Genomic DNA, 144,179 nt, shown 5'->3' with positions numbered 1-144,179 from the left:
CAAAATAGTGTGTTTTAATCAATTGTTTGGTAATGTGATTATTTTTAGCATAGTTTTATCCCCAAAAACATAAATGTTCCTGTTTTTAACATTTTTTTTTTAGGAATTTCACTGAGTAGGATGGTCCTCCCCTTCCTCCTCTGAGGAGCCTCCACTGGCCTATACTATACATCTTCATTCCAGTCTCATCCCTACAGTGAGAAAATCTGCACATACACACATGTGCAAGGGCAAGTTAGATGTGTTATCAATGTATACCCAGCAATGTCTATCGTACATGTAGTTACACATTATACAGAATACAACCTACAGTCACTACAAGACATTAACTGCGGAAAATGATTATGCAACAAGCATGTCATGTCAGCAGAGACACGAGGTGTGGTGAGCCTGCCTGGAGTGACTGTTGTCAGGGAGCCTGATAGGAGTGGAGTTGTGTTTCATCATCCATTGATGGCTGTCCTCTTGACATCTGATATCAGTTGGCTGCCTGCTGACAGGGAACAGTGCCATGGACCCTCGTACTCTCTTGGTGCCCTTCGGACACACATAACAACAGGGCAGGGTGACCAGGCAGCAGTGGAACAAACATGAAATGATTGAACTCCCTGACCCTGCAAGCTTTATAGCTCTTGTGTACTAGACTACAGCACAACATCATACCCCCTGACACTTTATTAGCCTTCTTTGTTAGACACATGCTAATTAGCGTCTGTGGAGGTCGCCTTTTAGGACATCTGGCGTGCAGAACATTTCCAGAACTCGCACAGACACAAGTTTGAAAATGTAGTGATGGTTATCTGGTAGTTTGTCATGGGTCTGAGTGATTATTATGGTCGCTCAGACTTATTTATATGACAGGTATTCATCAGAATCCGTTTGATATTTGGACATAATTACAGAACATTCAGGGGCAGAAATGACACTTCTATTTGGAACCAAGCCATCTCGCTACTACATTATTGCATTTAGTGTTGCAATGCAATGGGTTGTGCCATAAACGTGTTGTTAAAACGTAACTGTTTGAACTACATAATAAAAAATTGATCTGCTAAGTGCCAGAGAACTTTGTGATTTTATATTTCAAATCCCCCATTCCAAATGTTAAATTTTATTCCACACCTTGCTCACCAACTGGCCCCTGCACACCTAACCGAGATCCGGTGTTGATAAGAGGAGCAGATAATTGTTTTTAAAATAATTTTAAAAAGCTGATGAAAACCCGTAAAAGCTTGTGAACCAGACTAACAATTTAAGACTTGTGATATAGTAGAAGTGATATAAAAGGTGAGCACAGCGGTCAGTCTGGTTGACCAGGTTAGTAAAAACATACAGGCACAACTCGGATTCACCAACGGACGAATTGTGCAGTAGGATCAAGAAGCTACTCCAAGGCTAAGCGGAATGAGGGGTGGGGGGGGGGGGGGGGGGGGGGGGTCGAGTGGGTCCACCAACCGCAGTGGTTTGGACCCGTTGGACATGCGGTCTTCTGAAGAAGCGTTAATGATTAACCCCTTGTTTAACTCTGCCGTATCCCACTTCAAACACGCTCGGCTTTCTTTGGTTCTACGGAAACGGGAGAATGCCAGTGGTTGGAAATAGAGATTAGAGTGCCCCGTTAGCTGGCATCATGGGGGTGAACAAACACCGTCTGTTCACTTTCCCTGGGGTTCCCAGGTCCAGAGCAAGCAGACCAGGCGCCAAGCGGCCAGAGACACACGGGCGACATCAGAGAGAGAACAGTCAGTAAGCCAGTCATTCTGTTTGCTCTCTCTGATCCATTGCGAGGTCATGTTTGACATAGCCATAATGTGACTCTGCACTGGATTGGGGTTTGAGCTCAGTGAAGAGGATCAAATGAGTTCTGAGGAATTAGATTAGACATCGAAATGACCTGCCCAAACAAACATGGCTAGATATGACTCTTTCTCTCCAATAATACAATTAAAGTCTGTTATGACTCCTAATGACATGTGTAATGTTAATCTCTTATGTTCAAATACAGTGCCAGTCTGAGTTGAAAGAAAAGGAAAATGTAATCTTGGTAGCACTGGTACTCCCAATTTAGGAGTACCAGAAAATAGAAGCAAGCCGTTTTCCATGTAGTAATGGAGTAACCATGATGCTAACGAATCACTTGCTTGTTTCTCTAGGGCACTTGGAAACAACGATACAGCAAAACCTTATCATTACAACAATTATTATATGGGAGATTTTTTCATAGTCCCACAGTGCTCTCAAAGTAAAGCTCCTGGTCACACAGCAAAATATTTAGTCTCACTTTAGAGCCCTGCTTTTGCCTGCACTGCGCCACTTCTCTTTATACTCCTGTGTGTGTGGGTGTGTGTGTACATACTGCATGTACAGTATGTGTGAGTGTCTCTTCATGTGTAAATATGTTCTGTAATGACAGGGCCGTTCTGCCTGGCTCCCTCCTCCTCCTCCTCCACTCGGAAGACCGCCAGCTCAGTCCTGGAGGGCGTCTGAGGTTTCTGACTAAGCTCAGTTTCTGGTAAAGGGCCACACTGCTCACAGCCTCCCGCGCCCTGGCTGCTGCTGCTTTGGATGTAGCAACCTAGCCGTGCAGCTGTAGTGTCTTCTTAACCCTACACAGAAACAAGAACATTACAGAAGCCATGTAGCAATGGGGAGACAGAGCAGGAGGGGAGGGGAGCGGCCATATGGAGTTTACTGTGTCTCTGTAGTACAGTTAAAGGGACATTACATACCACAAACAAACAATCGTCAGATTTTTTCAGATGTATCCAAAGACCAAAGACCTTGTGAGCTGTTATGCTATTCGGGCGCAGCAGGTATCCTAGTGGTTAGAGCATTGGACCAGTTACCGAAAGGTTGCTAGTTCAAATATCTGAGCCGACAATGTGAACATTCCAGGGGTGCCATAGTACTCTGTAAAACAATACATTTCATTGCACATATCTGGTATATGTGACAATAAAACACACACACAAACACTTTTGAATCTGACCTTAAAAATCACACAAAGATATGTCAAATTTCCCTTCAACCCTCACACTCTTATTCTCTCTCTCTCTCACACACACACACACTTTTGAATCTGACCTTAAAAATCACACAAAGATATGTCAAATCAGGTAATGCCAAATTTAAGTATGAATTAAGTATGCTTTCAAGTGTTTGAAATGCATTTTAGAGGTATTGGAAAATTCAGGAAAGCAGAAGGAAGATCATCAGGCAATTATTGTGTATTTAATCTTTCTGAGAACAGAAAATCACATACAGTGTCTTCAGAAAGTATTCGCACCCCTTGAATTTTCCATTTTTTTTGTCTTACAGCCTGAATTTAAATTGGATGAAATTGAGATTTTGTGTCACTGGCCCACACACAATACCCCATAATTACAAAGTGAAAACATGTTTTTTTTTCATGTTTGCACATTTCTTGAAAATTAAATATCTCATTCAAAATAGAAATATCTCATTTACATAAGTATTCACGCCCATGTCAAAACTTTGTAGAAGCACCTTTGGCAGCGATTACAGCTGTGAGTCTTTCTGGGTATGTCTCGAAGATATTTGTACACCTGGATTGTAAAATATTTGCACATTATTGTAAAAAACTAAATCTCAAGTTCTGTCAAGTTGGTTGTTGATTATTGCTAGACAGACATTTTCAAGTCTTGCCATAGATTTTAAAGGCAATTTAAGTCAAAACTGTAACTAGGCCACTCAGGAACATTCAATGTCGTCTTGGTTAGCAACTCCAGTGTATATTTGGCCTTGTGTTTTAGGTTATTGTCCTGCTGAAAGGTGAATTTGTCTCCCAGTGTCTGTTGGAAAGCAGACTGAACCAGGTTTCCCTCTATGATTTTTTGCCTATGCTTAGCTCTATTCCATTTATTTGTATCCTAATAAACTCTCAAGCATAGTCAAATAAAAAATATTTTAAAAATAACATGATGCAGCCACCACCATTCTTGAAAATATGAAGAGTGGTTCCCAGTGATGTGCTGTGTTGGATTTGCCCCAAACATAACACTATGTATTCAGGACATAAAGTACATTTTTTGCCAAATATTTTGCAGTTTTACTTATATTTTTTATTCTGTACAGGCTTCCATCTTTTCACTCTGTGGAGACACTGACTGTTATAATCACCATTGGCCTCATGGAGAAATCCCTGAGTGGTTTTCTTCCTCTCCGGCAACTGATTTAGGAAGGGTGCTTGTATCTTTGTAGTGACTGGGTGTATTAATACACCAACCTAATGAATAACTGACCATGCCCAAAGGGATATTCAATGTATGCTTTTTGTTACCCATCTACCAATAGATGCCCTTCTTTGCGAGCCATAGGAAAAACTCCCTGGTCTTTGTGCTTGAAATTCACTGCTCGACTTAGGGACCTTACAGATAATTCATTGTATGTGTGGGGTACAGAGATGGGGTAGTCATTTAAAGATCATGCTAAACACTATTATTAGTCCATGCAACTAAAGTGACTTTTAAACAGATTTTTACACCTGAACTTATTTAGACTTGCCATAACAAAAGGGTTGACTCAAGACATTTCAGATTTTCATTTTTAATTAATGTGTAAACATTTCTAAAAACATAATTTCACTTTGACATTATGGGATATTGTGTGTAGAGCAGTGACACAAAATCTCAATTTAATCCACTTTTTCCACAACAAAATGTGGAAAACGTAAAGGGGTGTGAATACTTGCGAGAGGCACTGTATATCAGTGGAGCCACTCCAGCTTCACCTATGACTGTCATTCAAAATGACCCATCAGCACTGTCATTTGACCACATTCTGTCTTAGATATATATGGCTGTGTAGGGAGGTGGAAGGGAAGAGTGGTTTTAGCATTTTTAAATCCGTGAATTTCACTGAAAAGGCACTTGGGGTTAGAGGGGTGGGGGGTGGTTTATGTTAAGCACTGTCTCTCTTGTTGAGCCCTGAAGGCAGCAGCATGAGTGAAGAGAGAGGGGCCTCTGAGGGGCCGACCTTATCCGTGTGTGTGGAGGCCACACCTGGGAGCGCTCACGTGCTGCTCAACTGGTGGGAAAGTGGTGGGAGTGTTGACAGACAGCCCAATGATAAGGAGGAGGGAACGAGAAAGAGAGAATGAGGAGGAGGGGGTGGGAGGAGCGGGAGGGAGGGAAAGACAGTACAACTTGCAGAGTAGGACAGATAGTGATCAGGTTGTCATTCGGGGAGGTGTGACTTGGGCTACACGTGCTTTACACAACAAACTACAACTGACTCTCTTGGGGCTGGTTGAGTTTTGTTTTCTTCATGTCATAGAGTCAGTGCTTCTTTGTTTTTGAGCACATTCTGTTTGAGTGTAGAAAACTGAGGGAAACAGTAGCTAAATGACAAAATGCAAGTAAACTCTCCATTTCGATATCTAGGCGGTTTCTATTTAATTTCACCTTTATTTAACTAGGCAAGTCAGTTAAGAACAAATTCTTATTTTCAATGAGGGTCTAGGAACAGCGGGTTAACTGCCTTGTTCAGGGGCAGAACGCCAGATTTGGGGAGAAGGGTCTAAGCATGCAACCATAAACTATAATAGCCGTGTTAATTCAGCAATGATACAGAACAATGTGGAAAACCGTTAATATAACGTCAGTGATTACAATCCACTATAATACAAGTCTGATTAATGACTAAAATGTAACAGTGAGTCCATTATCAAATGCTCTGCACAGTAATTTGGCCATTCATAAAATTTAAACAGACCAAATAACGCCAGGAAACCGGAAACGTCTGAGGAGGCAGGAGTTAAAAAATTGCTCTACTCCCGGCTTTGGGGTTCCTGCTCTGTTTCTTTCCTTCCCCCACCCGGTTCAGAGGAAGAGGGCGCGCTCGGAAGAATGTGTCCCTGGCAGAACTCCAGGGATTTGCATAGAGCTGGCGGGAAACAGTTCCTCCCTTTGTCAGAACTGTACAGCAGCCAGGAATTCTCGCCCAGCTGCTAGTTCCCCCAGCGCTGGCCTCCTATTGGCTACAGCTTCGCGGGCTTTCTCCTACCATAAACCGGCACATTAAAGTACAAAAGGTCGTTGAGGCCAAGGGGCGTGACCGAACACAACCCTCCTCAATCTTACATTTGAAAACTCTCGCAAGATAACATGAGCACTGGGACAGAAACAAATAGATACCGGGTCTGGAATTGAACCAAAAAGGCTGGCAGAATAACATCAAAGATTTTTTACAACTAAACCAAGATAGACCACAGCCTGTTGTTTCCAATGGGAAGAAATGAGTCATAGCGGGCAGAACAAGCAAGGAGGTGGGCATTCTAGCATACATCTCCATATTTCTGTTAGGGAACTTCTGCTCTGTGTAGTGCGCTTGTGCAATAACTCAATTCGCCTTTGCACTTCTTCTAAACAACATATTTTTTAAAGGTTTTGCAAAGGGCAAAGTATGCAAAACGTAGTCCACTCTGTTCATAACATATTTTAGTTATGGGAACAAAAAACTGTATTGAAATCCAATGTTTCATCAATGAGAAAATTGTCAAAATGCATCTCTTTCCATCTTCTCCCACTGCCGGCCAGTGGGCTTTCTCTCACTACCGTATTTGGTAGTGAGTGGAAACGGCAAGTGGATGCTTCACATTTGTGCATCCGGTGAAATATCTGTCTCATTGTTCTATCTGTGATAATATGGTCCTTTCAATGGCCGATTGTTTGCTTTTAACGAATCCTGTCTGACGTGTCTCATTGCTTTTTGGTCCACATTAATAAACGTCATAGGGCTATATGTGTCACGGCCAGGTCATTGACAGTGCTAAGCTGACAGCTACAAAACACCTCCAGACTAACATTATGAGGGCATCTAGCGGCTAAACCAAGACATGACACCAAAACCACAATCGTTTATAAACAGACTTTTACTGTGCTTTGCCCACTCTTGTTAAGAGTCTCCCTAAAGTCAAAGACAACAGCCATTTCAAATGGGCACACAATGGAGCTCTCTATGCGGGGGACATGCCAGAATCAATTGCCTCAGGATAAGTAGCAAGTTTTCAGCTTCGTTTCAAAAGGAAGACCCCTCACGTGGTTCGGCGCAACACAAGGTGGCCGGTTACCATGGTGAGGGTGGACAGAAAAGCACAGGGCAGGCAGAGATTTGGCGGGAAGTGCTGACACAAAGTGCTGCTTTTGTTGACTTTGTTTCTGGACTGGAGGAAGTCAGAACTGTTTCCGTCCTGATTTGTACAGTCCACTGAACATAACGCCGTTATATCTGGTTGAGGAGACGTGGCCACGTCAATGATTTGATAAGTGTTATCCCAGTGCTCATGAAAATGTTTCATCTTGCATGCCTACGCAATCTTACAGATAAATAAATTGACAGAGAAAATTTCATGACCTTCTCATTTGTCACACTGGATAAAGTCCAAGACAGAGTATGTATCTCATTTTTCAAACTGATAGTAAACTCCCTATTAGTCAAACATATCCAACCTGACTCACCTATTATATCAGAACAAGAAAACATTTGAATATATCAGAACAACAAAACATTTTAAGTCAGAAAACCTCCCAGCAGGGAACAACTTACAGAGAGCCCTCCGTAAATATAGGGACAGTGAATAATCTAAGACTATGAGGTTAAAGTGCAGACTGTCAACTTTCATTTGAGGGTATTTTCATCCATATCGCATGGATAAGGATCCAAAGTATTGAGACAAATTCATAATGTGTATTAAAGTAGTCAAAGGTTTAGCATTTAGTCCCATATTACTAACACACAATAATTACATCAAGCTTGTGACTCTATAAACTTCTTGGATGCATTTGCTGTTTGTTTCGGTTGTGTTTCAGATCATTTTGTGTCCAATAGAAATTAATGGTAAATAATGTATTGTGTCATTTTGGAGTCCGTTTGATTGTAAATAAGAATAGCATATGTTTCTAAACACTCCTACATTCATTTTGATGCTACCATTATTACGTATAGTCCTCAATGAATTGTCAATAACGACGAGTGAGATTACAGATGCACAAATATCATACTGATCAAAATAATAATTTTATTGCCTTAGTACCTGGCTCGAATTTATAAATCATCCCATCAGTGTCATATCACGTACAATATATGGAAACATCTAGGCAATGGGGACTGTCTAATTGTTGTGATTTTTTTTTTTTACAGTATTTCAGACATGCAGAGAATGAAGTTGGGTTACTTTTATGTAGCTTTGGGTTACTCCTAAGTCATCTCCAACATTGTGACTTTATATTACAGTTTTTCTCAATCGTGTACATGCATTCTTTGGAACTGTGGTTGAATATATCTACAGCAGAACAACAATGATCAAATGCTTAAATACATTTGCAGAATGTCTGATCATGTTCTTGCCTTTGTACCTCGATTGCATATCTTAAACACACTTTTGCAAAACGTTAAATGCAATTGTCATCAATGAAAACTAATTTCGCTGTAAAGTGTTTTGTTCGCGGAATATTAACACGTGGTTTTCACCAGAAGAGAAAGGGTTGCAAATGTGTTTACAGAAATCAGTAAATAATACTGCACAAAATTGAAAATGGCTTTATTAGTTATAATATAAGGAAAGAGTTAGGCAATGGGGACTGTGTTATTTTAATGTTTTTTTTACAAAATTGCGGATATGCAGAGATGCAGAGAATGAAGTTGAATGACTTCCATTACAGAGCTTTGCTTTAGTGTGGATTGAGGTCTACATTACATTCATATGAGTTCTGTTCCTCCACTTTTGAACCTGTTTCCTACAGCATCTTCACAAGGTCCTTTGCTGTTGTTCTGGGATTGAGTGGCACTTTTTACACCAAAGTACGTTCACCTCTAAGAGACAGAACGCGTCTCCTTCCTGAGCAGTGTGATGGCTGCGTGGTCCCATGGTGTTTATACTTGCGTACTATTGTTTGTACAGATGAACGTGGTACCTTCAAGAATTTGGAAATTGCTTTTCCCATGATGTCAAGCAAAGAGGCACCAAGTTTGAAGGCAGGCCTTGAAATACATCCACGCGTACACCTCTAATTGACTCAAACTATGTCAATTAGCCTATCAGAAGCTTCTAAAGTCATGACATCATTTTCTGGAATTTTCCAAGCTCTAAAGGCACAACTTAGCGTATGTAAACTTCTGACCCACTGGAATTGTGATACAGTGAATTATAAGTGAAATAATCTGTCTGTAAACAATTGTTGGAAAAATCACTTGTGGCATGCACAAAGTAGATGTCCTAACTGACTTGCCAAAACTATAGTTTGTTAACAAGAAATTTGTGGGGTGGTTGAAAAGCTAGTTTTAATGAATCCAACCTAAGTGTATGTAAAAATCTGACTTCAACTGTATGTATTCAGACCCTTTGCTATGAGACTCAAAAATGAGCTCAGGTGCATCCTGTTTCCATTGATCATCCTTGAGATGTTTCTACAACTTGATTGGAGTCCACCTGTGATAAAGTCAATTGATTGGACATGATTTAGAAATGCACACACCTGTCTATTTAAGGTCTCACAGTTGTCAGTGCATGTCAGAGCAAAAACCAAGCCATGAGGTCGAATAATTGTCCGTAGAGCTCCGAGACAGGATTGTGGCGAGGCACAGATCTGGGGAAGGGAACCAATAACATTTCTGCAGCATCGAAGGTCCCCAAGAACACAGTGGCCTTAAATGGAAGAAGTTTGGAACCACCAAGACTCTTCCTAGAGCTGACTGCCCGGCAAAAACTGAGCAATCGGGGGAGAAGGGCTGTTGAAGGGATTTAATTCCTCTGTTTTAATTCCCAATCAAAATTAAATTCTCTGTCAATTCATAAGGATTTGTAAGACCCCTTATTTTATAAGAATGGACAGAGCCCCAGTCTTAAAAGTCAAGTAACAGCCTTTAATTCAAGAGAGTACTGAGTTCATACACATTTTACCACAGGTTATAAACTGAAAATGACGTCAGCGTTTTCTAAATGTTCCGTCTCTTCTTGACACTGGTAGAACGGCCCTATAGTTTTCAAGCCTTCCCTCCTCGCCTAGAGCCAAGGTCAGTCAGTGTAGATAAGCATTCTAGACAGTCTGGAGATAGTTCATTCATTTGTACAAAGGAACAGACCGTCATTGTACTAAACTCCCGACTACATTCACTACATTATATTAAATACTGAGAGCAAGAGAGAAAATTCATACATGTACAGTAGCATAATAGTATTCTGATTAGTACATCCTGATTGAAATGTATACATAATTAGTCATCATTGATAAAAAAAATCCCTTAACAAGGGCCTTATGGGAGGTGACCAAGAACATGATGGTCACTCTGACAGAGCTCTAGAGTTCCTCTGTGGAGATGGGAGAACCATCTAGAAGTATAACCATCTCAGCAGCACTCCACCAATCAGGCCTTTATGGTAGTGGCCAAAAGGAAGCCACTCTGTAAATGCCACCTGACAGCCCACTTGGAGTTTGCCAAAAGGCACCCAAAAGACTCTCAGACCATGAGAAACAAGATTCTCTGGTCTGATGAAACCAAGATTAACTCTTTGGCCTGCATGCCAAGTGTCACGTCTGGTGGAAACCTGTCACCATCTCTACGGTGAAGAATGGTGGTGGCAGCATCATGCTGTGGGGATGTTTTTCAACGGCAGGGACTGCAAGACTAGTCAGGATTGAGGAAAAAAATGAACATAGCAAAGTACAGAGATATTTGATGAAAATCTGCTCCAGAGTTCTCAGGAGTTCAGACTGGGTCGAAGGTTATCCTTCCAACAGGACAACGACCCTAAGCACACAGCCAAGACAACGCAGGAGTGGCTTCGGGACAAGTCTCTGAATGTCTTTGAGTGGCCCAGCCAGAGCCTGGACTTGAACCCGATCAATGTACACACAATATGGGGTATTTTGTGTAGATTGTCGAGAATTTTTAAAAATAATAATCAACTTTAGAATAAGGCTGTAACGTAACAAAATGTGGAAAAAGTCAAGGTGTCGGAATACTTTCCAAAGGCACTGTATGTGTGTAACACTGGAGAAGGGACACTTCATTGAACCCACTTGTGGGAGACGCAACAATTTTGACACCAGTGAACACCGTGGAACTTTGGCTGAACACCACCATGTTTATGCACCCCTTGGGGGTACTTCTGTCACAATGAGCCTCACTCGGTTTAGGCAGTAATATGCATTGTGGTAACCGGCTGGCACCCAGAGCTGAAGCTGATTAAACATCATGATCATTACACAGGTGCACCTTGTGCTGGGGACAATAAAAGGCCACTCTAAATTGTGCAGTTTTGTCACAACACAATGTCAGAGATGATTCAAGTTTTGAGGGATCGTGCAATTGGTATGCTGACTGCAGGAATGTCCACCAGAGCTGTTGCTAGATAATGTAATGTTAATTTCTCTACCATAAGCCACCTCCAATGACGTTTTAGAGAATTTGGCAGTACGTCCAACCGGTCTCACAACCACAGACCATGTGTAACCACGCCAGCCCAGGACCTCAGCATTTGCATCTTTACCTGCGGGATCGTCTGAGACCAGCCACCTGGACAGCTGATGAAACTGAGTATTTTTGTATGTAATATAGCCCTTTTGTGGAAAGTTTAGTTTCAATGAATGTATTTGTTTTGAGAAGGCAACTACATTTTCAAAATGCATTTATTGTTTCACAAAAGGCTACAGATGTCTGTGTCTTGAGAACACTGTTGTAAAAACATTGCTCCAAGAAATGTTTGTATGCGATTGAGAAAAACTGTAAAGAGCTTTGCTTTGGTGTGGATTTAGGCCTATACATTACTATCAGTTGTGTTCCTCCACTGTATTCACCTTTCCTTATTTATTTTCTGGAATGTGTTCCTGTGCACCAATGGAAAGTCCCCAAAATTCTGAGCAAACCATCCTTTGTATTCAATACATGGAATTCGATTGTGATACTGATGAATGAATCCTGCTTATTTGTATTTTTATTATCAGGGATATTGCATTTGATGTGTAGTACATTGTTTGGCGAAATATGCATAAAAAGAGGGTAATAGCACATAACTCTGCACCTTTGGATAGTTGTACTTCCAATTTCGATCATCATGAGTAAATTATGTCAAAGAAAATGTATTGATCTACTGGGATTTTCTTTTGTCTGCATGGACTCAAGAGATAAACATGGTTGTGTTCATCTTTTTGCAGGCAGTCGTGTTCTTTTGTTGAATGTATTTGCCATTTTGACAGTATAATATGAATGTATTTATGTTTTGAGGAACTACTACATTTTGAAATTACATTTACTGTTTTGGATGTCCACAGATTTCGGTGTCTTGTGGAGTCGGTATTGAAAATGTTGAACTACATTACAATAGATTGTCCCATAAAAAAAAATCTACCATAGTGTACTATAGTATATACTGTGGCCTACAAATGAATGCATGTGTACCATGACAATGCAAACAATGGCAATTATTTATCCATATTACTCTACTGTGCAATGACAATCACAATTTATGTGTTGTACTGTAAATATTTAGCCATTAAAAAATCTGACATATCATGGTGGAAAGCTGGGAATCATACCATGAATAAGATAATTTTATTTATGAAAATAAATCCTGGTTAACACCCTCATACCTACATGAAAACAATACCTACGTTTACCTAAGAATACTACAGTACTTACTTTATAGTTATGTAGTGCACTGTATTAAACTGTAGTATACTTTAGAATATTTTACTACATACTATATTGATATGCTAATATTTAACTTGCATATTGTATACCCTGCCCATTCCCCGTATCCCAAGAGAAACCTACATGCCAAGTATAGACCAAGGTTTCCTCAAGGAGAAAGCCCCCACTGCTATGTCAAAGTCAATAAATAAAAAACAATATAGTAAACACTACAGTAATGGCCACAAAGACAGAAACAGTATATTACAGTAAATACTATAGTATATAAATATAGTAATACTACAGTATTTATACAATATAATACTATAGTATTTTTTCATGTGGACTGGGCTCTCTCCGACACCTCTTGCACTTCCTTTCCCAAAATCTTAACTGATCCAATCTGGGACACAGTCACTCTGTCATCAATTATGTGTCGCAGTGTGAACCACTGCCAAGGCTTCTTCCAGTAAGAGGGTCAGCTTGCTCATCGGTTCCATCCGATCGGAGGTTGCTAGTGACCGCGGCATGACAAAGACAATGATGACAACAGAAGCAAAAATACTCTCCTTTGCTGCCCCGTCCCAATTAAATTCAGATGAATTAATTATAAAGTAAACATTGACTTTACAATCTAACTCACAATAACGTGTGTACAGCACATATCACAAATCAAAATCAAATCAAATTTTTATTTGTCACATACACATGGTTAGCAGATGTTAATGCGAGTGTAGCGAAATGCTTGTGCTTCTAGTTCCGACAATGCAGTAATAACCAACAAGTAATCTAACTAACAATTCCAAAACTACTGTCTTATACACAGTGTAAGGGGATAAAGAATATGTACATAAGGATATATGAATGAGTGATGGTACAGAGCAGCATAGGCAAGATACAGTAGATGGTATCGAGTACAGTATATACATATGAGATGAGTATGTAAACAAAGTGGCATAGTTAAAGTGGCTAGTGATACATGTATTATATTACATAATATAGAGTACAGTATATACGTATGCATATGAGATGAATAATGTAGGGTAAGTAACATTATATAAGGTAGCATCGTTTAAAGTGGCTAGTGATATATTTACATCGTTTCCCATCAATTCCCATTATTAAAGTGGCTGGAGTTGAGTCAGTGTCAGTGTGTTGGCAGCAGCCACTCAATGTTAGTGGTGGCTGTTTAACAGTCTGATGGCCTTGAGATAGAAGCTGTTTTTCAGTCTCTCGGTCCCAGCTTTGATGCACCTGTACTGACCTCGCCTTCTGGATGATAGCGGGGTGAACAGGCAGTGGCTCGGGTGGTTGATGTCCTTGATGATCTTTATGGCCTTCCTGTAACATCGGGTGGTGTAGGTGTCCTGGAGGGCAGGTAGTTTGCCCCCGGTGATGAGTTGTGCAGACCTCACTACCCTCTGGAGAGCCTTACGGTTGAGGGCGGAGCAGTTGCCGTACCAGGCGGTGATACAGCCCGCCAGGATGCTCTCGATTGTGCATCTGTAGAAGTTTGTGAGTGCTTTTGGTGACAAGCCGAATTTCTTCAGCCTCCTGAGGTTGAAGAGGCGCTGCTGCGCCTTCTTCACAATGCTATCTGTGTGATTGGACCAATTCAGTTTGTCTGTGATGTGTATGCCGAGGAACTTAAAACTTGCTACCCTCTCCACTACTGTTCCATCGATGTGGATAGGGGGGTGTTCCCTCTGCTGTTTCCTGAAGTCCACAATCATCTCCTTAGTTTTGTTGACGTTGAGTGTGAGGTTATTTTCCTGACACCACACTCCGAGGGCCCTCACCTCCTCCCTGTAGGCCGTCTCGTCGTTGTTGGTAATCAAGCCTACCACTGTTGTGTCGTCCGCAAACTTGATGATTGAGTTGGAGGCGTGCATGGCCACGCAGTCGTGGGTGAACAGGGAGTACAGGAGAGGGCTCAGAACGCACCCTTGTGGGGCGGAGATGTTGTTACCTACCCTCACCACCTGGGGGCGGCCCGTCAGAAAGTCTAGTACCCAGTTGCACAGGGCGGGGTCCAGACCCAGGGTCTTGAGCTTGATGACGAGTTTGGAGGGTACTATATGGTGTTAAATGATGAGCTGCAGTCGATGAACAGCATTCTCACATAGGTATTCCTCTTGTTCAGATGGGTTAGGGGAGTGTGCAGTGTGGTTGAGATTGCATCGTCTGTGGACCTATTTGGGCGGTAAGCAAATTGGAGTGGGTCTAGGGTGTCAGGTAAGGTGAGGTGATATGGTCCTTGACTAGTCTCTCAAAGCACTTCAAGATGACGGAAGTGAGTGCTACGGGGCGGTAGTCGTTTAGCTCAGTTACCTTAGCTTTTTTGGGAACAGGGACAATGGTGGCCCTCTTGAAGCATGTGGGAACAGCAGAATGGGATAAGGATTGATTGAATATGTCCGTAAACACACCAGCCAGCTGGTCTGCGCATGCTCTGAGGATGCGGCTAGGGATGCCGTCTGGGCCTGCAGCCTTGCGAGGGTTAACACGTTTAAATGTTTTCCTCATGTCGGCTGCAGTTAAGGAGAGTCCGCAGGTTTTGGTTGCGGGCCGTGTCAGTGGCACTGTTTGTCCTCAAAGTGGGCAAAAAAGTTATTTAGTCTGCCTGGGAGCAAGACATACTGGTCCGTGACGGGGCTGGTTTTTCTTTTTGTAATCCGGGATTGACTGTAGACCCTGCCACATACCTTTTGTGTCTGAGCCGTTGAATTGTGACTCTACTTTGTCTCTATACTGACGCTTAGCTTGTTTGATTGCCTTGCGGGGGGAATAGCTACACTGTTTGTATTCGGTCATGTTTCCGGTCACCTTTCCCTGGTTAAAAGCAGTGGTTCGCGCTTTCAGTTTCACGCGAATGCTGCCATCAATCCACGGTTTCTGGTTTGGGAATGTTTTAATTGTTGCTATGGGAACGACATCATCAATGCACTTTCTAATGAACTCGCTCACCGAATCAGCGTATTCGTCAATGTTGTTGTTGGACGCAATGCGGAACATATCCCAATCCACGTGATCGAAGCAGTCTTGAAGCGTGGAATCAGATTGGTCGGACCAGCGTTGAACAGACCTGAGCGCGGGAGCTTCTTGTTTTAGTTTCTGTCTGTAGGCAGGAAGCAACAAAATTGAGTTGTGGTCAGCTTTTCCGAAAGGAGGGTGGGGGAGGGCCTTATCTGCGTTGCGGAAGATAGAATAGCAATGATCCAAGGTTTTACCAGCCCTGGTTGCGCAATCGATATGCTGATACAATTTAGGGAGTCTTGTTTTCAGATTAGCCTTGTTAAAATCCCCAGCTACAATGAATGCAGCCTCAGGATATGTGGTTTCCAGTTTGCAAAGAGTCAAATAAAGTTTGTTCAGGGCCATCGATGTGTCTGCTTGGGCGGGAATATATACGACTGTGATTTTAATCGAAGAGAATTCCCTTGGTAGATAATGCGGACGACATTTGATTGTGAGGAATTCTAAGTCAGGTGAACAGAAGGACTTGAGTTCCTGTATGTTGTTGTGGTCATACCACATCTCGTTAATCATAAGGCATACGCCCCCGCCCCCATTCTTACCAGAAAGATGTTTGTTTCTGTTGGCGCGATGCGTGAAGAAACCAGCTGGCTGCACCGATTCCGTTAGCATCTCTCGAGTGAGCCATGTTTCCGTGAAGCAAAGAACGTTACAGTCTTTGATGTCCCTCTGGAATGCTACCCTTGCTCGGATTTCATCAACCTTGTTGTCAAGAGACTGGACATTGGCGAGTAGTATGCTAGGGAGTGGTGCGCGATGTGTCCGTCTCCGGAGCCTGACCAGAAGACCGCTACGTTTCTCTCTTTTACGACGTCTTTGTTTTGGGTCGCAGGCTGGGATCCATTCCGTTGTCCTGGGTGGAAGGCAGAACACAGGATCCGCTTCGGGAAAGTCATATTCCTGGTCGCACTGGTGGTGAGTTGACGTTGCTCTTATATTCAGTAGTTCTTCCCGACTGTATGTAATGGAACCTAAGGTTACCAGGTAACCTAAGATTACCTGGGGTACCAATGTAAGAAATAACACGTAAAAAAACTAAAAACTGCATAGTTTCCTAGGAACGCGAAGCGAGGCGGCCATCTCTGTCGGCGCCGGAAGTATGTTGTAACATACTAGTGTTATAAACTAATCAAAATATATGAGAGCTTGGCATTCTCTTGGCATTCTCAACCAGCTTCACCTGGAATGCTTTTCCAACAGTCTTGAAGGGGATCCCACATATGATGAGCACTTGTTGGTTGCTTTTCCTTCACTCTGCGGTCCAACTCATTCCAAACCGGGTTGAGGTCGGGTGATTGTGGAGGCCAGGTCATCTGATGCAGCACTCCATCACTCTCCTTCTTGGTAAAATAGCCCTTACACAGCCTGGAGGTGTGTTGGGTCATTGTCCTGTTGAAAAACAAATGATAGTCCCACTAAGCGCAATCCAGATGGGAAGGCGTATCACTGCAGAATTCTGTGGTAACCATGAGGGTTAAGTGTACCTAGAATTGTAAATAAATCACTGATAGTGTCACCAGCAAAGCACCCCCACACCATCACACCTCCTCATCCATGCTTCATGGTGGAAACCACACATGCAGAGAACATCCGTTCACCTACTCATCTCACAAAGACACGGCGGTTGGAACCGAAAATCTCAAATTTGGACTCATTAGACCAAAGGACAGATTTCCACCAGTCTAATGTCATTTGCTTGTGTTTCTTGGCCCAAGCAAGTCTCTTCTTCTTATTGGTGTCCTTTAGTAGTAGTGCTTTCTTTGCAGCAATTTGACCTTAAAGGCCTGATTCACGCATTTTCCTCTGAACAGTTGATGTTGAAATGCGTCTGTTACTTGAACTCGGAAGCATTTATTTGGGCTGCAATTTCTGAGACTGGTAGCTCTAATGAACTTATCCTCTGCAGCAGAGGTAACTCTGGGTCTTCCTTTCCTGTGGCGGTCCTCATGAGAGACAGTTTCATCATAGCGCTTGATGGTTTTGCGATTGCACTTGAAGAAACTTCAAAGTTCTTGAAATTCTCCAGATTGACTGACCTTCATGTCTTAAAGTAATGATGGACTGTCATTTCTCTTTGCTTACAGTATTTGAGCTTTTCTTGGCATAATATGGACTTGGTATTTTACCAAATAGAGCTATATTCTGAATACCACCCTTGTCACAACACAACTGATGCTCAAACACATTAAGGAAAGAAATTCCACAATTTCTTCTAACTTTTAACAAGGCACACCTGCTAATTGAAATGCATTCCAGAGGACTACCTCATGAAGCTGGTTGAGAGAATGCCAAGAGTGTGCAAAGCTGCCATCAAGGCAAAGGGTGGCTACTTTGAAGAATCTCAAATATAAAACATTTTGATTTGTTTAACACTTTTTTGGTTACTACATCATTCCATGTGTTATTTCCTAGTTTTGATGTCTTCACTATTATTCTACAATGTAGAAAAAAGAAAACCCTTGAATGAGTAGGTGTGTCTCAACATTTGACTGGTACTGTATATTTTGTGATATCCAATTGTAGTTACAGTCTTGTCCCATCGCTGCGGACTTGGGAGAAAAGAAGGTCTGCCGCACTGCTTCTTGACACACTGCTCTCTTAACCCGGAATCCAGCAACACCAATGTGTCGGAGGAAACACTGTCCGACTGGCGACCATGTTAGCGTGCATGCGCTGAGTCGCTAGAGCATAATGGGACAAGGACATCCCGGCCTGCTAAACCCTCCCCTAACCCAGATGACGCTGGGTCAGTTGTGCGCCGCCTCATGGGTCTCCAGGTTGCGGCCGGCTGTGACACAGCTCGGGATTGTACCCGGACTGTAGTGACGTCCCTAGCACTGCAATGCAGAGCCTTTGACAGCTGCATCACTCTGGAGGCCCCCACTGAGGAAAAAGTTAAGGATTTTAACTCCTCAGGTACAGTGCCTTCGGAAAGTATTCAGCCCCTTTAACTTTTTCCACATTTTGTTATGTTACAGCCTTATTCTAAAATGAAAAAATATATTCCGAAATCTACACACAATACCACATAATGACAAAGTGAAAAGAGGTTCTTAGAAATGGATTGCAAATGTAATAAAAATGAAAAAATAGGAATACCTTATTTACATAAGTATTCAGACCTTTTGCTATGAGACTCGAAATTGAGCTCAGGTGCGTCCTGTTTCCATTGATCATCCTTGAAATGTTTCTACAACTTGATTGGAGTCCACCTGTGATAAATGCAATTGATTGGACATGGTTTGGAAAGGCACACACCTGTCTACTTAAGGTCCCACAGTTGAAAGTGCATGTCAGAGCAAAAACCCGGCCATGAGGTCAAAGGAATTGTCCGTAGAGCTCCAAGACAGGATTGTGTCAAAGCACAGATCTGGGGAAGGGTTCCAAAAAATTGCTGCAGCATTGAAGGTGCCCAATAACACAGTGGCCTCCATAATTCTTAAATAGAAAAGGGTTGGAACCACCAAGACTCTTCCTAGTGTTGGCCACCCGGCAAAACTGAGCAATCAGGGGAGAAGGGCCTTGGTCTGGGAGGTGACCAAGAACCCGATGGTCACCCTGACAGAGCTCCAGATTTCCTCTGTGGAGATGGGAGAACCTTCCAGAAGGACAACCATCTCAGCAGCACTCCACCAATCAGGCTTTTATGGTAGAGTGGCCAAACGGAAGCCACTCTTCAGTAAAAGGCACATGGCCACCCACTTGGAGTTTGCCAAAGGCACCCAAAAGACTCTCAAGACCATGAGAAACAAGATTCTCTGGTCTAATGAAACCAAGATCGAACTCTTTGGCCTGAATGCCAAGCGTCACGTCTGGAGGAAACCTGGCACCATCCATACGGTGAAGCATGGTGGTGGCAGCATCATGCTTTGGGGATATGACAACGCAGGAGTGGCTTCGGGACAAGTCTCTGAATTTCCTTGAGTGGCCCAGCCAGAGCCTGGACTTGAACCCGATCGAACATCTCTGGAGAGACCTGAAAATAGCTGTGCAGCAATGTTCCCCATCCAATCTGACAGATTGAGAGGATCTGCAGAGAAGAATGGGATTAACTCCATAAATAAACTTGTAGCGTCATACCCAAGAATCGCTGCCAAAGGTGCTTCAAGAAAGTACTGAGTCAAGGGTTTGAATACTTATGTAAATGTGATATCAGTTTATCATTTTTTTATAAATTAGCAAACATTTCTAAAATCCTGTTTTTGCTTTGTCATTGTGCGGTATTGTGTGCAGATTGATGAGAAAAAAAATACCAATTGAAATAAGGTTGTGACCTAACAAAATGTGGAAAAAGGCCAAGGGACTGAATATTTTCCTAAGGAACTGTACTTCTCACAGTAGCAAGAGGACTCCGTATGGTGGAGTTGTTCTTTGTAGGGTACTGACGATTAAGTGATACTGCCTCGGAGTACGGTTGTCCCCTGCTGAGCGAAGATGGTTGTCCTATTCAAGCCGTGTCGATAAGTGAATCTGTGCCATTTTAATGAATGCATCTCCATTGAATGAACAAAGGAAGAATAGCCAGTTTCATATATCATCATTTCCACTGATGCTATAAAAAAATACTTGATCGGATGATGGGAAATGTACAATAACGTTGGATAATTAAGTTAGCTACTGTGAGGATATCTGAGACATCAGCCACAATAGACAAACAGATGCACTGGCCACAAGAAACTCAATATGGTGCCAACACAAGGCACGAGCAATGACACGCACACCCACTTATTTAATCATAGCATAATACTGGTGAAGGAATCACAATAGGTTCCATTGACAGGTGCTCCGAGAGTGCTGAATCACGAGTCGAGCTAAAAATTCCCAAAGGATTAGTGCTGTTGGAGTTACACAAATAGGGCTGGGAGGGTGAGAGAGACAGTTCCCGGTTCTGCTAGGGATCTGGAGGAAAGTTCAAGCTTGTATCTTTCTCTGTGTGCCTGTGGTTAGAACAGCAGAGGGACTGGGGAGAGCGCACAGAGCCGAAAGCAGAATTGAGTTGACTCACTCGTTGTTGACATAAACAGGCCCACATCAAGGGAATGACCACACACTGAGTCACCTCCGTTATACAGCCGTTCCAGGAGTAGCAGGCAGCGAGAGAGCACTTAACCCCCACTTATGCTGCAAGGAAAGGGGAATGTGCCTCAGTTATCATCAAACAGAAATGGACTTCTGATTGGAGTTGAGAGGAAGGGAAAGATATGCAGTAATTTCACTCAGATTTGACAAATTTACACAAAACCATCATTGAGAAAAAAATTGTCAGAATGACCTGTCCAGATTTGTTTGAATCAGACATCAGGGAATGGCTGGTATGCGTCTTGTCGTTGGTCAACAGGACAAGGTAGAAGTTGTCAGTAACCACTGACAGAGGGATTCAAAAATCTTATTCTGTAACGGATTAAAGACATGCTCCAGTACTTTGTCGACTAAGAAAAACTTTTTTTTAAACCTCCCCTTTGGGATGGATGTGTCAATGTGTACAGTGCCTTCAGAAAGTATTCAGACCCCTTGACTTTTTCCACATTTTGTCATGTTACAGCCTTATTCTAAAATTGAAATCAATCAATCGACACACAATACCCCATAATGGCAAAGCAAAAACCCAGAAATATCACATTTACATAAGTATTCAGACCCATACTTTGTTGAAGCACCTTTGGCAGCACCTACAGCCTTGAGTCTTCTTGGGTATGACGCTACAAGCTTGGCACACATGTATTTGGGGAGTTTCTTCCATTCTTCTCTGCAGATCCTCTCAAGCTCTGTCAGGTGGGATGGGGAGTTTTGCTCTCCCATCTCCACAGAGGAACTCTGGAGTGCTTTACGAGTGACCATCCAGTTCTTGGTCACCTCCCTGATCAGAGCTCTTTTCCCCCGATTGTTCAGTTTGGCCGGGCAGCCAACTCTAAGAAGTTTTGGTGGTTCCAAACTTTTTCCATTTAAGAACGATGGAGGCCAGTGTGTTCTTGGGGACCTACAATGCTGCATAATTTTTTTGGTACCCTTCCTCAGATCTGTTCCTTGACTTAAACCTGTCTCCGAGCTCTACGGACAATTCCTTGTACCTCATGGCTTGGTTTATTTTTTTTGTACAGTCAACTGTGGGACCTTTTATAGGACCTTTTATAGACAGGTGTGACACTTTCCATGTCCAATAAATTGCATTTACCACAGGTGGACTCCAAGCAAGTTGAAGAAACATCAAGGATGATCAATGGAAACAGGATGCACCGAGCTCAATTTCAAGTCTCATAGCAAAGAATCTGAATACATCTGTAAATAAGGTATTTCTATTTTCTGTTGGTAATACATTTGGTAAAATTCCCCAAAAACTTTTCACTTCCGTATTGTGTGTAGATTGCTGATATTATTTATATATATATATATATATTTTTAATAAGGCTGTAACATAACATTTGGAAAAAGTGAAGGGATGTAAATATTTTCCAAAAGGCACTGCACATGCATATGAGGATATTTACTGTTTAATTAACCTCAATTAGCCACAAAATCCAGTTTGAAAGTGACTGTTTTCTTGAAGCTGTGCCATGTCATTTTCCCTACATTTCTCTCCACGTGGGCCAGCCCCCTAACAATTTGAGTTCTAGACAATGAGCTCCAGCCCCTCGCATTTGAGTGACAGCTAGCAAGAGGCCTACCAAGCATTATCCAATGTGGTTTCCCCAAACGCTCAGTGGAGACAGCAATTTTCAGGGGCCCACTTTTGGCTTGTGAGTGCTACTTTCAGAAGTACTGGCTAAAAAGTATACAAAAGTACTGGAGAATTTCTTTATGATTAGTATTTGGAGGTAGGGTAATCTGATGCTAGATCTGAAGTAGGATGGGTGCAACTTCTACCTTGAGACTCGATTTGTAATGAGTACCGTGCTACTGTACATGCAACAAACACTCAAACTGGACAGTTTTATCTCAATCTCTTCATTCAAAGACTCAAATCATGGACACTTACTGACAGTTGGGGCTGCTTTGCGCAATGCATTGTCTATACCTTCTTTCCCTTTGTGCCGTTGTCTGTGCCCAATAATGTTTGTACCATGTTTTGTGCCGTTACCATGTTGTCATGTTGTGTTGCTACCATGCTGTGTTGTGCTGCTGCCATGTTGTGCTGCTACCATGCTGTGTTGTCACGTGTTGCTACGTACTTCTACACCTGCATTGCTTGCTGTTTGGGGTTTTAGGCTGGGTTTCTGTACAGCACTTTGAGATATCAGCTGATGTACGAAGGGCTATATAAATACATTTGATTTGTCATGTGTTGCTGCCTTGCTAGGTTGTCGTCTCAGGTCTCTCTTTATCTAGTGTTGTCTCTTGTCGTGATGTGGGGTTTGTCATCATTTTTTTTATTCATCCTAGCCCGTCCCCGCATATTGGCCTTTTGGTAGGCCGTCATTGAAAATAAGAATTTGTTCTTAACTGACTTGCCTAGTTAAATAAAGGTTAAATAAATAAATAAAATATGCCAATGGTGGTGTGTGATGCCTTCCAGTGGCCCAGAGTGAGAACACATGTCACATGGTCACGCAGCAGCGCAATAGCTGTGCAATCCCTCCCTACATGAGATCATCCCCCTCTTATAACCTGCCAGTTACCGTGCAGCGCTGTCTGCTTAGTCATGATGCGTCTGCTATTATTTTGGCACGTTCCTAAGTTTAGAAGTTGCCGACGCCTGACAGATCTTACAACACATGGATAGGAATTTGAAGTATCAGCTAACCACATGTTACAGTAATTTATCAGTCAATGACATGGCACGCACCCATTATCTAGTGTGTGTGTCAGTGTGTGATTTTTGTCTGTGTACAGTATGAATGAAGTTAGAGGTAGTTTTTGCGAGCCAATGCTAATTAGTGTTAGCGCAATGACTGGACGTCTATGGGTATCTCTGTACACAGACATAAAAATGGTATCCACGAGTTCATCTGACTCTTGGGACGTAGATAAATGGCCTTATTGCCAAAATCCCAAAGTAGCCCTTCAAACATATACAGATTAAGTCAGTCCTCACATAGCTTTGTTACTAGACTAGATGTAAACAAAACAGGTTACATCACAAAAATGCGTGTTTGACCTTTGTGACAAAAAACAAGACAAGTAGTAACTTTTTGAACGCATTTATATTTTAAAACCCACATTCCTTTTCAGTTAAGGCTTCAGCTTCACTACACAGGTGCATTTGTGACACATAGCAATTGAACGCTTTTACAACGAGAGAAACTATTTACAGAACTGGATCAACAGGAGGAGGGTTGGTCAGTTGGAGCTCTATGGGGCAGCTTTGGGGTCAAAATTGATATTTTCTAAATGTATTGTCAAAACTCAAAGTTTCAGCTTCTCGCAGAGAGCCCAGGTCCCAAATGGCACCCTACTCCCTATATACTGCACTACTTTTGACCAGAACCCATGGGCCAAGGTCAATAACTGGAACATGGCTTTTAGAACAGTGTTTGGCTCTTCAGTTAAGCTGATTAGTGGGGTGGGAGTGGGACTGTAGCAGTGTTTGAGGTGGGAAAGTGTAGGCTGGCTGGGCCTGAAAAGGATCATTCAAAAATAACATTTTTACATTCATACAAAACTTCTTATCATTTCATCTCCTTAGTCTATACAACTGAATTTGGATTTCCTTCACTCAAACTGAGAGACTTCTCAGTAAAACACAAATCTTATCGGATAACATACAATTAACCCAACAGAGAGAGAATGTCCCAGCTCAGCTGCCCCATAATTTGACTATCCACGACTCCTGCTCATTCCGCTAGGGCATTGCCGCTTCATAATTTGGCGTTAGGGAGATATGCGCACTCTAATTACCATTCGCCGTCTAGAACTTAAAGCTGTGGATCAAATGCAGCCCGATATTGCTTTAAAGCTGCTTGAGTCAGGAGGTGCGTTGTTGTATAATCCTGTTACAAAGGCCTCTACTACAGAGGCCATTGTAGTTCCTCTGGGAAACGGGCCTTTCTCCCAGGCAACATGAAGAGGCCAGAGGCAAGATGGGAGGGCGCACAATCGCTAAACCGGCCAATGGGATCATTCCATGCACCCGGCGACAGGTGTGAGGCAGCAACTGGTGTCAGGTAATTGGGCCTCCTACACAAACCGGGAGGTTCAAAAGAAGAAAGAAAAAGGAGGGATGGGGGGGAATGTGAGACAGAGAAAAGAATAACCCAGCCGGGTGCTAGTCTTCTTTAATGTTGGGGGAGAGGGATATGCACTTAGTGGAGGAGTCGGTATTTTATTATACCTCCCCCTCACTCAGGATTTTTAGGGGAAGAGTATCTATGTGTAAAGGCTAGAAGGCCCAAACCCCCACACATTTAAAGTAGTTTGGTTAAGAAGAAGAAACAAATTCTAAATGCAATGCCACATCACTTAAGTGCCTTTAATCAAATGATTTCACATCCTCCTCCCCCACGCTGTGATTAACAGTTGGGTAGGGCTCACATTCTAGGAACAGCCCAAAACCACTAACCCACAGGAGGACAAACTGTTGTCACTCCACAAACAGCTAGTCTCCTCACATGACTTCTATGGTCTGTAAGTAGTTTCGACAGCTTGATTGGTCCGCAACATCGGTTTTCATATCATTATAAAAATGTATATTTCCTAAAATCTTAATTTGGCCAGTGAGTGCATCATGTGTCAGGGGGAAGAGGAGTCAGGGGAGTTCATCTAGGCTGGGATTGGTATGTCACAATAGCACCATATGTTCCTCATAAAAGAGACTGATTACTTTAAAATAATGCTATTTTTTAAATTTTTTATAAACCAGATCTCCAACCTCAGATATCCTCCCTTAATCAAGTCTACCTATCAGAGATGCTACACTTATGGGGAACCCGGCCATCAGAAACTACACCACCTACATCACTAAATCAATGTGCTTTGCAATGTGAAGAATATCTCAAGATACACTTGAGTTTACAAAAACAATGACACCTTCGTAAAATTGAATTGCAGTCCTCCTCATCCCACACAACGGTGGCTTTACTTTCCAGCCCAACGATCTTACGGTACACATTAAGTCCTGACCCCTGCTATCAAAAGCCCCACAAAGCCCTTTGTTGAACCCGCGGTGACCCCTCTCTGCCCTGCAGTGCAAGCCTCTGATTGGCTTAAACAGTCAAACTCCATCACGAGGGGCCCATTGCCTCCGCCACACAGAAGGTGAAGGGTGTGTGTGTGTGTGTGTTAAGAGAAAAAAAAGTCAACTGAATAAATAGAAAAGCCAGCTCAAAGCATTTCACTGTGGACCTAACAGTACACGAGAGTGATTGAGCTCACTTGATCATCTTGAACGAGATACAGACGAGAAAGCTATATAGGTCTAGTCCTGTGTCCTTGAATCCAGTTCCACTGGTTTTTTTATTTGTTCCCCTCTAATGAACTGATTTAGAGCTGGGACACCACATGGGTTCAATTCATTATCAGGTACAACAGAAAACCAGCAGGTTCCGGACATCGTAGTGTAAGAGTTTGAATACCCCTGATCCATGACCTCAAATGCTTTTATATAGCCAACACGCAACCTCGTATGTATAAACATCTTAATTACAGAGTGATAAAGAGGGCATATTTACCTAAGAGTCCATCTGAGGAAGATTATAATAATCATTTTAAAACACAGTGCTGCTGGACATTTGATTAGAGAGATGGAAGCCTTTTACACCAGACGAAATGTCCAAAAAGGCAACATCTACCCCCACCAAAAAAAAAGCAAGAAAAGCTAAGAGACAAGCAAGAACCGAAAAACAAAACGATGACAACCTACACTGGCAGGGAGGGACTCATTTGAAATGGCTGGGCGGGGGGATGAAGGGGGCAGATCGGTCGTTGGTCAGGGTCCGACGCAGTTTCACTCCCCGGATCATAGCGACCATGTGACCTCCGGCGTCCGAGGGCTCCTCCGCATCCTGCTCCTGGGCGGCAGGGGGCTGCTGGGGGGGCAGGCAGTGCCCGCTCTCCACCAGCTGGTTGGCAGTGCCAGAAGTATTGTGCTGTTGTTGGAGATGAGACTGCTGCTGAATCGGTTGCTGCTGTTGTTGTATGAGCTGCTGTTGCTGAAGCTGCTTTTGATGTTGGAGCTTCTGTTGCTGCTGCTGCTGGAGCTGCTGTTGGTACAGTTGTTGCTGCTGTAGCTGTTGTTGCTGGAAACGTTGCTGTAATTGAAACGTTTGCTGCTGTTGTTGTGTCTGGGCTGTTGGTTGCACCTGATGTGTCTGGGGCTGCTGTTGATACTGCAGGTGCTGCTGCTGGTACTGCTTTTGCTGCTGCTGGTGCAGGGCGTACTGCTGCTGCTTGCTCAGCTGGTACAGCTGCTCCGAGCTACCCATGGGAACTGGCGCCTGGCCTGGGATCAGCGAGTAGTACGGTGATGTGGACGAAGAATGGTGCAAGGGCATGGCGCTCAGGCTCTGGGTCGATGTGCACAAGCTGTGCTTGGTGTGGACCAGCCCGTGGTCCACTTTCCAGCTCATGCCCATCCCGCCCTCTGGTGGCCCCATGTTCTCATTGCTCCCGCTGTTCCCCCCTCCGCCGCAGTTGCCTCCCCCTTTTTCTACGCCCAGGGCTTTGAGGGGCACTTGGGGGGTGCAGATGGGGATAGGCATGCCGCCGCTGATGGTGCCGCGGCGGTAGGCAGGCTTGGAGGAGGGCTTGCGGCGGATGGTGGCAGTGTGCGATTGGCACAGGCCCAGCAGCTCGGGCTCGGCCAGCAAGCTGACTGTGGAGGCGGGTCGCTTGCTCTGGAACATCTTGCGGTACTGCAGGCTGAGGTCGCTGTTGCGCGGGATGGTGGAGGACTTGTCAAAGTCAGGTGGGCCGTGGTGCTCCTCCTCGCCCCGGTGCAGGCAGATGTAGTCGTAGTCTGGTGGGTGGAGAAGGAGGGAGAGAGGGATGAGGGAGAGATGGGTAAAGGAGGGGTGAGGAGGAGGAGCGAGAGTAAACCTGTGGTTACTTAAGAGTGGAGGAACACACACAATGCATTTATTTCCTAACTGGAAAATAACATGGAAAGAAAGCAGACGCTTTGGACTGGGGTGGAAAATCTGACCTGATGCATTCCGTTATAAACCAAGGACTTTGTTGCACAAAGCTCTTCTACACTAAAGTACGTGAGACTGCATTGAAGACTAGAAATATTCGGTGGAGTCAGACATGTAAAATGTATTAGAGAACCACAAACTCAATGAGTCCAGATTTTCCCCAAACATTATAACCGAATGATGTCTGCATCCCAAATTGCACACTGTTCTCTATTTAGTGATCACCTTCTGACATAGGGCTTTGAATCACTGGCCAGTTTGTGACCGGAAGTAAAAAAATAAAAAAGCCTTATCTGATGAGGAAGAAATTAGGGGGCGGTGGGGGTGTATATATGATAAAGGGTGAGTCACCACAGAGCGATGACCTGTTACCAGGCGATGATGGTAAACATACTAACACAATTTCCGGGCAGTACCACATACGCAAACACGTGCATACGCCCAATCACTCACATAAGAACTCCGCTCATCCCCTTAAGCGTCTGGTCTCTCCTTCACATGTCACACACACACCAAATGTTCTACGCTAACGCTCTTCTTTCACTAACAAAAGGTCATTTGATGTGATGACAACTCACAGCACAGATGTCACACTAAATCACTGTGGATGATCTTGTCATTTCACTTGTAAGGAACAGAGAGGGACAAATCTAAACAGTAATGGACAAGAAACCTACCATAAAGAGGCAGCTCTTTCTTTACAGCTGAAAAATAATATAGAATTGCATTGAACTTATATACAAAAAGAAAAACAACTTATTGTGAGCTTTTTCCACATTTTGTTACATTACAGCCTCATTTGAAAATTGATTAAATAAATCTACACACAATACCCCATAATGACAACAACAACAAAAAAAAATTGTGTGCAAATGTATTAAAAATAAAAAACAGAAAAAGCACCAAATATTCAGACCCTTTGCTATGAGACTCAAAATTGAGCTCAGGTGCATCCTGTTTCCATTCACCATCCTTGCAAGGACCTATGTAAGGTCCAACAGTTGACAGTGCATGAGTGCATGTCAGAGAAAAAAACAAGCCATGAGGTTGAATTAATTCTCCGTAGAGCTTCGAGACAGGATTGTGTCGAGGCACAGATCTGGGGAAGGGTACAAAAAAAATGTCTGCAGCATTGAAGGTCTTCTATACTCCTCAGTAGAAGGCACATGACAGCCGGCTTGGTGTTAGCCAAAAGGCACTTAGACTCTCCGGTCTGATGAAACCAAGATTTAACTCCTTGCGTCACGTCTGGAGGAAACCTGGCACCATCCCTACAGTGAAGCACAGTGGTGGCAGCATCATGCTGTGGGGATGTTTTTCAGCGGCAGGGACTGGGAGACTAGTCAGGATCGAGGAAAATATTAAGAGCAAAGTACAGAGAGATCCTTGATAAAAACCTTCTCCAGCGTGCTCAGGACCTCAAACTAGGGCGAAGGTTCACCTTCCAACAGGACAACAACCCTAAGCACACATCCAAGACAACGCAGGAGTGGTTTCGGGACAAGTCTCTCAATGTCCTTGTGTGGCCCAGCCAGAACCCGGAATTGAACCCGATCTAACATCTCTGGATTGACCTGAAAATAGCTGTGCAGCAACCCTCCCCATTCAACCTAACAGAGCTTCAGGGGATCTGCAGAGAAGAATGGGAGAAACTCCCCAAATTCCGGTATGTCAACCTTGTAGCGTCATACCCAAGAAGACTCAAGGATGTAATCGCTGCCAAAGGTGCTTCAACAAAGTACTGAGTAAAAACATTTCTAAAAACCTGTTTTGTTTTGTCATTGTGGGGTAGTGTGTGTAGATTGATGAGCAAAATACATTTAAATTGAATCTATAACGTAACAAAAAGTCAAAAGTCAAGGGATCTGAATTACATTCTGAATGCACTGTAGGTGCCGTTACAATATGTATTACTATTCTCAAAATTCTATATCTATTGCGATTCAATACTGCACTGTTATGTTCCAAAGATATTGCACACTGTCTGCTGCAGAGAGACAAGAGAGAGCATGAGACAATTCGTCATGAAAATAAAAGTGCTGAAAGCACATTGGCTCACTATTTAAAAATAATACTGAGGCCAAGCTACAGGATGAAAAATACCAGAGTTTTGGTGCAGGTCTAGCCGACTAGCGCTAGCTAACGCTACCTAGCAAACAAATATAGAACATGTAATATCATCCAAAAATAATATTGCGATTTATAACTATCAATATTTTCTCCCATCACTAGGTAGCACTGCAGACAAAAGTGCATAATACTACCAGAGGCTACTTTCACAGGCTGATGCTGTAATAATGCTGTTGAAACAGGCACATGGATTAGACAACAGTGAAGACACGCTTCTGTTTTGGTTGTGAAATGACAGAAGTGACAGTCTTGCATGCGACAGACTGCAAAACGATCACAGACACATGTGCAGACAGACACACAGATAAGGCAGGTAGGCAAACAGACCGAAGAGTACAAATAGAGACAATACTTCAATCATGACACGTACACAGACAAACAATACGACACGAATGCATTATAAGATCCCAGACAGAAACCGACTGAAAAACAGATCTGGCTGAGCCAGAGAGAGACAGTACCAGTCAAAAGTTTGGACACACCTAATCATTCAAGGGTTTTTACTTTGTAGAATAAAGACATTAAAACTATAAAATTACACATATGGAATCATGTAGTAAACCCAAAAAGTGTTAAACAAATCAAAATCTATTTGAGGAATTCCCTTAACCGGCTTCATGAGGAATGCTTTTCCAGCAGTCTTGAAGAAGTTCCCACATATGCTGAGCACTTGACGACTGCTTTTCCATCACTCTGCAGTCCAACTCATCCCAAACCATCTCAATTGGGTTGAGATCAGGTGATTGTGGAGGCCAGGTCATCTGATGCAGCACTCCACCCTTCTTGGTAAAATAGCCCTTACACAGCCTGGAGGTGTGTTTTGGGTAACTGTCCTGTAGAAAAACAAATGATAGTGGGACTAAGCACAAACCAGGTAGGATGGCGTATCGCTGCAGAATTCTGTGGTGGCCATGCTGGTTAAGTGTGCCTTGAATTCTAAATAAATCACAGACAGTAGCTGTGTTCGAATACCCATACTAACATACTGTATACTACATACTATTAGTTCATTTTAGTATACTGTAAACGATCGGTGTCCTTTCAGTTGAGCATACTCTACCGGAAGTTGATTATGTTGCTATGCAACCTCTTGCAAGCACAACAAATTACTAGCTAAACATTTGTGTGTTCGTAAATACAATCTGGAGTGCCAGAGTGTGCTCTGGGAGTTCTTAATTGTCAGATTGTCCATTTGTAAATTCTGAACGTTTCCCCTCTGAGCGCACACAGGCCGAGGTGTAGGGTTGATCTGAGAGTTCTGACCATCACAACAGGGGGTACTGACCATCACAACGGAAATGCAGTCAAGCACACATGCTAACTGGCTAGCTACTTCCAGACACAAATGAGAAAACACCTCACTGACCATTTTACTCGCCATAGCAGAGCTGATTAGGCTGTTTTCATGACACCGGCCAAATTAAAAACAGGTGTTGAGCGTTCTAAAATTCCTCAGTTATTCTGCGCTCTGGCACTCAGACGAGAGTGCTTTGAAAATCGGAGTATATAGCCAGAGCGAATTTATGTCCATTGAGAACGCACAACAACTATACCACTTAGCTATTAATGACGTGAATAATCAAGTCAATAAACATTGGGTAGTTAGATAGCGTATAGTTAATATACTGCCAAGTTCAATGTATTAGTAGCCAACTAACGAGGTAGCTAGCTAACATACCGATAGTACCTATGTTGTAATGATATTCTATGCAGTTCATAAGGATAGCGTAGCCAACACATTGTCAGCCAACATAACGTGTAGCGTAAATCATTTGAAAAGTCATTACAATGCTCAACATGTTCTCAACATTTGTCATATTTAACTCTTGGGGCTAGGGGGTAGAATTTTCACTTTTGGATAAATAGCGTGCCCAATTTCAACTTCCTGCTACTCATGCCAAGAATATAAGATATGCATATTATTCATGGATTTGAATAGAAAACACTGAATCATGTCTGTGACTATAACAGAACTTATGTAGCAGGCAAAACCACGAGGACAAACTGTTCAGATTTTTTTTTCCTGTCTCTGTTCCCCGAGTTGTCATTGCCCAGGGATATTTCTTAGGAACCTGTTTTCAGTTCCTACCGCTTCCACTGGATGTCACCAGTCTTTGGAATTTGGTTGAGGTTATTCCTTTGTGCAATGAAGAAGTAGGCCAACTAGGAACTGGGTACACTGTTGAGAGTTGCGCAAGACGTAAAAAGTATCGCTGATTTGTTTTCATTCCTGTATTTGTATGCCCTCTCTTAATTCTCTCTTTCTTTCTCTCTCTCGGAGGACCTGAGCCCTAGGACCATGCCTCAGGACTACCGGGCATGATGACGCCTTGCTGTCCCCAGTCCACCTGGCCGTGCTGCTGCTCCAGTTTCAACTGTTCTGCCTGTGATTATTATTATTTGACCATGCTGGTCATCTATGAACATTTGAACATCTTGGCCATGTTCTGTTATAATCTCCACCCGGCACAGCCACCCCATATAGCCTGGTTCCTCTATGTTTCTTCCTAGGTTTTGGCCTTTCTATGGAGTTTTTCCTAGCCACCGTGCTTCTACACCTGCATTGCTTGCTGTTTGGGATTTTAGGCTGGGTTTCTGTACAGCACTTTGAGATATCAGCTGATGTACGAAGGGCTATATAAACACATTTGAACACAGAAAGACCCGTCTACAATTTAATCGATAATTAACGTTTAAAAATACCCAATGTTGTATTACAAAAGTAGTTAGAAATATTTTGGCAAAATTTATAGGCAACTTTTGAAATATTTTGTAGTGACGTTATGTTTTTTGTAAGCTGTTTTTTCTGGATCAAACGCGCTTTATAAATGGACATTTTGGATATATATGGACAGAATTAATCGAACAAAAGCACCAATTGTGATGTTTATGGGACATATTGGAGTGCCAACAAAAGAAGCTCGTCATAGGTAATGCATGTTTTATATTTTATTTCACTGTCTTGTGTAGCGCCTGCAGGGTTGAAATATGCGAACCCCTTTGTTTACTACTGGTGCAGATGGTGCAGGCTATCAGATAATAGCTTCTTATGCTTTCACGGGTAAATCATTTTAAAAATCTGACGTGTTGGCTGGATTCACAACGAGTGTAGCTTGAATTGATTATCTTACATGTGTGATTTAATTAAAGTTAGAATTTTATAGTATTTTATTTGAATCTGGCGCTCTGCATTTTCCCTGGCAATTGGCCAGTTGAGACATTTGCGTCCCGCCTATCCCTAACTAGTTTTAAAGCAATTAATTTGCATCCACTCTTGGACCTCGGCTGCATATTTTCTGCAAATCTGAAAATGTTGTGAAGCCACGCCCATTTCCCCAAAGAATTGCATTATGGGCCCTAAAAGTACGGCAATAGAATCCACTGCGTGCATACTTCGTATTTTGGTGAATGTAGTACGACATCCGGGAACTTTTGGCATATTAACTTTATCCTGTTAGTATGGGTATTCGAACACAGCCAGTGTCACCACCACCTCCTCCATGCTTCACGGTGGGAATCTGTTCACCGCTTCTCACAAAGATACAGCAGTTATGTACCAAAAATCTAATTTGGTTAATCAGACGAATGATTTCCACCGTTCTAACGTCCATTGCTCGTGTTTCTTGGACCAAGCAAGTCTCTTCTTCATATTGGTGTCCTTTAGTAGTGGTTTCCCCTCTGAACAGTTGATGTTGAGATGTGTCTGTTACTTGAACTCTGAAGCATTTATTTGGGCTCCAATTTCTGAGGTGCAGTTAACTCTAAACCTCTGGGTCTTCCTTTCCCGTGGCGGTCCTCATGAGAGCAGCCAGTTTCATCATAGCGCTTGATGGTTTTTGCGACTGCACATGAAGAAACGCTCAATTTTTTAAAAAATGTCCCGTATTGACTGACCTTCATGTCTTAAAGTAATGGACTGTCGTTTCTCTTTGCTTACTTGAGCTTTTCTTGCCAAATAGGGCTATCTTCTGTGTACCACCCCTACCTTGTCACAACACAACTGATTGGCTCAAATGCATTAAGGAAAGAAATTCCACAAATAAGGTACACCTGTTAATTGAAATGCATTCCAGGTGAGACTGTGCAAAGCTGTCATCAAGACAAAGGGTGGCTACTTTGAAGAATCTCAAATAAAATACATTTAGACTTGTTTAACACTTTTTTGGTTACTACATGATTTCATATGTGTTATTTAATAGTTTTAATGTCATAAATATTATTCTACAATGTAGAACATAGTAAAAATAAAGAAAAACCCTTGAATGAGTAGGTGTGTACAAACTTTTGACTGGTACTGTACATATAGGCAGACAAGCAGACAGAGGGACATGCAGACAGAGAACCCACCATTCCCGTGTGACCACAGGGGGATAAGTAGGGTCTTGTCAAAAGTAGCGCACTAGGTAGACCATAGGGTGCCAGGGGTTTGGTAGTGATGGTGAGCAGTGGTCACTACTAACCGTGGGAGGGGATAGTGTCCTCGGAGCAGGAGGGCGTGGTGGTCTGCGTGCTGTACCCGCTGGAGCAGTGGAGGGAGTCGTGGCTGGTGCGGGGGGCCTCCGAGTTGAGCCCTCCGCCGAGGGCCAGCTGCTCCCGGGCACTCTGGGGCTATGAGAGGGAGAAACGATAGAGGGAGGAAGATCATTGTTTAGAATTTAAAAAAAGGAATGTGTACAATGGAAGAGAATCCCTCCTCAACCTCTTAGTGTTCAGCTGACGGTGGCAGCAGAGGCCAAGAATTACACCCTAGTAAATACTGGTACATGCAATCATGCATGGGGCTGGGCTGCCCAACACCCTTCCTGGAGATCTACCATTCTGTGGGTTTTCAGTCAAACCCTAATTTAACACACCTGATTCTACTAATTAGCATCTCAACAAGACTGAATCAGATATGCTAAATTAGGGTTGGACTGAAAATCTACAGGACAGTAGATCTCCAGGAAGAGGGTTGGGCATCCCTGACTTAAGCTCTCACCTGTGTTTTTTTGAAAAACAAAATTAACAAAGGTAATAACTGTTACTGACAACACTTACATGCTTGTTAGACAACAATTAGTTACAGCTATTATTTACCCTGGAATAATGCCTAGGTAATGCAAGGTATTGCCATCACTTCCTTGTGGAAATATGTCTTAAGTTATCCTACAATCAATTAAGTATAAATGGATTACCAAAAGTCAGGTTGGTTTGTCAATGATACACAAATGGAGGAAAGCACTGCACCGGTGCTTATTTGCTTTAATCATTGACCACATATCAAAGTACAAACTGATAAGCATTCTATGGAGGTGCGAGTGTGTGTCTGTATGTGTGTCTCAGCTTGTGTGTGTGCAATTCTCTGTGTAGGTGTGTGAGCGTGCGCGTGTGTGTGCGTGCGAGTCTCTGTGTTTGTGTGTGTGTTTGCTACCTTTCCGGATGTGGACAAGGCGCGGGCCCTCTCTCCGTGCTGTGTGTAGGAGTTGTGAGGAGGAGGCATGGCCGTGCCGTTCTCTGTGCCCGACCCGGTATGTCCCGACCACGACCCGCTCACCTCCTGAAATGAACACCAACAACATCAGATTGTGCCACTGCCAACTCAATGTACCAATAGTAGAGGTTGACCGATTATGATTTTTCAACAGCGATACCGATTATTGGAGGACAAAAAAAACAAACAAAAAAAAATGTATTTGTAATGACAATTACAACAATACTGAATGAACACTTAGTTTAACTTAAATATAATACATCAATAAAATCAATTTAGCCTCAAATAAATAATGAAACATGTTCAATTTGGTTTAAATAATGCAAAAACAAAAGTGTTGGAGAAGAAAGTAAAAGTGCAATATGTGCCATGTAACAAAGCTAACGTTTAAGTTCCTTGCTCAGAACATGAAAGCTGGTGGTTCCTTTTAACATGAGTCTTCAATATTCCCAGGTAAGAAGTTTTAGGTTGTTGTTATAGGACTATTTCTCGCTATACCATTTGTATTACATTAACCTTTGACTATTGGATGTTCTTATAGGTACTTTAGTATTGCCAGTGTAACAGTATAGCTTCCGTCCCTCTCCTCGCTCCTACCTGGGCTCGAACCAGGAACACATCGACAACAGCCACCCTCGAAGCAGTGTTACCCATGCAGAGCAAGGGGAACAACCACTCCAAGTCTCAGTGAGTGACGTTTGAAACTCTATTAGCGCGCACCCTTCTAACTAGCTAGCCATTTCACATCGGTTACACCTGCCTAATCTCGGGAGTTGATAGGCTTGAAGTCATAAACAGCGCAATGCTTGAAGCACAGCAACGAGCTGCTGGCAAAACGCACAAAAGTGCTGTTTGAATGAATGCTTACGAGCCTGCTGCTGCCTACCACCGCTCAGTCAGACTGCTATATCAAATCATAGACTTAATTATAACATAACACACAGAAATACGAGGCTTAGGTCATTAATATAGTAGAATCTGGAAACCATCATCTCGAAAACAAGACGTTTATTCTTTCAGTGAAATACGGAACCATTCCGTATTTTATCTAACGGGTGGCATCCATAAGTCTAAATAATTCCTTTTACATTGCACAACCTTCTTCAACCTATGTCATAATTACGTAAAATTCTCAGTCAGACTGCTATATCAAATCATAGACTTAATTATAACATAACACACAGAAATACGAGGCTTAGGTCATTAATATAGTAGAATCTGGAAACCATCATCTCGAAAACAAGACGTTTATTCTTTCAGTGAAATACGGAACCATTCCGTATTTTATCTAACGGTGGCATCCATAAGTCTAAATAATTCCTTTTACATTGCACAACCTTCTTCAACCTATGTCATAATTACGTAAAATTCTGGCAAATTAGGCAGCCCAACGTGCACCTGGCAACCTTGGTTAGCGTGCACTGCGCCCGGCCCGCCACAGGAGTCGATGGTGCGCGATGAGACAAGGATATCCCTACCGGCCAAACCCTCCCTAACCCGGACGACGCTAGGCCAATTGTGCGTCGCCCCACGGCCGATTACGACAGAGCCTGGGCGTGAACCCAGAGTCTCTGGTGGCACAGCTGGCGCTGCAGTACAGCGCCCTTAACCACTGCGCCACCCGGGATGCAATCCAGAGATGTTCGATCTGTTCCGGGCTCTGGCTGGGCCACTCAAGGACATTCAGAGACTTGTCCCGTTGTTCTGTTGGAAGGTGAACCTTCGCCCCAGTCTGAGGTCCTGACCGCTCTAGAACAAGTTTTCATCAAGGATCTCTGTACTTTGCTCAGTTCATCTTTCCCTCGATCCTGACTAGTCCCCCAGTCCCTGCCGCTGAAAAACATCGCCACAGCATGATGCTGCCACCACCATGCTTCACCGTAGAGATGGTGACAGGTTTCCTCCAGACATGACACTTGGCATTCAGGCCAAAGAGTTAAATCTTGGTTTCATCAGACCAGAGAATCTTGTTTAGTCCTTTAGGTGCCTTTTGGCAAACTCCAAGCGGGCCTTTGACTAAGGAGTGGCTTCCACCTGGCTACTACCATAAAGGACTGATTGGTGGAGTGCTGCAGAGATGGTTGTCCTTCTGGAAGATTCTCCCATCACATTTACATAAGGTGCCTTATGTAAAGGTGAGAGGAACTCTGGAGCTCTGTCAGAGTGACCGTTGGATTCTTGGTCACCTCCCTGACCAAGGCCTTTCTCCCCCGATTGCTCAGTTTTGCCGGGCAGCCAGCTCTAGGAAGTCTTCGTGGTTCCAAACTTCTTCCATTTAAGAATGATGGAGGTCACTCTGTTCTTGGGGACCTTCAATGCTGCAGACATGTTTCAGTACCCTTCCCCAGATCTGTGCATCGACAATCTCGTCTCGGAGCTATACGGACAATTTCTTTGACCTCATGGCTTGGTTTTTGCTCGGACATGCACTGTCAACTGTGGGACCTTATAGACAGGTGTGCCTTTCCAAATCATGTCCAATCAAGTTGTAGAAACATCAAGGATGATCAATGGAAACAGGATGCACCAAAGTTCAATTTTGAGTCTCATAGCAAAGGTTCTGAACACTTAAGTAAATAAGGTATCAGTTTTTTAGATTTTTACAAAGTTGCAAAACATTCTAAAAATCCGTTTTCGCTTCGTCATTATGGGTTATTGTGTGTAGATTGATGAAGATTTTTATTCATTTAATCCATTTTAGAATAAGGCTGTAACATAAAATGCGGAAAAAGGGAATGGGTCTGAAAACTTTTCGAATGCACTGTATGCCTACAGCTCATGCAAAAACAAAACAAGCAGTGGCCTGTTTGATGTGACCGAGAAACAAAAGTCCACATGACAATATGTATCAAAGGTTAATGTATCTGGGTAAGGCTGGGCTGGGCAGAGCAGAGGAAACAAACACTGAAGAACGGGATGTTGACATAAGGATGGGTACTGTGAAGGGCAGCGAGCCGATCACTGATAAGGACTGGAGTTAGTTAGAGAGGCACAGTAACAGAATTACACATTAGACCTCTATATTACAAAAAAAGCTATATATAATTACTATAATTAGCACAGCTCTATTATATGGGTTAAAGTGTTATTGAGAGCAATGGCTTTTAGGAGTTTTTGGGCCATCGGCGGGGGCTGGTTGGGTTATACACTGCTCAAAAAAATAAAGGGAACACTAAAATAACACATCCTAGATCTGAATTAATGAAATATTCTTATTAAATACTTTTTTCTTTACATAGTTGAATGTGCGGACAACAAAATCACACAAAAATTATCAATGGAAATCAAATTTATCAACCCATGGAGGTCTGGATTTGGAGTCACACTCAAAATTAAAGTGCAAAACCACACTACAGGCTGATCCAACTTTGATGTAATGTCCTTAAAACGAGTCAAAATGAGGCTCAGTAGTGTGTGTGGCCTCCACGTGCCTGTATGACCTCCCTACAACGCCTGGGCATTCTCCTGATGAGGTGGCGGATGGTTTCCTGAGGGATCTCCTCCCAGACCCGGACTAAAGCATCCGCCAACTCCTGAACAGTCTGTGGTGCAATGTGGAGTTGGTGGAGCGAGACATGATGTCCCAGATGTGCTCAATTGGATTCAGGTCTGGGGAACGGGCAGGCCAGTCCATAGCATCAATGCCTTCCTCTTGCAGGAACTGCTGATACACTCCAGCCACGAGGTCTAGCATTGTCTTGCATTAGGAGGAACCCAGGGCCAACCGCACCAGCAAATGGTCTCGCAAGGGGTCTGAGGATTTCATCTCGGTACCTAATGGCAGTCAGGCTACCTCTGGCGAGCACATGGAGGCCCCCCAAAGAAATGCCACCCAACACCATGACTGACCAACCGCCAAACCGGTCATGCTGGAGGATGTTGCAGGCAGCAGAACGTTCTCCACGGCGTCTCCAGACTGTCATGTGCTCAGTGGGAACCTGCTTTCATCTGTGAAGAGCACAGGGCACCAGTGGGAATTTGCCAATCTTGGTGTTATCTGGCAAATGCCAAACGTCCTGCAAGGTGTTGGGCTGTAAGCACAACCCCCACCTGTGGACGTCGGGCCATCATACCAACCTCATGGAGTCTGTTTCTGACCGTTTGAGCAGACACATGCACATTTGTGGCCTGCTGGAGGTCATTTTGCAGGGCTCTGGCAGTGCTCCTCCTTGCACAAAGGCGGAGGTAGCGGTCCTGCTGCTGGGTTGTTTCCCTCCTACGGCCTCCTCCACATCTCCTGATGTACTGGCCCGTCTCCTGGTAGCGCCTCCATGCTCTGGACACTACGCTGACAGACACAGCAAACCTTCTTGCCACAGCTCACATTGATGTTCCATCCTGGATGAGCTGCACTACCTGAGCCACTTGTGTGGTTGTAGACCCCGTCTCATGCTACCACTAGAGTGAAAGCACCGCCAGCATTCAAAAGTGACCAAAACATCAGCCAGGAAGCATAGGAACTGAGAAGTGGTCTGTGGTCCCCACCTGCAGAACCACTCCTTTATTGGGGGTGTCTTGCTAATTGCCTATAATTTCCACCTGATGTCTATACCATTTGCACAACAGCATGTGAAATTTATTGTCAGTGTTGCTTCCTAAGTGGACAGTTTGATTTCACAGAAGTGTGATTGACTTGGAGTTACATTGTGTTGTTTAAGTGTTCCCTTTATTTTTTTGAGCAGTGTATATAACTTCAAGTTGCAAATTTTACATTTCCAGTGGGAAGCAGGTCAAGTTATGGGCTGAAAGTAAATTAGCGAAAGCGGTTTTTCTCCCTCACACTTAGGCACTGGATGCATTCATTTTACACAACAAAAACAGACGTCTCACACACATACACCCCACCATTACAGAGACACAGGGTCCTTAATAACACTAGAAAGGCAGAGAACGTCATAGTGATTCAAAACTAATAAGCAATGTACTGCCATTTTCTTTAACAAATCTATAAAACACAGTCATTGTGAGAATCTCAATATCACTAACAGAACTGGTGTTTCAACCACTTTTAGGATGGCATGTCATTTTCTGAATGGTTTTCCACCGCTGTCCCTCCGACAGTAGGGCCTGCTCCCCTCCTTCTCCAGACAGTTGAAAGTGCTACGCCCAGTTGATAATCACCCAGATTAATGCCTCAAAACTGAACCTAAACTAAATTTAACACATAACAATAGATTAAATAAATGAAGCATAGTATGATGTGGGAGAATGGGTGAGTTGATGAGCGAGGGGAAGCGAATAATGCATGGTTATTCTATTGTATTAATCGGTTCTAATTCTAATCTCAAAAATGTTGGTTAGCCGTTGACACCAAGTAAATGCTGAACAGCTTTTCATATTTGGGAAAGTATTCATATCGGGCATGATGCTTGTGGAACCTTACGTCGGCAAGGAGAGAAATGTCACCATTGGGAAAATAAACCTTTTCTACTCTATAGGTCGGTGTGGATGTTTAACCTCAGATGGAACAGCTGTACTCGGTGAAAGGAGGAACTCTCTGCTGGCCTGTTGCAAGGGGTCTACAACATGTTTAACTTGGCTGCTATCAACGCACACACGTTGTTCAAGCAGTGCATGAACAAAACAATGAGCAGGAGAGATTTCATCGTGAGTCTGGCACACAGGCTACGTACGTTAGAGATATGACGTCCAAGGCAGCAGAAAGAACCCCAAATAACCATTTCAGCTGCAAGCAACTTGTTTTTGGGAAGTGTTGCAAGCAACTGAAATTGACAAAAATGTGTGTCAACTGTTAGGACAAGGAATAACAACTAAATGAGATTCTGAGAACTGATGACATTGCGTGAAGACGGACAACATACTGTAAGCACGAGCAAGACGACAAATAATGTATCCAATAACTGACAATTGACTGCTGTCATCGACACAATTATAATGCCACTATTGCTTTTGTGCTGATTTCCACTATTCACAAGCACACTTGGCGCTTATACTGATGTTAACCCTACTAATATTTTCTTAATTTGACTGCACATTTGGTGGTTTGGGTATTTACATTTGTTTTGTCGTTATAAAAAAATAAAAAAAAAAGTGGTTACTGTGTTCCAACGTACATGCCTTTTGTTTCATTACACTCCACAAACATTTATTTTACACTTGAAATTCTGTGTCTTTAGTGGTTTTCCATTTTTACATATAGCCTACAGTAACATAAACGAATGAAAATGTTATCCCCAAAAATGTGTATTCTAATGTCACATAAGACCTGAAATTATAATTGTTCCAATAGAATATATTAAATCAACTTAGAACATTGACGTCCAAAAGACATGTCAGCGGCACGAAGGGGTCCAACGAGGTCAGGTCTTTCTAGTGTTAAAACATACACATACAGTGCCTTGCGAAAGTATTCGGCCCCCTTGAACTTTGCGACCTTTTGCCACATTTCAGGCTTCAAACATAAAGATATAAAACTGTATTTTTTTGTGAAAAATCAACAACAAGTGGGACACAATCATGAAGTGGAACGACATTTATTGGATATTTCAAACTTTTTTAACAAATCAAAAACTGAAAAATTGGGCGTGCAAAATTATTCAGCCCCCTTAAGTTAATACTTTGTAGCGCCACCTTTTGCTGCGATTACAGCTGTAAGTCGCTTGGGGTATGTCTATCAGTTTTGCACATCGAGAGACTGACATTTTTTCCCATTCCTCCTTGCAAAACAGCTCGAGCTCAGTGAGGTTGGATGGAAAGCATTTGTGAACAGCAGTTTTCAGTTCTTTCCACAGATTCTCGATTGGATTCAGGTCTGGACTTTGACTTGGCCATTCTAACACCTGGATATGTTTATTTTTGAACCATTCCATTGTAGATTTTGCTTTATGTTTTAGATCATTGTCTTGTTGGAAGACAAATCTCCATCCCAGTCTCAGGTCTTTTGCAGACTCCATCAGGTTTTCTTCCAGAATGGTCCTGTATTTGGCTCCATCCATCTTCCCATCAATTTTAACCATCTTCCCTGTCCCTGCTGAAGAAAAGCAGGCCCAAACCATGATGCTGCCACCACCATGTTTGACAGTGGGGACGGTGTGTTCAGCTGTGTTGCTTTTACGCCAAACATAACGTTTTGCATTGTTGCCAAAAAGTTCCATTTTGGTTTCATCTGACCAGAGCACCTTCTTCCACATGTTTGGTGTGTCTCCCAGGTGGCTTGTGGCAAACTTTAAACGACACTTTTTATGGATATCTTTAAGAAATGGCTTTCTTCTTGCCACTCTTCCATAAAGGCCAGATTTGTGCAATATACGACTGATTGTTGTCCTATGGACAGAGTCTCCCACCTCAGCTGTAGATCTCTGCAGTTCATCCAGAGTGATCATGGGCCTCTTGGCTGCATCTCTGATCAGTCTTCTCCTTGTATGAGCTGAAAGTTTAGAGGGACGGCCAGGTCTTGGTAGATTTGCAGTGGTCTGATACTCCTTCCATTTCAATATTATCGCTTGCACAGTGCTCCTTGGGATGTTTAAAGCTTGGGAAATATTTTTGTATCCAAATCCGGCTTTAAACTTCTTCACAACAGTATCTCGGACCTGCCTGGTGTGTTCCTTGTTCTTCATGATGCTCTCTGCGCTTTTAACGGACCTCTGAGACTATCACAGTGCAAGTGCATTTTTACGGAGACTTGATTACACACAGGTGGATTGTATTTATCATCATTAGTCATTTAGGTCAACATTGGATCATTCAGAGATCCTCACTGAACTTCTGGAGAGAGTTTGCTGCACTGAAAGTAAAGGGGCTGAATAATTTTGCACGCCCAATTTTTCAGTTTTTGATTTGTTAAAAAAGTTTGAAATATCCAATAAATGTCGTTCCACTTCATGATTGTGTCCCACTTGTTGTTGATTCTTCACAAAAAAATACAGTTTTATATCTTTATGTTTGAAGCCTGAAATGTGGCAAAAGGTCGCAAAGTTCAAGGGGGCCGAATACTTTCGCAAGGCACTGTATATGCACCAAACGACAAAACACAAACACACAAGGTAAAGACTACACACAGTTATGTGGGGGCCATACTTGGGGGGTTTATTACAGGGGGTCATTAAGGCCGGAGTTTTCCCACGGTGGTGTCCGCGGCTGGCAGAACGGGCATGTGTGCAGTGGGCACCAGAGTGGATGGAGGAGGTGGGCAAGTTGCCCTCGCTGAGAGATCGTGCGGTGCCCCCCCAGCAGGCCAACGGACTGGGTGAGCGGCACTACCCACGGAAGGGGGACGGGAAGGGATAGAGAGAATGATGTGTGTAGAGAGTACTGTCTAACATGAGTAACTCAGGTAGAGGAAGAGGGCCAGACAGAGCAAGGTCTTTCTTTTAAACTGTTCACTGGGGTTTTCAAATAAGTTTAAAGTTTATATTCAACAGTAGTCAAGTTAGGAAAGGGCAACAGACTGAACTTATGATGCCGTGGACCGAACATTTTAACATTTTATTTTTAAACACAAAACATACACATACAAACGACAACATCACACAAACATCAACTACATCACACCTGCCCAGATGCACATGCTCACATCTTCCAGCGCCCGCATCACTCTCTGCCATAATATTTCAAATGACTTCCAATTGAGCCCCCTGGGCAAAAGTGCAGCAATGGGACGATGATCGATGCATTTGGAAAAATTCAGCAGCCAAAGTAATATTGGGTCTGTCACGCTTCTGCATTGAGATGACATGGAGCACTTCAGAAGGGAGCTGTGAAAGTGTAGACAGCTGTGTGGGTTACCTGTGCTGATTCCATGGAGGGTGGGCGGAGGTGAATGCCATCCAAAGAGGAGGTGATGGAGTCCAGAGAGGGGACGTGCCTCACAGAGTTGTAGTTACTGAGAGAGCAAGAGAGAGCGAGCGGGGAAAAAGTGTGTGTGTGTGGGAGAGAGCGCAAATTAATGAAAAAGAGCAGGAAAAAAAGAAAAAAGAGGGAGAGACAAAGACATGAAAAACCTGCGCCATTTCTTCTGAAACTGAGCCAAACGACAGTGAGTGAGGTAAACTTCTGATCATTTGAATCTGTTTTGGTCCTGCCCTATTCAAGCTCAGACATAACATGGCCTAGAACACAAAATCCACAAAGAAAATCACAGCAGACATAAGTCACCTAGCCAACTCAACTGGGGGTGTGCCCCAAGCCACTACAACTATCTTGAACGGGTACTATAGTAAGGCTACATCCCAAATGGCACCCTATTCCCTATATCAGGGCTCTCCAACCCTGTTGCTGGAGAGCTACCGTCCTGTAGGTTTCGGTTCCATCCCTCTAGCACACCCAATTCTAATAATTTGCTAATTGATTAGCTGAATCAGGTTAGTTACATTTGAGGTTGGATCGAAATCTGAAAGGACAGTAGCTTTCCATGAACAGGTTTGGAGAGACCTGCCCTATATAGTGTACTACTTTTGCCCACTGGTCAAAAGTAGTGCACCATGTAGGAAATAGGGTGCCACCTGGGACACTAAATGTGTCAATGCACTCATGGATGTTGGTGTCCATGCTAATCGTTAAAATAGAAAGCCTGTCCTCTTTCATAGTCTGAATGCATAAATGCTCTGCTACATCAACACACCACAGGTTTTGACCGGCAGTAGTAGGTGCTTAAGTGGAAACTGAGCTTGGTCCAGAGAACACACTGTACTGGAAATGACCGTTCTAAATGACTATACCATACGGCTCGCTCGCTACTGTTGCTCGGTGGCAAATGTTTAAACCGTTGTTTGGTGTACATTATTGAAGTCGTGTCACATTCGGCCCAGCAAATAATGTAATGAATGTCATAAGATACATCAATTACAATAGAGCACATATCAACACATTCAAATACACTGATAGACAGCTGTGTGCTTTTAGAGGGGGGTTCGGCTATGGTGCACTTGGGGATTTGTTCTGCCTTGGCTCATTTAATTTGAGCGCACCTTATGACTATAGGTTTAGGCCTAGTCATTTCCCCCCACTGGTCTGCTAATCCTTCTAGCATGTGTGTATGATGGAGGACGTCATCCCTCTACCCAATCACGCGTTTTGGCTGTGGCCTGGACAACCAGTAGACTCAACACACACACACACCAAACACACACAGGCAATGGGATACTGACACTTATTCCCGTCGCACACATTCCCCTCACACATACAGTGAGATGCAGCCAGGAACATGTGTGCCTTTGCGAGATTGCATGTGTTCTGTGCATGCCTGTACATGCTCTGTGTGTGTGTGTGTGTGTGTGTGTGTGTGTGCCAGGATGGTAAAAGAGACAAGACACCATGCATGTTTTTCTTCAGTTCCCTTGGCTTAACTTCCCTTGTCAACATTTTACTTTACTCAGTCGTCTGCGCTCTTCATCACCCCTCCCTCCATCCCTCTCCAAGGCTGCATCCCAAATGGCACCCCATTGAACCCTGTTACGGGAGCACACTTCCTAAGCTGGCTCCAGTCTGCGATAGCACAGACACACTGAACTTCACTTAGCTGCTGCTACTATCCATTTGATATAGTTTTGCTTCCTACACACTTAACCCTTCTTCCCCTCCTCCCACTTTGCCTATTTGGTGAGCTCTCTAAAATGTCAAGATGGCCCCAATGCAGTGTCAAAGGCAGCACATTTGGTGTGAAGCAGTGTGTGTGTGTGTGCCAATATATCTACCTGAGTACATTGTGTAGAGTGTGTGTGTGTGTGTGTGTGCGCATGTTTATGCATGCATGTGTGTGGGTTTAGCTACCCGCTGATGCTGCTCGTGCGGGACAGTGTGTTGCTGGGGGAGGCAGGGGGCGTCTGGTAACTGTAGCTGTAGTCTGATCCCTTCAGATCCAGGATCACCTGTTCAGAAGTAGGGAGAAAGAGTTTCAATGTGAGAGAATGAGAATATGGATAAGTGGGAGTTTCTAACACCGCATGCGAGTACGTGATTAAGTGCATTTGTGAAGGTATATTGATGTCAGTGTGTGTGTGGCATGAACAAGTGTGTGTCCACGTCTTTTTTGGTGAAAATATAGATGTCTGTGTCAAGTGTTTGGCTGTGTGTAAGAATCATCCATCGAACCTGTTCACTGGCCGGGGGTAGTTTGCTGGGCTCGGCCGTCAGGGTGCTCAGGTCTTCCAGGATGGTCTGCAGGTGGGTCACCTCTCCGAGCATGCTGATCTCATGATCCTGCACACAAACAACCACAGAACCCAAATCAGTTCACAGACACACAACTAACAGGTAGAAATCACCCCTAACCATATATTCCAGGTCAGTTTACCCAATTTCCTCAATCCTTAGGGGATGGAAATACAATTGATGACCAAAGGTATGTGGACACCTGCTCGTCGAACATCTCATTCCAAAATCATGGGCATTTACAGTTGAAGTCGGAAGTTTACATACACCAGCCAAACACATTTAAACTCAGTTTTTCACAATTCCTGACATATAATCCTAGTAAACATTCCCTGTCTTAGGTCAGTTAGGATCACCACTTTATTTTAAGAATGAGAAATGTCAGAATAATAGTAGAGAGAATTATTTATTTCAGCTTTTATTTCTTTCATCACATTCGCAGAGGGTCAGAAATATACATACACTCAATTAGTATTTGGTAGCATTGCCTTTAAATTGTTTAACTTGGGTCAAACGTTTCAGGTAGCCTTCCACAAGCTTCCCACAATAAGTTGGGTGAATTTTGGCCCATTCTTCTTGACAGAGCTGGTGTAACAGTCAGGTTTGTAGGCCTCCTTGCTCGCACACGCTTTAACAGATCTGCCCACAAATGTTCTATAGGATTGAGGTCAGGGCTTTGTGATGGCCACTCCAATACCTTGACTTTGTTGTCCTTAATCCATTTTGCTACAACTTTGGAAGTATGCTTGGGGTCATTGTCCATTTGGAAGACCCATATGCGACCACCTGACTGATGTCTTGAGATGTTGCGTCAATATATACACATAATTTTCCTTCCTCATGATGCCATCTATTTTGTGAAATGCATCCCTCCTGCAGCAAAGCACCCCACAACATGATGCTTCCACCCACGTGCTTCACGGTTGGGATTATGTTCTTCGGCTTGCAAGCCTCACCCCTTTTCCTCCAAACATAACAATGGTCATTATCGCCAAACAGTTAAATTTTTTGTTTCATCAAACCAGAGGACATTTGTCCAAAAAGTATGATCTTTGTCCCAATGTGCAGTTGCAAACCGTAGTCTGGATTTGTTATGACCGTTTTGGAGCAGTGACTTCGTCCTTGCTTAGCAGCCATTGAGGTTATGTCAATTTGGACTCATATTACTGTGGATATAGGAACTCTGCCTAGAAGGCCAGCATCCCGGAGTCTCCTCTTCACTGTTGATGTTGAGACTGGTGTTTTGTGGGTACTATTTAATGAAGCTGCCAGTTTAGGACTTGTGAGACAACTGTTTCTCAAACTAGACAGTCAAATGTACTTGTCCTCTTGCCCAGTTGTGCACCGGGGCCTCCCACTCCTCTTTCTATTCTGGTTAGAGCCAGTTTGCCCTATTCTGTGAAGGAAGTAGTACACAGCGCTGTACGCGATCTTCAGTTTCTTAGCAATTTCTCGCATGGAATAGCCGTCATTTCTCAGACCAAGAATAGACTGACGAGTTTCATAGGAAAGTCTTTGCTTCTAGCCATTTTGAGCCTGTAATCGAACCCTCAAATTCTGATGCTCCAGATACTCAACTAGTCTAAAGAAGGCCAGTTTAATTGCTTCTTTAAACAGAACAACAGTTTTCAGCTGTGCTAACATAATTGCGAAAGGGTTTTCTAACGATCAATTAGCCCTTTAAAATTATAAACTTGGATTAGCTATCACAACGTGCCATTGGAACACGGAAAAATCAGCCATTTCCAGCTACAAGTCATTAACAACATTAACAATGTCTACACTGTATTTCTGATCAATTTGATGTTATTTTAATGGACAAAAAAAAGCTTTTCTTTCAAAAACAAGGAACATTCTAAGTGACGCCATATTTTTGAACGGTAGTGTATGGTTTCTCCATTTTATTTTTTCCTGGTTTTCAAATAGTTGTTTTTCCACTCAAAATTATAATTCATAATCTAAAATTATAGTTCATAGAGGAACAACGAAAACTGATGTTTTCAGTCCATGTCAATGCATCTGAAGACAATCTTTTTTTAGGTCTAGAGGAAAAATAACATCAAGATTTTTTGTGTAATTCTCCTTTAATTGTGCATATGGCAATTTAAAGACGGCCCATGCAGAAATCGGTCCACCATTTCCTGGTTGCTAAAATTTTAATAGTCCTCCTATTTTCAGTTTGTGTGACAAAAAAGTATAGTGTAGAGAATCATTGTCCAATTTAAAGAACTGTGAAATATATTTTCCATAACAAAACATATTGTATTTATCTGTTTGAAGCCGGTGTACAAAACTGAAAGTTATTACTCAGTTATTAACTAAGTTCACTGTCAACTGCGTTTATTTTCAGCAACCTTAACATGTATAACTATTTGTATGAACATAAGATGCAGCAACAGACAAGTTCCACAGACATTATTACATTTCTGTTCATCACATGTGTCCCTGAACAAAGGGGGGGGGGTTAAAATCAAGAGTAACAGTCAGTATCTGGTGTGGCCACCAGCTGCATTAAGTACTTCAGTGCGCCGCCTTCTCATGGACTGCACCAGATTTGCCAGATCTTGCTATGAGATGTTACCCCACTCTTCCACCAAGGCACCTGCAAGTTCCCAGACATTTCTGGGGGGAATAGTCCTAGCCCTCACCCTCCGATCCAACAGGTCCCAGACGTGCTCAATGGGATTGAGATCCGAGCTCTTCGCTGGCCATGGCAGAACACTGGCATTCCTGTCTTGCAGGAAATCACGCACAGAACGAGAGGTATGGCTGGTGGCATTGTCATGCTGGAGGGTCATGTCAGGATGAGCCTGCAGGAAGGGTACCACATGAGGGAGGAGGATGTCTTCCCTGTAATGCACAGCGTTGCAATTGCCTGCAATTACAAAAAGCTGCGTCTGATGATGCTGTGACATACCACCCCAGACCATGACGGACCCTCCACCTCTAAATCGATCAAGCTCCAGAGTACAGGCCTCGGTGTAATGCTCATTCCTTCGACGATAAACACGAATCCAACCATCACCCCTGGTGAGACAAAACCGCAACTCAGTGAAGAGCACTTTTTGCCAGTCCTGTCTGGTCCAGCGACGGTGGGTTTGTGCCCATAGGCGACGATGTTGACGGTGATGTCTGGTGAGGACCTGCTTCACAACAGGCCTACAAGCCCTCAGTCCAGTCTTTCTCAGCCTATTGCAGACAGTCTGAGCACTGATGGAGGGATTGTGCATTCCTTGTGTAACTCAGGCAGTTGTTGTTGCCATCCTATACCTGTCCCGCAGGTGTGATGTTCAGATGACCCGATCCTGTGCAGGTGTTGTTACAAGTGGTCTGCCACAGCGAGGACGATCAGCTGTCCGTCCCTTCTCCCTGGAGCGTTGTGTTAGGCGTTGCACAGTACGGACATTGCAATGTATTGCCCTGGCCACATCTGCAGTCCTCATGCCTCCTTGCAGCATGCCCAAGGCACGTTCACATAGATGAGCAGGGACCCTGGGCATCTTTCTTTTGGTGTTTTTCAGAGTGAGTAGAAATGCCTATTTAGTGTCCTAAGTTTTCATAACTGTGACCTTAATTGCCTACTGTCTGTAAGCTGTTAGTGTCTTAACAACCGTTTCACAGGTGCATGTTCATGAATTGTTTATAGGTCATTGAACAAGCATGGGAAACTATGTTAAAACCCTTTACAGTGAAGAACTGTTAAGTTGTATTTTTACAAAGTATCATCGAAAGAGGGTTTCTTTTTTTTTTCAATTTAAGTCTAAACTTAAATTGGAAGCATAGAAATAGAGTTTACAGAACAGATCTACTGCTTCTTAGACTTGCTTTCAATGAGAATGATAGATCTTTAATAACTAATGTGTATGTGAATGTTGTGGGGTTGCCCAAAAAGTTACATATTGCAGCTTTAAATATGCATCTAGTGAGTAACTGGGCCGGTATAGTGATGGTTTTGTACTGCTGCTGCTCATTTCATGGCAAAGTTTGCCAATTAGTTATGAATGATATACTTCTGCCAGGTAAGACATCTTTGCAGTTAACATTTAAATGAGGTTTTGGGGAAAGTATCTCTGTCAACCCAAGGAATTTAGCTCATCTATCCCATCAAATACGTTTTTATAGGCATTTATTTCTGTAGGCCTAACGGGAGCTTGTGTGCGCACTCAGCACGCGTGTGTAGAGGGAGCGGTCCGAACACAATTGAGTGAGAGAAACACAGAGGGGAAAGGGAATTTAGGGAGAAGAACAGTGTGATGCTACTCACCAGCACGGGTTTGAGCATGCTGACAAAGGAGCAGTAGCGGCCCCTCTCCTCGATGAGCGCACGGCACGCGGCCCTCTTCTCAGTCTCCTCCAGCACAGCATAGCGTACGTTCACATCCTGCAGGGCGCTGTCCAACTGCCCGCGCACCTCATCCTTCCCTGGGAAAGCATAGGAGGGGAACCAAAGATGTCAGAAAAAGCAGAGGGCTATAAGACAGGCACACAAAGCCAGTGGGCTGCTATAGCAAGTCAACAAACCCAGGATAGAAAACAATGCCCCATGCCCGAAACACATTTGTTGGGAGGGGGGCCAATCTGTCCTCACAACTTATTGAATAATATACAAATATTTTAAGACCAACTTTCCTTCCCTTTCTAATTGCAGTCTTATTTCCCCCAAACCTTTAAAGTAAAATTCTGACCACAATTGAGGAACTGTAAAAAGAAGCTGGCCATATAGTAGAGTGGCTGCCATAACATACTTTAACCACTAGATGGATGTATAACATTGATATTTCCCAGCGGGTGTAGAGCGTCTAAATAAAGACGTTACCACATCAGCGTCGTTACAGCCTCCTCAGCTGTTATGTCAGCGTGCTCTCTGGGGAGACGCATGCTGCAAGCCTGTCAAGAGGTGGTGGACACTGGTATTTGGGTTCACTGGGCCAGAGTGAAGGCCAACAGCGTGCAGCCAGAAGGCTGTGTGTGTGTTGAAGAATGCTGTGTGTGGTATGCAGGGGTCTTTAAAGAGACAACAAGGGATGTGTGCCTGCCTACTCATCTCAGTTCAGCTGCCATGGAAAGAGGTTCCACGTACAGTTGTCTGACGCGCACACACACACCTTAATACCTCAAACACACACCTGTAATGCCTAACAAACACACATGCATGCACTTACCAATTACATAACACATCTACACAGTATAACACACTCACACACAATATGCTAACTGAATCCACTACTAGAGTACCTTATGATAAGCTATAGACCACACTATCTACCAAGAGAGCTCTCATCTATATTATTCGTACCATCGAGAGTATTCTGACAGGTTGCATCACCACCCGGTATGGCAACTGCTCAGCGCAACAGAGGGTAGTGCGTACGGCCCAGTACATCACTGGGGCCAAGCTTACTGCAATCCAGGACCTATATAATAGGCGGTGTCAGAGGAAAGCCCATACAATTGTCAGAGACTCCAGTCACGGCACCAGAGCATCAAGTCTAGGACCAAAGTCTCCTTAACAACTTCTACCCCCAAGCCATAAGACTGCTGAACAATTCATGAAATGACCACCGGACTACCATAAGACCACCGGACTACCATAAGACTACTATGCACCCTCGTGGGGCCCCACGAGGGTGCATTCTCAGCCCACTTCTGTACTCCCTGTTTACCCATGACTGGGTGGCCATGCATGCCTACAACTCAAATCATCAAGTTTGCAGATGACACTACAGTGGTAGGCTTGATTATCAACAACGACGAGACGGCCTACAGGGAGGAGGTGAGGGCACTTGGAGTACACAGACAGTGTGGTGAAGAAGGCGCAACAGCGCCTCTTCAACCTCAGGAGGCTGAAAAAATGTGGCTTGTCACTGAAAACCCTCTAACTTTTACAGGTCCACAATTGAGAGCATCTGTTGGGCTGTATCACCGCCTGGCACGGCAACTGCACCGCCCACAACCGCAGGGCTCTCCAGAGGGTGGTGTGGTCTGCACAACGTATCACTGGGGGAAAACTACCTGCCCCCCAGGACACCTACAGCACCCGATGTCACAGAAGGTCAAAAAAGATCAAGGACAATAACCACTGCCTGTTCACCGCGCTTCCATCCAGATGGCAAGGTCCGTACAGGTGCATCAAAGCTGGGAAAGAGGTAGAAGCTGTTTTTCAATCTCAAGGCCATCAGATTGTTAAACAACCAGCAATAGCACAGAGGTGGCTGCCTACCTACAGACTTGATATCATTGGCCACTTTAATGTTTACGTATCTCACATTGCTCATCTCATATGTATATACTGTATACTTCACTATCTATTCTTTACAATCTTAAGACACTCACTGCTCATCCATATATTTTATACTTATATATAATATAGCCAGCATTTTGGGTCGGCTTCTGGAATCAGTTCAAATGCGTTAAGTAGCCTAGTAGTTAGAACGTTGGGCCAGTAACCGAAAGGTTGCTAGATCAAATCTCCGAGCTGACAAGGTAAAAATCTGTTGTTCTTCCCCTGAACAAGGCAGTTAAACCACTGTTCCTAAGCCGTCATTGTAAATAAGAACTTGTTCTTAACTTCTTATCGCTGGGCGGCAGTATTGAGTAGCTTGGATGAATAAGGTGCCCAGAGTAAACTGCCTGCTACTCAGCCCAGAAGCTAAGATATGCATATTATTAGTAGATTTGGATAGAAAACACTGAAGTTTCTATAACGGTTTGAATGACGTCTGTGAGTATAACAGAACTCATATGGCAAGCAAAAACCTGAGAAAAAATACAATATACAGTGTAAAATTTGGTCCGATTGCACTTCCTACGGCTTCCACTAGATGTCAACAGTCTTTAGAACCTTGTTTCAGGCTTCGATAGCTGACATTTATTCCCTTCACACACACACATATAACCCCTGTCTTTCTAGAGGACATGATCCTGAGCAGAAGTATGAAGGGCTTGAGATACCATTCATAGCCAATAACACCGCACATCAACTCCTCTGGGAGATGGAACTCTGGAGAACCTTGGAATTTTGGTGAAGTAACCAAAATTTTGCAAAGATGACTGAATTTCTCCATTATAATTGTGCACTGCTTTTGACCAGGGCCCATAGGAATCTCGTCAAAAGTAGTGCATCAAGTAGGGAATAGGGTGCCATTTGGGATGTAGATGCAGCACGCCCTAAATCCAAACATCAGTCACAAAGATAAATGTTAACTGTTGTCAGCTGATGAATGAGATTGCACCCATTCTCTTGTCATTCAGAAGGATAAAAAAAACAACTAGAAAACCATTAACTTGCCAGTAGTCAACAGGGATCTCCCATTGCGAAGAGCCTTTTGCTGTGCCATGCTGGCTGGAAGAATGTATAGCCTATACAGAAAACTGTACTGGTTGCTAATCCATGATGTGCTGCTACACAATCATAATGGAATAGGTTGTCATTTGGGGGACACACTATCTGAGAGCCATGAAGGTAAATCAGGGTTAAGGCGCTGGGATGGATTGCACTCTCCAGAGAAGAGATACAGTCAGCTGCCCATGTTTATTTATGGCTGGGTCTTGTGTTGGGGATGTGAGGGCTTTTAAACAGGGAGAGAAAAAGAGAGACAGAGAGCAAATGGTGGAAATGGAGAGAGATGAAAAAGAGAGAGTATATGTAAGTCCCAGAGAGTGGTGCTCAGACAGTGTACCTTGGATAATACCGTCCTGATCAGAAACCTATATCCCGGTTGTTCCCAAAATGCTTGGTCTTTGTGAAACCTTGGGTGTGTATTCAGATTTTCGATCCAGATCTTCAGCCGTGATGGAAGTTGACAATATTTATTCTTGCATGATGTTTCAGTGAATAATGTCCAATGAAAACATAGGCTTTTTTCAATAAATAGTAGAGTGCCATATTGACAGCTGGAGTGTGATTGTATTCACATGGGGACTTTCAAGAGTATGTTTGTGATGATCCTGCAAAGTTAACCGGAACAAATGTTTAATAAACACGCTTCTATTAAACCAATACATTTCCATTAACCCTTTACACTCGTACCGTATACTGTTTGATAATAGCGGATTTGAACACAGGTAAGTGCTTAAATTGGAACACAGCTGTACAATAACATGCTATAAATAACGGCAGAGATCATCTTCTCTTCACAGAGCTGTATGGGTTTTGACTGACAGCCGTTCCGAACTTGAGCACTGCGCGCAACAAGAAGTTGCCTCCATCCCTCCAGCTAATTGGGGAACTTTTGCAAATGTTTTGTTGTCTGATTGAGGGAAATGCTGTAAATTAAGGAGGACTCAACGTAGACATTGAGGAATTTAATAAATACAGCTTTGATCTCATACAACCAAGCCAAACACCCCAAATGTATCCAAATGTGCACTTCACATTATAAAACTATTGCCATATAGTGTCAATGTTTATGATCACAAGATGGCATGTCATACCCTGGGTTGTTAACAGAAAAAGCCTACGTTTATCAATTATCAAGAAAATTTGCCGCAGAACTCCCACGCGAATCCACTCACAACTCCATTCTATGCGCATCAAAATAATGATCCGTTTCTCTGCCACATGAAAGTCTAACAATGCTGACCAAACCGGACCCTCGCGTTATTTTACCTGAAATGCACAAGGTCCTCTATTCCGACAATTAATTCACAGATAAAAGGGAAAACAGAGTTAGTTTCTAGTAATCTCTCCTCCTTCAGTCGTCTGCTTCGGACTTTATATGACGGTTGGCAACCAACTTTAAGGTGCATTACCACCACCACCAACTGGACTGAAGTGTGGACTTAAGTTAATCTTTCAAATCACCCACTTGGGTATATCCTCATAAAAACCAATGAGAAGATGGAAGAGGCGGGACTTGCAGCGCATCAAAAATAGAAAAGTTCTATTTTAGCACCTGGCTACGTAGACGCTCGCGAGCAGTTTGGGTGAAATTAGTGAATAACATGCATGTGTACATTTTATTTTGCAACGCTTGCGCATGAATCCCTGCCCCAGAACCAGTTCCTGCCACAGGGCACCATCTGCTTCCCCAAACTTGAAACGTTCGCAAAGCGGATTGGTGTGCTTAATTTCACATAGTATCTCCCCGTTTTAAACCTTGTTTTTCTGTTTCGTGCCTACTGAACACAACCCAAGTTTATATGGCTGTGACTCACTCAACATGGGGAAGTTGTCACGAATGGCCCAGAAGTAACTTATCAGATTTAAAATGGCGAAACAGGTTCAACCATCAAGGGCAGGACCTGTACTGTAAAACCACAGCAGTGTGCCTCTGCTCATGTAAAAAGATTGTCCCCATGATGTCATTCTTCTACCCTCTCACGCATCGCCAGAGACGTTGTTTTAGAGAATTTGGCAGTAAACTACATCTGTGGCGTCATGTGGGTTTACTGATGTCAATGTTGTTAAGAGTGCCCCATACTGGCGATGGGGTTATGGTATGGGCAGGCATAAACTACGGACAACGAACACAATTGCATTTTATCAATGGCAATTTGAATGCACAGAGATACCGGGATGAGCTCCTGAGGCCCACTTATCATGTTTCAGCATGATAATGCACGGCCCCATGTCGTACACAATTCTTGAAAAAAGAAAAATGTCCCAGTTCTTCCATTGCCTACATACTCACCAGACACGTCACCCATTGAGCATGTATGGGATGCTTTGGATCGGCGTGTTCCTGTTCCCGCCAATATCCAGCCACTTCGCACAGACATTGAGTGGGACAACATTCCACAGGCCAAAATCATCATGAGGCAAATGGTAACACCAGATACTGACTGGTTTTCTGATCCACACCCCTATTTTCTTTTTAAGGTACACACACACACATATACACACACACACACACACACACATATATATACACACACACACAGTATACACATTTGTGGATGCCGCTATTTCAGCCACACCCGTTGCTGACAGGTGAACAAAATCGAGCACACAGCCATGCAATCTCCATAGACAAACATTGACAGTAGAATGGAGAGCTCAGATACTTTCAACATGGCACAGTCATAGGATGACACCTTTCCAACAAGTCTGTTTGTCACATTTCTGCCTTGCTAGAGCTGCCCGGTCAACTAAGTACTGTTATTGTGAAGTGTAAACATGGTGCAACAGCAGCTCAGCTGCGAAGTGGTAGACCACACAAGCTCACAGAACAGGACCGCCAAGTGCTGTAGCGTGTAAAATCCGTATCTCCTCAGTTGCAACACTCTCTACCGAGTTCCAAACTGCGTCGGCAAGCAACGTCAGCACAATAACTGTCATGTGCAACGCCAAGCTTCGACTGGAGTGGTGTAAAGCTTGCCGCCATTGGACTCTGGAGCAGTGGAAACGCATTCTCTGGAGTGAAGAATCACGCTTCACCATCTGGCAGTCTGACGGACAAATCTGGGTTTGGTGGATGCCAGGATAAAGCTACCTGCCCGAAATGCATAGTGCCAACTGTAAAGTTTGATGAAGGAGCTATACCATTCTGGGGCTGTTTTTCATGATTTAGTCCCCTTAGTTCCAGTGAAGGGAAATCTTAAGACAACAGCATACAATGACATTCTAGACAATTCTGTGATTCCAACGTTGTGGCAAAAGGGGAAGGCCCTTACTTGTTTCAGCATGACAATGCCCCCGTGCATAAAGCGTTGTCCATACAGAAATGGTTTGTCGAGTTTGGTGTGGAAGAACTTGACTGGCCTGCACAGAACCCTGACCTCAAGCCCATCGAACACCTTTGGGATGAAAAGGAACCCCGACAGCGAGCAAGGCCTAAACACCCAACATCAGTGCCCAGCCTCACTAACTCTCTCGTGGCTGCATGGAAGCAAGTCCCTCCATCAATTTTCCAACATATAGTGGAAATCCTTCCCAGAAGAGTGGAGGCTGTTATAGCAGCAAAGGTGGGACCAATTCCATATTAATGCCCATGATTTTGGAGATGTTCAAGTGTCCACATACTTTTGGTCATGTAGTGTATATGTGACCAAGAGATACATATCTGTATTCCTGGTCATGTGAAATCCGTAGATTAAGGCCTAATGAATTTATTTCAATGAACTGATTTCCTTATATGAGCTGCAACTCAGTACAATCAGAAACTTTTGCATGTTGCATTTTTGTTTAGTATAGTTACAAAAGCATGTAAAAATGCTTATATGCTTTAACCCTTTACACTTGTGGGAATTGGCCTATATGAATAGGGCTAAATTGAAACGTTTCTTAAAGAAGAAATATGAAATGCATAAGCATGGCAGCAATTGAAAGGGAACAGTTTAGAGACGGTGTCCTCAACTTTGGTCTAATCATTTCCCCATAACATTTCACCTGACTCTAGACATTACACTTAAGATTGTTTGTGCATTTTACATTTACTGTACTTGTCGCCGTATTTGTTGATAACGAAATCTGAAAAACCTTGGGACACATTCAGCAACATAATACAAAACAATGACAAGGGTTTGAGTGAAGACTTATTAGTGTCTCCAAGTGGCCACACACCTCTCCAAAGTCATTTCAATGCACTTTTATAATTCAAAGTAGTCTTCAACAATAAGGTGCTATTTTGAGCACTCCTAGCTGTGTCGTTAAGGAACTAGAGCAAGTACACTTGTAGTTGTTTTTTGTTTGGAACATAACACTGCATCACTGCCATTATACAATTACTGTTTACACAATCCAAAAATGTCCCATTTTATAAATTGCAATCTGGGTCAGGTGGGCTTTATTTGAAAGCTTGTTCTATTGCCAACATGGCTAGTTAAGTTCTAAAATACGATCTTAGTGTTACATGCTGACCACACCGCTCGCGTCGCAAAATAAATAAATTGACCGTGTGCATTTCAGGTAAAATAACAACCCCGTGTTTATATCCCAGGAAAAATTAGCTAGAAATAGCAAGCTAGCTAGCTAAATTGCTGTGAATGTTTCATGCGTTTCAACCTGTCCCCAAATTAATAAAGTTGGTTCAGAGTTCGTTTTGATATTTCAACCTGTGTCCTGATCACATCTGGTGTGGATGAACAAAATCAAAATGCGTGTGATGGCGCACGCGCGTGCCCGGTCTGGTCAGCATGTTATACTTGCTTGAAGTGTGGGATAGGGAAGTCTGGGAACCTCAGGAAAGTCTCAACTAGTGCTGTTACAGTGACCATATTACTGCCACACCGGTGGTAACAAGTCATGACCGCTGTCAAATTCCACGTGACCCTGTGCCACCAGAGCCTCTGGGTTCGCGCACAGGCTCTCTCGCAGCCGGCCGCGACCGGGAGGTCCGTGGGGCGACGCACAATTGGCCTAGAGTCGTCCGGGTGCGGGAGGGTTTGGCCGGAAGGGATATCCTTGTATCATCGCGCACTAGCGACTCCTGTGGCGTCCGGGCGCAGTGCCCGCTAACCAGGTCGCCAGGTGCACGGTGTTTCCTCTGACACATTGGTGCGGCTGGCTTCCGGGTTGGATGCGAGCTGTGTTAAGAAGCAGTGCGACTTGGTTGGGTTGTGTTTCGGAGGATGCATGGCTTTTGACCTTCGTCTCTCCCGAGCCCATACGGGAGTTGTAGCGATGAGACAAGATAGTAACTACTAACAATTGGATACCATGAAATTGGGGAGAAAAGGGGGTAAAATTCAACAAAAAAAATCCACGTGAACACTTAGTCACGGTAACTAGGCTTCTCCAAAACTGCACTCTGATACCGCTGAGTAGCCTACCAAACTTGACAGTCGCTAATGGCATGGTACTCAGCGATCCATTGTCCCTCTAATCACTCTGACATCAATGCAATCGGAAATGAAATCCGTCACTTCATGAGAGCCCATGAGCTCATGTTGCGCAACAATTTTATAGGCCATGCGCAATTGTGTGAGAAAACAGTTTTGATGGCCTCTATTAAAAAGAGGATCCCATCAGCTTTCTATAGGCAGACAGATACATCTTTGTAGCCTATTCCTGCTTCTGACAAACCTTTCAGCAGGGTTCTGGTGGACTGTGTTGGTCGTTTCCCCAAAACCACCATGTGTGCTGCAACTCATTTCCCTGAGGCCATTCCACTCAGGAAGATTACGTCTCCCAGCATTGTTAAGGCCCTGGTGAAAATCTGTTCAACCTGTTTTAACCTTCCATGGGTAGTGCAATCGAACCAGGGTTCGAATGTCATGTCAAAAGTCTTCCTGCAAATGCTACAACAGATGGCTGCAACCCATTGCCCCTCTAGTGATGACCACCCAGTGTCAAGGTGATCTTGAGAGATTTCATTAGACTTTGAAGTCCATGTTGAGAGCTTACTGCTTTAAATTTGAGAGAGACTGGGATGAAGGGGTCCCTCGTGCTGTTTGCAGCACAGGAGATTCAGGAATCTCTCGGTTTTAGTCCGAATGAGCTCGTGTTGTTTGGACATCATGTCAGAGGTCCTTTGAGCTTGCTGAGAGAGGTTGGTGAAGGGCGACACCTTAAACACAAAATCAAATCTGTTGGAGCATGTTAGCGGTTTTCGATACAGATTGCACTGCACCCGAGTTTGCTAGTGAGGATCTGGAGAAGGCGCAGACAAAGTTTTGTATGATGGAAAGGCCCGAAACTGCACTTTCGATGTGGGTGACCAAGTCCTGGTTTTGTTGCCCGTTCTGGAGTTACTGTTGCAAGCTCACTTTCAGGCCCTTGCCCAAATGTGCAAAAAAGAGAAGCCACACCAGAATGCAGGGAAAAATAATGTTTATATCATACTTCATCCTCTACGATCCGGCGGAAAAGTGGTGGATGAAAAAGGATAAGTGGAAATCAATAGTGATTTCTGCCTGTAGCCACTGCTGTCACCGTGGACTATGGTCTTCCTCAAGAGCACCAGGAAAGCCCAATATACCCTGTGAGACAGCTGAGTAACTCGAGTAGAGATCGACCGATTATGATTTTTCAACGCCGATACCGATTATTGGAGGACCAAAAAAAAGAGCTGCTGCCGATTAAAAATCGGCCAATTTTTTATTTATTTATTTGTAATAATGACAATTACAACAATACTGAATGAACACTTATTTTAACTTAATATAATACATCAATAAAATCAATTTAGCCTCAAGTAAATAATGAAACATGTTCAATTTGGTTTAAATAATGCAAAAACAAAGTGTTGGAGAAGAAAGTAAAAGTGCAATATGTGCTATGTGAGAAAGCTAACGTTTAAGTTCCTTGCTCAGAACATGAGAACATATGAAAGCTGGTGGTTCCTTTTAACATGAGTCTTCAATATTCCCAGGTAAGACGTTTTAGGTTGAAGTTATTATAGGAATTATAGGCCTCTATACCATTTGTATTTCATGAACCTTTGACTATTGGATGTTCTTATAGGCACTTTAGTATTGCCAGTGTAACAGTATAGCTCGCTCCTCCCTGGGCTCGAACCAGGAACACAACGACAACAGCCACCCTCGAAGCGGCGTTACCCATGAGTAAGGGAAACTACTAGAAGGCTCAGAGAGAGAAGTTTGAAACGCAATTAGCGCACACTAACTAGCTAGCCATTTCACTTCGGTTACACCAGCCTCATCTCGGGAGTTGATAGGATTGAAGTCCTAAACAGCGCAATGCTTGACACACAACGAAGAGCTGCTGGTAAAACGCACAAAAGTGCTGTTTGAACGAATGTTTACGTGCCTGCTTCTGCCTACCACCGCTCAGTCAGATACTTGTATGCTCAGTCACATTATATGCAACGCATAGGACATGCTAGATAATATCTAGTAATATCAACCATATGTAGTTAACTAGTGATTATGATTGATTGTTTTTATAAGATAAGTTTAATGCTAGCTAGAAACTTACCTTGGCTTACTGCATTCGCGTAACAGGCAGTCTCTTTGTGGAGTGCAACGAGAGAGAGGCAGGTCATTATTGCGTTGGACTAGTTAACTGTAAGGTTGCAAGATTGGATCCCCCGAGCTGACAAGGTGAAAATCTGTTGTTCTGCCCCTGAACAAGGCAGTTAACCCACTGTTCCTAGGCCGTCATTGAAAATAAGAATGTGTTCTTAACTGACTTGCCTAGTTAAATAAAGGTATTTAAAAAAAAATATATATATATATATATATATATATATATATATATATATATATATATTTTTTTTTTATCTCCGCCCAAAAATACAGATTTCCGATTGTTATGAAAACATGAAATCGGCCCTAATTAATCTGCCATTCCGATTGATCGGTCGACCTCTACTCAATACATTCTAGAAAGCCTTTTGGCACACTTGTCTCCGGAGGAAAAAGGTGACATTGTTGAACTGCATTTTGAATATCAGGGTTTATTCTCAGATGTGCCAACTCCACAAATGTACTAGAGCATGACACTGATGTTGTGGACTCTGCCCCAATCAAACATGCTTATCGACTGAACCCTGAAAAGACCGAAGCTTTGCAGTGAGGTGGAGTTCATGTTTGAGCACCGCATTGCGTAACATGGCAGTCTGTGGAGTTCGCCCTGTACTTTAATACTTAAGGCAGATGGCTCTCTACGGTTTTGCTCTGAATTTCGGAAAGTCAGTGCCTCTACTAAGTTGGACTCCTACCCTTTCCCGAGGTCGACCATTGTGTGGACCGTGTTTGCGCTGCTAAGTACGTTAGCAAGTTCAACCTGCTGAAGGGATATTGGCAGGTCCCTCTAACTGAGCACGCCAAAGAATTGTGTGCTTTTGTAATTGCTTGATAGTTTGTTTTCCTATCTTTGTCTTCCATTCAGGTTACAAAATGCTAAGAACCTTTTGGTCTCTGCAATGGTGCTAGCTGCTCCGTATTTCTGTCGTCCATAGGTTTTGTACACCAATGCCAGCGATGTAGGAGCAGGGGCTGTGCTCCTACAGGATAACAATTGAGCACCCTATGGGGTACTTTTTATAGCAAGTTTTGTTTTGCATATAATCGATGTGGTGCATGTTCATTTATCATTGAACCACAGCCCACTTCGCCAAACGGGTGATTTAACAAGCGCATAAATGAAAAAAGCACTGTTGCACCAATGTGTACCTAACCATAAACATCAACGCCTTTCTTAAAATCGATACACAAGTATATATTTTTTTAAACTGCATATTTCTGTTCTGTGCAAGCAGAGTCAGGGTATATGCAGCAGTTTGGGCCGCCTGGCTCGTTGCGAACTGTGAAGACAATTTCTTCCTAACAAAGACTGCCAACTTCGCCAAACAGTGGATGATTTAACAAAAGTGCATTTGCGAAAAAAGCATAACCGTTGCACGAATGTACCTAACCATAAACACCAATGCCTTTCTTAAAATCAATACACAGAAGTATATATTTTTAAACCTGCATATTTAGTTAAAATAAATTCATGTTAGCAGGCAATATTAAACTAGGGAAAGTGTCACTTCTCTTGCGTCCATTGCACGCAGAGTCAGGGTATATGCAATAGTTGGGCCGCCTGGCTCATTGCGAACTAATTTGCCAGAATTTTACATAATTATGACATAACATTGAAGGTAATGTAACAGCAATATTTAGACTTATGGATGCCACCCGTTAGATAAAATACAGAACGGTTCTGTATTTTACTGAAAGAATAAACGTTTTGTTTTGGAAATTATAGTTTCTGGATTTGACCATATTAATGTATTTCGTATTTCTGTGTGTTATCATGCTATAATTAAGTCTATGATTTGATAGAGCAGTCTGACTGAGTGGTGGTAGGCAGCAGCAGGCTCGTAAGCATTCATTCAAACAGCACTTTCGTGTGCTTGCCAGCAGCTCTTCGCAAAGCTTCAAGCATTGTGCTGTTTATGACTTCAAGCCTATTAACTCCCGAGATTAGGCTGGTGTAACCGATGTGAAATGGCTAGCTAGTTAGCGGGGTGTGCACTAACAGCGTTTCAAACGTCACTCATTCTGAGACTTGGAGTAGTTGTTCCCCTTGCTCTGCAAGGGCGGCGGCTTTTGTGGAGCGATGGGTAACCATGCTTCGAGGGTGGCTGTTGTCGATGTGTTCCTGGTTCGAGCCCAGGTAGGGGTGACAATACACTGGCAATACTAAAGTGCCTATAAGAACATCCAATAGTCAAAGGTATATGAAATGCAAATGGTATAGAGAGAAATAGTCCTATAAAACTTATAATAACCTCAACTTAAAACTTCTTATCTGGGAATATTGAAGATATATTAAATAAAACCACCAGCTTTCATAAGTTCTGAGCAAGGAACTTAAACGTTAGCTTTCTTACATGGCACATATTGCACTTTCACTTTCTTTTCCATTTCCATCACTTAGTTTTTGCATTATTTAAAACAATTTGTACACGCTTCATTATTTATTTTAGGCTAAATTGATTTGATTAATGTATTATATTAAGTTAAAAGTCCTCCAATAATCGGTATCAGCGTTGAAAAATCATAATCGGTCGACCTCTAGTTTTAGGTACCAGTTGTTGCTAGTCAACTTTCAGTGTACACCCCCATGAGTGTTTTTCAGAACCCCTCCTAACACCCCACCTGGTGCATTTTGGTTGTGGTCGGATTTTTTTGTTCTTCTTCTGTTTGAGCGACATTATTAGTTTTTCTTGCTGGGGATCATAACGGATTGGTTAGGGGTATTTCATATCTAGAGCTGTTAAATGCTCCAGGTGGGATCAGTTCAGCGTTAGCCCCCATGCTGCCCAGCACCACTAAGACAGAGATATCCCAGGAATCTGTACTTCCCTCCTCTGATTGCTGCTCTACAGGGAGGCCTGAGGACAGCTTCCCACAGTGGCTCAGAAGGGTGAGTTAGCACTGAGGACACTGCCCCACCCTCTCTGGTAACAAACAGGGCCCACTTGATGTGAAACACACCTAGACACACAAGCCAATCTCAAATAAGAGGACCCTCCCAGCACCAAACATTCCCACGAGGCATGATGTTACAGCCACATTCACTTTAGTATAAAGCTACAGATTAGTTTAATTACCGCCATACAAGACCACCCATATTAACTGCACCGAGAACTCAAACAGAAACTGTTTGAGTTCTCGGTGCAGTTACGCCACATTTCTACTTCACTTTCACAGATAGTTAACTTGTTTCAAAGTTCTAGTGTATCACACGTTTTTCTCAGAGTTTATACTCAATTCATCTTTCTCTGATGGATTAGGAACTAGGGTAGCATTCGTTCCATGTTTCCTAGGGATAAGAGGGTTTTGTCAGACTCCCAACTCACTAATACTCCCCATCTGACCTCCCTGACCTCGTCGTTGGACCCAAGAGGTCAAAAGTAAGACGCAGAGATACAGCTGCCCACATTCCTTCAGCGGTTCATTTCGCTAACAAAGCCCGACTCTACTCCGCCTGTGCCTTTAACTAACATTTATGCACTACATGCATTGGAAATTTGTAGGCCATTCAAGTAATGCATGTGCATTAGAAACTTAAAAGGGCATTGTTCAATTTATTAAACTGGGTCACTAGGTGATATGAAAAAAAAATCCATAGTGATAATCTAAACAATCACAATAACGATATATCAAAGATGACCATGTAAATTTAGCATGTGATATGATTATGACATGGCTATGTAAAACATCCTACTGAACATGACCAAGAAATGCAGCGTGCTCCTGTTCTGCTAAACAGCATTCGGTCTTGTGCATTTAGGTAGAAAATCGTGTAAATATCATGGAATGCTAACCTCTGACAAGATATATATTGCGATAACAACAAAATGTTCACCCACGACAGAGTTCACCTTTTAACCATGACCTGATTGCAATCACCTCTCCCAGATGAATCCCATGGCAGAGGTCCTTGTTAACCTGGGGTTTCAAACTCACGGCCTTCGGGCCAAGTGCGGCCCTCAAGCCAATTCAATGTGGCCTGTGGTTGGCCCCTGTTATAAACCAAGGCCTCGGCTAAGGAGGTGGGTTTGGTTAAGGGGTCGAAGGGCACCTTAACCCAGATGATGTACACCTTCCCCCCGGGACTTTTCAGCCACATGGCCTATTTCCACAAGAGGAACGACTGCCTGAATTTGAGTCAGGGCTGCACATTACTGGATTTTATTGCACTTCCCTTTTTGAACTTCAAAAAGGACAGTAGCTAACTAGTCAGTGTCTAAGCATTACATGCGACAGGGACTCATCCTAGAAAGACAAATACAGCCTTGAACTACGAAGTGGCCTTCCTAAATGTACACTTACCTTTATTTATTTAGCTCTGAGCTGCATTGAGCCAAGTTAAGTTACAATGAGTCTTGGCTGTTGCTGCTTCTACACTATTCTGGTGGGATTATTCGCTGAACCTCGCCCGGCGGTTTGCCTCTTTTTCCAGATACTCTCTCTGTTTCAACATTGTCCAATGGGTCCTTTGTAGGGCAAGGCAGGGAGGGAGGGCTATGCGCTGCCAAAAATAATCATGGGACCAACAGACTGACCACACTACAGAGAAGACAACAAACGTGAGAAACAGTGGAAAGGAGCAGGGAAGTCAAAGTATTCATTCAGTTCAGGCGTGGTGGTGATCATATCGGCCTGTCTTGTGTTACAAAGCACCTTTGGACTGCGGAAGAGTTAGAATCCAGCATTTTAAGTGTTTGTGGTTTCAGGGTTCTTCATTTTAATAGGTGGAGGTGTGGCATACTAAGAAAGCAGAGGCCTCGTCTTGACATTACACGTGCTGGATTGGTGTAACGGATAATGACGATACCCTACTGACACCACTATCCGTCAGCCCCCCACCCCGCCCAGGTGTGTTGCTGCCTGATACCTTCCAACTCCACATTACCACACAATGGTGTTACATTACCCAACAATGAAGACTCAGCACTCTTAAATCAACAATGTTGAAAAACTCTGTCAAATGTATGTATCGTCATATCAAAACTGCCACCAGACAGTCACCACATTTAAGGTCTAGGCTACATCCTGGGAAATGTACCACTAAATAAATTATTTAGGGCATCACACGCTGTGCTCAAGCTTTCCCTGCCCCCATCACTGCCTCGACGGTTACAGTGTTACAAGGGGCAAAACTGAACTATTGAGACGAGACCCCATGTCAACTGTTGACAAAATTCCTCTAACCCAGGCAGCTATCCACAAATGTTTCTGATTGAGTGGGACCAACTCTCAACAGGGGGTGTTTCCTACACTTGTGTGAGGAGGCACCCCCCTTAGACTCTGTCTAAGGCCTTGTTTATGGGGAACAATCAGGTCACAGCAACAGGCCTGTACAGTACGAGCCTACTACTGCCCTACATTTAGCATAGCTGAGAGGGAAATGGCGTAGCTTCAGCTCAAAACCCTCATGCTTCTGCTCATCTCCCTGCCATCAAAATGCGCAGTGATACCATTAGCATACTAATCTCTTTTCTCTCAGCTCAGCTTAACAATTCAACATCTTCTGCGCCTCACATACTGCTGGGCTCCCTCTCATTATCCGGATTGGCAGATCAAATCCCTCTCCAGAAAGAGAGCTGCTATCTGACGGGCTCTTCACATAGAGGGTGCTAGGAATTGCTAGTGTAGTCAAGTATCTACAAGTCTTAAATTGGGTAAAAGGAGAAGGAATGGCAAGGTTTACAGGTCATGTTCACCTGTGGAATGACAACCTCAGACCAGAGGACAATTATATTAGTTCATCTTAGAACGCAAACCTAGTCTTTGCCTTTGGGTGACGGAAATATTGTGTTTGCCTTTAGGTGCCTTGGACTAGTTCAAACGGTAAGCCTTATTGCGCCTTCAGAAAGACTACAGTCGAAGGAATAAAAGCCTCCCTGCCCACTTCATGTAGTTTGACTGTTCTATCCAGTAATGTAGGTTTATGGTTGCTTGGCTACCCATACTCCTTGCTCCGGCCAAACGCCTTGCCATGTCCACAGACGTTTGTTTCTTTTCCAGAGTGAGTCTGGATCGGAGTACCTCAGACTATTTTGAGGATAGACCATCTGATTGGTCCCAGAAACCGATAGTCTGGGCCAGAGACAGAACACACGTGGGTAAAGCGGTGTTTTGAAAATTCGTCATTGGCTTTGATACTCTGATTGGTTAGGGATGATCCAATCACTGCTGACATTGTTTTGTACAATACCCCTCATTTTGATGTCACCACAAACAACTTAAATTATGGCAGTCTCAGACTGAAGCATGTAGCGAACGATAGACCAGCGGAAGAATTCAGTTTGAATTGTCAGGCAAGGTTTATGGATCTCAAACAAAGAGCCTGTGAAGCCTTGAGATGGTAATATATTATAATAATACATGCCATTTAGCTGACACTTATCTAAAGTGACTTAGTCATACATTTTCCGTATGGGTGACCCCAGCGGGAATCGAACCCACTACCCTGGTGTTGCAAGCACCATGCTCTACCAACTGAGCGACTGAGGACCACACTCTGTTACTGAGGACCAGATGGTGAGTGGTGAATAAGCTATAGAGAGGGCGTTCTGTCAGATAAGAGAGCAGTCCGCACAGTCAAGCTCTGAGGAGTGTTCCCAGTCTACAGTTGACCTCAACGCAGCCATAACAGGGCGAACTGGAGGCGTTTCTGCACTGAAGCTCTGAAGTGGGTTGACGCCACATAATAATGACAGACCTTTCATCGGTGATTGCATGTGCAAAGTCACATGTTCGTCATCCCCCTCCCACTTTCAGTACCCATATCTTCATATGATAGTTCTGCTGTTGCGATACCAAGAAGTTGAGGAATAAACACTTAAATTCTCAGAAGACTGAAGCTCATAGTTCAGAGCCATAGGTCCGCGATAGTCAAGACATCATTACCAGCCTAGCATTTAAATGTCATAATGGGCATGTGTACTATCGCGTTTAATCTTTAGGCTAAATAATGATATAAGACTGTTGTTATTGTCATATAATTTCACATTGGGAATAATGTCTACACCTTTACATCCCCGTAGGGAGACTAAGAAAAAAGTCCTGAGCTAGAGCTAAATACAAACCCAACCTGGCTGAAACAATACCATTTATGGAAGAGGAAAATGGTAGGTGTGGTGAGATGGTTTGGCGAAGGAAGGGCCCCGTAACAACCGCAGGCATGGAGAAACCACATCATTGTCTCCTTTCACAATACCAGCTGTGGTGAGGTAACCTGACCCTCTGTAATAAATGTTTCGTTGCTCGTTGCTATGCATCACACTCTCCATTCAGGTGTAGTCCAAGCCTTCCCCCAAACCTACACATTGGCCTAGATAAGAAAATGCCCTTGGCAGAGTGTCACATCACACAGAACTTAGAAAGTTAAAAACAGATGCCCTTACCTTTCTTAACTTTCTTCTGTAGCTTGATTGTGTCTGAGGATTTTTTCTTGATGTCTGCTCGGGCCTTCTTGTATTCTGCATTGGGTTGACATGAGAAGATGCATCAAGTGCCAGTTAAATAATTTAGACATCTCAAAATGTACACTACATGACTAAAAGTATGTGGACATTTGCTCCTCGAACATCTCATTCCAAAATGCTGGGCCTAAACATGGAGTTGGTCCCTCCTTTGCAGTTATAACAACATCCACTCTTCTGGGATTCCACTAGATGCTGGAACATTGCTGCAGGGACCTGCTTTCATTCAGCCACACGATATCATAACCGCCATCGATAAAAGACAGTACTGTGTAGCCGTCTTCATCGACCTGGCCAAGGCTTTCGACACTGTCAATCACCATATTCTTATCAGCTGACTCAGCAGCCTCGGTTTTTCTAATGACTGCCTTGCCTGGTTCACCAACTACTTTGCAGACAGTTCAGTGTGTCAAATCGGAGGGCATGTTTTCCGGTCGTCTGGTAGTCTATGGGGGTACCATAGGGTTCAATTCTCGGGCCGACTCTTTTCTCTGTATATATCAATGATGTTGCTCTTGCTGCGAGCGATTCCCTGATACACCTCTACACAGACGATATCATTCTGTATACTTCAGGCCCTTCCTTGGACACTGTGCTATCTAACCTCCAAACGAGCTTCAATGCCATACAACACTCCTTCCGTGGCCTCCAACTGCTCTTAAATGCTAGTAACAGCACGCCCGACTAGCATCACCACCCTGGATGGTTCCGACCTAGAATATGTGGACATCTATAAGTACCTAGGTGTCTGGCTAGACTGTAAACTCTCCTTCCAGACTCATTTCAAACATCTCCAATCCAAAATCAAATCTAAAATCGGCTTTCTATTTCGCAACGAAGCCTCCTTCACTCACGCCGCCAAACTTACCCTAGTAAAACTGACTATCCTATTGATCCTAGACTTCGGCGACGTCATCTACAAAATAGCTTACAATACTCTACTCAGCAAACTAGATGCAGTTTATCACAGTGCCATCCGTTTTGTTACTAAAGCACCTTATACCACCCACCACTGCGACCTGTATGCTCTAGTCGGCTGGCCCTCGCTACATATTCGTCACCAGACCCACTGGCTCCAAGTCATCTACAAGTCAAAGCTCCACCTTATCTCAGTTCACTGGTCACGATGGCAACACTGGTCACGATGGTAGCACGCGCTCCAGCAGCTGTATCTCACTGATCATCCCTAAAGCCAACACCTCATTTGGTCGCCTTTCCTTCCAGTTCTCTGCTGCCTGTGACTGGAACGAATTGCAAAAATTGCCTAAGTTGGAGACTTATTTCCCTCACCAACTTTAAATATCTGCTATCTGAGCAACTAACCGATCGCTGCAGCTGTACATAGTCCATCTGTAAATAGCCCACCCAATTTACCTACCTCATCCCCATATTGTTTTTATTTATTTACTTTTCTGCTCTTTTGCACACCAGTATCTCTACTTGCACATGATCATCTGATCACTCCAGTGTTAATCTGCTAAATTGTAATTATTCGCTCCTATGGCCTATTTATTGCCTACCTCCTCATGTCTTTTGCACACAATGTATATACTTTTTTTCTACTGTGTTATTGACTTGTTTATTGTTTACTCCATGTGTAACTATCTGTGTTGTCTGTTCACACTGCTATGCTTTGTTCTTGGCCAGGTCGCAGTTGTAAATGAGAACTTGCTCTCAACTAGCCTACCTGGTTAAATAAAGGTGAAATAAAAAAAATAAAAAGTGTGTGTGTATGTACCGTCTCCTACCTTTGGCATGGTCCTTGTCCAACTGACTGGCCACCTTCTTCCACTCCTCAATCTTCAGCTCCAGGGGATTGATCAGGGTATCTGTTAGTGCCCTGCAGTGGAACCCAATAAACCAGCTGTTAAATTACAATCACACACCCAGTGGTTCACCTGGAGGTTTTACCAGAACGGTTGATAAGATTCAACTTCACCAAATTCAGAATTATCAATGGAAACAAATAGGGGAGGATATTTTTTTTAGGGCTATGACTGATCCATGTAGCTAATTAATTGTAATTGATAGGCGGTCCTACAATAGATAAATCAGGTCATCAAATCTACACACTATAGCTTGGGAAGCAAAGCAATTAAACTGAGCATACTCTCAGGTATGCTGTGAACTCCTCTCGTCACATACCCGGCATAGCCAGAGCTGTTCAGCCGTCACAGGTTAGCACACAATGAGTGTCTATGAATTGATGACATAGCACTTTGAACCCACACACACGGTGTCTGGGGGAAAAACTAGACCAAAGTGATAAAGAGATCTTATTAATGAAGCTGATAGGTTTAGTGGGTGTCTGTTAGTTCACCTTCCCTCTACTTTGTCTAATGGCCTATTCAGAGTTGAGCCCTTCTCTGGGATAGGCCTATGTACAGTAGGGTCAGTGGGATCTTGGTGTCAGTCAGTGTTAATTCCAACTGAAGCTGGGCAGTCAATGACTTGACATTGCATAATGCAATTGAAGAAAGACACTACAGCAATGTCAGAGGCCAGGAGTGATGGAAATAATGGAGGGAGAAATAAGAAATGAGAGACTAATGGGATTTCCACCGAAGAGAGGTAAAGTACGGCCTGGCCTATATCCTTTTCCCACTATCATGTCGACCCGAACAGTACTGGCTCTGATATTTTCTTTTCACATGGTTCTAGCAACTATGGTTAATGTGTAACCAGGACAGTGAAGTACAGCTTGGCCCGGCTTGGTTTAGTAGTGTGCAAATGGTACCAGAGAGCAACAATCCAATCTCCTACTCATCCATCCACAACCGTCCACAACAGTCCCATTACAGCCGTGTCCTAGGCTTAGAGAGCACTGGCTGTAGTACAACCGGTCCACAGTGCTGTTTTACAGCTGGACAAAATGTTAATTTGTCTGTCTCATTAGCACACAGAGCAACAGAGAAGACCCTAAGCAGGGCCCAATTGGATTTGCTGGGGCTGAAGTAGGCAGGAATTGTGTTCAATCGTCATCCACTTGCCAAGTCAGCCAGGGTCATCATCCGAGGAGGTGAGAGCTCTCTGTGGTTTTTGGAGGAATGTCCGATACTGACTGAGTTCAGCACACAGGAAAACACATACAGCTGGAAATATTGAACACTAAGGCCATGCCAGAAACCAATCACTTGGATGAAAATGCAGGTCTGAGTCGATATCGCTCACTTTTCAGTGTGTGACAGAAATACATTGAGTATCAGAACAGCAACCATCTGATATATTAATGTCAAGGAATGCTTCATGTCACGTTTTCAAATAGTCTGAAATGTTAAAGACGGACGGCAGTAATAATATGCCCTAACCAAACAATGGGGGTTTTGCCTTAAGACTAATACTACATTAATGTCTTCTAGAAACCATGATTTATAGTTCCATCACTTACGTGGTGAAGAGCTTCAGTTTTGACTCGATGCTTCTGTGCCTCATGCACATTCTCGTCAAGGCCGAGCCAATCTCTTTTGTCGCCCCTGGAAAACAATGGAACAAAACAGAACAAACCTGTCAATTTCCAAACCTTGACAACAATGCCATATTACAAGCCTGATGAAGCCAAAAAAGTGGGACGTCCTCCAGCTTTCCCCCCCCTTTCCTGGTAAAGTAATATTGCAAGTATAAATACAGTAATGTACATAGACAGAAGTGTAAAAAAAATCTGAGCAAAAGTGTTTTTTTTTAGACAATATTGTTCTAGAGAATTCTGCAGTACGTCCAACCAGGATCACAACTTCTCAAGCGCAGGACCTCCACATCCGGCTTTACCTGCGGGATCGTCTGAGACCAGCCATCAGGACAGCTGATGAAGCTGAAGAGTATGTGTGTTTGTAATAAAGTGCTTTTGTGGGGGAAAAACTCATTCAGATTGGCTGGGCCTGGCTCCCAAGCAGGTGGGTGGCGTCCCTGCCCAGTATATTTTAATGGGGTTGTTTTCGTTCATTCAGAAAGATTTGCACAAACTGCCAGTGAGTTCGTTGCACCACGCCGATAGAGATTCCACAGCAGGTATGTCACACAGCAGACTTACTTATTGCTGTATTGAATTCAGATTTGACAGCAGACCAGCGCAGCTAACTCGTCCACCCAGACCCCTTCCCGAAGGCTTTCGAGGTTGGTATGAAGCCTCCGACTGGTTTTGAACACACACTCCTGCTGTTGCAATGGGCTCCAGTGTCCGCCGGGGGGGTGATGACCTTGTCGAGACACCAACATCTGCTTTTAAAATGCACTCATTTATCCACTTAATATTCCCAGCCCAATCCCAGGCAGGCCCAGTAAGACCGTGATGTCTACACTGTACAAATCCAGTCAGCCAGACATATGGGGGGGAAAGACAGAGAGCCCAGACAGATGGAGGCCTTTCCATTCTACAACATTAACACCACAATGACTATTCCCCAAATGGCATCCTATTCACTACACTGTAGGAAAAGGGGTGTCATTTGGGATGCACATAGTGACTCACTGCCCTCGGACAGAAAATGATCTCTTTACACCACTGCAGAGATATAAATTGTCACACTGCACATTTTTCAGACGTCATATGTTTTCCCAAGTTCATTAGGATGTGTCCAGTTGTATGATGGAAGCAAGCAACTGTTGCCTGTTTACATCACATCAGGTCTCCATCTGGACTACTCATTAGGAGGTTAAAGACCTCAGATATTAGCTCTATCAACCATATGAGCTTATTAGGACAACCACAGTACTATGGTTACGGCTTGCCAAAACTAAAACAGAAAAAACAAGAGGCATTACTGAGTGCGGGACTTTCACTACTATTGCTTGTGTCATATCAAGCTTACCAGACTTTCTGGACATTATCAACTAACATTTCCATTGAAGAAAACAGACAAATGGAACCTGCAACTAACATTGGTCCTGCTAACCCAACTGTTGCAGGCTAGACAAGTCTGGAAGCCAGCCAGGATGTGAAAACCTCCCTAGTCGATTTCACCCTCGATTAGAAGCAGGTCAATTGGTGCCACCGATGGGGCGACTGACGTACTTGAAAATGCATTGGGTAATATGGCATATCAAACATGTCAACAACGTAGCACTGGATACATTTCCGCTCTGGCTGCATGAGGCTGTTCTGAGTGATGTGGATCGGGTATTCATCAATGATCTCTGTACTTTACTCTGTTCATCTTTCCCTCGATCCTGACTAGTCTCCCAGTCCCTGAAAAACTTCCCCACAGCATGAAGCTGCCACCACGCTTCACCGTAGGGATGATATTGGCCAGGTAATGAGCGGTGACTGGTTTCTTCCAGACGTGCCGCTTGGCATCTAGGCCAAAGAGTTCAATCATAGTTTCATCAGAACAGAGAAACGTGTTTCTCATGATCTGAGTGACCTTTGTGCCTTTTGCTCTGACATGCACTGTCAACTGTGGGACCTTATATAGACAGGTGTGTGCCTTTCTGTCAAATCAATCGAATTTACCACAGATGGACTCCAATCAAGTTGAAGAAACATCAAGGATGATCAATGGAAACAGGATGCACCCGAGTTAAATTTAATCTTATAGCAAAGTGTCTGAATACTTATGTAAATAAGGGTAAATAATAACATGTCAAAAAAACAGTTTTGCCTTGTCATTATGGGGTATTTTGGGTAGAATGAGGGAAAAAATGTAATTTAATCAATTTTAGAAAAAGGTTGTAACAAAATGTGAAAAAGTGAATGTGTCTGAATACAATCCGAATGCACACTATAGGGCGAGAGAGAAACTGAGTCACTCCCATCACACAGGCCCCAGTGTGGATTCTCCAGCCCAGCCCTAAACTGCAAAGCCCTCGTCCTGCCGGCCCAGAGCCTCAATAATAAATAGGCCATTGTAGCATTCTGTCACTGAATACAGAGCACTTCGTATGAGATGGCCCAGTTTGCTGTGCTGAAAGGGAAGATAATACTCCTTTCAGTGATCGAGGAAAACAAGAGGGAAAGAAGGACCCAGCAAAGGTTCCTCCACAATCCCTAGTGATATTCCTCTCTCTTCTCCCCACCCTAACCCCTGGGCGAGACCGTGCGTCTCCTGCTGAGAACAGTGTTGAGATTATCAGCTGTATGAATGTGTCCCAGTTATCCCAATCCCTGCTAATGCTGGATCACCTGGGCCTCTCGCTGGCTCAGTAAGCAAACCTAGTAGCCCTATACACAGCCTCAAATGACCACCAGTATCAGAGGGGTACAGAGTATTATGACCACACAGACCCTCAGTTTCACAACAAGGGAGATGGGAGAGCGTTGCCAAGGTTACAATGGGTGCACATGAACTATAATCTTGTGAGATATTTGTTACATCAGACATAGAGTAGCGCTAATGCAAAAGGTGCGCTCTGTTCCTTGCCTCAGGCTGCACAAGCTGTTCTCTCAATCAAGTGATCATATTTTCACCCATCAAACTATTCTTAATTTAATGTGTTTTGATTTAGAATAGCTCATTATCAAATTGGCAGGAACAGAGGCAGGGGAAAAATATGTAATCCGTATGCACTCGAATAGTGAATGGAGGCCGCTTTCCCGCTGGTTCGTTTCCATCATGCCCAGTAGGCTACTGTGGTTATTTCACTCCACCCATCAACCACTGTTTGAGGAGCATGCATCCTCCCGCTGAGCAACAGGTGATATTCCACCCAAACTCTGTTTGCCATGGGCTCTCCAACCCTGTTCCTGCTGCTACCCAGTGCTTAATTTGGTAAACCAAGTGAAATCTGTTCGGGAACATCGATAGTAACATGTTTTCAAAACAAAAAATAATTCATTAAACTGTTCACAGCCCCTCTCGCTTGAGAAAGGAATGAAGGCGAGCGAGGCGATGGAAACACAGTGGTAGCTAAAGGTAACGTGTTAGCCTCTCTACAATGGCTTCCTGTTAAGGCAAGGGCTGATTTCAAGGTTTTACTGCTAACCTACAAAGCATTACATGGGCTTGCTCCTACCTATCTCTCGGATTTGGTCCTGCCGTACATACCTACACGTACGCTACGGTCACAAGACGCATGCCTCCTAATTGTCCCTAGAATTTCTAAGCCAACAGCTGGGAGCAGGGCTTTCTTCTATAGAACTCAATTTTCATGGAATAGTCTGCCTACCCATGTGAGAGACGCAAACTCGGTCTCAACCTTTAAGTCTTAACTGAAGACTCATCTCTTCAGTGGGTCATATGATTAAGTGTAGTCTGGCTCAGGAGTGTGAAGGTGAACGGAAAGGCTCTGGAGCAACGAACCGCCCTTGCTGTCTCTGCTTGGCCGGTTCCCCTCTCTCCACTGGGATTCTCTGCCTCTAACCTTATTACAGGGTCTGAGTCACTGGCGCTCTTTCATGCCGTCCCTAGGAGGGATGCGTCACTTGAGTGGGTTGAGTCACTGACGTGATCTTCCTGTCTGGGTTGGCGCCCCCCCGCCCCCTTTGGTTGTGCCGTGGCGGAGATCTTTGTGGGCTATACTCAGCCTTGTCTCAGGATGGTAAATTGGTGGTTGAAGATATCCCTCTAGTGGTGTGGGGGCTGTGCTTTGGCAAAGTGGGTGGGGTTATATCCTTCCTGTTTGGCCCTGTCCGGGAGTATCATCGGATGGGGCCACAGTGTCTCCTGACCTCTCCTGTCTCACTCAGCCGGCAGTATTTATGCTGCAGTGGGTTGTGTGTCGGGGGCTAGGGTCAGTTTGTTTTATCTGGAGTACTTATCCGGTGTCCTGTGTGAATGTAAGTATGCTCTCTCTAACTCTTTCTTTCTCTCGGAGGACCTGAGCCCTAGGACCATGCCTCAGGACTACCTGGCATGATGACACCTTGCTGTCCCCAGTCCACCTGGCTGTGGTGCTGCTCCAGTTTCAACTGTTCTGCCTGCGGCTATGGAACCCTGACCTGTTCACCGGACGTGCTACCTGTCCCAGAACTGCTGTTTTCAACTCTCTAGAGACAGCAGGAGCGGTAGAGATACTCCTAATGATCGGCTATGAAAAGCCAACTGACATTTACTCCTGAGGTGCTGACTTGCTGCACCATCGACAACGACTGTGATTATTATTATTTGACCATGCTGGTCATTTATGAACATTCGAAAATCTTGGCCATGTTCTGTTATAATCTCCACCTGGCACAGCCAGAAGAGGACTGGCCACCCCTCATAGCCTGGTTCCTCTTCTGGTTTCTTCCTAGGTTTTGGCCTTTCTAGGGAGTTTCTCCTAGCCACCGTGCTTCTACACCTGCATTGCTTGCTGTTTGGGGTTTTAGGCTGGGTTTCTATACAGCACTTTGAGATATCAGCTGATGTACGAAGGGCTATATGAATACATTTGATACACACAGTTTACATACACTTAGGTTGGAGTCATTGAAACTCGCTTTTCAACTACTCCACAAATGTCTTGTTAACCTCTTCGATATAGGGGGCGCTCTTAATTTTTGGATGAAAAACATTCCCGTTTTAAACAAGATATTTTGTCACGAAAAGATGCTTGACTATACATATAATTGACAGCTTTGGAAAGAAAACACTCTGACGTTTCCAAAACTGCAAAGATATTGTCTGTGAGTGCCACAGAACTGATGTTACAGGCGAAACCCAGATAAGAATCCAATCAGGAAGTGCCGCATTTCTTGAAACCGCCTCATGCCAATGACTCCTTATATGGCTGTAAAGGAGCTAGGAGTCAGCTTACGTTTTCCACGTTTTACCCAAGGTGTCTACAGCATTGTGACGTATTTGTAGGCATATCATTGGAAGATTGACCATAAGAGACTACATCTACCAGGCGTAATCTCCAGCTGCAGTATTTTTCTGTTTGCTTCTGATGAGAAGCCAACTGCCACCACTGATAGATTATTGAATAGATATGTGAAAAACACCTTGAGGATTGATTCTAAACAACGTTTGCTATGTTTCTGTCGATATTATGGAGCTAATTTAGAAAAAAGTTTGGCGTTGTAAGTGACTGCATTTTCCGGTCTAATTCTAGGCCAAACGTGATGAACAAAACGGAGCTATTTCGTCTACACAAATAATATTTTTGGAAAAAATGAACATTTGCTATCTAACTAAGAGTCTCGTCATTGAAAACATCCGAAGTTCTTCAAAGGTAAATTATTTTTATTTGAATGCTTTTCTTGTTTTTGTGAAAATGTTGCCTGCTGAATGCTAGGCTATCAATACTCTTACACAAATGCTTGTGTAGCTTTGGTTGAAAAGCATATTTTGAAAATCTGAGATGACAGTGTTGTTAACAAAACGCTAAGCTTGTGTTTGAATATATTTATTTCATTTCATTTGCGATTTTCATGAATAGGAAACGTTGCGTTATGGTAATGAGCTTGAGGCTATGATTACGCTCCCGGATACGGGATTGCTCGTCACTAGAGGTTATAACAAACTATAGTTTTGGCAAGTCGGTTAGGACATCTACTTTGTGCATGACAAGTACTTTTTCCAACAATTGTTTACAGACAGATTATTTCACTGTATCACAATTCCAGTGGGTCAGAAGTTTACATAAGCTAAATTAACTGTGCCTTTAAAAAGCTTGGAAAATTTCAGAACATTATGTAATGGCTTAAGAAGCTTCTGATAGGCCTTGAAATACAGCCACACTTCCAATTGACTCAAATGATATCAATTAGCCTATCTTCAAACTCAGTTCCTCTGTTTGACATCCTGGGAAAAATCTAAAGAAATCAGCCAAGACCTCAGAAAAAAAATGGTGGATCTCCACAAGTCTGGTTCATCCTTGGGATAAATTTCCAAACGCCTGAAGGTACCACATTCATCTGTACAAACAATAGTACGCAAGAATAAACACCATGGGACCGAGCAGCCGTCATACTGCTCAGGATGGAAACGCGTTTTGTCTCCTAGAGATGAATGTACTTTGGTGCGAAAAGTGTCAAATCAATCCCAGAACGACAGCAAAGGACCTTGTGAAGATCGTGGAGGAAACAGGTACAAAAGTATCTACAGTCGTGGCCAAAAGTTGAGAATGACACAAATGTTAATTTCCACAAAGTTTTCTGCTTCAGTGTCTAAAGATATTTTTGTCAGCTGTTACTATGGAATACTGAAGTATAATGACAAGCATTTCATAAGTGTCAAAGGCTTTTATTGACAATTACATGAAGTTGATGCAAAGAGTCGATATTTGCAGTGTTGACCCTTATTTTTCCAAGACCTCTGCAATCTGCCCTGGCATGCTGTCAAGTAATGTCTGGGCCACATCCTGACTGATGGCAGCCCATTCTTGCATAATCAATGCTTGGAGTTTGTCAGAATTTGTGGGTTTTTGTTTGTCCACAAGTTCTCAATGGGATTAAGGTCTGGGGAGTTTCCTGGCCATGGACCCAAAATATAGATGTTTTGTTCCGAGCCACTTAGTTATCACTTTTGCCTTAAGGCAAGGTGCGCCATCATGCTGGAAAATGCATTGTTCATATCCAAACTGTCCCTGGATGGTTGGGAGAAATTGCTCTCGGAGGATGTGTTGGTACCATTCTTTATTCATGGCTGTGTTTCTAGGCAAAATTGTGAGTGAGCCCACTCCCTTGGTTGAGAAGCAACCCCACACATGGATGGTCTCAGGATGCTTTACTGTTGGCATGACACAGGACTGATGGTAGCACTCACCTCGTCTTCTCTGGGCAAGCTTTTTTCCAGATGCCCCAAACAATCGGAAAGGGGATTCAGAGAAAATTACTTTACCCCAGTCCTCAGCAGTCCAATCCCTGTACCTTTTGCAGAATGTCAGTTGGTCCCTGATGTTTTTCCTGGAGAGAAGTGGCTTCTTTGCTGCCCTTCTTGACACCAGGCCATCCTCCAAAAGTCTTCGCCTCACTGTGTGTGCAGATGCACTCACACCTGCCTGCTGCCATTCCTGAGCAAGCTCTGTACTGATGTTGCCCCGATCCCCCAGCTGAATCAACTTTAGGAGACGGTCCTGGCGCTTGCTGGACTTTCTTGGGCACCCTGAAGCCTTCACAACAATTGAACCGCTCTCCTTGAAGTTCTTGATGATCCGATAAATGGTTGATTTAGGCGTAATCTTACTGCCAGCAATATCCTTGCCTGTGAAGCCCGTTTTGTGCAAAGCAATGATGACGGCACGTGTTTCCTTGCAGGTAACCATGGTTGACAGAGGAAGAACAATGATTCCAAGCACCATCCTCCTTTTGAAGCATCCAGTATGTTATTCGAACTCAAATCAGCATGACAGAGTGATCTCCAGCCTTGTCCTCGTCAACACTCACACCTGTGTTAACGAGAGAATCACTGACATGTCAGCTGGTCCATTTGTGGCAGGGCTGAAATGCAGTGGAAATGTTTTTTGGTACTTTTTGGAGAAATGTCCTCTGGTCTGATGAAACAAAAATAGTTAAAGTTAAATATAGTTAAAATAGTTAAAGCTTGGTTGCATATGGGTTTTCCAAATGGACAATGACCCCAAGCATACTTCCAAAGTTGTGGCAAAATGGCTTAAGGACAACAAAGTCAAGGTATTGGAGTGGCCATCAAAGCCCAAAGCCCCTCAATTCTAAAGAAAATTTGTGGGCAGAAGTTAAAGCGTGTGCGAGCAAGGAGGCCTACAAACCTGACTGTTACACCAGCTCTGTCAGGAGGTATGGGCCAAAATTCACCTTATTGTGGGAAGCTTGTGGAAGGCTACCTGAAACGTTTGACCCAAGTTAAACAATTTAAAGGCAATGCTACCAAATACTAATTGAGTGTATGTAAACTTCTGACCCACTGGGAATGTGAGGAAAGAAATAAAAGCTGAAATAAATAATTATAATATTATTCTGACGTTTCACATTCTTAAAATAAAGTGGTGATCCTAACTGACCTAAAACAGGGAATTTTTACTAGGATTAAATATCAGGAATTGTGACAAACAGTTGAAATATATTTGGCTAAGGTCAATCACAGTGAGGCGAGTTTTAAAAGCATGATACTGTTTTGATGACAAGTGTTAGATGTGATTTTCAATTGCATTTGTATTGATGCCAAAGTGGTTAGTGGGACAATAGAGCCCGGAATCGTTAGCTAGTTGGGTACTACCAACAGGTCAAGAGTGCTTAAGAGATTACCGTGACTCAGTGGTCACATGGAATTGTACTACAGTCATGACTCACATGAAGATATCATAGGCCTATGTATAATAGTCTGATTACCACACCACACCTTCAAAACCCTAGACACTACCATGGGTGAAAAGCCCAGGAGGGCGGCCATTTCTGAGATACTGGAACCGGCGCACATGGCACCAACGATCATATCACGCTCAGCGGATAAGTCGTTTTGCCTATTCTAACGTTCAATTGAACAATAACTGAATGTCTCGATGCCCATCTTCTGGCTTTATATCAAGCGAAGGCCACACGAATCACTGTCTTTAGGAGCACCGCATTTTCATGAATGCGCTGGTGTGTGCATGAGTGAGTGCATGTGCACTAAGGTGCGGAGAATCAGAGGAGGTGGTCAGTCGACTTCAAGTGTTTAGCAGTCTGATGGCAGCAGAGGACTGAGGACCCACCCCTTGGGGAATCCTGTGTTAAGAGTCAGTGTGGAGGTGTTGCTGCCAATCCACACAGCCCGTTGTCTGCCCTTCATAAAGTCCAGGATTCAGTTGCAGAGGGTGGTGTCCAGACCCAGGGCTCTGAGCTTGGTGTTGAGCGTGGAGGGAACAATGTTGTTGAAAGCTGAACTATAATTAATGAACAGCAGTCTCACATAGGTGTTCCTCATGGCCATATGGATTACAGCTGTGTGAATAGCGATGGAAATTACATCTTCTGTGGAACTGTTGGAGCGGAAAGCAAATTGGAATGGTCTTAATGTGGGCCATGACCAGCCTCTCAAAGCACTTCATGATGACCGAGGTGAGCACGATGGGGCGATAGTCATTTGGGCATCATGTCACCTTGTATTTCTTGGGCACTGGGACGATGGTCTCCTTAAGCTCGTTTTAGAGGGAGGCTTCGGTGGGCACCGCACAGCTGGATTGGACTTTGTAGTCTTTTATTTGTCAAATATAACTGACTTTTAGCCTACATTTATGTAATTAAGTCTCAAACTTTGGCTACATTTTCTGGCGCCTGCCGCATCATCGGTTTGGACATGAGACTGCAGCCCAGTGTTCACCAACCGGTCGATCGCGATAAACTCGTCGATCTCCGAGGCATTCCTAGTCGATCACCAAACATTTCTGCCAAAACAACAACGATAAGCCTGAGTTTCTATCCCAGAGACGCAACATTGCGAGACTTCCGGGAACATTTGTGAAACAGACCAGGTCAGAGTTTGAGAAGTCAACGAGAGAAGAGAAATTCTTCCTTAGGTGTAAATTTTCTCAAAATCTAAAAGCAAAAACTAGAATCGAGCCAATGTATTAAGTATTGAGCATGTTATTACTCAAAACTTGTGAAAGTGAAACGTTTTTATTTTTGTCAAAAACAACTTTATATCCAAGAGTGCCTTTGATTTGACGGCCTGCACATGTGCAGATCGGCGTGAGACGACGGTTAGACCCGATGACAAACATTCCCTCAAGTTGTTTTTTGAGGCCACTGAGCAAATGTCAGGTCTGCTGAGCGCAAACTTGAACGTTGTGGAAATTTGGTTGTACCTGCTTTTTTGTTTGTTTTAACAGTGGCCATGTAGGCTACTGTGGCTATTTCATCATAATGTAGGCCTACCATCAAAAACAACGGAGAAAATGCATCCAATAACATTTTAACATGGAAATGGCTGTTGACAGTCAGCCTACAGTAGTACACACATCCAATGTGTGGTGTTCATGAGACTTTTGACTTTTGAAAGACAAAAAAATAAAAGAAAATACAGGGATGACACCAACCTATTTATCCAATTGTCCTTCTGACATGGTGACTGAAAATATGGTTGTTTGACGCAAGAGTCCACTTTACAAAATAAAATGCATTTTTATTCCTATACCATTTTTACAGAGAACCAGACAAATGATGCTACCCTCTGCCTACTATTCAAGCCTGTCTCAAAATACAACACTGCCCATTTAAGACCCCCCCCCCAAAAAAACTTTACCTGACTCGCTTTTCAAAGATGTCTAAAAATGTTTTGTGATCTTGTAGGGAGCAATCACTCCCTTATTGCTGACTACAAATTATCTATAACTGGGCTAATATCTCACTAACTAGCAAAGGATATGAACAAAGTGTGCACACGTGGCTATATGCAGCTCTCACTTTGATCTCAAAACAAGTGCATCTACATGACTGCTAATGCTGTAAACATAGTCCAGTTCAAAGTAAATGGCATAGATCCATATATGGCAATGATCTACACTGCTCAAAAAGATAAAGGGAACACTTAAACACCACAATGTAACTCCAAGTCAATCACACTTCTGTGAAATCAAACTGTCCACTTAGGAAGCAATACTGACAATACATTTCACATGCTGTTGTGCAAATGGAATAGACAACAGGTGGAAATTATAGGCAATTAGCAAGACACCCCCAATAAAGGAGTGGTTCTGCAGGTGGTGACCACAGACCACTCCTCAGTTCCTATGCTTCCTGGCTGATGTTTTGGTCACTTTTGAATGCTGGCGGTGCTTTCACTCTAGTGGTAGCATGAGATGGAGTCTACAACCCACACAAGTGGCTCAGGTAGTGCAGCTCATCCAGGATGGCACATCAATGCGAGCTGTGGCAAGAAGGTTTGCTGTGTCTGTCAGCGTAGTGTCCAGAGCATGGAGGCGCTACCAGGAGACAGGCCAGTACATCAGGAGACGTGGAGGAGGCCGTAGGAGGGCAACAACCCAGCAGCAGGACCGCTACCTCCGCCTTTGTGCAAGGAGGAGCAGGAGGAGCACCGTCAGAGCCCTGCAAAATGACCTCCAGCAGGTCACAAATGTGCATGTCTGCTCAAACGGTCAGAAATTGACTCCATGAGGGTGGCATGAGGGCCGACGTCCACAGGTGGGGGTTGTGCTTACAGCCCAACACCGTGCAGGACGTTTGGCATTTGCCAGATAACACCAAGAGTGGCAAATTCACCACTGGCGCCCTGTGCTCTTCACAGATGAAAGCAGGTTGACACTGAGCACATGTGACAGACGGGACAGTCTGGAGACGCCGTGGAGAACGTTCTGCTGCCTGCAACATCCTCCAGCATGACCGGTTTGGCGGTGGGTTAGTCATGGCGTGGCATTTCTTTGGGGGGCTGCACAGCCCTCCATGTGCTCGCCAGAGGTAACCTGACTGCCATTAGGTACCGAGATGAGATCCTCAGACCCCTTGTGAGACCATATGCTGGTGCGGTTGGCCCTGGGTTCCTCCTAATGCAAGACAATGCTAGACCTCATGTGGCTGGAGTGTCAGCAGTTCCTGCAAGAGGAAGGCATTGATGCTATGGACTGCCCCGCCCGTTCCCAAGACCTGAATCCAACTGAGCACATCTGGGACAATAATCATGTCTCGATCCATCCACCAACGCCACGTTGCACCACAGACTGTCCAGGACTCGGCGGATGCTTTAGTCCAGGTCTGGGAGGAGATCCCTCAGGAAACCATCCGCCATCTCATCAGGAGCATGCCCAGGCGTTGTAGGGAGGTCATACAGGCACGTGGAGGCCACACACACTACTGAGCCTCATTTTGACTTGTTTTAAGGACATTACATCAAAGTTGGATCAGCCTGTAGTGTGGTTTTCCACTTTAATTCTGAGTGTGACTCCAAATCCAGACCTCCATGGGTTGATAAATTTGATTTCCATTGATAATTTGTGTGATTTTGTTGTCAGCACATTCAACTATGTAAAGAAAAAAGTACTTAATGAGAATATTTCATTCATTCAGATCTAGGATGTGTTATTTTAGTGTTCCCTTTATTTTTTCGAGGAGTGTATTTGCATATAGGCCTACTGAAGCTCCACTATAGGCCTACTGAAGCTGCCGCACTGATCTGTGTAGAGTACAGAATGACTAGTGCGTGTCAATGCAATAGAATCCTACTCCAATGCATTCTGCATACAACCAAATCTGTTAAAGTTTGTTTTCTTAGGTTGCATTGAAAGTGGCTAATATTGCCTGTTACAATTGCCACAGGAACGCAAGACATTGATAGTGTTAACAGGGAAAACTCTAGAACAGTGGTCACCAGTTTTAGCCTATCTTCATACTGAACGGTCTTTGATAAAGCCTTGCATTCCTATTATTTTAGTCCTAGCGCCTGGAAGGCAAAGTATTCCCATTTTGAACCATTTCATGAGTCTGAAGGTAAAACTCCACCTAACCGGCAGGCCAAGAGAGAAAACCAAGTGCACTTATAGGCCTACCGCTGGCCAATCAGATGGCTCAGATAACCGTGTCTGCACAGTTGAGCCATAGAGTGTTAAATGAAGCCACGACCGCACAGGAAAAACCATGACTAGAGAGACGATCACAGCAAAGAGCTGCTGTTGTTTTGAGTAAGTTCATGCTGAAGTTGTCAACACTTTGTTCAAACCCTTTATAATCCATGAAATGCTCCCTACTGACACTCACGCTACAACCTGCACTGCAAAGTGTTTCGATAAGCTTCTGTTATTAGCAGCTTCTGTATTCTTAAATTGAGGAATATTTCACTTTCTCCGGTCATAGGGAGTAACACTAACTGGTGCATTAGGCGGAAATAATGCAGTGCGACTTAAGTTTCACCATCAGCTGGAAGACTGTGTCCTGTTTTCTCAGCGGAGGGGAAGGAGGGAGAGAGGAGGGACGCTGAGTCAGGCCCTCCCTCCCCTCAGATGCAGGCCATCAGTCCATTAAAAAAACAAAAAAGCTAATAATTATGCTCACTCAGCTGTGCCTCACAAGTTAAACCTCAATGGATGTGTGATCATGTACCTAAAATGTTGAAATAATTTCATAATGTCTTAGAACTTTGGCAGGGCAATTCAAGCATCGCCAATATGCAGTGATAATGTATTGGGCTTATAGCCTACATAACTGTTTTTAATTGGTTAATGTTGCCCAGGTTTATGTTTAATTCATGTTTTGTTTTAAATCATAGCGGTAGATCTCGGCTTGCACGTTGACTCAAAGTGATCTTGACTCAGAAAAGGTTGGTGACCACTACTGTAGCAAACTACACTTTGACACGGAGGCTTATTCTATTTACAGTGCCTCCAGAAAGTATTCATACTCCTTTACTTTTTCCACAATTTGTTGTATTACAAAGTGGGATAAAAATGTCAACAATCTACACAAAATACGCTGTGGAAGAAAAAGTCCAACATTTGTAAAAAATAATAATAATTAAAAAAAAAAAATATATATATATAAATATATATATATATATATATATATATATATATATATATATATATATATAGATATGAAATAAAACACTAATATATCCATCTTGATTACATAAGTATTCAATCCCCTGAGTCAATACGGCAGCGATTACAGCTGAGAGTCTATTTGGGTAAATTTCGTAAGAGCTTTGCACACCTGGATTGTACAATATTTGCACCTAAAGAACCTTAGTCAATAGTCACATAGGGAGGATTTGTCGTACACAGACTGGCTATGTCAAACAAACCAACCACCTGGATGAGCATTTCAGACGGCGGGGTAACCCAGAGTAATGGCTGCATGACACAAGGGAATGTTATAAAAATATGACCCAGGATGACAGCCTCACGCCCAAACCTCTCCACACTCCTGACCAATGCATTCAATGTTTCCTTCAGTATTCCCCCCTAGGTAAACAGTTAGACCACGTCATAAAAAATAAATAAAAAACGGGTACATTTTTAAAGGTATAATTTTTGTAAATTATATCATAAATAGGACTGGTGGAGTTGTCACACATGCAGCTCACAGACATATGGAAATGTCTGCTCTACCCACAATTACAACCAACTAATTACCACAAAAAAGGAAGAGGCAGTAAAACAGGGGAAAGGGTAAGGAACTTGTCTGTTGGCCCTGCATTAAAGACCATACATGGTTAAATAAAATTGTGAGAAATAAAAACATGTACCAATTTCATATAAGAACCAAAAAATTGATAGCACCTTCATCGTTATTGGAATTTTTGTCCTCATCCCCCAGCTCAACCAAAATCTGGGAGCGCTCAAACCGCAGAACCGAAAAGGCAAAATTACCCACTAAGAAACAAACATTTGAATTTGACTGCTAAAAATGCTGAATAGACCAGGTTTGAAGTTTGAGGATGAGCAGAGGCTAGACTGATGGGTTGGGAGTAAGGTGTGAACTGAACACTGACTACGCTAGGTAGCGGACTCATTGAATGTTATATCAAATCACATGAGTGAGGTACTACAGTGCCAATAATATCAGTGTCTCATAGCACACAGCTTATGCTAGCAGATATTTCCACCATTTAATGTTCGGCGTTCTTCCTATAGTTAAATTCTGGCTTAGTGGTGCATGGGCCTGTAGAGTGTGAAGATCGATGGTACCATACAACACAATCTGTTCTCCTTCTGGCAACAAAACTCAAACGTGACAGTTCTCAATCTCTTCATTCAAAGACTCAATCATGGACACGCTTACTGACAGTTGTGGCTTGCTTTGTGTGATGCATTGTCTCTACCTTTGTGCTGTTGACTGTGCCCAATAATGTTTGTACCATGTTTTGTACTGCTAGCATGTTGTGTTGCTACCATGTTATTATATTGTGTTGCTACCATGCTGTGTTATGTGTTGCTGCCTTGCTATGTTGTCTTAGGTCTCTTTATGTAGTGTTGTCTCTTCTTGTAATGTGTGTTTTGTAAAAAAAGAATACTGTAAATATAGGACATCCCAGGACCCCGTCCCCGCAGGATGCCTTTTGGTAGTACGTCATTGTAAATAAGAATTTGTTCTTAATTGACTTGCCTAGTTAAAAAAATAAAAAATACCATCAGCATTCTTTAATTCAACATTGAACACCGAAATGTTCATTTTAATAATGCAGAGATTCTCAATGCATGACTCATGTCAAATGTGGACCTTGGAATTCTTAATCATCAGGTTTACATGGATGATTCACATCCTTACACTCCAACACATTTTCCCCCCTGTTACCTTGTTTGTTCCCTTCCTCCCTAAAGCCTCGTTTGAAAAACCTCTCAAACATTCCTATGTCTCTGATGACCTCCAGGAGGAGAATGCTATCAATCCATTCAGCTGGGCATGTGGCATACTTACTCGTGTAGTGCAAGTTGGCCGACAAAGACAAAACAGCACAGTTCTTTGGGGATGTGGTGGGAAAGGAATGAGCACATTTTCAAGTAAAGCCCCCCAGAATGTACATGAAAGCATTTGAAGTAACTAAACTAATTAGCAATGTTCATTACCGATCTGTAAGTAATACGACTGTGTCTGCACAACAGATGGAAAGGCAAAGTATGGGATACAGAGCTTGCCAACGGGTGTTTTTTCTGACAAATAGCCCCACAACACAACAGGGTGAGTAAAATGGGAGCCTGTCGGTCCCCTGTTCCAAGAGGGGGAGGAGTTGAGTGGAGACCATAAAGGTTTGGCGCTGGAAAAGGGGAGGCCATAGTTTGGGTGTGTCTAAAACTGTTGGGGTAGAAGAACAGTGCAGGACAGAACAGGTTGGTAAAGTAATGCTTTTCTGAAACATGGCCACAGGTGATGAAGAGTGTGAAGTCAATGAGAGAAGAAAAACACCCATCCCTTCTTTAAGGTTGCACATGTCCTAGCACAAGACCTGGACTTTGAGGTGGATGGCCACGCCTTGTTATTAGGGGGAAGCTAGGCACTTCATCCAACCGACATCTGTCAAAATTTCTGTGAGATGAGCCCTGAGACAGGATGTGTGTAGCCCCATGCCCCTCCTGTCAGCCCCAGTTTGGGATTCACTGGGCTACACGACTCACACACCTTAGTCACAATAAGCAACACGGGAATGTCTCCTGCGTCTACTTTTAGAGCGTTGGTGGAGGATAAGTAGTGCAAGTATTAAGACCATTTTACTTTTTCCACATTGTGTTATGTTACAGCCTTATTCTAAAATGTATTAAATTATTTCTCATCAAATCTACACACAATACCCCATGACAAAGCAAAAACATGTTTTTAGAAAAGTTCAACAATTTTAAGGTAATGCTACCTAATACTAATTGAGTGTATGTAAACTTCTGACCCACTGGGAATGTGATGAAAGAAATAAAAGCTAAAAAATAATAATTCTCTACTGTTAATCTGACATTCCACATTCTTAAAATAAAGTGGTGATCCTAATTTACCTAAAACAGGGAATTTTATTACTGGGATTAAATGTCAGGAATTGTGAAAAACTGAGTTTAAATGTATTTGGCTATGGTGTATTAAAAACATTCGACTTCAACTGTATGTGTATGTGTATATATATATATATATATATATATATATATATATATATATATATATATATATATATATATATATATATATATATATATATATATATATATATATATATATATATATATATATATATTTTTTTTAAATGCATTATCACATTTACATACGTGTTCAGACCCTTTACTCAATACTTTGTTGAAGCACCTTTGGCACCGATTACAGCCTCGAGACTCCTTGGGTATGACGCTACAAGCTTGGTACACCTGTATTTGGAGAGTTTCTCCCATTCTTCTCTGCAGAGCCTTTCTCAGATTGGATGGGGATTGTCGCTGCACTGCTATTTTCAGGTCTCTCCAGAGATGTTCAATCGGGTTCAAGTCCGACATTCAAGGACATTCAAGGACATTGAGATCGTCACGAAGCCACTCCTGCGTTGTCTTGGCTGTGTGCTTAGGGTAGTTATCCTGTTTGAAGGTGAACTTCGCCCCAGTCGGAGGTTCTGAGCACTCGGGAGCAGGTTCCAGTCAGTGTGAACTGTGATCAAATAGGAAGGCATGGGCCAGGTTCTACATCATTAAATTTCACTCCCAGCTGCATATTCTATGAGTCGAAATAAATAGCGCTAACATTTATATAGCGCGGCGCACAATTGGCCTAACGTCATCCGGATTAGGGTTTGGCCGGGGTAGGCCGTCATTGTAAATAAGAATTTGTTCTTAACTGACTTGCCTAGTTAAATAAAAGGTTAAACAATATCTCTATCCACTGAAATTCTTAAAGGGATACTTAAGGATTTTGGCAACGAAGCCCTTTATTTACTTCTCCAGTCAGATGAACTTGTGGATACCCTTTTTAAGTCTGCGTACAGTTTGAAGGAAGTTGCTAACTAGTATTAGTGCAATGTCTAACTAGCATGCTAGTAGATACAATAGACTTCCAGTCATTCCGATAACGCTAATTAGCATTGGCTAACAAAACTAACTTCCCTCATACTGGATGCAGAGACAAACATTGTATACATGAGACCATCACTCTCAGGAAGTAGATAATTGCAAAAATCCCAAAGTATCCCTTTAAGCCTCTCTATATGGCATTTATTTACTTTCCGGACATGACTCTGGTTTTCTGACAAATGTAGCAAACATAGTGACTAGGGATTAAATGCAAAGGTTTAACAGCCGTTAAAAACATCCCCATATAGCCTAACCCCGTGTTTCCCAACTCCAGTCCTCGACTACCCCCAACAGCACACCTTTTTGATGTAGCCCCGGAAAAATCAGTTTCAATTCACAGAATGCATGGTTAACGTAAATTGAATCAGGTGTGTTTGTCCTAGGCTACAATAAAAGTGTATACTGTTGGGGTACTCGAGGACTGGGATTGGGGAAACACTGGCCTAAAAAAAACTGGAAAGTAACATTGTTAAATAAAGTAAATGCAAATATGTTACAACAAGTACTTTTGCCTAAGTGAAAGAAAATAATCCCCAGGTCATTTATGTTGAATCTTCTTTTGGGAAGCTCTCAATGCTGGTACTTTAGAGTAGTTACATAAAAACAGCCATTTATGTGGGCTTAAACAATTACGTAAATCAGTTTTGGAACCATTAGCACGTGAGCCATAGAGACAAAAATGAACAGTGGATGTTATCCACTTTTGTGCTTGACATGTTACATCAAGTAATCCATTTATAATTTCGCTCAATTGTTCCCTGAGGTATTAACTGTGGCGGGGATGGAGGACTGAGCTGATATGGACGGGTACAACTGACATTGAAAAAAAGTCATATTTGTAGAACTTTTCATAGGAATAAAACTCTAGAACTGCAAAGAGTATTTTCCCTTGTATTACTTCATGTTGTTCACTCATTTGTTATCACTTACACACTGTGCCAAATTTCTTTTGTCTTTGTATGCCTCTATTTCGTCAAAAAGTCACCTTTCCCCTTTATCCAAATAATTATTCTCCTCTGTAGCAATGAATTTTCAATGGATTCAAATGGGTAGTGTTCCGATTTCTAGGGGCATTTCTCCTGCTTCCAAATCTGTGCCAAAGTGTCTTTGGCTGTGCTAGCACGTTCAGCTGTTATCAGTCTCGTACTGGTGCTAAAAACAGACAATTGCCTTAATGTTTGGCGTTTCATTACTTAATTAGGGTATATAACAAACCAAAACATTAAAATAATGTTATAGAAGGTAAAGTCAAAATCCAAACTGGTCTGTGGATGAATATCAGTATACAGTAAAAAAACTATACACCGCCCTGCCCCAGTGGCGCCATTTGAAACGCTGCCAGAGCTTCCATGTTCTACCTCATGTCTAACCTGTGAGAGAACCGCAGGATTCTAGCTGATTGCAGATTACCTGATATCACGGTGCACACCTTAGAAAAGAGGAGAGAAGAGAGGGAGATGGATGGACCGGGAAGTGAGATGAGCGAGACCGAGAACTAAAAACGGGTTAAAAAAAACAAAGCCTTTTCCACAGAGAGATAAGATGTAAAAGTATGCATTTGTTCTTGTCTAGGCCAAAAGTTGCCATTTGAAATCACTTAAATCATTTTATGTAGAGAGTTTAAAGAGGGAAACAAAAAAAGGAGATGGTCACTTGATCAAGTGCATGTGGCCTATTTCTTCAGGACATGACTCAGAAGAACAACATTTCCTGGCTGTAATGCACCAACTCAACCACTTAGGTATGACTTGTGAAAGGGGCCAAATGAACAGTCTATGTTCTCATGTAATAATATATTTGAGGAAAGAAAACATTTAGCTATTTAATTTCCTTCCAGTTTCCTTCGTCATGTTGCTGAAGACAGAGAGAGCATTTGAGGCAGTGTTCAATGTGGCATTTCATTCGCCCGGCCCCGGCCTAACCAACGCTTCACGACCACAGGGCACATTTTCCAAGTCCAAGCCCATTCATAATGTGGTCATTGACAGCAGTGAACTTACAAGACTGGGCTGCGGCAGAAGGGGGAGGCAGGCAAGCCTGTAGATCCAACCGCCGTTTTTCCTAAGACGGTTGCATTCTTTTTCATAGATACTCTTCAGTAATAAAAAAAAAAATGTATATTACAATACCCGATCATGAGCGGGGCAGTATGATCTCTCCTGGTGGACACTTGAGCGCTTGTCTGTGTCGATAAATTTCATGGATCCATGTCAGCTCAGCAGAGTGAGCTTTTATGCATGATTTTTCTTTCTGGTTCCATTTTCAGTCATCGCCAGAGGTAATTGGTGTCTGACTAGGACAGCTTTACAGATGTGAGACACTGCCTCAAGGGTAAGAGGGAGAGAACCTCAGAACTCGTTTTCATGCAGATGTACGTGTACATATGTCTGATTAATTTGGCTAATGAGAGCAGTCTAATCATGTCTATCATGTAGAAAATACAATATAAAAGCAGAACGCTGCTGGGTATGATGACTTCAGATATGAAGCAGTAAGCATAACTGAAGATACAGAATACATGGCCAGGGGATGAATAAGGACAAGTGTGATATTTGAAGGTATTAAAGGAAGAGATGACTGTGGCAATGTAATTGTGCCTCAACAGAACATAAACAATGAGCAATGACTAGAACTTATCCAGTGACTGGTTGACTTCGTCGAAAGGACACAAGTTAAATGGAAACAGAACTACGAGACCGCAAGTGGCCACTGAGTCACTTTAAAGCAGAAGCTTTGATGGGTGGATCCCAAGTCAAGTGGTAGGGAAGAGGAACATGGATGTTTCCTGTATCTCTGAGCGACTGTTGTGAAACTCCTTGCCCCTCTGCCTATTCTGGGCATAGCCATTGTCAAACCAAGCACACTACCGCTACACGAATGACTGACTGACACACTACAGCTGGGTGGGTGTAATTTCAAACCGGTTTCCATTGATAATTGTACTTACATTTCAATTAGAGATTATACAGTGGGGTACCAACAAAGTCATATTTTCAACTTTGCGCAAGAAAACACTGGGCAAGTGGATATCTGCAACACCTGGCTCTCTGCACAGCTGGTTAAAACCTGTCAAATCCCTTTTTAAAAAGAAAAACAATCCACCACCAGCTTTCTCCCAAGTGGACATGTCACCTATTACGTCCACTTCCTATCACTAATCTTTTTTTTGCAATGCATGTGGGTGTGGCACCCGGATTATCAATCTGGCTCGATCTGGTTTATTGTAAATATGCACCGCACAGCTTGGACGGAGGAAAAGGCACCGTGCAACCACAGCTACGCTGGCAGATTAGAGGGGCTGTGGAGGCTCCTGCTGTGTGCAAATCTAGATCATGCTGAATATAGGCTTCTGGCAACACCCTGATGCAACTTCACCACTAGTCACTCCTACTTCTCCTGCTAGGAACAACTTACTCCTTCCACATTGCACGGACTAAATCCTGCACTTTGCCTGTGTTTGCAGTGTTTTATGAAGCAGTTATAATCAAACTGAATAAATGGAATCTTCTGGGGTTTGAGAAATGTTTATTTTTAATATGACACCAATAGTGAAATAAGATCCTTCAATGAAACGGTGGTATACAGCAACCTTTCATTTAATTTCCTAATGAAAGACAGGGAGAGGAGAGGTACAAGGCAGGGCACTCCACCAACGGCTTTCAATTTGACCTGAGAAATTCAGCCCACAGAAGGATTCGTCAGCATAAAACCAGTCCCATGTCCAGATGACGCCATCCCATCTGTCCAAAATCAATCTGTATGAGTGTAATGAACCATCAACCTGGATTGTGCAGACCCATGATTGTATAATATCATAGCTGAAAAAGGATCCTGGAAGAACATCCAAGGCTCTTGGCTAAGCGATTCCTCTGAAGAGGCTGCTAACATGCAGTTGCTGTGACATTGAGAGGCTTGTCAGTAGGGTAGGGCAGGTTAGGATGGTAATGTGGTCTAGCTGATCAGCAGAGTGTGCAGCAATAGATGGGGGTCACTCAGTGGAAAGAGGAAGGGGCAGAAGGGATGTCCACTGTCCTACTGCGGTGAGGAAATGCTCTCCAATTCCGCTTGGGGACAAACGTCCCATCCTGCTGGCTTTTTATGGCCCTCGGTCAAACGAGACGGGCTGGAGCTTACAAGACAGAGGCACCATCAAAAAGGCCTTTCCTACACACACCCTCACAAAGCGGTTATATACACACAGTCCCACACGACAACTTATTTCTCACACATGGGGAGAACTCAGAATGGACTTCCAGTCTGGTTTCCTAAAAGGCCTGCCTGTTTGTCTCTTTTCAAAGGAGAGTGCGTCACCTTTCCTTCCCAACCCCCACAGCTTTCCTCTACAACAAACGCAGAGTGGAACCATCCTCAGTAAACTCACTCCAGATTGGCCACTCTCCAAGGAACACCAGAGAGAGAAAACCCCATTGCCCTGACTAGTCTGTGCCTCGTGAAAAAAGGCACGGAACTTATGAAATCCTCCTCGGATAGCGGACGGTCGTGTAGTTTTTGTATCAAACGGTATCCTTGCGTGCGTCACGCAGTGCCGTTTAGCCACAGGCCACAATAGGAGATAAAAGTTGTGAGCTCATGCTCCAGATGGGGATAATGCCTGCTAAAACATGACCCAGCTTTTCCTGGACCGCTCAGTCACAAAGTGGTTTCAAATGGATCAAATTAAAAAGAGTTTTACCACAGACGCAAACCCTGACAGGTCCCACCTCATTCATTCAAAACCTCCCCTCCAAGAGCCCTCTTCAGTTTGATAAATCTCTGGAGGTGTTACATGTGAATCACTTTTGCTCTGTTCATATGTGGCTGCCTTGCTAGACACCTTTGATTCTGGATATAAACTGGCACAGCCAAAGTGAGAGGACATTGTCACAAAATGTACTGCGAAACTAATCCCAATACGTTGACAACCGTCTTCCTGCCAGAATCTAGCCATGTTGTTCACCAGTAGCATCATCCTACTAATGTCCAATTCTCACCAGCACACCAAACCATGTTCCGTCTTGCTCTTATACAAACACCAGAATAACTGGTGCCCACATCTCCCCACAGCACAAGGCACTCAGTGTCTCGCAGCACGAGAGCTGGGCTCTGCTCGTACCTACTCAGTTTACCCAGACACCCCCTCTCAGTGGTCTGCTGTGGCAGTGTTCCAGACAGTTCTCCAGGGTAAGGCCCGAGTGCTTCGACTTTGACTAGTTTTGATTCCGCCCGAGGTAAAAATAGAATACATGAATATATCCTGGGGGACAGCACTCCAAAAATATATTAACTCTATTCACACAGTTCTAAATAGGGTCAGAACAATCAGTTCATGCTTTTCGTCTTTTCGTTTTTCTTTCAGTAACCTCAAATCATATCATGCTCCTTCAAGTGTTGTCTCTAAAATGGTAGATCACTAAATTCTTCCACTAATTCTGTATGATATTGGTAACTAGGACAGACCTTCCCTTGGCTTCTGGATCCCTGTTGCGAGTCTTGTGATGTTTTCTTTGATGCATTAGACAAAAAGGAGTCTGCCTTGTATAAGACCAATTATGTAAAAAAATAAAAATAAAAAAATCCCCAGGGTAACCAGTCATGAGGATCAACAGAAAAACAATCAGATCATGCTGTTGACAACGGCCAGATAAACTGTCTTACATCCACCGATTTCACAAATGATTCTAAATGTCCAGGTAAAAAAAAAATAGAACTATATAATGATTCTGAGACCTCAAACCCTTTCGTACATCCAGAGTGTAATACTGTTAGTGTGTCACTAGTCAACTGATCACACAATGGTAAGACTCACTGTCGAGACTAGGGATGTTAAACAGCTAACCATTAAATTGGTTAGCTGACAAAAATACATTTTTATCGGTCTACAGGTAAATTCGCATTAATCTTGTGGAATTAAATTGCCGCGTGTATATTTTCATTAGTCGTCATTTATCTTTTTATCACACGTGCACAGCACACAGAGGACCTAGGTTGAAGAGCAGAATGGCCTATCTCCTGTCAGACAGCGAGAGCAGCTCCTCAAAAAACTGGTACTGGAGTGAAAGGTGCTTTTCAAAACCCAGTCATTACTAATTCTAAATGCAATCGCATGTTAACTTGATGGCCACTATTAAAAAGAGCTACTATTTATTTCTCAATCTCAACAAGTAATTAAAGCGAACCTCCCATTCAAGTGCATAGGTTAGTCAACATTAGGCAGGCTATCAGAGCACCACCCACCACTTTACAATGTGAGCTCGTGGCAGCATAAATAGTTTTTACTTTACTTCAACTAATGAGGAATGACTTACCTTGCTTCAAAGTAGCCTAGCCAAACCATAGAAATATGGAGCCAATTATTTTATAAATACCTCTTGCCATTAACCAGCACTTCTTTCCTGTTCAACTATCTTTCATTGTCCAGAAGCCAAAAGGCACAATTCAAATCATAGTAGCAACCCATCCTAGTTATGGCTATTAGTTTCCCCTCTTTCTAAATTCATAAGAGATTAATCTGTGTCACATATGGAACCGCTCACATAAGGTGCGCTGTTTAGAACCATATTTTTCACCGAATTGCATTTTTGCAAATGTTTGAAAATGACATTTTATTAGCTACTTCATTTCAGAACTGGGGGGGTTGGGAAGTGCTAATAACCCAACAAATGTCCCAGTAGATCTCAAGAGAGCCCAAAAGGGGGGAAATGTGAGGGGAGAACAATTGACTATTTGGATGTGTGCTGTCATCGCCACTCAAAGAAGATGGATAGAACTAGAGGGGGACTGAAAGCTGGAGCGCTGCGCTCCCTCCACACTTCATCAAATACACAGCAATAACTTTTTTCTCCCATTCTCCCCTTCCCTTTGTTTAGATTGTTTAGAAAAGGGGAAATGTATACAGATATGTGCAGTGCAAGTTTGCTTAGAGAGCATGTGTCACACAGGAACATTTAACAGACACAGGAACTCTAAACACTTTGTCAAATTGTCCCCAAAGATAAATATTGCTTAGTCCTCAAGTCATGTTGCTGTTGTAAATACTAGGTCAATCATGTAATGCCTTTGACCAGACATTTAAATATGAATATGAAAACCAATTTTTTGTTAATTATTGCACAAGGCACTGATGACTATGAGTTAGCTAAAAACCGGGCTACAATGTGATGCTGTGTAGGTTATTGTGAGGTTGGAGAAACAGGCCTGAGTAACCGTTAGGGTTATACAAGAGGCAAGACTTATTGCACTGTCAAAACTATTTAAAATGTAAAAACATTTCAGACAAAGACAGCCTTGCTAGGCCATAATACAGTATGTGAATTGGGGGGGGGGGGGGGGTAAGATATGGCCTCATTATAGCAGAAGGGTTGTCGCTCCAGGGACAGCTGTTTGGGACATTTGGTCAGTCGAGTGGGGGACGGAGAGGAGGGTAGTGAGTCCAAGCTTAAGGTGAGGCTCTGTGGGTAAAAAACACACATCCCTCAAGCTCAGTTTGGAATGTGTCCGCTGTTCAGGGATCCCTGCTGACCGGTGGGGTGTGGGACATGGAGGGGTGGCAGAGGGGACAGCTGGCACTCAGAGGCGTATCTGTGGTGCGCCACCCCACTTCATTATTGGACAGCTGAGTTAATGAAGGAAACAAAGAGGGGGATGTGAGTTCAAAGAGTTAAATCTTGGTTTAATCAGACCAGAGAATCTTATTTCTCATGGTCTGAGAGTCTTTTAGGTGCCTTTTGGCAAACTCCAAGCATGCTGTCATTTTCATATTGCTGAGGAGTGTCTTCCATCTGGCCACTCTACCATAAAGGCCTGATTGGTGGAGTGCTGCAGAGATGGGAGAAACTTCCAAAAGGACAACCATATCCACAGAGGAACTCTGGAGTTCTGAGACCATAGGGTTCTTGGTCACCTCCCTCAGGTGGCCAGCTCTAGGAAGAGTCTTGGTGGTTCCAAACGGCTTCCATTTTAGAATGATGAAAGCCACTTTGTTCTTGGGGACCTTCAATGATGCAGAAATATTTTGCTACCCTTGCCCAGATCTGTGCCTCAACATAATCCTGTCTCGCAGCTCTACGGACAATTCCTTCGATCTCATGGCTTGGTTTTTCCTCTGACATGCACTGTCAACTGTGGGACCTTATACAGACAGTTGTGTGCTTATCCAAATCATGTCCAATCAATTGAATTTACCACAGGTAGACTCCAATCAAGTTGTTGCAACATCTCAAGGATGATCAATGGAAACAGGATGCACCTGTTAAATTTTTAGTCTCATCGCAAAGGGTCTGAATACTTGTTTATTTTGAATACTGTAAATACCAAACTAAATTAAACCATGCTATCCCTGAATCATTTGACATCCATTACGCATGAAAGATGAAAGCGATAGGAGCAGCATAGAACATCCCAGTGTTATAAAGGTATTTCCATGGCAAATCAAAGCATTGACACACGGCTTGAAATGCTCTGTAGCAGACAGGAGTGATGGCACTCTGCCCACAGGGAGGGCCTTTAAAAACACTGAACTGGGTCACGTAAATTTACAACGAAAACGATGTAAAATCAGAGATTGCTAAGCGAGAAATTCAATTCATTCGAGGCAACAAATTACAACACACAGGCATTGTTTGTGTTGTATAACTTGTGATTAACTTTGGAAAGCTTATTCAATCGGAGGTCGTCTCCAAAATGCTGATGAGCGAGACCGCAGTGATTCAGTTGTCCTCTCAAGAAGATGAATGTGGCACCAAGGTTTAATCACATGAGAGATATTGCTATCTGAGGGAAATTGTGCAACATGTGTCTCTTGACTGGGGTTTTGGTCAGTCAAGGACTCAGACCATCACTGCACTGTCACCATCACTGCACTGGATGAAGCAGCTAAAAAAATATATTTGCTGACTTGTCACTGAATCATGTGAGTGTTGAGGAACCGAAAAAATAAGGGAGTGGTTGAGAAATGGAGGGAAGGGGCCAGGCCACTTCAGTAAAAAGGGAGTTAGGGGGAGGTCTTAACTTGTTATGGCTGGGGGCAGTATTGAGTAGCTTGGATGAATAAGGTACCCTGAGTAAACTGCCTCCTACTCAGTCCCAGATGCTAATATATGCATATTATTATTAGTATTGGATAGAAAACACTCTCAAGTTTCTAAAACTGTTGATTTGATTTATGTGTTGTTGATTTGAATGATTTATGTGAGTACAACAGAACTCATATGGCAGGCAAAAACCAGAGTAAAAATCCAACCAGGAAGTGGGAAATCTGAGGTTTGTAGTCATTGAACTCTTGGCCTATCGAAGAGTGTCTATGGTGTCATATTGCACTTCCCAAGGCTTCCTCTAGATGTCAACAGTCGTTAGATCCTTGTTTGATGCTTCTACTGTGAAGTGGGGGCAAATGAGAGGGGAATGAGTCAGAGGTCTGCCAGAAAGGCATGCGCTGACCACGGGCGTCCACGTGATAGTTAGCTTGCGTTCCATTGCAATTCTACAGACAAAGGAATTCTCCGGTTGGAACATTATTGAAGATTTATGATAAAAACATCCTAAAGATTGATTTTATACATCGTTTGAAATGTTTCTACAGACTATAATGGAACTTTTTGTCTGCACTTAGTGATCACGTGTCATGAATTTGGATTACTGGGCTAAACGCGAACAAAAAGGAGGTATTTGGACATAAATGAACGTTATCGAACAAATCAAACATTTATTGTTGAACTGGGATTCCTGGGAATGCATTCTGATGAAGATCAAAGGTAAGTGAATATTTATAATGCTATTTCTGACTTATGTTGACTACACAACATGGCGGATATCTGTTTGGGTTGTTTTGGTCTCTGAGCACTGAACTCAGATTATTGCATGGTGTGCTTTTTCGATAAAGCTTTTTCGAAATCTGAGAGTGGTTGCATTAAGGAGAAGTTTATCTAAAGTTCCACACATAACACGTGTATCTTTTATCAATGTTTATTATGAGTATTTCTGTAAATTGATGCGGTTCTCTGCAAAATCACCGGATGTTTTGTAACTACTGAACGTAAACCTGCCAATGTATATAAATATTAACTTTATCGAACAAAACATACATGTATTCCGTAACATGAAGTCCTATGAGTGTCATCTGATGAAGATCAAAGGTTAGTGATTAATTGCTCTCTATTTCTTCTTTGTGACTCCTCTCTTTGGCTGGAAAAGTAGCTGTGTTTTTCTGTGATTAGGCACTCCCCTAACATAATCGTTTGGTATGCTTTCGTCGTAAAGCCTTTTTGAAATCGGACACTGTGGTGGGATTAACAAGAAGTATCTTTAAAATGGTGTAAAAAACTTGTATGTTTGAGGAATTTTAATTATAAGATTTGTGTTTGAATTTGGCGCCCTGCACTTTCACTGGCTTTTGTCATGTCCCGTTAGCGGGATCTCAGCCCAACAAGGTTTTAAGGTATTCGTAACCTGTTTGCACTTATGGGAAAATGGACCATGTCTGAAGGGAGTCCACAGGCTGATTATTAGGGAGTAAGAGAACGGCAGAAACCCAAAAATATATGTCCACAATGTCAGCTGTGTGGATCTATTTTGAACAAAAAAGGCCATATGCAACATTTGTGCTGCTATTATTTCCCCAGGTGAGAAAGTGAAATTGTTCAATACCACAAACCTAATTACAAATTTGAAAGTGAATCACCCCCAGACATTCAGCGACTACTTAGTGTAGTAGAAAAAACTAAGCGTACACTTCCAACAACTAAACAAGTCGAGCAGTCATTTGAAAGAGTAAGAAGATTTCAGCGAGACAACTCAAAGGCGAAATCCACTAACGCCAAGACAATGGAATTCATTGTCCTTGACAATCAACCGTTCTCTGTCGTGGATGATGTTGGCTGGTGCTATTTTTCAGATGTTGCCCTACCGGAGTTACACAGTATTGTTGAAACACACATCCATGAGCTATTTGCTATAGGCGTCGCTACGATCAGCTTCACGACTGACAGTTGGACCAGAGATGTCAGTCCCATGAGCATGCTGAGTGACAGCACAGTGGGTCAACGAGGATTTCGTACTGAGGAAAGCTGTATTGCATCCTTAAGAACGTGCAGGTTCTCATACCACTGCTGCCATTTCAGAACATGTTTGAAACCTGAACACTCACCTAGCTTCATTCAAACTACTGACTTGAGAAACAAGCTCATCAACTGCGTCTGTAGCAGACGTGATACCCTCGGTCATGGCATTGAAACGCCGGCTCAACAACACTGTCTGTGTCGGCAGTTGGGTTAAAACTTACAAAAGTACTCTACTAGAGACTGTGAACAAGCAATTCGGTGGCATTCTCTCTGAGCCTCTTTACTGTATCGACACAATGCTCGATGCCAGGTACAAGGACCGCTACTTCGATGCAGACAAGAAAGTGTTTACTTGAAAACTTTACAGACACAGCTGGACAAGATGGAAACGGACACAGTGACAGTACGCACCGAAGAAGAGGTGCCACGGACAGGCAGAGCTTAAACTTCACTGCTTGACATATGATGAAATTCTGGTTTGAAACAACTGAACAACGAAACAGCACAGCAAGTAAGTGAAATAAAAGGGTTTTGATTGTGTTTTACTGGTAATGGGGACATAAGTAAATGCCAGCAAAATAACTTTTTGGTGTTGTTTCAACTATTTAACTGTACTAGAATGCTTAAGGCCACAAATGTTAAATATCGGCATCGGGTTCTTTGGCAAGAAAGATATTGGATATCGGTATCGGCCAGAAATGTCATATCAGTGCATCCCTAATTGAATGCCATTTGAGCATGGTGTAGTCATTAATTACACTTTGGATGGTGTATCAATACAGCCAGTCACTACAAAGATACAGGCGTCTTTGCTAACTCAGTTGCCGGAAAGGAAGGAAACCGCTCAGGGATTTCACCATGACGTCAATGGTGACTTTAAAACAGTTAGAGTTTATTGGCTGAGAGAGGAGAAAACTGAGGATGGATCAACCTTGTAGTTACTCCACAATACTAACCTAATTGACAGATTGAAAAGGAAGATTGTAAAGAAATAAAATATTCTGCAACAAGGCACTAAAATAGTACTACAAAAAAGTGTATAAACTTTTTGTCCTGAATACAAAGTGTTATGTTAGGGGCAAATCCTATACATTACTGAGTACCACCCTCCATATTTTCAAGCATACTGGTGGCTGCATCAGTTTATGAGTATGCTTGTAATCGTTAAGGACTGGGGAGTTTTTCAGGATGAAAGAAATCAACTGAATGGAGCTAAGCACAGGCAAAATCCTAAAGCAAGACCTGGTTCAGTCTGCTTTCTACCAGACACTGGGAGACTAATTCACCTTTCAGCAGGGCAATAACCTAAAACAAGGCCAAATATACACTGGAGTTGTTACCAAGACTGTAGTGAATGTTCCTGAGTGGCAGAGTTACATTTTTTTACTTAAATCTGCTTGAAATTCTATGGGCAAATATTGTACAACCCAGACGTGCAAAGCACTTACCCAGAAAGACTCTCAGCTGTAATCGCAGCCAAAAATGTATTGACTCAGAGGTGTGAAAATAAAGAAAATTAGATATTTCTATATTTCATTTTTCAATACATTTGCTAAAATGTATAAAAACATGTTTTCACTTTACCGTGGGTTGTTGTGCGTAGATAGGTGAGAAGAAAAAAAAATATCCAAGGGGAATTAACACTTTCTGAAGGCATTGTATATCATGTCCAGCCAGGTTTTTAGAAAGGCTGCCATGTCAGTTTTATTCGTTTTATTCTCAAATAAAGGCAATGTAACAATATGAAAGCGCTTCCGACAATTCCCTATGAAATGACCCTCAGTAAACAATCAAAACAGAGCAGGGAATTTAAAGGGATACTTCAGGATTTTGGCAATAGGCCCTTTATTCTACATCCGCAGAGTCAGATGAACTCATGTCTCTGCATGCCGTTTGAAAGAAGTTGCTAACGCAACATAAGAAAGGTGTTCCTCATGTTTGAACACTGTTTTGAAGCTATACAGTGTACATTGAATTTGTTTACAAATATTGAAGTAAAACAAGCTTATATTTTGTGTTCTGAACTAACCTGCAAGTATCAATGGTTATATATAATCAAGTATCAGTGGGTATATATAATTAATCTAACACCCCAAAAATGGTGGAGCTCCAGATTGCACCTTTATGAGGTTCTGGTAAGGAAAGGAGCATAGCAGGACACCTGCGGGGCACTCTAAGTGGAGAGAGAATGATGACTGGTCAATGCAGTGTTCTCCACAAGTACATAGAGTAGCCAGCCAAACAGAAAAAGTTGCCAGCCAGGCGTCCCCAGCCCTGGGTTTGAAATGTTTTGCCAAAGGAGCTCTATTTTGGTGGCCTCTGCTACATTCTAGCACCTTGATTCCATCTGAAAGAAAATTATTGAATACTTTAAAATCGCATTTACCTCCTAGATTGGAAACATTTGCTGTGGTATTGTGTAGAAAGACATGACTTTACCATTTTTTTATTACTGAAAACGTAACAAATGTGTGCACAATTGAATTATTCAGACATCGAGAGACCCAGAACATCTGGGCTAGTGTAATGCACCTAGATATCCAGAAAGTACAGTTTAGACATTTAAAATATAAGAGTCCAAGCACTCCCCATGAAACAAAATGAAATAATCCACATAATCTTAAATAAATGTAAAGGTTTAGTTTCTCAGGTTTTTGCTCTCAAAATATATATATATAATATATATTTTATTGAAAAACTAAAGTTGGGATATTCTAAGTCCACAACAATAATTAAACCACACCAGGAGACCAACTTTGAGGTCTGGGAAAAAGCTTATTTATTTATGAGTGTAGTTATTTATTATTTAAAGTGTGCACCTAGCAAGAGGCTGTTTAGTAGTGTTTTTGTAGTGCACGTGATGGTAGTTTGTAAAACCAATACCCACTGGATTTAGGAAAATAATCATGATATCATTCTGCTAATTTGTAGTTAACATTTAATATTAAAAAAAAGGTATTTGGGAAAGCCTTTCCATCTACCAGAAGACTGTTTTCATTAGCATTATCGCTAATGGCTAGACAGTGTAGACTCGTGCACCACACACCCCCACAGAAAGGGGCGTTCTCGTTGCCTTTTCAGAAAGTTGCAGGAAATACGAATCACTGATGCATTCTGTTCATGTCTTATGATAAACTTGGGCAAATTAATTAAATACATTTAATTGATTCCCTACTAAGGTCAATACATTTTAGAATATTGTTGAAGTAAGTAACCTCTAGTGACACCCCATCCCGTGAACGGGACCGTTTTCATCATCTTACACTAATTAGCATAACGCAACGGACATAAATCTTCCTAGAAAATCTTCCTATTCATGAAAATCACAAGTGAAATATATTGGAATACAGCTTAGCCTTTGTTAATCACCCTGTCATCTCAGATTTTCAAAATATGCTTTACAGCCAACGCTGGACAAACATTTGTGTAAGTTTATAATAGCCTAGCATAGCATTATGCCTTTCTAGCAGCAAGCAACCTTGTCACAGAAATCAGAAAAGCAATCAAATTAAATTGTTTACCTTTGATGAACTTTGGATGTTTTCACTCACGAGACTCACAGATAGACAGCCAAAGTTCATTTTTCCCAAAAGATGATTTTTGTAGGCGAAACAGCTCCTTTTGTTCTTCATGTTTGGCTGAGAAATCGCCCGGAAATTGCGGTCACCACAACGCCGAATTTTTAATTTACGGCAAAGGGATTTAGGAGATCGACTTTATTCAATCTGTTCGACACATTTTACAAACTAGTCAACGCTTGCTGTTCAGTTGTCAAATAAAAAAATACAATCGCAAACATTTCAAAGATTTTACAGAGTCACAGTTCATATAAGGAAAACAGTCAATTTAAATGAATTAAATTAGGCCCTAATCTATGGATTTCACATGACTGGCAGGTGTGCATCCATTTTTATTTTTATCCACTGGGGAGCTAGGCCCAGCCAATCAGAATTAGTTTTCCACACAAAATGGGCTTTATTACAGACGGGTCTGCCTTACTGTGTAAAGTCTAACTTCAACATATTGGCCAGGAACATAAGCAGATCATGTAGTAAACTATAAATAATTATTTTTAATTTACGAGGCGCTATAACAAAAGAGACAAATACAAGGGAAAGTGCCAAGTACTTCCACTCTCTGAAAAATAAAAAAACATCAGCAGCGCCATCCAAGTCAGGGCTAGTGACACTGATAGTAGCTGAAGGTCTGCCTTATAGAGAGCAATGTGAAAACTGATAGTCTTTTATTCATGTCCCATCAAACTGGAAGCGGGGGGGGGGGGGGGGTCTAACACTGTCTCAGGTATAATGATCTAGCATTACCAGCGCTCATTGTTCAAGTGGTGGATAATGAGAGGCCTGGCTGATGGCACGCCCACTGTTATTACTGCAGTTTTTCCACTTGAGTGCAAAGAGCAGGTCGTAAATTGTAGGTGCGGGTTTTAGGCTGAGACTCTGACACGGTGATGATACACTGACCCAGTACCCAAACAACTGATGGAATGATTCCCCTCCAAGACTGGCACACTTAAAAACTATGCTGATTTTCATGGGTAATCCTTAGCAGAAAGTAAGCATGAAAGGAACTGGCAGTTTAACATTTCAATATGTTACAAAATATGAATATTTCAAAACAATTAAAAGATTCAAAGGCCACTTTACTGTTGTATAACAGCAATGTTAATGGTTCAGGGTGATAATTTCAAAACTGGATTGTGTCACTTGATCTCTAGGGATGGGGGGGGGGGGGGGGAGTTTAGTAACAGTATCACAGTGGAAACTGACACTTTGTACTGTGCTTCAGTGCCATGTTAACTGAAAGCATGCGCCTGCGCGTACGCACGCACACGGAGGAACTGTCCTGAGAATTCTCAGATCTTCTGCCCTTTGGGAGTTCTGTTTTTAAATGTATTTGTGAGACCCTCACCCTATCCGCTGCTTCTTAGAAATAAACAGAACCTCAGATGGAAATACACCGTTTCAGTAGTAGCTTATTAATAAACAAACATTCAACCCATAAAGGGTTGAAAACGGCAGAGTTGGGGAGTAAATTGGAACGTAGTGGCTTTAAGCACCTAAATTGGAACGTAGTGGCTGTACATTAACATATTATATATGACATCATAGCTCTGGCTTTGCCTCTCCCAGCTCTGTATAGGTTTAGACGAACATAAGTTGCGTGACAAGACGTTCCCCCATCCCTTCTGATAATTGGGCAACTTAAGTACATTGTTAATAGTCTGAGGCAAATACTATAAATTAATATGAATTTGTTTTTTGAAAGATTAGACGCGGAGGACAATAAATAACACTGACGTCATACAAGCAAGCCAAACACACGTGAGTCCAAACATGTACCTCACATTTCCATTTACAGTGTCAACATTTATGATCACTATGTTTGATGTAGAGTACCAATCAAGTTTGGACACACCTACTCATTCAAGGGTTTTACTTTATTTTTTTACTATTTTCTACATTGTATAATAGTGAAGACATCAAATCTATAAAATAACACATGGAATCATGTAGTAACCAAAAAGGTGTTAAATCAAAATATATTTGATGTTCTTCAAAGTAGCCACCCTTTGCCTTGATGACAGCTTTGCACACTAGGCATTCAATCAACCAGCTTCACCTGGAATGCTTATCCAACAGTTGAAGGAGTTACCACATATGCTGAGCATGTAAAGAAAAATCCTTGAATGAGTCCAACCTTTGACTGGGACTATATAGTTAAAAGTTGGCATTGCGTCATACACTGGTTTGTTCTGAACAGAATGAGCCCGTTTGTTTACTGTGAAGTTCCCGCTGCACACGCATCCGAATGCACTCATGACTCCTTTCTACTCGTACAAAAATTACGATCCGTTTCTCTGAATTGCCCTGTGAAAGCCTATCACTGTAAGAGTATATTCTATAACTTAGCTAGTCGTGTTGGCAAAATAACAAGTTTTCAAATAATTTACACCTGACCCAGATTTATAATGGACCGTTTTGGACAGCGTAAACTGTAATTGTGTGATGGAGGAGACGCAGGGATGTGTTCCAAACAAAACTACCAGTGTGCTCTCTAGTTCCTCAACGGCACAGCTAGGAGTGCTCAAAAAGTACTGTATAGTTAAATCTTCTTTGAGTCACAAAAAGAGCATTGAAATTGCTTAGGAACTATGCACACTTGGAGGTGCATAGTCTACAAACTGATATTTTTCTATAGCTAACATGACATTGCATATGCATTTCAAATTTGTTCTGTAAGAAACATTTCAATTTAGCCGTATAGATATAGGCCAATTCCCAAAAGTGTAAAGGCAATTATCCTGGAAGGATATTGACCACCATCCGTCAGAAGAGGAAGCCTGGTTATTCTATAGAAGTGCCTTCCTCGCCATCTTAAATAAGCATGCCCCGTTCAAAGAATTTTTGAACTAGGAACAGATATACAAAAACATCCTGTGGCATTCTGCATTAGCATCGAATAGCCCCCGTGATATGTACATTTTCAGGGAAGTTAGGAACCAATGAACACAGGCAGTTAGGAAAGCTAAGGCTAGCATTTTCAAGCAGAAATTTGCATCTGTAGCACAAACTCAAAGGTTCTGGGACACTAAAGTCCATGAAGAAAAATAGCACCTCCTCCCAGCTGCCCACTGCACTAAGGCTAGGAAACACTGTTACCACTGATAAATCCACTATAATCGAGAATTTCAATAAGCATTTTTCTACGGCTGGCCATGCCTTCCACCTGGCTACTCCTACCAACAGCCCTCCACCCCCCACAGCAACTCGCCCAAGCCTCCCCATTTCTCCTTCACCCAAATCCAGATAGCTCATGTTCTGAAAGAGCTGCTAAATCTGAACCCCTACAAATCAGCCGGGCTAGACAATCTGGACCCTCTCTTTTTAAAATGCTGTTGAAATTGTTGCAACCCCTATTACTAGCCTGTTCAAACCCTTTCGAATCGTCTGAGATTCCAATAGATTTGGAAAGCTGCCGCAGTCATCGGCCCCTTCAAAAGGGGAAGACTGTAGACCCAAACTGCTACAGACCAATATCTATCCTACCCTGCCTGTCTAAGGTCATCGAAAGCCAAGTTAAAAACAGATCACCGACCATCTCGAATCCCACCGTACCTTCTCCGCTATGCAATCTGGTTTCAGAGCTGGTCACGGGTGCACCTCAGCCACACTCAAGGTCCTAAACAATATCATAACCTCCATCGATGAGACATTACTGTGCAGCCGTATTCATCGACCTGGCCAAGGCTTTCGACTCTGTCAATCACCACATCCTCATCGGCAGACTCAATAGCCTTGGTTTCTCAAAGACTACCTCGCCTGGTTCACCAACTACTTCTCTGATAGATTTCAGTGTGTCAAATTGGAGGGCCTGTTGTCCTGACCTTTGTTTTTAATCACCACAGCAAAAAGTCAAAATCATTGAGTGACCTACATGCACCATATTTGCAAAGTGTAAGTGCAATTCAGGACACATGCAGCCAGCACAGTTGGCTTCCATTAAAAAAACTACAATTGTCTACGTTATCTATTGTGGCATCAATAAGGGATGGAGACATCTTTGGCTTTACCTCGTGTTCCAGTCGCCATATCTGCCACCTTCTGAAAGGCTTCCAGGAAAGAGCCTGTGACGACGATAGTTGTCCTAAAAAATAAAAACAATGATACACATTACAATTAAACCACTTTTAAAAAAGGCATATTGCAGTGAAACATTTGATTTTCCTGTGTTTTAAATACACAGGATGTACCAGTTTATTAGGTACATCCAACTAGTACCGGGTCGGACTGGCCTTAGCTTCCAGAACAGCCTGAATTCTTTGGGACATGGAAACATATCTCAATTGGTATCAAGGGACCTAATGTGTGCCAGGTAAACATTCCCACACCATTACACCACCAGCCTGTACCGTTGAGACCAGGCTGGATGGGGCCATGGACTAGAGGTCGACCGATTAATCGGAATTACCGATGAATTAGGGCCGATTTAAAGTTTTCATAACAATCGTTAATCTGTATTTTTGGGTGCCGATTTGCCATTTTTTATTTTATTTTTTTAATACCTTTATTTAACTAGGCAAGTCAGTTAAAACCTCTTGAAACTAGGGGGCACTATTTTCATTTTTGGAAAAATAGCTTTCCCCAAAGTAAACCGCCTATTTCTCAGGACCAGATGTTAGAATATGCATATAATTGACAGCTTAGGATAGAAAACTCTAAAGTTTCCAAAACTGTCAAAATATTATCTGTGAGTATAACAGAACTGATATTGCAGGCGAAAGCCTAAGAAAAATCCAATCAGGAAGTGACTCATGTTTTGAAACCGTTGTCTTCCTATGCACCCCTATTGGCCACTGAAAGGGATATCAACCAGATTCCTTTTTCTGTGGCTTCCCTAAGGTGTCGACAGCATTGTGACAGTTTCACGTCTTTATGTTGAAGAATGAGCGTAAACGACTACATTGCGTAAGTGGCCAGCTGAGGGCTCTGAGTGATTCTTGCGTAAAAGACCGAGGTAGTCATTTTTCCTCTCGCTCCTATTGAAAAGCCAATTGTCCCAGTTGATATATTATCGAATAGATATTTGAAAAACACCTTGAAGATTGATTATAAAAAACGTGTGCCATGTTTGTCGATATTATGGATATAATTTGGATTTTTTTCGGCGTTGTCGTGATCGCTATTTCCGGTGGATTTCTCAACACAACGTGACCAACAAACGGAGGTATTTTGGGTATAAAAATAATCTTTATGGAACAAAAGGAACATTTGCTGTCTAATTGGGAGTCTCGTCAGTGAAAACATCCTAAGATCAAAGGTAACCTGTTAATTTGATTGCTTTTCTGATTTGTGACCAAGCTTCCTGCTGCTAGCTGGACATAATGCTATGCTGGGCTATCAATAAACTTACAAACGCTTGTCATGCTTTGGCTGTAAAGCATAATTTCAAATCTGAGAAGACAGGGTGATAAACAAAAGGCTAAGCTGCGTTTCACTATATTTCACTTGTGATTTCATGAATATGAATCTTTTCTGACCGTTGCGCTATGCTAATTAGTGTAGTTGATGACAATTCTCCCGGATCCAGGATGGGTAGTTCTAAGAGGTTTTAAGAACACATTCTTATTTTCAATGACGGCCAAGGAACGGTGGGTTAACTGCCGTGGTCAGGGGCAGAACGACAGATTTTCACCTTGTCAGCTCGGGGGATCCAATCTTGCAACCTTACAGTTAACTAGTCCAACGCAATAACAACCTGCCTCTCTCTCGTTGCACTCCACAAGGAGACTGACTGTTACGCGAATGCAGTAAGCCAAGGTAAGTTGCTAGCTAGCAGTAAACTTATCTAAAAAAACAATCAATCATAATCACTAGTTAACTACACATGGTTGATGATATTACTAGATATTATCTAGCGTGTCCTGCATTGCATATAATCTAACTGAGCATAAAAGTATGACTGAGCGGTGGTAGGCAGAAGCAGGCGTGTAAACGGTCATTCAAACAGCACTTTTGTGTGTTTTGCCAGCAGCTCTTCGTTGTGCTCTATTTATGACTTCAAGCCTATCAACTCCCGAGAGGAGGCTGGTGTAACCAAAGTGAAATGGCTAGCTAGTTAGCGCGCGCTAACTAGAGGGACGGAAGCTATACTGTTTCACTGGCAATACTAAAGTGCCTATAAGAACATCCAATAGTCAAAGGTTAATGAAATAGAGGGAAATAATCCTATAATTCCAATAACTACAACCTAAAAGTTCTTACCTGGGAATATTTTAGACTCATGTTAGACTCATGTTAAGGAACCACCAGCTTTCATACGTTCTCATGTTCTGAGCAAGGAACTGAAGCATTAGCTTTCTTAAATAGAGAAGAAAGTAAAAGTGCAATATGTGCCAACTGTTTTTGCATTTAAACCAAATTGAACACGTTTCATTATTTATTTGAGGCTAAATTGATTTTATTGATGTATTATATTAAGTTAAAATAAGTGTTAATTCAGTATTGTTGTAATTGTCATTATTACAAATAAACAAAAATACATTTTTTTTAAATGTAAAAAAAAACAAAAAAAACAACAAAAAAAACAACAGTCTCGGCTTTTTTGGTCCTCCAATCGGTATCGGCATTGAAAAATCATAATCGGTCGACCTCTAGTGTGTATGGCCCAGTAAATCACTTGGGCCAAGCATCCTGACATCCAGGACCTGCATACTAGGCAGTGTCAAAGAAAGGCCCAAAAAATTGGAGTCAAAGACTCCAGTCACCCAAGTCATAGGTTCTCTACCGCATAGCAAGTAGTACCAGAGCGCCAAGCCAAAGACCAAAAGGCTCCTTAACAGCTTCTACCCCCAAGCCATAAGACTGCTGAACAATTAATCAAATGGCCACCTGGACTATTTACATTGACACCCCTCCCTGCTTTTTATTTATGCGTAGTCACTTAACAAATTACCTCGACTAACCTGTACCCCCTGCACTTTGACTCGGTACTGGTAGCCACTCGTTATGTAATTTTTTGTCCTAGATTATCTTATTTTTTACGTTAGTTTATTTAGTAAATACTTAACTATTTCTTGAACTGCATTGTTGGTTAACCTCTCTGGGTAATGTGGGACGCTAGCGTCCCACCTGGCCAAAAGCCAGAGAAAATGCAGGGTGACAAATTCAAATAAATTACTATAAAATGAATCTTTCATTAAATCACACATGTTAGATACCAAATTAAAAGCTACATTTGTTGTGAATCCAGCCAACATGTCAAATTTCAAAAAGGGTTTTCGGCGAAAGCAAACGATGCTATTATCTGAGGATAATAGTAAACAAAGAGAGAAAACATTTCAACCCTGCAGGCGCGACAAAACGCAGAAATAAAAATACAAATCGTGCCTTTCCTTTGACGAGCTTCTTCAGTTGGCACTCCAAAATGTCCCATAAACATCACAAATGGTCCTTTTGCTCAATTAATTCCGTCGATATATATCCAAAATGTCAATTTTTGATCCAGGAAAACACAGGTTCCAACTTGCGCAATGTGACCACAAAATATCTCAAAAGTTACCTGTAAACTTCAGCAAAACATTTCAAAATACTTTTGTAGTACAGGTATTTTTTAAAGTAAATAATCGCTAAAATTGAAGACTGGATGATCTGTGTTCAATACAGGAGGAAAACAAACTGACGCTACCTTTCTGGTCACTCGCCTCTAACAGTACACTTCAAGTGACCCTCGTTTTGAACAGGCCTACTTCTTCATTACACAAAGGAAAAACCTCAACTAATTTCTAAAGACTGGTGACATCCAGTGGAAGCCGTAGGAACTGCAAGAAGGGGTCCCTTGGAAATCTGGATTCCCAATGAAAACCCATTGGAAAGAGAGTGACCTCAACAACAACAAAAAATCGGAATGGTTTTTCCTCTGGGTTTTGCCTGCTACATAAGTTCTGTTATACTCACAGACATTATTCAAACAGCTTTAGAAACTTCAGAGTTTTCTATCCACATATACTAATAATAGGCATATCTTATCTTCTGGGGATGACTAGCAGGCAGTTGAATTTGGGAATGCATTTCATCCGGACGTGAAAATACTGCCCCGTCACCAAGAAGTTAAGCTTGTAAATATGAATTTCACGGGAAGGTTTATCTATACCTGTTGTATTCGGCGCCACTCCTGCTTTGTCTTGACTGTGTGCTTAGGGTTGTTGTCCTGTTGGAAGGTGAAACTTCGCCCCAAGTCTGTGGTCCTGAGCACTCTGGAGAAGGTTTTCATCAAGGATCTCTGTACTTTACTCTGTTCATCTTTCCCCAATCCTGACTAGTCTCACAGTCCCTGCTGCTGAAAAACATCCCCACAGCATGATGCTGCCACCACACTTCACCTTGAGGATGGTGCCAGGTTTCCTCTAGATGTGAAACTTGGACTTCAGGGCAAAGAGTTCCATCAGACTAGAGAACCTTGTTTTTCCGTGGTGTGAGAGTCTTTAGTTGTCTGTTGGCAAACTCCAAGCGGGCTGTCATGTGCCTCTTACTGAGGAGTGGCTTCCACCTGGCCACTACCATAAATGCCTGATTGGTGGAGTGCTGCAGAGATGGGAAAACCTTCCAGAAGAACAACCATCTCAACAGAGGAACTCTGTCAGGATGACCATCGGGTTCTTGGGTCACCTCCCTGACCAAGGGCCTTGTCCCTGATTGTTCTGTTTGGCCAGGTGGCCAGCTCTAGGAAGAGTCTTGATGGTTCCAAAATTCTTACATTTAAGAATGATTGAGGCCACTGTGTTCTTGGGGACCTTCAACACTGCAGAAATATTCCGGTACTCTTCCCCAGATCTGTGCCTGGACACAATCCTGTCTCGGATCTCTATGGACAATTCCGTTGATCTCATGGCTTGGTTTTTGGTGTGACACGCACTGTCAACTGTGGGACCTTATATAGACAGGTATGTGCCTTTCCAAATCATGTCCAAGCAATAGAATTTACCACAGGTGGACTCCAAGTTGTAGAAACATCTCAATGATGATTAATGGAAAACAGGACGCACCTGAGCTCAATTTCCAGTCTTAAAGCAAAAGGTCTGAGTATATTTTTAATACATTAGCAAATTTTTAAAAAAAACCTGTTTTAGCCTTGTCATTATGGGGTATTGTTTATAGATTTCTGAGGAAATGTTTATTTAATCCATTTTAGAAAAAGGCTGTAATGTAACAAAATGTGGATAAAGTCAAAGGGTCTGAATACTTTCGAAGGCTATGTGCAGCACTTCGTTTTAAAAGCATCGAATTATCAAATCAGTTCGGTTTCTTGCTCAACCTGCGAGCAACACCTATCAAACTCAGACATCTATCAAAAGGAATGTCGATTTGCAAGGAACTAGTATTAGAGGTTCTTGTAGTTTGTCGAAAAAAGTCATATTTCTTCCCCCGGCTGGAATTACTCTCCTACGTAAAAATGACTGACATGGCAGATTCAGACAGGACTTAAAATTACAGATGTAGTGCTCTTGCATATAATAGCATAACCTTAACATCACAGTAAAAGGGACAGCGCGAGTATCCCTTGCCAACTTAGCAAACTTGCTGGATATTTGTTAGCTAGCCCAGTACCGTTGCCTGTAGGTAGCCAACCTTCCTACGGTAATTTATTAAGTGTTGTTACATTTTTACCATTCCCTTCAGGCTGGGTGCCATGTCACAACATGGTGATAAATAAACATTTAAAAAAATCACGGTCATCCAACTCAGAATTACAAGTCAGAAACTGAGGCAACATCCTAGAGCTCCAACCAGACATTTTTCAGTCTGAGCTTGTTTTGTTTGAGTTCAGTCGTCTTGAACGCACCAAAAGTAATACGTTAGGGCGTGGCATACGGCATAGCTTTTTTACTAAGCAGTACGTGCTAAAGAGTATGTAGTACGATTAGTACACAGTATGCCATTTAAATAAGTAGTAGGCAAGTCAGATTTCAGACACGGCCTGTGACTGTTTTGATGACAGGAAGGTCAGTCCTAAATCACGGTTAGGAAAACCCCTACATAACCACGTCTTAGACCTATTTTCTTATTGCCCTTTAGATGGAAGTTTCTGGGATTTTAAATCATTATTAAATGTAGGCATTGTTCCCCTAGTGAGTATGCCATTGCTTTATATATTGGATTGTTTAACTGTGATCTGTTAAAAATAGACTAATCTTTTGCCCCTTCTCTGGATTCTTTTGCAAATGTTCCAAAGTGGGAATCAATTTGTTTTTAATATTTTCACCCTAGTGAGTAAGTCAGGTAGAGTATTGTGCATTTCCAAACAGAGGTGAAACAAATTCACCCACTCGTGTCTGGACTAGACTTTTCCCCAAAACAGCACTCTTGTACTGGCCTGAGGGGTATCCTATGAAGCAGGTTTGAAGAGTTATTAGCGAGGTAACTTTGGTAAATTCTGGATAAACTGTCATACGCATGCGGCTCACCTTTCAGCCTGGTACATTTCTATGGCAACGAATCCTTCAGAACTAAAAAGGTTTTAAGGCATAGGCATTCCTGCGCCAGACGGCGTATGGAGTCATGGAGGACACAGTAGCTCAGACACAGAGCATCAATGGCTGTATTGTAGAGACCCTGTAATGTACTGTGAGTGCTGGGTGGTATTACCGATTAGGACCAGGGTATCAGGTGTTACGGCTGTGATTGGCCATCGGCGGCTCTCACTCGTAACCCCAAGATAGGTCGGTGGAAATACTACAACTTGACAATCGTCAGCAAGCTTGGACAATGGAAACTGTTTGACGGGAAGAGCAGAGAGGTGCCATTGTTACAGGGCGATAATTGGCAGAGTATGGCAACACTGTTCCTTGTGACGCTCCTTCCTTCAATCACTATTAAACGACAGACCCAAAATAAATCCAGAGAGACACACGACTGCTGAATCCCAAGTCAACCTTTACTCCTTACTCTAAGCAAATGGACATGTAGAGATATGGGGGGGGGTGTAAGCAAGCAATATGGTGAAAAATTCAACCAAGCTCATCGGAAGGCAATGTGGAACAAGTTCCATATTGCTAAAAACCTATATCAGTAACCTCCTTGGGTATACAGGAGTAATTGTTTCGGGTCTAGGACAGGGCTCTCCAACCATGTTTCTGTAGAGCTACCATCCAGTAGATTTTCGCTCCAACCCTAATCTAGCGCCCCTTGATTCTAATAATTAGCTGGTTGATGAACTGAATCAGTTTAGTTACAACTGGGGTTGTATAGCGAAAACCTACAGGAGGATAGCTCTCCGGGAACAGGATTGGAGAGTCCTGGTCTAGGAGTTCATTTTAACCTTCAGGAGTAAAGTGGGTGGCTAGCCTAAAGTACCAAAGAGACAGTGGCTTCAGAAAGTATTCACACCGCTCAACTTTTTAAACATTTTGTTGTGCTACAACCTGCATTTAAAATAGAGGCCCTTTTAGTGGGTGGAATGGCAGAGAACAATGTGTTATGGTACTTCATGGTAAGTTTACAAACATATACTATGATAAATAGAATTGAAACTTGTATCTCACTACTGTAAATGGTGAAATACAGTACCAGTAAAATGTTTGGACACCTACTCGTTCAAGGGTTTTAATTTATTTTTACTATTTTCTACATTGTAGAATAATAGTGAAGACATCAAAACTATGAAATAACACACATGGAATCAACCTGGCGACCATGTCTGCGCATGCACGCTGACACGTTTCCTCCGACACATAGGTGTGGCTGGCTTCTGGGTTAAGGGGGCATTGTGTCAAGAAGCAGCGCGACTTGGTTGGGTTTCGGAGGACGCACGGCTCTCGACCTTCGCCTCTCTGTTCCTGTTTTATGACTGACCATTGTTCAATTCTGACGGCAATTTAAATGTACCATTAACATCCCTAATACTAACCTAATTGACAGAGTGAAAAGGAAGCCTGTACAAACAAATATTCCAGAACATGCATCCTGTTTGCAACAAGGAACTAAAGTAATACTGCAAAAAATGTGGCAAAGCAATTAACTTTTTATCCTAAATACAAAGTGTTATGTTTGGGGCAAATCCAATACAAAAAATTACTGAGTACCACTCTTCATATTTTCAAGCACAGTGGTGGCTGCATCATGTTATGGGTATGCTTGTAATGGTTAAGGACTAGGGATGTTTTCAGGATAAAAAAATTAAATGGAATGGAGCTTAGCACAGGCAAAATCCTGGAGGAAGACCTGGTTCAATTTGCTTTCCACTAGACACAGATTAATTCACCTAACAGCAGGGCAATAACCTAAAACACAAGGCTAAATCTATACTGGTTGCTTAGCAAGAAGACAGTGAATGTTCCTGAGTGGCCGAGTTACAGTTTTGACTTAGGTCTTGCCGTAGATGTTCAAGAAGATCTGAAAATGGTTGTCTAGCAATGATCAAGGACCGATTTGACAGAGCTGTTAGAACTATGAAAATAATAAAATGTGCAAATGTTGCACAATCCAGGTGTGGAAAGCTCTTAGAGACGTACCCAGAAAGACTCACAGCTTTAAAATCACTGCCAAAGGTGCTTCTACAAAGTATTGACTCTGGGGTGTGAATTTCTTTGTAAATTAGATATCTGTATTTCATTTTCAATACATTTGAAAACATGTTTTCAATGTCCTTATGTAGTGTTGTGTAGATTGGTGAACAAATATTAAACCAATTTTGAATTCAAGCTGTAACAACATTTTGAAAAGGTCAACAGGTATGAATACTTCCTGAAGGTACTGTTTGTCGGTCTGCTTACTCCTAGGGTGGTTGAGCAAGGCAGTGCCCTGCCCTCCAGTTGCCCTGACAGTATGCTAGATTTAGCGCCAGTGCTAATTGGGCATGAGTGAAGCGGACACGGTGATGTTTTTATCAACTCAAGTGGACCGCATGGAGTCATTATCCTCATTTTACATTTTCTCCCTGGGTGCAGCAGCGAGGCAGTGCTGTGGCCAGAATATATGCTGACCCTGCAAACATGACCTTCCATTTCATATGAGATCTCTATACAGAGTCGTATCTGGCCAAGAAATCTGCAGGAAACTGCCTGTTATTTTATGTAATTTGGGATGGGTTTTCAGTCATTACTTCACTGTTCATCTTTGGCACATGCAAACACAGATCCTTTTTGCAAATGAATGGATATTGATTGAGAGGGGTTGCAGAGGCAATGGTTAGTTCTTACCTTAGCTGGGATTGCAGCTTCACTCCTTTGGTTACAAAGTCCTCCCAGGCTGGATAACTAGCCTGTAAAGAAAACGCATGGGGATTAGATGTTAAAAACAGTAGTAAATCATTAAATATATAGGACATAAACATTTCATGTCAGCGGCTACTAGACCATTCTATGATACTGCAATTGCTTAGATGATTTAACTCAATCAAGTTTGCCGTCATTTTTAATTGGATGTGAAGGATATTGCCTGTTACTGGGAAAATGAGTGAGTCAGGGAGGCTTGACAAGTCAATAGGGCTGCTGCATTGAACCAGTTGGAGTTCAAATCAAATTGTATTGGTCACACACATTTAGCAGAAGTTATTTCGCATGTAGCGAAATGCTTGTGTTCCTAGCTCTAATAGTGCAGTTATAATGCTAGTTTACTAAGGGGTTCTTCTGTATGTGAAATTAAATATAAGGCCGCGGCTGTCTGTCAAGTTCAAATATTACAGAGGCAAAAACATAGCACTGGCTACAGAACATGAGTAGAAATTAAAGCCTAAACATCAGAGCCAACTAAAGGACCACTGCATGGTGCACAAAAAATAAGTCAAATTCTATAGAGATGATTCAATGTAAAAATAGAAACAGAGGTAGGCCTAGCCAAAACTTGGTCACCTGGTAATGGCTGACCCAAGCCGCTGTTGATAAAATGTGGGGTGGATAATGCCGCTTAGACAATAAGTCTCAAGCGTTTAGCCTCTTATCGGCCGAGCCAAGCTGTTCGCTCCCATTGCAAGCACGCACCTCGGCTGAATTAAATATATTAGACCACAGGAGATGAACCACCAGAGGCCAGTCAGTCACTTTTACCTTTGTCACATTTTAACCTAAATTTGGTTACATTTATTTAACTAGGCTAGTCAGTTAAGAGAAAAATTCTTATTTACAATGACGGCCTACCCCGGCCAAATTGTGTGCCGCCCTATGGGACTCCCAATCATGGCCGGTTGTGATACAGCGTGGAATCAAACCAGGGTCTGTAGTGACGCCTCTAGGACAGATGCAGTGCCTTAGACTGCTGTGCCACTCAGGAGCCCCACTACATTTCAACATTTCATAGAACTTGCTTTATATGGACATGGAGCTTCCATTACTAAACTCAACTTCTCCATTGGAAAAATACTAAAAATAGAATGACTACACTCTTGTTGCTCAGACAACGCCATGACTGTAGTCACCTGCTACAAATCTGACAACCCTAATCCTGCACTGTTCGAGTGACCATTGGAAAAGGGGCCAGCGAAGGCAGAGTGGGCAGTCACTGATGCAACCTGGCTCTGGATGAAGAGAAGTCCACCGTGCCGCTTGGGTCATGAACCAATGCACACATGGATGTAACAGGTGGTGCTTGTTTTGTACCTTCCGTCTCCAAAGGGACTATTTGGTGTGTGACTATCCACTAACAATTAAGAATCAAATCAACCTTTGTCCTTGGCCGAGGGAGCGATTGATCCAGAAAGCTACTGGAAGTAGTCACTATGAAACAAGGACATTAACTACAGAACAAGCAATGTACGCAATGTACAAATGAAATAATTAATTTCTCCTTGAATTTTGACAGTAAATGCATTCACTGCATGCCAATTGCTTTCCGTTGACCTGCTTCAACAAACCAATCCTTATGTAAGTTCACATACAGGGCCCAGTGAGTAAATGAGATGAGTCACATGATAATGAGCCTTTTGCTGCCCCAAGGCCAGTGAGAAAAAAATAAGCTTTTTCCCCTGTTGGCAACAGAGCAATACAGCTGTTATACACAGCTACAGTTTTAGGAGATGTGCTGACTCGCAGAGGTAATGTATTCTAGAGAGGAGGAAAATAAACTGATAGTGATCTCTATGGTGCGATTTCTGAGGAAACAACTAACATAACTCTAAACCGGTTTCTCAGCACAAACATTCTAGGAAATCCTTGTTTGCCTTTCAGGCTACAAAGAATTGGGTAAGGTTGGGAAGTACTCAGTTTTATTGGGGCCGTTCCAACAAGATATGACACCAAGCATCTCAGATTGATCTGAAATCATTTATATAGTTAGAAACATAACATTATCATTCCTGCAACATTTGTTGAAATATAAATTAGAGAAATTAAGCTAATTGATTGCATTCAAAATTGGCCATTTTAATTTCGTGTCAGATTTTGAGAATATACTTTACAGCGAAAGCAATCCAAGCGTTTGTGTAGACAAAACATTATGAACACCTAGCATCAAAGTAGCTTGGGATCTTTGATCATATTGATGATCTTCGGATGTTTTCACTCACGAGACTCCCAGTTACACAAATGTTCCTTTTGTTCCATAAAGATTACTTTTATATCCAAAATACCTCCATTTGTTTGGCGCGTTATGTTCAGAAATCCACAGGCTCGAGCGGTCACGACATCGCAGACAAATTCCAAATAGCATCCGTAATGTCCACAGAAACATGTCAAACGTTTATAATCAATCCTCAGGTTGTTTTTAAAATATATAATCGATAATATATCAACTGGGACTGTCACTTTTTCAATAGGAGAGGGAGAGACGATGGCTGCCCCACTCTGTTGCGCAAGCAAAACTCTGCGAACATCCAGCTATCCACTGACGCAATATTATCTTTCTCACTCATTTTTCAAAATAAAAGCCTGAAACTGTGTCTAAAGACTGTTGACACCTTGAGGAAGCGATAGGAGAAGGAATCTGGTTGATATCCCTTTAAATGGAGCGAAGGCCAGCAATGGAACATTGAGCTTTCAAAATAGAATCCACTTCCTGGTTTGATTTTCCTCAGGTTTTCGCCTGCAATATCAGTTCTGTTATACTCACAGACAATTTTGACAGTTTTGGAAACTTTAGAGTTTTCTATCCTAATCTGACAATTATATGCATATTCTAGTTTCTGGGCCTGAGAAATAGGTAGTTTCAAATGGGTACGTTTCTCATAAAAAAAATCTAAATACTGCACCCTACACTCAACAAGTTAAAGCTTTAAATTACTATTGTAACCGCAAAAACACCAGTCGCAACGTCAACAGTGAAGAGGCGACTCCGGGATGCTGGCCTTCTAGGCAGAGTTGCAAAGAAAAAGCCATATCTCAGACTAGCCAATAAAAACAACACACTGGACAGAGGAACTCTGCCAGAAGGCCAGCATCCCAGAGTCGCCTCTTCACTGTTGACATTGAGACTGGTGTTTTGCAGGTACTATTTAATGAAGCTGCCAGTTGAGGACTTGTGAGGTGTCTGTTTCTCAAACTAGACAGTCAAATGTACTTGTCCTCTTGCCCAGTTGTGCACCGGGGCCTCCCACTCATCTTTATATTCTGGTTAGGGCCAGTTTGTCCTGTTCTGTGAATGGAGTAGTACACAGCGTTGTACGAGATCTTCAGTTTCTTGGCAATTTCTCACATGGGATAGCCTTCATTTCTCAGAACAAGAATAGACTGACGAGTTTCAGAAAAGTTGTTTCTGGCCATTTTGAACCTGTAATCAAACCCACAAATGCTGATGCTCCAGATACCCAAGTAGTCTAAAGGCCAGTTTTATTGCTTCTTTAACTTCTCTAGGACAGGGGGCAGCATTCGGAATGTTGGATGAAAAGCATGCCCAAATTCAACCGCCTGCTACTCATCCCCAGAAGTTAAGACCTGCCTATCATTCATTGGGAATCCAGAATTCTAAGGGACCTTCTTGCAGTTCCTAAGACTTCCACTGGATGTCACCAGTCTTTAAATCAGGACAACAGTTTAACTGTGCTAACATAATTGCAAAAGGGTTTTCGAATGATCAATTAGCCTTTTAAAATTATAAACTTGGATTAGCTAACCAATGGGACGTTGTGAGCACAGGAGTGATGGTTGCTGATAATGGGCTTCTGTACGCCTATGTAGATAATCCATTTAAAAAATAAATTAGCTAGTAATTTACAACATTAACAATGTCTACACTGTTTTTTCTGAACAATTTGATGTTATTTTAAAATAAAAAGTGATTTTCTTTCAAAGACAAGGACATTTCTAAGTGACCCCAAAGTTTTGAACGGTAGTGTAGTACTTGACATCTGATTTGGACCAAACCTTGAGAGAGATGTAGAATCCAAAGAAATGGTCAAAATCCACCCACAGTGCCCAACACAAACCCACCCCAACAACGATTATACAGTATCAGTTCTCTATGTCTGACTAGTATGGCGCTGCGGCTCAGAGTAGGACTATCCCTGATACATGAGTGGGTGGCTTTTGACCATTTCTTTGGATTCCTCATGTCTAACTCATTGTTATAAAAACTTGGTCCAAATCAGATGTTAAATATAGTACCTATGGGATATCATATGAATCCTATAGATGAAAACTTGCCAGTTTGGGTGCAATCAATTAGTTTAATTTCTCAGAGATCAAATTATATTTCAACAAAATAATTTTACAGGAACGCTAATATTATGTTTCTAACTACATAAATGAACAGAAACAGGTGGGTGTCAAAATCCTCATGCTTTTGAGGTGTAATGACCCACTGTTCAATCAATTGCCTTCACGATGACTAATTGTTTGCGGGTGCTGTTTGACAGGCACTGGTTGATTTATATTACTTCGATAGAAATACCACACACAGGAAATAGATTCACACGGCAGCCTGAATGCACTAGCAAAACCGTAAATGAACAGTGGAGATGCTCTGAAATGGCAACCTGAGGCCATTGCACCTGGCAAACCGCGATCTGGATCAAAGCGGCTGGACAGTGTGGGATGGGGAGTATAGCCTATAGCCTGCAGTTTTGTGCTCGTCTCTCACCTTTCAAACTGGTTTCAGCAGCAGAATTCAATAAAAATAAATCATTTTACAACTTCATGAAATTATGAAGGGGAAAATAGCTGTAGACTACTTGCAGGCTAGAAAACTGTGTGCATAGCGTCTAAGCACCACTTGTAGCCTACCAGTGCCAATGGTTTGTACCAAAGAGGTTGCTTTCCTGTGTCTGAAAAAAGCTTGAAGTGATCCACCCAGGAGAGCCCTCCCTGTTTCTTTCATGGTTCCACTTCCTTGATTATTTTTTTCTCCCTAGTGAGTAGAGCTCTTCTGAAGTTAGTCCCTTGAGTTTCTCTTTAAACTGCATGAAAGGCCTTTGTTTCGGAGTTCACTCCCGGAGAGAATCTCTATTACATTTTGCCGTTGCTATGGAAAGACGAAATGACTAACATACACCTTCTACACTCCTACTGGCTAGTTCTTGCACCATCTCTCTGCCTCCAAAAACAGCATCAGGGTATGCCACTGGAACCTAACTGATCATTGATCCTGTTGAACAGTAAAGTAGGGGACTTTGCTCCATTCAAGCTGAAGCTCAGCTGTCCTTCATTCATGCCTAGAGATGTACCAACAGCGGAGCCAGCCTGCCTCCCGTGCTCCACTTATTGGATTAATAATTGATACAAAAAAGATCACGGTCCAGCTCCTCTCGACACTTACACTGCTACTAACAAGGGCCCTTGGGAGGCTAGGGGAGCCCGATAGCCCTGTAACAAGTCATACACCGAGGTTGAGCATACTTTTTGCACATCTCAAATACATTTTTCACACTGGATGGAGAATGATGCACTGTCCTTATAAAGATAGATGGAACCTAAAAGGGCACTTGTTGATTGAGAATACCTGTGGATCACACAGTTAAGGTGGGTGCGTTCGGATACTACAACACCACAGTTTCCCACAGGGCTGTTCAGAGGTTGATGGGCTGTTAAATTTCAGTGATCCGTAGTACTGCATGGGTCCTGAGCAAACACCGGAGACCTGAAAGCCACCCTCACCATCCTCCACATGCAAATTTCCTCTATCACCAGGGCAAGGCCCCCAGGATGGCCGCTCCCCAATTCAAAGCTTGGATAAGGACACACTCAACATTTGTCAAAGTGAAAGCACTGTGTTTCCTCTGCCCACAAATGACATGGAACCCCTTCAATTCCGGGATCTCCGCCATAGGGAAAGTCTGAGGATGGGTGTGGATGGATAACAGTTGAGTAGCATGTCAACACGCTGACTTAAACTTCTTTCATCAGATAAGAGAGGGCGCATCAGATAGCAACAAGCTTTGACAGTGGTGGCACAAAGCCTATTACCAGGAAACTATGACTCAAGCTTTAGTCATCCTCCTGAAGTTCTCACTGTTCAGTATAGCATTTCTCTTTATGTTGAGAAGACCAGCTTTGAGTGTAGACGGCACAAGTAGGCTGCTGTAACATAAAAAATGAGGGGTTCAACAAGGGTTCTTCTAAGCTCCTCAAAGTTCTTTGAAGAACCTTAAGGTTATTGGCACTGAAATGGTTCCTCCAAGAACCCGAAAGGTGGTGGGGGTTCTTGCAGGAACTGCCAAACTGAAACATTTGGATTTGAAAGGACAGCAGGTCCAGGCACTTACCTTAAAAATTGAGATCTTCACATTTTTCAGTTAAGGTTTGTCCCTCGAATTAACTAAATGTATGTTTTTTTATAATGATGCCATCTATATTATCATATTTGCGCAAATCTTTCTAAAACAGGCTGACACAATGACACAAGCTGTATTGGGTGCAGATTACTGAACTGATCACTTTTATGTCTGCAGGTATACAGACGAGGCATACACAAGGTATGTAAATTTGTATTGGTATGTTACGCAGAACACATTTACCATCCTCCTCCCTTACCTCTTCAAAACAGTTTCTCATTAACATCTACCACAAAATACAAGGTATGAATATTTACGTGTGCATGTTGTCTAATCTGTATAATTAAACATTTGATTCAGACTCAACCCTCCCTACACCTCCAATCAATATAAGAGGAAACCTGTTCAATCACAAAGCACTGCAAAATCATTCAGGCTATGGATATGGAGAATATCAACACGCTAGAGGATATACCCATTGGACTTGGGACTCCGCTGGGAGTTAAAATCCAAATGAAGTTTTTATTCTGCGTTGCCACTAAAATCAAAATAAACAATGACAACTAAAATAGTGTTATTGTTATGCATATCATTATCAACACCTACAATAATAAATAGGGGGGGTAGTTAACACCAAAAGGTTCTTGATAAAGGTTTGAGGGTCCATTAAAAGGGGTTATTTGAAGAACCCTTTTTTTTAAAAGTTATTCCAAGGACTTAGGGTTTCCTCCACAGTTTCAATTTGAAGAACCCCTAAAGGATACTCCAGGAACATTTTCATTTTTGAGTGTATAACATCTTGATGTACAGTGCCTTGCGAAAGTATTCGACCCCCTTGAACTTTGCGACCTTTTGCCACATTTCAGGCTTCAAACAAAGATATAAAACTATTTTTTTGTGAAGAATCAACAACAAGTGGGACACAATCATGAAGTGGAACGACATTTATTGGATATTTCAAACTTTTTTAACAAATCAAAAACTGAAAAATTGGGCGTGCAAAATTATTCAGCCCCTTTACTTTCAGTGCAGCAAACTCTCTCCAGAAGTTCAGTGAGGATCTCTGAATGATCCAATGTTGACCTAAATGACTAATGATGATAAATACAATCCACATGTGTGTAATCAAGTCTCCATATAAATGCACCTGCACTGTGATAGTCTCAGAGGTCCGTTAAAAGCGCAGAGAGCATCATGAAGAACAAGGAACACACTAGGCAGGTCCGAGATACTGTTGTGAAGAAGTTTAAAGCCGGATTTGGATACAAAAAGATTTCCCAAGCTTTAAACATCCCAAGGAGCACTGTGCAAGCGATACTATTGAAATGGAAGGAGTATCAGACCACTGCAAATCTACCAAGACCTGGCCGTCCCTCTAAACTTTCAGCTCATACAAGGAGAAGACTGATCAGAGATGCAGCCAAGAGGCCCATGATCACTCTGGATGAACTGCAGAGATCTACAGCTGAGGTGGGAGACTCTGTCCATAGGACAACAATCAGTCGTATATTGCACAAATCTGGCCTTTATGGAAGAGTGGCAAGAAGAAAGCCATTTCTTAAAGATATCCATAAAAAGTGTTGTTTAAAGCTTGCCACAAGCCACCTGGGAGACACACCAAACATGTGGAAGAAGGTGCTCTGGTCAGATGAAACCAAAATGTAACTTTTTGGCAACAATGCAAAACGTTATGTTTGGCGTAAAAGCAACACAGCTGAACACACCAGCCCCACTGTCAAACATGGTGGTGGCAGCATCATGGTTTGGGCCTGCTTTTCTTCAGCAGGGACAGAGAAGATGGTTAAAATTGATGGGAAGATGGATGGAGCCAAATACAGGACCATTCTGGAAGAAAACCTGATGGAGTCTGCAAAAGACCTGAGACTGGGACGGAGATTTGTCTTCCAACAAGACAATGATCAAAAACATAAAGCAAAATCTACAATGGAATGGTTCAAAAATAAACATATCCAGGTGTTAGAAGGCCAAGTCAAAGTCCAGACCTGAATCCAATCGAGAATCTGTGGAAAGAACTGAAAACTGCTGTTCACAAATGCTCTCCATCCAACCTCACTGAGCTCGAGCTGTTTTGCAAGGAGGAATGGGAAAAAATTTCAGTCTCTCGATGTGCAAAACTGATAGAGACATACCCCAAGCGACTTACAGCTGTAATCGCAGCAAAAGGTGGCGCTACAAAGTATTAACATAAGGGGGCTAATTTTGCACGCCCAATTTTTCAGTTTTTGATTTGTTAAAAAAGTTTGAAATATCCAATAAATGTCGTTCCACTTCATGATTGTGTCCCACTTGTTGTTGATTCTTCACAAAAAAATAGTTGTATATCTTTGTTTGAAGCCTGAAATGTGGCAAAAGGTCGCAAAGTTCAAGGGGGCCAAATACTTTCGCAAGGCACTGTATTAACCAATAGAATAGTACTGGCATGTTTACAGGTTGGGACCCAACAACTAGATTAAAATCAGCCAGCAACATCTTCCTCAATATATAGTCAGCATAGGATCATGTTAATGATTGAAGAAAATGCACATTAGGTGTCCAAATGTTAATTCATTGTGCTACAGTTAAACCAGCAAATCAGTGTGTTCTAAAGACAAAACAATTGGCTTGTTAAATTAATTCCCCCCTAGTGTGATACTAAAATGAAGTGATCCAACTCAGTTGCACCTGCAAAGAAAGCAACTTGCTCGGTTACAATCACAATACATAGACCAGGTCGGTGCTCTAGACTGGAGATTTCAGGAGCTGTTATGGCCAGAACATGCGAATTGTAGGACAGGGTAAGCCGACAGGCTTTGCCCTAAGGCACGGTTCTCAGTGGCCCTTTGCCCAGTGTACAAGGCTACTGAGGCCCAGTGAACCAGCAGAGGTTGCTTCTTAATTTAAGGATTCGCCCCATTTATTTTTCAATTTTTGTCTAAAATGACATACCCAAATCTAACTGCCTGTAGCTCAGGACCTCAACCAAGTATATCCATATTCCTTATACCATTTTAAAGGAAACACTGAAGTTTGGGGAAATGTGAAATTAAACGCAGGAGAATAACCCATATCTGGTTAAAGATAATACAAAGAGAAAAAAAAACATGCGTATTTGTGTTCCATCTTTGAAATGCAAGAGAAAGGCCAAAATGTAATATTCCAGTTTAGGAGCAATTTAGATTTTGGCCACTACAGCAATGTGCAAAGTTTTAGACTGATTCAATAAACCATTGCATTTCTGTTCAAAATGTTGTATCAAGACTGCCCAAATGTACCCACTTGGTTTATTAATACATTTAAGTTCATAAATGTGCACTCTTCTCAAACAATAGCATGGTATTATTTTACTGGCATAGCTACTGTAAATTGGACAGTGCAGTTAAATTAACAAGAATTTAAGCTTTCTGCCCATATCAGACATGTCCATGTCCTGGGTAACGTTATTTTTATTTACAACTTCATGCTAATCACATTAGCCTACGTTAGCGCAACCATCCTGTGGTGTAGGGGCGGAGAAACTGATCCCGTAGATGTTATCAAGATGGTGATAAAGACAAACATCAGCTCCCACATGAATCAAATCAAAGTTTGTCACGTGCTTACTTATTGTTCACCTTTTTTACACTAAGTAAGTAAAGAAATAAAAACTGTAAAAAGACAGTGAAAAATTAACAGTAGCAAGGCTACACACTGGTTAGTCGGGCTGATTGAGGTAGTATGTACATTTGGTTAAAGTGACTATGCATATATGATAAACTAAATGATTATCTGCAAATTCCACTATATTGCCTAATCCTTATTGTGGCTAGCTTCACAACACATAACCCGGTCCGGTCAAACCTCACTAGCCAAATGAAGCTAGCTGGCTGCTTATAACTTTAGCTTTGGGCAACAGGGTTAAGTTGCTGACTAGCTATTTATTTTTTATGAACTGAAGTTCAATAGGTGAACAAGTGGCAACCTAGCTAATACTTACAAGGATTCCTAAATAATTGCTAAGAATAATGAAGATGACAAAAGGTTCTACTGGTCATTGTTTTCAGGCTGGCTGTATTGGTGCTTGCTAGGTCCCAAGCTAAAGCTAGCTACCCCAGAAGTTGCGGTTGAACAAATTATGCTTTATTACGAATGCGGTATTGTAAACACATCGTTCGTGGCCAGTGTTTGCAGACTTTTTTGTACAGCTTTGACAGTGCTACTTTATTTTTTGACACAAAGACCCAAACGGCGTTCCATAGTATGTATGTTGTGAAGCTAAAAAGCAGGGACGCTATTACTGTGTAATTGCAGTAGGGCAACAACTGAAAAATAGCGCACTTGGTAGTGTGTAACGGTGCTCGACCAGTCGGCAAAATCCAACATCACCCACGAGAGAGAACGGTTGAATGTCAAGGGCAATGAATTCCATTATCTTGGCTTTAATGGATTTAGACAGATGTCTCGCGGTAAATGTTCTTACTCGATCAAATGACTGCTCGATCCACACAGCAGCCATGTGGGCTAAGTTAGGAATGCTGTGTTGCACGTGTAGCGCAACACTTTACAAGGTGTCATTACACCATATAGGTATGCACATTAGCTTTGACGTCGGCGTTAAACTAGACCAACGTCGGCCAATACACGTTGGCATTTTTAGCTAATATCGGACGATACGTTCACCGACAAATTGTGCATCCCTACTTTATATGGATCATTTATAACACCAGGCACACTTAACAGTTGGACTATTGATTATAGACCTAATTCAGTTGGGTTTTTTATATTCTTAGACAATTATGGCAAGAGCTACATCCTCTCGACGCTGCTGCCTCAGACGCATTGTTCTCAACACCAAAAACTTTGCTTAAATGCACATAACGACATATTGGGGAAGGGGCCAATTCAATTCAACTGACGATTGTCTGCGGTTCTGAAACGGAGACCGCTTTCCAATGCGGGAGAATATATATATATATATTTTTTTTTTTAATTACTAAAATGTTTACAAAATGTATGTCACATGCGCCGAATACAAAAGGTGTAGTAGACTTAAAAGTGAAATGCTTACTTACAAGCCCTTAAACAAAAATTAAGTTAAGAAAAATAAGTGTTGAAGTACAGTTGAAGTCAGAAGTTTACATTCCCTTATGGAGTCATTCAAACTTGTTTTTTAACCACTAAAAAAGTCGTTAACAAACTATAGTTTCACCAAGTCGGTTAGGACATCTACTTTGAGCGTTTCCAATTATTGTTTACAGACAGATTTCACTTATAATTCACTGTATCACAATTCCAGTGGGTCAGAAGTATACATACACTAAAGTTGACTGTGCCTTTAAACAGCTTGGAAAACTCCAGAAAAAGATGTCATGGCTTTAGAAGCTTCTGATAGGCTACTTGACATCAATTGAGTCAATTGGAGTTGTACCTGTGGATGTATTTCAAGGCCTACCTTCAAACTCAGTGCCTCGTTGCTTGATATCATGGGAAAATCAAAAGAAATCAGCCAAGACCGCAAAAACAATTGTAGACCTTCACAAGTCTGGTTCATCCTTGGGAGCAATTTCCAAATGCCTGAAGGTCCCAAGTTCATCTGTACAAACAATAGTACGCAAGTATAAACACCAAGGGACCAAGTAGCTGTCATATCGATCAGGAAGGAGACACATTCTGTCTCCTAGAGATGAATGTACTTTGGAGTGGAAAGTGCAAATCAATCCCAGAACAGCAAAGGACCTTGTGAGGATGCTGGAGGAAAGAAGTTCAAAAGTATCTATATCCACAGTAAAACAGGTCCTATATTGACATAGCCTGAAAGGCCGCGCAGCAAGGAAGATGCCACTGCTCCAAAACCAGACTAAGGTTTGGGACTGCACATGGGGACAAAGATCATACTTTTTGGAGAAATGTCCTCTGGTCTGATGAATCAAAAATAAACTGTTTGGCCATAATGACTAGAGGTCGACCGATTAATCGGAATGGCCGATTCATTAGGGACGATTTCAAGTTCAGGGCAGAACGACAGATTTTCACCTCGTCAGCTCGGGGGATCCAATCTTGCAACCTTACAGTTAACTAGTCCAACGCAATAATGACCTGCCTCTCTCGTTTCACTCCACAAAGAGACTGCCTGTTATGCAAATGCAGTAAGCCAAGGTAAGTTGCTAGCTAGCATTAAACTTATCTTGTAAAAAACAATCATAATCACTAGTTAACTACACATGGTTGATGATATTACTAGATATTATCTAGCGTGTCCTGTGTTGCATATAATCTGACTGAGCATACAAGCATACAAGTATCGGACTGAGCGGTGGTAGGCAGAAACAGATGCGTAAACATTCATTCAAACAGCACTTTAGAGAGTTCTGCAAGCAGCTCTTCGTTGTGCGTCAAACATTGCGCTGTTTATGACTTCAAGCCTATCAACCCCCGAGATGAGGCTGGTGTAACCGAAGTGAAATGGCTAGCTAGTTAGCGCGCACCAACTAGAGGGACGGGAGCGATATTGTTACACTGGCAATACTAAAGTGCCTATTAGGACATCTAATAGTCAAAGGTTAATGAAATACAAACGGTATAGAGGGAAATAGTCCTATAATTCCTATAATAACTACAACCTAAAACTTCTTACCTGGGAATATTTAAGACATGTTAAAAGGAACCACCAGCATTGATATGTTCTCATGTTCTGAGCAAGGAACTGAAACATTAGCTTTCTTACATAGCACATATTGCACTTTTACTTTCTTCTCCAACACTTTGTTTTTGCATTATTTAAACCAAATTGAACATGTTTCATTATTTACTTCAGGCTAAATTGATTTTATTGATATTGATATGAAGTTAAAATAAGTGTTCATTCAGTATTGTTGTAATTGTTATTTTTACAAATAAATAAATAAATAATATATATATATATTTTTTTAAATCGACTGATTAACTGGTATTGGCTTTTTTGTTCCTCCAATAAACCGGTATCGGCGTTGAAAAATCATAATCGGTCGACCTCTAGTAATGACCATTGTTATGTTAGGAGGAAAAAGGGGGAGACTTGCAAGCCGAAGAACACCATCCCAACTGTGAAGCACGGGGGTGGCAGCATCATGTTGTGGGGGTGCTTTGCTGCAGGAGGGACTGGTGCACTTCACAAGACAGATGGCAACTTGAGGCAGGAAAATTATGTGGATATATTGAAGCAACATCTCAAGACATCAGTCAGGAAGTTAACCTCTTCATCCTACCCCCTCCTTTTTCGAACATTCTGTTAAAAATCGCGCAACATTTCAGCGTCCTGCTACTCATGCCAGGAATATAGTATATGCATATGATTAGTATGTGTGGATAGAAAACACTGAAGTTTCTAAAACTGGTTAAATCACGGCTGTGACTATAACAGAGCGTGTGTTTCATCGAAAAGCGCAAGAAAAACTGGTCACTGAAAGCTGAAAAAAAGTATCCATGCGCCCCTTTCATGGATTGTTTAAAGGAAACCAAATTTAATATGGACACGGATGCAATTCCTACAGCTTCCACACGATGTTGCTAAAAACGTCATTTTCATTGACAAAAATCCTTTGAGACATTACCAATAGATCCGTCATTCCATCCAGCCTACCTCAATCGATTTTGGAAGATTGAAAAATGGACATTGTTTTCTTGAGTAGCTGCTATTGAATACAGATCGCCCAGTGATCAATTTGATCGCTTCTTAATGTTTACAAATACCTAAAGTTGGGTTACAAAAGTAGGTTGAAGTGTTTTGTCAAAGAATATAGACAACTTATATCATTTTTAAAAATGACGTTGCGTGTTGGAAGAGAGCTTTTTTCGTGAAGCAGACAGGCTATACAAATGGATATTTTGGGCATTCATAGACGGATTTAAATCGGGAAAAATACCAATTTGTGATGTTTATGGGACATATAGGAGTGCCAACAAAGAATATCAAAGGTAATGAATATTTTATATTTTATTTCTGCGTTTTTGTGTAGCGCCGGCTACGCTAATTCTTTGCCTTCAGGCATTTTGGGGTGTTGCATGCTATCAGATAATAGCTTCTCATGCTTTCGCCGAAAAGCATTTTAAAAATCTGACTTGTTGGCTAGATTCACAACGAGTGTAGCTTTAATTCAATACCCTGCATGTGTATTTTAATGAACGTTTGAGTTTTAACGAGTACATTTAGCATTTAGCGTAGCGCATTTGCATTTCCAGGTGCCTACTTGAGACGTCTGCGTCTCAAGTAGGATCAAGAAGTTAAAGCTTGGTCGCAAATGGGTCTTCCAAATGGACAATGACCCCAAGCATACTTCCAAAGTTGTGGCAAAATGGCTTAAGGACAACAATGTCATGGTATGGAGTGGCCATCAAAGCCCTGACCTCAATCATATAGAAGATGTGTGGGCAGAACTGAAAAAGCGTGTTCGCGCAAGGAGGCCTACAAACCTGACTCAGTTACACCAGCTCTGTCAGGAGGAATGGGCCAAAATACACAACTTTATGTGGGAAGCTTGTGGAAGCTACCTGAAACGCTTGACCCAAGTTAAATAATTTAAAGGCAATGCTACCAAATACGAATTGAGTGTATGTGAACTTCTGACCTTCTGGGAATGTGACAAAATAAATAAAAGCTGAAATAAATCACTCACTATTATTCTGACATTTCACATTCTTAAAATAAAAGTGGTGATCCTAACTGACCTAAAACTGGGATTAAATGTCAGGAATTGTGAACGACTGAGTTTAAGTGTATTTGGCTAAGGTGTATGTAAACTTCCGACTTCAACTGTATTTACTAAAATAAGCTGAAGTAAAATAACTTAAATAACTTAAGCCTGCTACAACAGTAGCAAGGCTATATACAGAGGGTACCGGTACAGAGTCAATGTGTGGGGGCACAGGTTAGTCGAGGCAAAATGTACATGTAGGCAGAGGTAATGCATAGATAAACAGAGTAGCAGTAGCGTAAAAATAGGGGGGGGGGGGGGGGGGTTCAAGGTGCCAAATAGTCCAGGTAGCCACTTGATTAGCGTATGTCATAAATTTAATTTTATCAGTGTTCCACCATTATTCTTAAATAAAATAACCATATACAATTTCATACCGGTGTCTTGTGCAACATGAAAGTCAATTTGCGACTGAACGACTAAAGAAATCTCATAATCACGACTTAAGCAGGAGCACCTTCAGCATGCAATACAAACAAGTTCGAATCCCAGAGCGGACACGGTACAAATCTGACGTTCTGCCCCTGAACATGGCCGTTAACCCACTGTTCTTGGCCGTCATTGAAAATAAGAATTTGTTCTCAACTGACTTGCCTAGTTAAATAAAGGTAAAATACATTTTTTTTTTAATTACACAATGGTTGCATTATTTACGCATGACAGATTTGGGGGGGGGGGGGGGGGGTGAAACACTCAAGGAATGTGCCTACCTTGGTAAAAGTAGTGTTGCAGCCTCACGTCATTTCCAATATCGACGAGCCAGATATCAATAAGCATTCACGCCCGAGGTTATTCCCAATCAGTGTAGGCAATGGAGAGGTTAGGCATTGTAAGGGATACAGCATTTCTGTAAGGCCCCAACAGAGACCATAGACTAAATCAATGGTTGTGAGAAATAGCCTAATAGCGGTTTCCTGATTGATCCTCAAGCTGCCCTTCCCTGGACATTCCACATACACATTTGTAGGCCTAGGCTAGATCTAATGAACTTCAAGCCAGGGTACGAAGGAATGATGTGTAATTCCTCACAAAATTACAACAAAGGACCGATATTTTTTGGACTGTCATGAAATTGAATCCATAGAATGGGACTTGAGGAAGGATTGTTCACAGATACAAATGTCAAATATATTTGAGAAAAAACGAATCAAAGTCGTCAGCTTTTGGCGTGAAATTGAATCCATAGAATGGGACTTGAGGAAGGATTGTTCACAGATACAAATGTCAAATATATTTGATTATATCTGCATTTTGGCCAGTTGAAGTTGGAAGTTTATACACCTCAGACAAATATATTTCAACTCAGTTTTTCACAATTCCTGACATTTAATCCTAGTAACAATTCCCTGTCTTAGGATCATCACTTATTTAAGAATGTGAAATGTCAGAATAATAGTGAGAGTGATTTATTTCAGCTTTTATTTATTTCATCACATTCCCAGTGGGTCAGAAGTTTACATGCACTCAATTAGCATTTGGTAGCATTGCCTTTAAATTGTTTGACTTCATTAGGGTAGGGGAAACTATTTTCAACTCCGGATGAAAAGCGTGCCCAAAGTAAAATGCCGGTTACTCAGGCCCAGAAGATAGGATATGCATATAATTGGTAGATTTGGATAGAAAACACTGAAGTTTCTAAAACTGTTAAAATAATGTCTGAGTATAACAGAACTGATATGGCAGGCAAAAACCTGAGAAAATTCCATTGACTTAGGACTCAAATTACACTTCATATGGCTTCCACTAGATGTCAACAGTCTGTAGAAATAGTTTCAGGCTTGTATTCTGAAAAATGAGGGAGTAAGACCACTCTGAATGAGTGGACATTACAGGTTTACATGCGCACGACCGAGAGCGCGCCTTTCTTGTTTTCCTTAAAAATTGACGAAGCTTTTGTCCGGTTGAAATATTGATTATTATTACTAAAAACAACCTGATTGATTGTAAACATCGTTTGAAATGTTTCTACGAACTTTACTGATACTTTTCGGATTTTGTCTGTCTGTTGTGACTGCCTTTGAGCCTGTGGATTACTGAACAAAACAGAGGTTTTTGGATATAAAGAGGGACTTCAACGAACAAAACAAACATTTATTGAGTAAATGGGAGTCTTGTGAGTGCAACCATATGAAGATCAAAGGTAAGTGATTAATTCTCTATTTCTGACTTGTGTAAGTAACTCCTCTACTTGGCTGGTAACGGTTTGTAATGATTTGTCTGCTGGGCGCTGTTCTCAGATAATCGCATGGTATGCTTTCGCCGTAAAGCCTTTTTGAAATCTGACACCGTGGTTGGATTAAGAACAAGTTCATCTTTAAACAGATGTATAACATTTGTATGTGCTAAGAATTTTTATAATGAGTATTTTGTTTTTTGAATTTGGCGCTCTGTAATTTCACTGGATGTTAGCCAGGTGGGACGCTACCGTCCCACACCCCCTAGAGAGGTTAACTTGGGTCAAAAGTTTCAGGTAAGCCTTCTACAAGCTTCCCACATAATGTTGGGCGCATTTTAGTCCATTCCTCCTGGCAGAGCTGGTGTAACTGAGTCAGGTTTGTAGGCCTCCTTGCGCGAACACGCTTTTTCAGTTCTGCCCACACATCTTCTATATGATTGAGGTCAGGGCTTTGATGGCCACTCCATACCATGACATTGTTGTCCTTAAGCCATTTTGCCACAACTTCGGAAGTATGCTTGGAATCAGTCCATTTGGAAGACACATTTGCAACCAAGCTTTAACTTGGCTGACTGATGTCTTGAGATGTTGCTTTAATATATCCAGATAATTGTCCTGCCTCATGATGCCATCTATTTTGTGAAGTGCACCAGTCCCTCCTGCAGCAAAGCACCCCCACAACATGATGCTGCCACCCCTGTGCTTCACATTTGGGATTGTGTTCTTCGGCTTGCAAGCCTCCCCCTTTCTCCTCCAAACATAAGGTTGGTCATTATGGCCAAACTGTTCTATTTTTGTTTCATCAGACCAGAGGACATTACTCCAAAAAGTATGATCTTTGTCCCCATGTGCAGTTGCAAATTGTAGTCTGGCTTTTTTTTAATGGAAGTTTTGGAGCAGTGGCTCTTCTTTGCTGAGTGGCCTTTCAGGTTGTCGATATAGGACTCGTTTTACTGTGGATATAGATACTTTTGAACCGGTTTGCCCCAGCATCTTCACAAGGTCCTTTGCTGTTGTTCATTCATCTCTAGAAGACAGAACGCATCTCCTTCCTGAGTGGTATGACAGCTGCGTGGCCCCATGGTGTTTATACTTACTTTTGTTTGTACAGATGAACGTGGTACCTACAGGCGTTTGGAAATTGCTCCCAAGGATGAACCAGACTTGGGGAGGTCTATAATTTTTTTCTGAGGTCTTGGCTGATTTCTTTAGATTTTTTTCCATGATGTCAAGCAAAGAGGCACTGAGTTTGAAGGCAAGCCTTGAAATACATCCACAGGTACACCGCCAACTGATTCAAATTATGTCAATTAGCCTATCAGAAGCTTCTAAAGTCATGACATTGTTTTCTGGAACTTTCCAAGCTGTTTAAAGGCACAGTCAACTTAGTGTATGTCCACTTCTGACCCACTGGAATTGTGATACAGTGAATAATAAGTTAAATAATCTGTCTGTAAACAATCTACATTGTAGAATAATAGTTAAAAATAAAGAAAACCCTGGAATGAGTAGGTGTCCAAACTTTTGCCTGGAACTGTATGTGGGGTGGGAGTACGTTGAACAGTACAAAACAGCACAGCAGAGGTTGACAGTGAAAATGTATTCCTGACCCGTCTTAAAAAGTTTTCCCGTTACTGTCCTGATCCCGCAGTCCTCCCAAAAAATAAAACCATTCCAGTTCCGTGCTCATTTTTACACACCAAAAATCAGAAACAACTTTATCCGTTAGTTGCTCGTCCGTCTGTTCTTGCTCTGCGGCAGCAAATGCATTAGTGGAACCCCCCCCCCCAAAAGAAAACATAAGTATTGCTTGTTCCTTTGGACAGTCGATCCTGTCGTCTCGAATTCGCGTCTAGAACTTCACTCCTATTCCTACACGAATCACACAGGAGTCCTGGTCCCATGTCAACCTCAAGATTTGAGTACAGTAAATTATACTGTACCTACTTTACTGGTGAATACTCTACTGAACTCTGCTGCACTGTTCTGGTCCTAGTTTCCCAAAGCCTCTTTAGTGTTAAGATCATCGTTACAACCTTCTCACGATGCATCTTTAGTAGCCGAGCTGTTTCCCAGAGCTTTCATTAATAATGTGGCTCTTAAACACTTCTAGCAGCCAAAGAACATCGTCATAAGTTTATTTTGCCCTTCCGCATCACTTTTTTATGGAGCCCCTTAGGGGTCATGGTGGGGGGACAGCCAAGTTAATCCATTCAGTTGTCACATAACGCCACAGAGGTCTCAAGTTTTGAATGAACGTGCAATTGGCATGTCGAATGCAGGAATGTCCCCCAGAGCTGTTTGCCAGAGAATGTAATGTTCATTTATCTACCAGAAGCCGCTTGCCAATGCCATTTTAGAGAATTTGGCAGTACATCAACCAGCCCCACAACCACAGACCATGTGTATGTCAGTTTGGTCATGTCAACTTATCACAGAGCGCCCCATGATAGTGGTGGGGATTGGGTATAGGCAGGCATAAGTTAGTGGCAATGAACAAAAGCATTTATTCGATGGCAATTTGAAGGAACAGAGAAATCGTGACGAGATCCTGAGGCCCATTGTCATGCCATTCATCCTCTACCATCAGTTCATATTTCAGCATGATAATGCACAGCCAAGTCGGAAGAAGATGTACACAATTCCTGGAATCTGAAAATGTCCCAGTTCCTCCATGGCCTGCATACTCACTACACAGGTCACCCATTGAGCATGTTTGGTATGCTCTGGATTGACATGTAGGACAGAGTGTACCTAACAATGTCCAGCAACTTCGCATAGCCATTGAAGAGGAGTGGGACAACATTCCACAAGCCAATCAACCCTATGCGAAGGAGATGTGTCGCACTGCATGAGGCAATTGGTGGTCACACCAGACAATGACTGGTTTTCTGATCCACGGCCCTACCTTAAGGTAGTCATGTGAAACTCTTTTTTTTTTATTTAACCAGGTAGGCCAGTTGAGAACAAGTTCTAATTTACAACTGCAACCTGGCCAAGATAAAGCAAAGCAGTGCGACAAACACAGAGTTACACAAGGGATAAACAAACGTACAGTCAATAACAATAGAAAAAAATCTATACAGTGTGTGCAAATGTGGTAAGAGTAGGGAGGTAAGGCAATAAATAGGCCATAGTGGCAAAATAATTACAATTTAGCAATTGAACACCGGATTGATAGATGTGCAGAAGATTAATGTGCAAGTATAGATACTGGGATGTAAAGGAGCAAAAATAAATAACAATATGGGGATGAGGTAGTTGGGTGGGCTATTTACAAATGGGCTAAGTGCAGGTGCAATGATCAGTAAGCTGCTCTGACAGCTGATGCTTGAAGTTAGTTAGGGAGATATAAGAATCCAGCTTCAGTGATTGTTTAATTTTGTTCCAGTCATTGGCAGCAGAGAACTGGAAGGAAAGGTGGCCAAAGGAGGAGATGGCTTTGGGGATGACCAGTGAAATATACCTGCTGGAGTGCGTGATGTGGGTGTGTGCTGCTATGGTGACCAGTGAGCTGAGAAAGCGGGGCATTAACTAGCAAAAACTTAGATGACCTGGAGCCAGTGGGTTTGGCGACAAATATGAAGCAAGGGCCAGCCAATGAGAGCTTACAGGTCGCAGTGGTGGGTAGTATATGGGGCTTTGGTGACAAAACAGATGGCACTGTGATAGACTGCATCCAGTTTGTTGAGTAGAGTGTTGGAGGCTATTTTATAGATGACATCACCGAAGTCGAGGATCGGTAGATTGGTCAGTATTACAAGGGTATGTTCAGCAGCATAAGTGACGGATGCTTTGTTGCGAAATAGGAAGCCGATTCTAGATTTAATTTTGGATTGGAGATGTTTGATGTGGGTCTGGAAGGAGAGTTTACAGTCTAACCAGACACCTAGGTATTTGTAGTTGTCCATGTATTCTAAATCAGAACCGTCCAGAGTAGTGATGCTGGATGGGCGGGCAGGTGCGGGCAGCGATCGGTTGACGAGCATGCATTTAGATTTACTTGCATTGAAGAGCAGTTGGAGGCCACAGAAGGAGAGTTGTATGGCATTGAAGCTCGCCTGGAGGTTTTTAACAGTGTCCAAAAAAGGGCCAGAAGTATACCGAATGGTGTCGTCTGCGTAGAGGTGGATCAGAGAATCACCAGCAGCAAGAGCGACATCATTGATGTATACAGAGAAAAGAGTCGGCCCGAGAATTGAACCCTGTGGCACCCCCATAAAGACTGCCAGAGCCGGACAACAGGCCCTCCGATTTGACACACTGAACTCTGAGAAGTAGTTGGTGAACCAGGCGAGGCAGTCATTTGAGAAACCAAGGCTGTTGAGTCTGCCGATAAGAATGCGGTGATTGACACGAGTCGAAAGCCTTGGCCAGGTCGATGCACAGTACTGTCTTTTATCGATGGTGGTTATGATATTGTTTAGGACCTTGAGCGTGGCTGGGGTGCACCCATGACCAGCTCGCAAACCAGATTGCATAGCGCAGAAGGTACGGTGCGATTAGAAATGGTCAGTGATCTGTTTATTAACTTGGCTTTCGAAGACTTTAGAAAGGCAAGGCAGGATAGATATAGGTCTGTAACAGTTTGGGTCTAGAGTGTCTCCCCCTTTGAAGAAGGGGATGACCGCGGCAGCTTTCCAATCTTTAGGGATCTCAGACGATATGAAAGAGGTTGAACAGGCAAGTAATAGGGGTTGCAACAATTGCGATGGATCATTTTACAAAGAGAGGGTCCAGATTGTCTAGCCTAGCTGATTTGAGGTGGTCCAGATTTTGCAGCTCTTTCAGAACATTAGGATTTGGGTGAAAGAGAAGCATGGGGGTGCTTCGGCAATTGCTGTGGGGGGTGCAGAGCTGTTGGCCGGGGTAGAGGTAGCCAGGTGGAAATCATGTCCAGCCGTAGAAAATTGCTTATTGAAATTCTCAATTATCATGGATTTATCGGTGGTGACAGTGTTTCCTAGCCTCAGTGCAGTGGGCAGCTGGGAGGAGGTGCTCTTATTCTCCATGGACTTTAAGTGTTGGCATTGAGCAAACAGTATAATTTTTTTTTTTTACCTTTATTTAACTAGGCAAGTCAGTTAAGAACAAATTCTTATTTTCAATGACGGCCTAGGAACTGCCTGTTCAGATGGGGACGCTGTGGGGCAAAAAGGCCTAGGCCCAACCTGAAATAGCCTACTCAATTTACCTCCAATTTATCCCTTTAATAAAAAAAGGACATTGGTTGCAATCATAGTATCATGCCCAAGGGTTGGTCTATAAATTTCATCCAAGGATATAGGCCTAGCTGCTTGTAAGTAAATTAAATATGAATATGTTGGGAATATATGGCCATATGGTGGGGATGCCATGCTGGTAATTTGCTGGGTGCTGCTGCCACATGCAACTCACACCCTGCCAATGTCAGCTGCCAATCAGGATAACAGTCACTGACATTGGGTGACTTCATGGCCTTAATGTCCTTAATTTATGACCAAAGAAAAAGACATCTCCCCTTTATACACTCTACTGATATTTCAGGAAAAGTTAGGTCTACTGTAACCCCCTCCCCGATAGTGTTGTTCACAGACAAGAGTGGCCTTATGCATTTTACAATGACCAATTTCCTGCTCACCTGTGCACAATGGAATGGAAACATTTCAGAAGTGAGTGAGTGCTATTGGTGTTCAGTCACACATAGATTCAACAAATACATGAGATTATATAATTCAGCTTGCTAACGTTCACTAGTTAGTAGATCTGACCAGGGGCTACAGGTAAAATGGATGGCCCTGTTTGATATACTCCAGCTTGGGTTAGCTAGCCAGCTAACATCAAAGCAAGTAGAGTTGGTCTACCAGCAAGTTGGCTAACATTAGTTAGCCTGTTGCATTTGTTTTAGCTTGGTAAAATTTGTTTTATATTGGATATTCAGTTATCCCATCAATAACTACTGAACCAAGCATGCCATGGCTATGAAAACGTATTTTCAGAATCAGGGGTGGATGGAGAACAATCCACGCCTTCTAACTTTTTTTATTATTGTGCCCCCCCCCCAAACAAACAAAAAAAAAAATGTACATACTGCAGTTTAAACCAATGCGTGACATGACTATGAAAACAAGATATTCTGAACCAGGGGAGGATAGAAGACGGGGGTTCTCCATCCACCCCAATTCAGAAAATACCATGTTCATAGTCATGCCATGCTGAGTAAATAGCTATTGACGAGTGAAAACCGAATGTCCACCGAAATTCTAATACAAAACCACTTTTACCTCAGTCACACTTTGGGTTGGCAAAATGAATACCGAGGCAAGCCGTAAAAACGTGGCAAACTGCAATTAACTTAGCTCGATAGCTAGTACTTGAAGTGTCTCATCAGATAACCTTTAAACATCCATTTGAGTTATATCTACTGTTCTAAGAATGTTATTTAACCAATGTGAACTTCTCTTACCTTCATGTCGTTCATGATGATCTGGAAGAGCCCTCCCAGAGCGCTGCATTCCTTTTCAATACCCGAATCCATTTTCCAAGTCGAAAAACTACTAACAGTAGTAGCTAGCTTTTAAGTTAAAAGTAATGCGTTTATAAATATATGTTGAGGGAAACCCCGACGTGCAACGTTTAATTGGGCCAAAAACAGAGCCCGATCGAGACAAATATTTCAAAGTAACTACCTAACGTTAGTTATTTAGAGAGTAAAACAAAAATCGGGGAGGGACAATACATAGCTAGCTATATGGAATAGTAATACCACATACTGTCTGTTAACTGTCGTTGCAATACTGTTCCAGTCAGACTCAGTGTGGTAGGCTAGCTAGCTAACTAGCCAGCCAACTTGATACACCTCCAAGAAAACATGGCATGGTTGAGTACAGCCCGGTAGCTCGAATGGAAAGTCCGTCGAATTGACCTGATATTACAGTATCCAAACCTATAACTACCACACAGCCAAATAGGCAATGCGGCTGGCTAGCAATACCTTACTAGCGACCTGATAGCTAACGCGCGGGCAGATTCTTGATAAATTACTTACTAGTCAGCGAATAATATTTATTTTAAAATCTTATTTCAGTTTCCCATGGTCCGGTGAAAATGACTCCTCTTATTCTTATGCGTTTTCAGCTTGTTTGCACATGTGTGTCATGGCCTTTCACCCAACTATTCGATGACAATCCACGTATCGTTTTGAGTTTGCTTGCCTTGTGTGTGTTGCTACCACCGTACGCTCAATATTCCCTCTTCTTCTTCGTCTTCTTCTTCTTCTTCAGTGGAGTTTGTCCGCGCTTGGCATCGAACGTTATGATGCATTATCGCCACCTACTGTACTGGAGCGTGGGCCAGAGACGGAGAAACGAACATCTTACCTGCCAGCCACGTTGCTCTTAAAAAAGATAACACAATATTTTATACTATATCTAATGACGTTCTACTCAAAATACTCCTAAAACTAATTTCCTGTATCCCCTTCTCCCTCATGCTAGAGCTCAGCCTCTCACTTTCAGGGCTCCCAAGTGGCACAGCGGTCTAAGGCACTGCATCTCAGCGTGTGAGGTGTCACTACAGACACCCTGGTTTGAATCCAGTGTAGGTGTCCGGTGTAGGCCGTCATTGTAAATAAGCATTTGTTCTTTAACTGACTTGTCTAGTTAAATAAAGGTTCAATTAAATGTTTAAAAAGCAACTTTGACACTGCCCATACTGTAGCAATACATGCTACACTGTCTCTGTTTCCTGCCAATAATCACACTTTCCTGTCGGATGCCTTCCTATCACATTTAAGACCTTATTCAATTGGCTGTGTCCCACCGTTAATCTTGTAAAAATAGCCTCCTCTCTTCTGTCCCTTCCTGCCGTCCTCCCCAACTTTCGTCTGTACTTTAAATAAATGCCTTCCCTTATTGTCTCTATTCCACTTCTCCTGCCATCTCTGCACCATCACTGTCCATATCAGGCTTTTTGCCTCTGCCTTGCTCATTGAAACTACAAAATCAACATCCCCACGACTAAGTGCTTGTTTAGCCAGTACATCAACTGCCTCATTCCCCTCCACCCCCACATGGGCTGGGGCCCAAGTAAATTTTAACTGCATACCCATCTGTCTAATCCTGCCATGGGTTTGTAGCCCGTCATAAAGCAGGTTCTGTCTGCTACAGTTGAAGTCGGAAGTGTACATACACATAGGTTGGAGTCAATTAAAACTCGTTTTTCAACCTGTGGATGTATTTCAAGGCCTACCTTCAAACTCAGTGCCTCTTTGCTTGACATCATGGGAAAATCAAAAGAAATCAGTCAAAACTTCAGAAAAAACATTGTAGACCTCCACAAGTCTGGTTCATCAATGGAGCAATATCCAAACGCCTGAAGGTACCACATTCATCTGTACAAAGAATAGTACGCAAGTATAAGCACCGTAGGACCACGCAGCCATCATACCACTCAGGAAGGAGATGCGTTCTGTCTCCTAGAGATGAACGTACTTTGGTGCGAAAAGTGCAAATCAATCCCAGAACAACAGCAAAGGATCTTGTGAAGATGCTGGAGGAAACAGGTAAAAAAAATAAAAAGTATCTATATCCACAGTAAAACGAGTCCTATATCGACATAACCTGAAAGGCCGCTCAGCAAGGAAGAAGCTACTGCTCCAAAAACTCCATCAAAAAAAGCCAGACTACGGTTTGCAACTGCACATGGGGACAAAGATCATACTTTTTGGAGAAATGTCCTCTGGTCTGATGAAACAAAAATAGAACTGTTTGGCCATAATGACCAACGTTATGTTAGGAGGAAAAAGGGGGAGGCTTGCAAGCCGAAGAACACAATCCCAAATGTGAAGCACAGGGGTGGCAGCATCATGTTGTGGGGGTGCTTTGCTGCAGGAGGGACTGGTGCACTACACAAAATAGATGGTATCATAAGGATGAAAAGTATGTGGATATATTAAAGCAACATCTCAAGACATCAGTCAGGAAGTTAAAGTTTGGTCGCAAATGGGTCTTCCAAATGGACGTTGACCACAAGCATACTT

General features: G+C 42.4%; 1 protein-coding gene across 2 annotated transcripts; it reads right to left on the bottom strand.

The window, feature by feature from the left end:
* Window positions 1-23,803: 23,803 nt before the first annotated feature.
* Window positions 23,804-142,414, bottom strand: mtss1 (MTSS I-BAR domain containing 1). 2 transcript variants are annotated; one of them, XM_036949855.1, is made up of 14 exons: window positions 141,606-142,414; window positions 117,843-117,904; window positions 108,720-108,793; window positions 72,178-72,262; window positions 70,538-70,629; window positions 68,712-68,786; window positions 50,726-50,883; window positions 46,402-46,509; window positions 46,081-46,178; window positions 44,098-44,194; window positions 35,290-35,415; window positions 34,340-34,487; window positions 28,427-28,453; window positions 23,804-27,571 (listed from the first exon to the last, which is right to left on the bottom strand). In XM_036949855.1, exons 1-14 carry the CDS (start codon window positions 141,675-141,677, stop codon window positions 26,493-26,495), a joined length of 2,301 nt encoding a protein of 766 aa, XP_036805750.1. In that variant the 5' UTR covers window positions 141,678-142,414; the 3' UTR covers window positions 23,804-26,492. The 2 variants fall into 2 exon arrangements, with proteins under 2 accessions (XP_036805750.1, XP_036805751.1); XM_036949856.1 differs by lacking the exon at window positions 28,427-28,453 and having other exon boundaries at window positions 141,606-142,413.
* Between the last annotated feature and the right edge of the window lie 1,765 nt (window positions 142,415-144,179).

The sequence above is a fragment of the Oncorhynchus mykiss genome, chromosome 17 (assembly GCF_013265735.2).
Source record: "Oncorhynchus mykiss isolate Arlee chromosome 17, USDA_OmykA_1.1, whole genome shotgun sequence".
Classification (NCBI taxonomy): domain Eukaryota; kingdom Metazoa; phylum Chordata; class Actinopteri; order Salmoniformes; family Salmonidae; genus Oncorhynchus; species Oncorhynchus mykiss.
The sequence above is the reverse complement of the archived record's forward strand: the minus strand, read 5'-3'. Positions and strand labels throughout refer to the sequence as shown.

Coding starts and splice junctions, on each gene's coding strand:
- mtss1 (XM_036949855.1), bottom strand. CDS start 141,677: ATGGATTCGGGTATTGAAAAGGAATGCAGCGCTCTGGGAGGGCTCTTC. Junction 117,905..141,605: donor TCATCATGAACGACATGAAG/GTAAGAGAAGTT, acceptor TTTTCTTTACAG/GCTAGTTATCCAGCCTGGGA. Junction 46,510..50,725: donor GCATGCTCAAACCCGTGCTG/GTGAGTAGCATC, acceptor GTTTGTGTGCAG/GATCATGAGATCAGCATGCT.